At 41.0% G+C, this 143,394-nt stretch overlaps 1 pseudogene; it reads left to right on the top strand.

The window, feature by feature from the left end:
- Positions 1–44,298: 44,298 nt before the first annotated feature.
- On the top strand, positions 44,299–114,478 carry LOC132371762 (centrosomal protein of 78 kDa-like; annotated as a pseudogene).
- Positions 114,479–143,394: the final 28,916 nt, after the last annotated feature.

Genomic DNA, 143,394 nt, shown 5'->3' on the forward strand with positions numbered 1-143,394 from the left:
ACCATCGTAATGTCCCATCTGACTAGCAGTCGTGCTAGCCCTTAATCATTTACATTAAATGTATGTGCCATCAGAAACCTGAAGATCGTTCACAAGCTGGCTTTGATTGCATCCCGCAGAAGCAGACCCTAAGATGAGGATTCGTGCACGTGTTCCCAGGGAGACTGGCAAGGGGAGGGGGGAAGCAGGACAGAGACGAGATGAAGCCACGCAAAGATATATGGCCAGCAGGTCCTGCAGAGGGTAGTTCCACCACTCTGAAGTGCAAGTTGTGCCTCAGAGCTGCGGCCAAGGAGCTAGGCTTTCCTACCCCTTCACCTACCTGTCACTGGCTAAGGGCTACACCAGAGTGATTTGCAGGCACCACAGTCAACCTTCAGGCACTTCAGTTTCTCCAGGTGTTCAGACAAACTCCAGTAGCCCAAGTGCAGTTTTCCCCAGAAGAGTCCCAGGTACCTACTGTGGCAGTGAAAGCACATCAAAGCCAGTGGGAACATAAAAACTGTAAAAAGGAATTCAAGGGAATCTGGCCAAACACGCACACCCTAATTTCACAATTCTACTAAAATATAGGCAAAGGAAAAAGTCATGAATGGGCACAAAGATTTAACTGGGTATGTTTGTTGCAGTGCTGTTTTAAATGGATGTGTCAACTAGGATGCTTTTGGTTTCAAGTAACAGGAACCTCAACTCAAACTGAGCTCAGTAATACAGGGAGTCTGCCGGTTCACCTACTGAAAAGTTCAGTAGTAGTTCGAGTTTCCACCATGGTTCTACCTGGACTTCTCTGCCAGTTCTCCCAGTTCTGCCTTCCTCCATGTGCAGACTTTGTTCTTAACTTGGCTTCCACATGCCTTTTTTTTTAAGGGCTGCAGCTGTTAGAGGAGAGGAATTTTTTCCACTTTCCATAGCCATAGAACACATAGAACATAGTACTGAGCTTCATTCCAGCGGAATTAACTTAGGTTCCTTGCTTGCTCCTGAACCAATACCTGTGGCAAAAGGGCATGGGGCCACCTTGGTTAGTTTACACCAAGCAGGGCTGATTTGGGGCGGGGAGGGAGAAGAGAAATCCTACCCTGACCACGTAGCTGATAGGCAGTGGACAAGGGGAAGTTCTAAATAGCCACTAGAGCCAGGCGAACGGAAGATAACCTAAAATGACTGTAAACTGGACACTGGTTTTACAATTTATCTTCATTCGGTGGAATACCACACATCCATTTAAAACACGTAGCAAAACAAAAAGATGTTCAAAACGTACTTTATATAGAAAGAGTAGATTATAATACTCTTGGAAAGACATACACCCATTCATTAACAGCCATTATCTCTATGTGGTGGCATTTTGTTTGGTTTTAAGATTTTCATGTTGAAATTTTACTTACCCATATTCATATTTTCCAAAATTGTATAATAAAATATTTTTCTTTGTAACAAGAAAAATATCCATTCCACTACCTTCATGCTTTTTAAGGGGCTGCATTTTTCTCATCTGCTTTTCCCGTTAAACTTCCAAAGTAGGTAGCGTAGCATTTATTCTTTTTTTAATAAAAGAAATAGGTCCAACAAAATTACGTGACATGCCCAAGTTCTCACAGCAAGTTATTATAGGAGTTGATGTTAAAAATCAAGGAATCTCGTTTTCTATGGCAATTGTGTTCCAGTCCTCCATGTTCAATGATTCCTTTCCCTGAGCTGATAAGGAATATTCACACTCTTGACACCTTTGCTCCAAATAAAATCAGCGTTGACAAAGGGACTTCTCCACTCCACACCAAAAAGTTTCAACATTTCAAAGAAATGCCAGTTCCTTTCGTATCACCCCAAAAGCAGTCTAGTGGACCCAGCCCTGACGAACAGGATTATTAGTGACACACAGGGAATGAGGTTCTTCGGCCAGCCCCCATTAGTGGCGCACGGCTAACTGCTGACTGCTGGGGCCAGTCCTGTTGGAATGGGAAACCTGACTCTACGTCCATGGGTTATTTTGTACTTTGTTTAACTGTCAGTGCTGGTGTGATGGAGGATTGATCCAACCATCGGGGCGCAGGGACTTCTCCCAGTTCACAGGTCCAAAGATGCACTGGGCTGTCTTTCCAACCTCTCCGTCAATAGCAGTGCCAAACCCTCCCTTGGGAAAATAACGCTAAGGGAAAGATCAAAATACCAGATCCATGTCCTTAGTGAACCACACCACGTGGGATTTAGGTAAATAATCGTCACACCCGCACCCTCATTACCGCACCAAATCTCTCAGAACCACTACAAATCATCTCATTTTATCCTTCATGTATTTTCTATGAAATATCAGCCTTATTCTAAATTTGGGCCATTATTTTAGACTACCCAGGCCATCCGGAACCCTTAATTCTGAGGACAAATGAAAAACATAAGGTCTCTTTAAGGCCTAATGTAAAACTTCAAACTTCTGTGGCTCCAACATCAGCCAACTTCCCGGAGGACATGTGCCTGGTATACAGCGGCACTGTGTACTGTGACATTTTCTTTATCTACGGTGACATCGAGTGCGGGGCTCATCCCCTTCTGGGCACATGGGAAGATTACATCTTTGCTTCTTTTAACTTTGGGTCCCGTGACTAGTTCTGGCCAATTGGTTCTAAGGGGCAGTGATATGTGTCATTTCTGGGCCCAAGCACTTGACAGACAGTGAGACCCTCCACTCGCCTCCACCTACATCATCGATCACAGAAGTATGTGTTGAGATGGAGGGGCCACGAGGTCGAATCAGCCTTTACCATTGAGCCAACCCTTCCTTGGAAGAGTCTCCCAGACCCACAGCCAACATCAGGTGAATGAAAAATAAACGTGTGTGTTTTAAAGATACTTAAATCCTGTGTTGATTGTTACAATAACACAACTAGCCTACCTTAACACATGCTTACTATGGGGTCAGTCACAGTGCTGGGCACTTCACAAGCATTATCTCACTTACTCTTCAAAAGTAAGATTGATTCTATTAGGATTCCACTTCACTGATGGAGAAACAGAAAGGTTAAGTAACTTATCCAAGATCACACAGCAACTAAGTGATGCAACTGGATTAGACTCCTAAAGGTACATTCATAACCACCACATTGCTAAAGAAGCCAAAGGTGAGCTCATAATAATGAGCTGAGAGAAGCAGGGAGCAAGAGAGCCTTAAGGCTCTAGGATTGAGAAAAATTTGAGGATTAGGGGAAAAGCAGGCACCTTAGAAAAAGGCCTAAGGCATCAACTCCCAAAATAACGTTTGGCAATTTAACTACATCAGAATTATTACAGGTTAAAAACTACAAATATATAAATAAACTAACAGTTAACTGAATTACATTTGTGTAAATGGAACATGTCACAGTCAAGATGAGTATAGAAAAGTTTCACCTATTTTAAATGCTGAGAACAATTGCCTGTTTTCCTATCAGGTGGAACACTGAGCCATTTTTCCTCACAAAATACTTTACTTCCAATGACTACTCAGACGCCAGTCTTCATATAAACCCAACAAAAATTTTAGGAGAATAAATTCTATTGACCATTCATTTGTTTAGCATATAACCAGACTTGGCATTCCATTGGACAGTAAATCAAAGAACCCAAAGCAATAACATTGAACCAGAGTCATTGTGGCGTGCCTTAGACGCAGACACATATATTGCCACTTTTAAGAAAATTTTCAAGATGTGATTATAGACATCTCCAGACATTAGTTTAAAAAAAATGTAAGTTCAAAATTTCAAGCAATAAGCATGAAAGATGATTCTTCAGTAAATTAAAATTCATTTTCTAACAATGTTGGAAAACATCTACTTATATATATACACATGTATGCATATAACATTTTATTATGCTTTAAGGAAAGCCAATTGGAAGAATCAATATAAATGTATCATGTCTTAATATTCCCAAAGTTTAACTCCACCTAAATACTGACAATGAAAATATCAGTTTTAATTTAACCTGTAACTATAGGTTTACTTTACAATCAATGGAACTGTTTTAATTTCTTAACTTGTCAGAATCCACCTGCCCTCCACTCCTGCATTTAGTTTCTGGTTTCAATTTCCATCATTTTCTGCCCTGTAGTCTTCATGTTTTTTCAGTTATACTCTGGACTAAATATCAGCAGAGGACAGAGACACCCCCCCCCCCACCACCTCAACTAGAAGAGAGGAGGTGCCATTTACATTCTTTATTGAGATGTGCCTATAAACTCATAAAAAATATCCAAGGAATAAACAAAAACTGAAAGTAGGTTGTCACCCGATGAGACCTTCTCCTAAGATCGTGTCCACTGAGCACAAGGACTCTAAAATGATTCCAACCTTCACGTTTCACATATTGTTGCCTTTTTAAAGCAATTTAAAGCCCCCCCAAAAGATGTTTTAGAATGGGAGGAAATCCAGTTGGAGAAGATACAGGAAAGAACAACTAATTACCCATCTCCCCGCTGTCCCACCTCTCCCCCACACACGATTGCCACTCCAGTTTGACTTCTCAGGGATCCCAGCACAGCATGCCAGCACTTATTCTCACCCTTTGGTAAATGCCCTTCCCAGATTCTTTTTCCTACCAGAACCTGCATATCCATCCTTCAAAGCCCAGTTCAAGTGCCACTTCCACCATGAAGCCCCCATGAAAGTTCAACCCACTGGGATCTTTTCTAAATTTCTATTGTTCCAATCTTCTTTTATCACACACTCTGGATGGGGTTGTTTTGGTCAACATTTCCATGTGATTAGTCTTCTTCCCCCACCTAGACAGTAGTCTTCACACATTTTTATTTTCCAGAGTATCTAGCATGACATTGATCATTAGCAGAGGCTGAGTTTCAATGTGTTGTTTAGATAACTATGTATAATAATGAAATATTGAAAATGGGATGACAAAAAATCAGACTTAAGGATTACAATCCAGTTTCCTCAATATAAGTAAATATCAGTCTTAATTGTGGCAAACCCAACCCCAATGACCTAATTCATCATTTGAGAACCCATAAATAATTAATTTTTAAAATATCCTTTGCTTCCAGGAGGGAACAAAGGGTTACAGCCTTGAGCTTTGACACTAACCCACTAACACATTCTGTACAACAATGTGACCTGAGAAAGGCAGCTCAAAAATCATGCCGCGACTGAATTTCATTATGGCGAGACTAGATGGAAGGCAAGGGCTTCACAGTTGTAGTAATATTGATTTTTTGGAAAACTTTGTTTCAGTAGTACTAGTTTTTGTCCATTAAGCAGTAACCACTGCTGAGCATGTCAGACAAAACTTCTGAGAACCTAACATTAATGCACTTTCATGCGAAATTTTGAAATTCAATTTAGTTATGTTATAGAACAGGAATCACTGAAAACAAGCCGAATCTCCAACAATAGGGGAACAGATGAGTTAAATGTAGGGTATGCTGCTGACGCCTCCCTTCCTGCCTTGGGTGGCAGCCATGCTGCTTCAGCATAACTTCCCCCACCCCCAATGCAAGCCAGTCCAAATCATCTCATCCTCCCTCCCTTTGTTACAATGATTCTATCAGTTGTGGGCAGAAACCCAGCTAATCAGTTTGTGGCATTCCCTATCTGTAATGACTGGTTTCGTCTAGTCCAATCAAAGTGAAGACAGAGCTTTTGTTTGACAGCTGGGGGAGAAGACCTGTCTGGCAAGTCCAGTGCTATGGACTGAACTGCATCCCCCACCCCCAAATTCACATGAAGTCCTAACCCCCAATGGGATTACATTGGAAGATATGGCCTTCAGTTGGTAATTAGGTTTATAGGAGGTCATGAGGGTGGGGTGCCCTTAATGGGATTAGTGCCTTTACAAGAACAGACACCAAGGAGCTTGCTTCCTCTCTCTCTCCACCCACAGGCAGCAAGAAAAAGCCATGTGAGAACAAAGAGAAGGCAGCAGTCTGCACCCAAGGAGAGCACCCTCACCAGATATTGACTCTGCTGACACCTTGATCTTGGACTTGCAGTCTCTAGAATGGTGAGAAATAAATTCCCATGGTTGTGCTATTTGGTTCTGGCAGCCGAAGCTGACCAGGACATCCAGTATGTAGGTGTGAAGCCTGAAACAGGAGGGGCCTTTTATATCCCCTGAAGAAAGCCAGCCTGAGGGAGCCTTCTGAAGAAGGGTAGACCTCTTGAGACAAAGAAATGCAAACAATGTCCTGATGAAATCACTCCCAATGCCACCTGAAGTTTGGGCTTCTTTCACTTGCTAATAAAAGCCTCCTAACATACACAAATTATATAGGCACAAGAATAAGGTTTAAAAGAGAATAAGGAAACATGAAAACATTGAATTTTCAGGGTAGGGAGGTTGGCAGTTTCGCTTCTATTCCAAATCAGTTCACCTTCATTAAGAGCTTACAAAGGGTCAGATATATGCATTATCTCATTTAATCTCCATTTTACAAGGAGGTAACTGTAAGTGTAATTTTAATGTTTGTTCCATAAATTAAAACTTGCACATTAATAATTGAACTGTTAAAAGATTATGTGCTCCTAGAAACCATTCTCCTATAGAATAGTAACAGTATAGAGGTTCGTTGATATGGAAGAATCACTCTACATAATACATGAAGGGCAGATGGACAATCTCTTATCCAAACAAGTTTACAAAGGAAAGATAGCGCCAGTTGAACCTCACATAAATATCATTTAATCCTGCCCTTTATTACAGTGATACCAATATGGTTCATAGATAAGATGACCGCAATACTAGGGACATGGTAAGGATTCAATAAATATTTGTTGAATTTTATAAACAACCCTGTGGTTAACCCTCTGTCATGTATTTCATTCCTTTAATAGTGTTTATTCAAGTGCTTCTGTTGAGATAGCATTTCCATACTAGTCTGTTCAAACTAAAACTAAGAATTACACTCACCTGAATCCACATCAAACTGGCATCTCATTACTCTATCTGGAAGTCCTTGATATTTTAAAATGCTGTGCTCGATAGCTTCTATACACCTCTCCAGACCCCCTCTCCACCGTTTCCACCCTGTGACCTGTATGATGTATATTGACAAGTTTCCAGTTGGGTTTGGTCAACGGAGCGAACAGACAGTAGACAGGAGAAGGAGGCTGGAACACTTATCCCTCTGGCTTTCCTTCTGCAGGGCCACCACAGGCTGGCAGTCTCCTGTCATTAGCCACTTCTATACAACCTGGCTCCACAAGTTGGTATCTCCACTGAGGGTAGTGCTAACAGAGCCCCACAAACAACCCACTGTTTCTAGCCCCAGCATACAGCACAACTGCCTGTGATTCTGCTCCACACATAAATAATCCCTTTATCAAACTCACTACAAATTATCCAATTAGGGTATGACATTTGATTTCTCCAGGACCCTGACTGATATGTAGTGCCCAGGCAAATTTGTAATACATGTTGAAATCACAAAGTATACAGATGCTCTCTTAGCAAAATAAGACCTACAAGTTATGCAGATGTGGGAGAAGTGTCTCATATGTTGACTTAGTGGCCAAGTATTAAATATTACAGTAGAGATACCTAAATTTTTTTCAGATCTCCATAGAAACTAAAAGAGGGGAAAAAAAATTTTAAGCCACCACCCGGTGTCAAGGCCACCCTTACTTCCTTTCCTTCCTCTACCATTCTTGGCATTCTAAGTCTCACCCCAACCCAAAAGTGAAAGTAAGTAGGAGGAAGGGCACAGCTGTGATCTCTACCCAACTTTACAGGTCAAAGTATGGAGGAATCTGGGGAAAGCCACAGCTTGGGGAGAGAAGGGAGGTGGGAACTTCAGGAGAAGGGAAAGCATTAAAAGGACCTAGCCCCAAGGTTAGGGGCCATAGGCTACAGGAAAGAGGAAGTATGTCCATCATAGAACACCCAACACTGGCAGAAGGAACCTCTATGATACTAAACCAACATGGATGGTTGTGCAGTTGTGTGCTTCCGACCACAAAACTCCAAGGAGCACCGTATAGTGTGTTACTCAACGGAAAGACCATATAAGCAGCAGTCCTGCTGAATCTCACTCAGATCCCAAGTTCCCACATGGTACCCTTGGAGGGATTAGCTAGACCAGATGTCATGCCCTACTTTTTAACCTCGAGCTTCTATCATTTGGATTCCATCACAATAAACACGAAGAACAGACGGAATCTTTGGGGCAGTCTGCGCGTGTGCAACCTCAGCTTGCTTCCAATCATCCAAAAGCTCACAAGATTCTTTCACTTGAGCAATAAACAGGGAAAGGGGGCTACTCTAGGACTGGTCAGCAATGTACCCTCAAAAGCACTTGAGGTATGTGTGCATATATAATCTGAGTTGTCCTCCATCATGAAAACCTGGAACTCCAGCTGCTGCTGGAAAAATTCAAAAGATCTGGCAACGTTGGGCTCACATTCCCAAAAAGCCACCATCACTGGGGCTGAGTAACAGCCACGCCCTTAAACCGGGCCTCCCACCATCTGCCTTACTGATTTATGTTAAATCCTGGCTTCTGGAACCATCTAAGCGGGCCAAGCCTGAAAACTCAGACAAGGAGTTCCTGACCCCCCTTTCTCCGGGGAGAAACAAGACACTGGTTGTCACCAGCAACCTGTACGGCTCACTGTAATGAGGAGTCGAAATGCTTGAACCCTTGTGCCCGAGGGAGACAACCTCCTTCATCATAAGAAGTGGCATCAGCTTTACTGTCGTTGATCAGCAAAGAATAACTACGTGGATTATAGAAAGACTTCCAAGGACAACTGCACTTTCAGTTCCAGAGTCTCTCTGCATCTAGAGACATTTAGGAGAACTCCTTAACTTTTCAAGTGGCATGCTGTTTTAGGTTCTACTCTGTACTGGGTCAGGGACTGGGTCTCTGGCTATGCCACCCACCCCAATCCCATCCTGGTGAGATGGTGAGAATATGTGCCCTCGCCTGCAGTTCAGCCCTTTTGCTTTGTGAGGTGCAGGTTTGCCCCCATGTTCGCCTGTCTTTGAAGCTTTACATGATACTCCAACGGGCCTCTGATGAGAACAGAGGAGAAAAATACAGGAGCGTTTCATGAAACAAATGGGGAGCCACTCCTTTTTCATCTCTGTCAGTCGTGCCACCGTGACCATGAGGAATAGAAACAAGTGCAGCCCTGAGGAAGCCTCGGCTAACTTAGCCCACAGCCTGTGGAAGCAGGGAGGAAGTCTTCTGCTCTGAACACTGCTAGCCCTCCATACCTAATGCACCTAAAGGAGTCAGCACTTATCCCACCACGTCAGACTGCTGCGGGCAAAGCCACAAGCCCTTTTAGAGCTGGGAGGTCAGTGGTATCCCAAGTCACCTCAGAAAAGTTCTCTAAACATAGCACATGACTTTCAGGGTGGTTGCCACTTCCAAGGTTTCAAGGATTAAAGGGTGAGTGTTAACTTGGAAACCACAGGATTCCATAGCCGTGAAATGGCATAGGATGAATGAGCAAGGAAAACCCTGTGTGTGGATACGCAGGACCTCATAACAAAACCTTTGTCCCTCAGCTGGACAATGAGGTGCCACGTGGTCTGCACAACAGGGTCCTCCTGGCAGATACCTTGGTCTAGTGGGGATGCCATGGGCAGGGACTCAGAAAACAATGTAACTGAATTAGGTCTTCATTCATATGACAACTAGAGTATTGTTTTTTTTATTCAAAAGATAAAAACCGAGTTTTACTTCAATAAAAAGTATGCTTTCTTTGTGGTTTGTTTACTTCTCTCCTATTAGAATCTTTGTGTACATGAGGTCTGGCGTTCATCATGGGCTTGTTCAGACCTATCTAGGATCTCCTGTGAATAGAAACAAAAAGCTAAGTGTGGGCCCTAACAAACCAGAGGGTAATATGTTAACCAGATGCCACTCTCAAAGGGTCATTCCAAAGATAAATGCATTTCTGTGCACAAGGTTCTCTGAGCTCCCAAGGAAAGAGATATGCTGTGCATCTGGTCCTGTTAATAACTTCTTTGGTTTTCATTTGTGCTCATACCTGCAGTAACACAAGCAGCTATGTAGCCTGCTTCATTCATTCATGCATGCACTTTAAGTTTATGTACGAAAGTAAACGCTGGACCCTCTCACTTTTTTCAAAGTCTACATTTAAATAGAAAGCGGGGGGCATGGGACAAATAAAACCTCTTTTCCATCCTTGTTTAAATCTAAGTCTGTAACTCCCTGTAATTAGTCTTTTTCCGGGGATCTAACGTACAGCATGGTGACTATAGTTAACAGTGTGTTATATACTTGAAATGTGCAAAAAGAGTAGATCTCATGTGTTCTCACCACAAAAAAAGGTAACTATGTGAGGTGACAGATGTTAATTAGCAATTAACATCTGAGTTAGCAATAAAGTCAAGGGCAAGAACCTAGCATTTGGAGGAATCCTTATTCTTTAGCTAACACACATCCTTGCCTCACAATAGGAAAGTTCTCTTTCCCTCATCTACTTCTTTCAAATTGAGAAGGTGATTTAAAGAATCAAATCCTACCTGTTATATAACAAGTATCCTGAAAAGCAAAGTAAGGTATTTGAGAACACATGTGTTGTAAAGTGGTGACAAGTACAGCTTTAGACTCAGGCCAACTTAAGTTCAGTCTGGGGCTTTGTCATGTACTCCCTGAATGATTTAGGGTAATTACGACCCCTCTAGATTTCAGTTCTCTCACCTGTAAAATGGGGTGATTCATACCTACGTCATGAAGTGTTGAGAGGACTGAATGAGATGAAGTCTGGAGACACTTAGCCAAGTACCCGGCATATTGTGAGTGCTGAGTAGCAACTGGTTTTTGTTGGGGAGGGGGTCGCGGTTATTGACAGACCCCATTCTCACCACACTGAACACTAGCTGAGAGGCATCGTGTCCTCTGCCCCTCACCACAGTACCAGGCACAGAGTGCAGATGCCATCAACACTTGCTGAACCGAATAGAAAGCACAGTGAGGACAGTAATCAAGTCATTCAGCAACTGTCTGTTAGGCACTTACTGTCTTCCACAGAACACCTTAAACTCTGGAGATAAAGCTGTAAAGGCAAACAGGTAAACTCCCTCTCTTCGGAGAGTTTACATCCTAGTGGTAGAAGGCAGATAATCAACAAGTAAACAAGTTATGTAATTTCCGATGCTGATAGAACAATATGAACTATGAAACATTAAAGAGAATTATGGAGTGGAGAATAACTTGGAGCAGGGAACAACTCTGTACAGGTACATTAATGAAATCATCTTTGAAGAAGTGGTATTAACTCTGAGAATTGAACTGTAAAGAGCTAACCATGAGAAGATCTAGAGGCAGAGGGTTTCTGGGAAGCAAATATAAAAACCCAAAGTCAGGTACAGCTTTTAGTATTTGAACAACAGAAAAGCAGCCTGCATGGTGGGCATGTGAGTGTTTGGCGTGGGGTGGGGACAGCAGAGCCCAGGACCTCACTACGCACAGTGAGGGTAGTTTGAATTGTTTCCTAGTTATGGTAGGAAGGAAGGCATCAGAAGTTTTCAGTATTTTCTCAGAAAAGATGCCTGCTTGGTACATAATTACGGGATGAAGCAAATGAGGCTGTTCGGGCTCCTGCATAATTATCTCATGCTAATACAGCAGGCAAGGTTGTCAAAGCAGGTGCTGCTGTGGTTGGTATTCAGAGTTGTATCCAAGGAATGTATTTCATCAGAAAAATAAAATCAAATCAGGACTTGCTTTTAACTTCAGAGAAGAGATAATTAGATCAAACCTATCAATTCATTCAATGTCAGAAGGCTATAAAGACTTATGGGCACGGGGAGATCAGCTCGGTGCTTTGTGACCACCTAGAGGGGTAGGATAGGGAGGATGGGAGGGAGACACAAGAGGGAGGGGATATGGGGATATATGTATATGTATAGCTGATTCACTTTGTTATACAGCAGAACCTAACACACCATTGTAAAGCAATGATACTCCAATAAAGATGTTTAAAAAAAAATGATTATGGAAGTGAGGTAGGGGAATCTTGCTTTGAAGCCCTTCTCAATCAGAAAAGTTTTTAACATCTTACCTCTGCAAGAGACCATTTATCTCTTTATATTGGAGTTCAAACACCCCATTTACCAGGATTCACACCCTAATCTCCAGGAAGTAAAATTTTATAGTGATTAATCTAAACCTCAAGAACCCAGAAAAATGAAAAGTTCCTGGGAATGGGATCGTGCCATACTAGTGCTGTACCATTCCATGTCTCATCAGGAAAACGGAAGCCACTATAGGTATTGCAGACAGGAAATTTAATACAGGAAACAGAAATCTGGAAAGAGCCGACAGAGTGAAAAGAGAACAGGTGAACTTAGCCACAGGCCAATAATTGCAAGAAGCTGTTCCCATCCTAGGACTGGAGGAACAAAAGGAAAATGTTACTCAACATCCATGATCCCTACACCATTGTCAGAACATTCCATGCTGGTGTTGTTGGGAGAACAGCCAGGGTTTCTTTGCAGAAAGTTCAGTCTAAACTTGTCCACAGCAGTCATGGTTGCTACTGGAACCAGAGTCTACAGGTGTTTTGTTGCTGGAATACCCACTGCCTTGGCAGGATGCCCAGAGTCTAGACTTGTCTACCACCACTGCCATCTCTGCTGCACTGCAGAAGCACATAAAGTATTGTTTCCTTCCTCATGCCTCCTAATCTCCCACCAGTGCCTCCAATTTGTAGAAGGTAACTATAAGCCATTGGGCAGGGGGATTTTAGAAATGCAGTTTTCAGACTTCTAGCCTCCCACAATACACAGGAGAGCATCGAAGAGTGGAAATGGAGCCTGAAGCCAAGAGACTGGTAAGTAGCACTTCTCTTCTTGAGCTTCATGTTAGAAGTCCTAGTAAACTAAGGCAAATAAATGTTGCCTGGATATGTTCTGAGAAGTGTTTGTGACTATAAAGAAGAAAAGGGAGAATCTGAAAATCTAGAGAACGGAAGAGGATAAGTTTGAGAGACAAGCAAGAACTGTAGTGCTTCCTTTTCATCCTGTCTCTTTCTTAAGCTACTTTCCTTTACCAATCAATCTATTCAAGAAACCAACCAAGCCTCATTCACTCTAAAGTGTAAATGACTGATAAGAGTTTCAAGAACAGGCAGTACAGTAGGCAGGAAAAACTTAGAAATATCAAGGAATAGTAGCACAATGAAAACTGACATAAAACAGTTTCTCAACCTCAGCACTACTGACATTTTAGGCCAGGGAATTCTTTGTTGTGGGGAGCTGTCTTTTATATTATAAAACGTAGCAGCAGCCCTGATTGATATCATGTCCAACTTGTGACAATTAAGAATTTCTCTAGACATGGCCAAATGTTTTCAGGGAGCAAGATCTAAAATATCTTACAGAAACTTAAGTGGAGAATTAGTGTATGTAGGAATTGCCTAATGAGAGAGGGAGGAAGGGATTTCAGGCAGGAACAAAACATCAAATGCAAAAGTAAGAAAATGTAAAACAGGAATGAGGCTGAAGCATAGGGTGTAAGGAAGGGAATGGAGGGATGAAGCTGGGTGGCAGAAAGTGTTTACTATGCCAGGCTACAAGTTTGAGCTTTAATTTCTAGACAATGGGGAGCCATTGAAGGATCAGGAGCAGGGCAATGATTTATTCAAATTTGCGATTGGAAGCATGTCTTTGGTAGCTGTGTGGATAACAGAATAACGGTAGAGGAGATGAAGAGAAAGGAAGCCAGTTACCTCTTTGTCATCATCCTGACCAGATAATAAGGATCGATATGAAGGCAAGATGAGTGATACTTAGGAGAGGGAATCAATACAAGTTAGTGATTAAGTGAGTGTGAAAAGCAAGGAAAAAGAGTACAAGAATTGCAGATTGAAGGCTCGAAACAGGAAAATGAAGCAGGCTAAGAAATTGGTCTGTCGTTTAGGTTGCACTTTTCTTTAGGTGACAAGTCCTACTTTGGATATGTTAAGTTTGAGTTGTCTGTGGGACATCCAGGCCAAGACATCTAGTGGGTAATTCTATATATATAAGCCTGTTGCTCAGGAAAGGGATCTGGTCTAGATCTGTTTGAGGGTCTTCAGACTAGACAGCAATTGACACACCCGCAAATTGCACCATGGAGGGAAAGCAGACAGCATGAGCAAAGACCCGAGGACAGACTTCAGGGGAATATTAACATTTGAGGAAGGGAGAAGTCAAGGAAAAAAAAACTGTAAAATGATTCTGAAACCAGCAAAAGTTTGAGAGGAGGGAGTTCCCTGGCTGTCCAGTGGTTAAGACTCAGTGCTTCCACTGCAGGGAGAACAGGTTTGATCCCTGGTCAGGGAACTAAGATCCCGCATGCTGCACCTAACCCTCCGGTGACAATGGGTCTGGTATGCCTGACCCAAAGGCCACTGAGGAAGGTTACGTAAGAGCAGAAGAAAAAGCCCCTGGATGGCCACTGACTGGAGTCCAGCACCCCGCATGATCCCCCTTTCTCCCTTGCCCACCCACTCCTATTATTGGGACACCCCTCCTGCTCTTTCCCAAGGAGCCTGGCTTGGGAGGGAGGGCTCAGGCTGGCCTTGGGTTCAAGCTCAGAGTGACAGTCTGGTGGGCAGGCAGGGTCATGACTCAGTTTTGTCTACTAGTGACAGACCAATGTGTCTAGGCCTGTTGGTCCTGCTCCCCCATCTGATTTGGGGGGGGCGTCAACCTTATCGAGGTATAATTTACATACAGTCAACTGCATCCATCAGACAACGGGATGAGTTTTGACAGATACTTACACTCATGAAAAACCACCACCATAGTCAAAACACACAATATTCCCACCCCACCCCCCAAATTTCCTCATGCTCCTTTGCAGTCTTTCCCTCCCTCCACCCCCAGGCCAACACTGATCTGCTTTTTGTCCCTAAGGAGTCTGCAAGCTGCGCGGCATGGCCAAAAATGAAGTTTGAGAGGAAAGGAGTGGTGAACTGTGCAGAGAAACCAAGCAAGGTAAGGACTAAAAATTAGTTCCACCATTGGATACTGTGATCAGGAGTCCCTGGTAACTTTTGTCAAGAAGGTCCAAGGATTTGACAGCACTAGTATTTCCATGGCAAGATTGAGCATGTTTTTAGGCTGAGAGAATGGACCCAGAGAAGGAATGATTAATACTGGTCAGACCTTGAGGAAAAGTGTGGAAATGAAGGGTGCAAACAGTGGTAGGGCCAATTTGAAAGGAGGGCAGGACATCTCTGAGACAGGGGTTTGAAAATGACATGTTCAAGTGACAGAGAATGTTCATACCTCTGAGAAACAGAAGGCAAGGCCACCTGCTAAGAATTAGATCAAATGAGGTCCTGTGAGAGGAAGAGCTAGATTGGGCATTCCAGGAGGGGGTAAACGTTTCTTATAACTATCACAGGAAGGGAGAGAAATCAAACACAAGAGAAGGCTGACCAGGCAGCTTTGATGACCCAACTGAGATCTGAACCCACTTGCTTTCAGACGGGACACTTTGCAGGGATGTGCAATTTTCTGGGATGCACTCAACAGCTCAAGTTAGGAGTAGACCGAGTTTGGGTAGACCCTGACTGCACTGTCCAACAGAAAATGGTAGAAATGATGCTATGTGAGCTTCTAGGTCAGGCCTTTAGACACTGGCAGCTTCTACTTCTGGTCTGTGGAATACTCTCTTGGAGACTTGGGCAACGGTAGAAGAAGTTCAACTACCCTGCTGGAGGGACCACGTGGTGAGGCAGAGACCACACAGAGAGAGCAGGGGGCCAGCTGAGCCCCACATCCAACTAGCCCCTTCCATCAAGGGGCCAGGCATGAGAGCAAAACCCACCAGGACCCTCCAGACCAGTTGAGCACTGAATGACCCAGTCCGTGCAACACACTGGGTCCTGCCCAAATTCCAGACCCACAAAACCATGACGGGAAATGATGAGAAGCTGTGGTCTCAGTGGAGCTGAAGACTTCAGAAGTAGGGCTGTCCCAAGTTTGGAGCGGCTTGGTGAGGCAGGTGGTGATAAGATCCTGGTAGTATTATAAATGTGGGGGAGAAATATTGCTGACAGACTGGGGAAAGGGGGAAAAGCTTACCAGGTTCAGATTATTGCTAATCATTCCTAGCAGTTCTTAGTTTAAAAAACAGGATTCAAGGAGGAAAACTGTTCACCAGCAGTCACCTCAGCTGCCACTGTGATGCCTGGTGACACATAATTAGAAAACAAATGACAGATTAGTTTAATAATATTCATTGGCAACTAATGAAACGAACAGTGTTTCCTAGTGAAAGCAGTTTTGGCTGTTCGCTGATTTTAAGCAATCTGCTCCTCCCCCTCCTTCGCCCACCTGCCTTTCAGCTAGAGGCCGGGGGCTCGAGGGGGAAGGATGGCAAATGAGTCATAAAACACAGCACAGAGGGGCAGATGGTGGAGGGAACAAAAAGAACAAGAGGAGAGAAACTCAGAGCGGGAGAGGGGAGATTCCTGGGGGTCCTGGGAGGAGAGGAGAGAGGAAGGAAGGAGGGGAGTGTGAACCCACCCTCCCCGCTGTCTTCAGACATCTAACTGCTGTCAGAAACAACACTTCCATCTGCCTCGGGGAGGAAACGGTGAACGGGGGGGGGGGGAGGGCGGGGGGAATCCGTGCTTGCTTTCAGGCATTGTTGTTTTCTTTTTCCTTAAAAACAAAATTTATCCTAAGTAAGAATTTTAACGACATGCAGAAATCATAGCCATCTCGCTGAATCTCTGTAGGACAGTTCTTCAATTAGTCAGCTATCAAGGGCCCGCTAAACGTTAAATTAAGCATCCTCTGTCCCCTGTTCTGAACCATTAAGTTATGCACATGCGCAGATAACGGGGCACACGACAGCTGGAGGCATTAATCACGCAGCCCTGTGTCTGGGCTGCTGTTCTGTAGAAACCGCATCTGCCAACAGACCGAGCAGCCGCAATTAGATCTCGCCTGATGGAGTGAGAGGCACGGCCCAGCCCTCCGCCCCCGTGTTCGCTTGTAGACCCGGGAGTGCAGGCGGCACGTGGAGCTCCGCTGGCCCGCGTCCTCCCTCTCCTCCCTCACCCCGCCTCTTTTTAATACCTGCTCCTCCGATTGAAATGAAAAATTACCTGGAATTGTTATCATTTGCAAACAAAACCCTTCAGAAGACAAACCTGCTGTTTACAAGGGATGTTTCTGTTGTGACTCCGGTAGGGCTCCTTGGGGAACTTCCCGGATTTGTTTTTTTAACGAATTCTCGGTCTTTGAGGGGAGGCTGGGGCTGGGAAGAAGCAAATAGACTTTTTTTTAAACATCTTTATTGGAGTATAATTGCTTTACAATGGTGTGTTAGTTTCTGCTGTATAACAAAGTGGATCAGCTATACATTTACATATATCCCCATATCTCCTCCCTCTTTCGTCTCCCTCCCACCCTCCCTACCCCACCCCTCTAGGTGGTCACAAAGCCCCGAGCTGATCTCCCTGTGCTATGCGGCTGCTTCCCACTAGCTATCTACATTACATTTGGGAGTGTATATCTGTCCACGCCACTGTCTCACCTCTTCCCAGCTTCCCCTTCCCCCTCCCCGTGTCCTCAAAGCCATTCTCTATGTCTGCGTCTTTACTCCTGTCCTGCCCCTAGGTTGTTCAGAACCTTTTTTTTTTTTAGATTCCATATATATGTATTAGTATGTTCCCTCACGGCCACCAGATTGCCGCCTGGGAGGCCAGACTGACTCGCCCCGCAAGGCTGTTTGCTGGAACCCTCGCCAGCTTACCTGGGCTCTCCTGCGGCTGCCGTGCTCCCGCCAGCACCTCATCGGTACAGGAGAAAAGGCGGACAGAGACTAAGCTGGAGTCTCTCCCCGCAGTAAGGGATGAATTAAATGGGCTGGGAGACACGCCACCGTCTTCTCAAGAACTTTCACTGTGCTTCCTCATGATTTAACACTCAATTTACAGCTTATGTTTTTTTAAAATCCACATTGTTAGGCATTTATATGGTGGTCCATTGTTTTGTCTTGTCTGTTTGGGGTGTTTTTTTTAGTTTTACTCTTAGGGTGTGAGGATAACATTGATGTCTTTGTAGGAATATGTATATATGCTTATATGCATACATGCAACTCTATATAGGAGTTGAGTTGGCCTATCTTCTTTTTATACCAAAACGTTGATTTCCACCCGGTGTCTCAAGAACCCTGTGGTTCTACAGTCCTTCTGGGTAAGCAGGAGACCCACTGCAGGGGAGTCTCATGATCACCACCCTCACCAACCCCCAAAAGCAGCAGGGGCACCGCTTAACACAGCAACTCAGTATGTGAAACAGGTCTTTTTTAAGTTTTTCTGTCTAAAAAAAGAGTTTGGGAAACCACCGTTCTAAAATGAAGTCATAGAGACATTTAGCCGTGGTCTCTGGCAACAGGCATTCCGTCTCAGATCTGTTCTCCCTGTCTGCTAAATACAGAATCACAAAATTGCAAACAGTCAATGGCACTGTTTTTCCTCCTTCCCTCAGAAGTTCTCCAACACTTTGAGGAAGTCTGCATGTGTTTATGAGCAAGAAACCCAGAGAGGAAAGGAGGAGTGATGATCTGCCAATCACTGAAGCCAGGCTGCCCTCCCCTACTGTCTCCACCAACCCCCATATCAGGCCAACTAGCTCTGAGCTGGGTCAGCGCACCCCTGACCTCCACATGCAAAGGCAGCAGATCTGTGCAGAGGGAGGGAGCCAGCCAGCTGGGGGGAAATCCGGAACCGGGGAACCTCCCAGGTTTTCTGGTGAGATTGAGTCCAGTCAGCTCAAGCATCGAGAGGGCACACCATGCTCTTTCCAAGCCTTCCAGGCCTGCCTGCTCTGTGCTGTCTTCTCCTAGACTTTAAGCAGTGCTTCCTCCCAAGGCCTCCCAAGCCGGGGTGAACCCGACCACCAGGATCCAGGTACTTCTTGCCTCATCTGGAACACTGGCCTCCTGAGCTCTGCTTCACCCTCCCCCACTCCGTCTTCCCACAAACCCAGTAGTGCCTCCAATGCCCATCTGTGTGGCCTTTCCCGTTTACAAGTCGTGTATGCATCTGACCAGGTCTTCACTGTCAAGCTGTGGTGTCATCACTCTGGGGAGCCTTCCCTGACCTTCCTCCCCTCCCCACCCCACCCATGCCAAGTGAGCATAACTCACACCCTCTTCCACACTCACAGCCCCTTGTTACTTGCTTGTAGCTTTCACACTAGGAAGTCATGTATTCGCATGTCTGTCTGTCTCCATCAACAAACTCAAGATCTAGTTGCAGGCAGGTTCCAGTTCTACTCATTCCTAACTCTGTTGCCTCAGCCAGTGCTTCTCCAATGTTAAGGATCCTCCAAACCATGAGTCTTAGGGATCTTGCTTTAAAAGTAGACTGATTCAGCAGGTCTGGGGTGGGGCCTGAGAGTCTGCTTTTCTAACAGGCTCCCTGGGATGCCGATGCTGCCTGTCAGTGGACCACGCTCCCAGTAGCCAGGCCCTAAATGACCTTCAAACCCAAACCCAGCCTCTATGTCATATTGCCAGTGCTTATACACAATACAAGGTTTGAATGACTACCTCTGCCGACCAGTTGTTAAATGACTAAGTCTACCTACCAATTCTCTTGTCTAATAAGCCCACAGTAAGACCTCAGTCACTTAGGCTGCTTGTCACTAGAAACAATTCAGGTGCGCAGACAAATGGATCATTAGCCCTTACTCATGTGAAGGCTCCGCTGGTTCACCTCTAGAGGAAGCTGAGTCCTCCCTCCTCGCTCCCCAAAATCCGTCAGCCCTGTCACTCCCAACAGGCCCAGCACACTTCGTTTTCTTTGTAGCACTACTACTGCACTCAATTTTAAAAACCGTTCTATCCACGTATCTCTTCCCTTGCTCGTTGCCCATCTTCACACTGGAGGGCAAGGTCCATGAAGGCATGTCTGTCTCTCACTCCATCACCTCATCAGTGCAGAACACAGCGCCTTGCATTTAGGCATCAGAAGTGCTGCCCGAACCACTGGGGCTCTTCTTCCTGTTATCAACACTGAATGACTCCAAGAGCCAAAAAGGCAGAGACCCCCATGGAAAACACCCTGTTTTCACCCTGGAGCAGAGGCAGGGGTTTATCTGGAGAGCACTCTGTCATTTTTTTAACCTCAGTTGGTTTTTTAAATGTTGGAGTCCTCTGGAAATGCTGATCTGCATGAAAAGCAAACAAGTATCCTTCTTTTGTAATGATCTTCAATGTGCTTCAATCTTCTAAGAAAAGCTGTTGAACAAAGAGCCCACCCATGAAGCCTGGCTGGAGGGGAATAAAGCTGGAACATGATCTCACTAAGACAGCTTTGAAATTTAGAACAATACTTAACACTGCAGCCCAGGAGATTTGCATTTTCTGCCACTAAGAACTGGGTCTGGGTAAGAACACTGAAGGTTTTACTATTTTCTTTAAAAATTCAGCTACACAAATAACAGAAATTGTTTAGTTGGAGAAAATTGAGAAACAGGGTAGGACGGACAAATATAGGCCTGTCCACCCTCCACTCTGAATTTCTAGCACTCTATTTTGTTTAGAAGTATTTTAGGAGTAACTGACAGGTACTCAATTCATACCACCTTAAGCTGAAACATAGAAGGAATTGATTGGCTCATGTAATTGTCAAGTTCACAGAAAGATCTAGCATCAGGCTTAACTGGACCCAGGATCTCTACAAAGTTCAGGTGTTAAAAGATCTGTAATTTTTAAATGCTTCAGCACAGACATATGAAATCATGTCTATGTTGGTTAAGCTTCAACTCTAGGGACAATCTGTAGCCATTATACAAAACAAGGGAAACATACAAAACAAGGGAACCTACAAGAGACAACTCCACACAGTTCTATTATCCAAATCTCTATCAACACAGAGGCTTTGCCAATTAACAGTGAGAGTAAGAAGATAGTGTCTAATTAATTAACATGATGAATCTTAGGATTAAGTTCTTAACGGTCAAGTTAAAGATATTCAAGGTATGTGGACTGGCAAATCTTTGAGACGTCCCTCCCCTTGCAAGAATAATGTTTGCTTATCACTTCTGCAAGACCTATGGCTTTTACCCCTGGCGATCCCCTCCCAGTGCTTCATCCCTAACTGGGCATGTGCCAAGCCACGGGCTTGGAAGATTTCTAGTTATTTATGCTGATCTTCACAGAAAAGAATCTTGCCTCTGGGATACCATCATCTCTGCCTCAAGCGAACCTTCCATGCAAAGACCTTGATGTGGCCACTCTGCAGACACAGGATGGACTCCCACCCAAAACTAGGTTCAGAGGTCAAGACTGAAAAAAAGGAGACTGGTCCGGGTTCTTACTGTGATTAGGAGGTGGGGATGGGGAGAGAGTTTGCACAAGGAAAGGGGTGCGTGGTTTGAATCCCACCCCCTCACCAAAGGAAGGAGCACCCATGCTTTCTGACCTGCTTACCCACACGTGGGACAGGAGGGGAAGGGGAAGGAAAGAGGCTTACAAGTTGGCAGCAAACATCAAAAAAGGAACTCAGACTCTTTACTGCAGACCTAAAACAATAAGGATTTTTAAATTCGTAAAGCTAATAGAATAAATCAAACTACGTGGCTCCTGCTCACACTTAAATGTACTTATTAGCTGTCTGTATATGTGACAGAATTTGTGTGAGACCGGCTTTCCTTATCATCAGGAAGCAAGGTTAGAGAGCAGTCAACCCTACCCACCTTAAACATTCTGATGGTTAATATTACCAGTCAAAAACCGCCTCAGGGTTTCACATGACCCACTTGTTTCAGGTAGGGTTACAAGACCCCTGCTTTCCTTTATGTCACACCCACGCTCAGGCAGATTCTCTGCAAGTGCTGACAAAGGTTAGCACACTGTCCCCCAGTGACCCCAGCCAAGGGACAGGCCTCTGTTCTAACCAATCCAGACGTGGCTTGGGTCACATACTTGAACTGGATCCAAGCTTCTGATGGACCAGGCCTGGTTCCCCTGCCCTGGCCTGAGGATCAGCTTTTATATTGCCTCTGAGCAAGGAACAGAGGGGCAAACGATAGCTGTCCACCTCACACCCTTCCCCAGTAGCAGAGAAGACAGGGTCCTCTCCAGCTACCATCTTTCTTTCCCAAACGGCAAATGCAAGATGGTGTGCCCAGCAGTGCAACATTATTCAGCCATAAAAGGGAATGAAGTACTGATACATACTTTTAACACAGATAAACCTTGAAACATTTGGCTAATCAAAAGAAGCCAGGCATCAGAAGACCACACGTGATTCCATTTATATGATGTGTCCAGAATAGGCAAATCCAGAGTCAGGAAATAGATTGGCGGTTGCCAGGCAGTAAGATGCAGGGGGATGGGGAGTGACTATAATGGGTATAGTGTTGCTTTTGGGGGTGATGAAAATGTTCTGGAATCAGAGTGATGGCTGTATTTATGAATATCCTTATATCAACCTTATGAATATCCTGAAACCACCAAATAGTATACTTTAAAAGGTGAGTTTTATGCTTTGAGAATTGTACCTCAACCAATAAATAAATTAATTAAAAATTTATATATATATATATATATATATATATATATATATATATATATATATATATATATATATAAAACAGGCAGCAAATGTGACCTTACAGATAAAATTACTCCTGGCAGAGAAGAGTTTGTGCTGCGTGGTTTGGATCCCCTCTCTCTCAGCCTCTAATGTGACCCAAGGAGGCTTTAACTATCCAGTGGTAGTCTATCCATATTCTTGCTTCTCCCCCTAAGGCTTCCTTCCTTCAAATCACAATTTCCCAAGCTGGCCTTCTGCTGATCACCTTGAAGTTTGAAAACACTGCATGGATTAAACAAAGTCAAATAACTTCCTTCTGCAGTACTTCTGGGGGTCTCGCCATGCTAATGAGCACTGTGGACCACTGAGAAGAAAATGGCACTCCTCACACTGGACTACCAAACAATTTGGTTCCCCTCCACCAACCCTGGAAGAAACATCTTCTGGAACGAATTCCATGGAAAGTGGTTTGAAAAAACACTGTTCTCCAGAACTAACTGGTTCTTCTTTTCTTTGGATGCGGCGAGATCTGTACATAACAGATCTCATTAAAGCTTTTTCTTTTTTAATCTGCTCCAGGGTTTGATTCCTGGCTTTGCCTGTATTTTGGCTGTGTGACCTTAAACAACTGTCTCAGTCTCTGAGATTGTTTTCCATCCATCAGAAGGAGACAGTACCTACCTCTCAAGGTTGTTAGAGGAATCCAATAAGAACAAACGTAAAATGCCTAGCACAGTATTGGTACACAGCTGGTGCTTAATAAATGTGTGTCTTCTTTCTTTACCAAATATATTGACATTAAACCCTTCTGGAAGAAGCAGGCATATCTCTCTCTAACCCCCACGACGCTGGCACATGCTGTGGACTTTAAGTATTTGCTAAATGCATGGATGAATGAATCATCAATGCCCTGCTAGACCTCCATCCCTGAGCCACACAAATCCAGGGTAGATGACCCATGACAATGGGACCGTCATAAAATGGGAAGAGTTCTGGCGCTTACAACTCGATATCTAGAAGAATAATTTTCACCAAACCCCCCTAACAGATATTTAAAGTGCAAGGCAGGGAGATGTAAATGTTCCTAATCTTTGCTTAAGGACACTGATGACATGATGTTGCTTTTCTAGTGTAGGCAGACGGATGATCCTAATTCAGAAAGCATTAAAGCAGAGAGAAAAATCAGTACACAGAGAAAACCCAGCACTTGGACCTTGGAACCAGGCCACAGGGGTTTGAATCAGAGTCCGGTCAAGTGTGACCTTGACCTCCTCAAGTCTCAGTTCCCCGTCTCAGCACCTACTTGTAGGGCTGCGGTGAGGATTCGAGTTAACAAGTGAGATGTGCTCAGAGCCATGCTGAGATCATAGTAAGCAAGCAACAGATATGGACTGCTATTATATTCATGGTAATTGACACTTATTAATGCCTCATCATAAACCCTTTGCAGCCCTGTTCCAAAAGCCTTTTCTCATCTAACTGTCCTCTAATCTCGCAGGTGAAACAGAAGAGACTCAACCATGCAGAAGGAGTTACTGAAGAAACTTTATTCACAGAACAAGTGTGAAAATGTCTTTTTATTGGTATGAAAAGGGATTTTTAAGGCTGTAATACCAGCTCTTTGTTCCTTAAAGGGAAGCAGTTACTATAATGATGTACTTGGAGCCACACAGCAGCTAGTTAACACCTTCCCTCTTCATTGGGGAACCATGAAATCCATTATGTTCCCTCAGGAGGGCAGTTTTCAATGAGAAATTGCTACATTTGTAAAGAACATACTGACCATGATGAAAAGATTTTATCCACATCTACACGATGATGACAAAATTGGACATGACTAAAAGGTTTGGGCAGCCTAATTCTCAGGAACAAAAACTAGAAACAAATGTTATGATAACCATAAAAATGCTTTGATGTATCACAGGACACCAATCTAAGCCTTTAATTCACATTCCAGTGCAGATGGCCTCAAAGGTGTATTGGATCAGCGTTTTTCTTTGTTTTTTTTTTTTTTGTTTTTTTTTTTTAACAGAACAGCCCTTTTCTCAAAATTTTACATGGAACCCAAATATGTAAACAAAAAAATATATTGCTGGGCCAGTCTAGGTTGAAAATCATAGGATAGCAGTTCTACCCAACAGTGGTCCCTGAGCTTCTCAAAGAATTTTCCAGGCACCATGAGATATAATGAGCCCCCCTCATGAACTCTGATACTAAATTGGAGAAGATCAGGAAAAATGAAGGAGGGGGTATGGCAATAGAAGAGACTGTGCAATTATCCCCCAAAGACTGATCACACTCTAAAGGGACTTTACAATTACTGGATCCTACCAAGTTCTAAACCACATTAGACTTAATAGCGTTAATTTTTTTTTTCCTTCAACCTGGTAAGTAGGGCTCTTGAGGAATATCAGACCAACTCTAAGCAAATTTAAGAAACATTTTCTCTATAGATTTCAGTAGTAGTTTCAGTAAATTTACAACCTGTGTGCTAAGGATGTTCTCATTCTAGACCTGGCTTTCTCAGCCTCAGCACTGTCTGCACTTGGGGATGGATAATTTGGGGGGGGGGGTCAGGGTAGGAGCTGTCCTCTTCATTCTAAGATGTGTACCTAGATGCCAGTAACAAGCCCCAAGTTATAACAACCTACAACACTTCCATACGTTACCCAGTGTCCCTTGGGGGACACTACCCCCCCACTCCATAAGGATTATGTTCTGGACTTACCCCTTCTAGACCATTACTCACAGTGGCAGGCAGGAGAAATTTAAAACAAATCTAATCAGGGGACTACCTGCTTTGAAGTCCTTCCTTTCTTTCCTTCAGCCACGTGGTAAACACTTGTGAGCACCTGCTGTGCGCACGAACTTGCGCTGCTCCACGTGGCCTCCAGAGGGCGCACTTCCCAACCCAAGCCTCCTCCACTGGCACTTCCACCCGCAGCCCTCCACCACCCGGCCATCACGTAAACCTGGAGATCTGTTCATACTCCTGCGACTCTGTACTTGCTGTCCCCTGTGTCTGAAATTCCCTTTCTCAACACGTCCACCTCGTTGGGAGTCTTTTTTTTTTTTTTTAACCATTGAGCAAAGCTCCATCTACCAACGTTCGGGGGATAAAGTTAGGAACCCTACAAGATCCCTGCTCTGCCAAGACTTAGCCACTAAATACAATCAAACACCTCTCTGAACCTATTGCAGTTGAGGGCTGATCATTTACCTCTTCCTAGAGACTGAAACTCCTTGAGGAGTTCCTATATGCTCAGCAACCACTGCAACTGTTAGAAGAGTAACTTTAGTAGGATAATAGTTTCCTGTAGTTAATCAAATATTTGAGGGCCACTCCAACGGTGTTAAATGCCACTAGAGAGGATAAAAAGCAGAGAAACAATCCACAAAGGAATATTCCCTAGGAAAAGACACTACGACTTTTTATAATTCATTGTAAGGACAGCAAAACAGCAACAGATGTTTGATGGGAAAAATGGGTAATCGACCAATTCCAGTTCTACTGATTTCAAGATTGCTGGAGAAAGAGAACCCTGGTTGAAGCTAATTTTGAGCCCTCTTTTCAAAAGCTTTGCACCAGCCAAAAGCTGTTTATTAGGCTAAATCTCCGCTGGCTTCTCTAAATTTGTGTCCAGACAAATTGAAAACATCACACCATCCAGTGGTCACTGTGAGTCAGCTTTTCACAGGCTGATGGATTTTTATAATGTTCCAGGCAATTTCAAGTTGTCAGTAAGAAATAATTCTGTCTTATTATTGCCTTCACTCTTGCCAGCTCCGTGACCACTTATTGGTTTTTGTTTTTTTTTTCTTCATGTTCATTTTCTCCTGCTAACTCTAAAGCCTTGTTTTCCCTCTCTAGCCCCATTCAAAGGTCTGAAGCTCTAATCATAGAGAGTCCCCAAGCACAGTTACAGGTGAAAGCATCAGCCCTTCTCAGGGGCTCCAAAGTTGAACCCTAAAGCCCCATACCCCATGAAACCTCCGGCCAAACCTATTACGGCCTGCAAAACTGTATTACTTCATCAGTCCAACAACTCTGTAGCTGAAGCCCTCTCTCAAGTTGATATTAAACCAACTTGTCATTCTGTATTCGTGGAGTTACACACACTCAACTTATATAGCTGGGGAATAGAAACTGGCTCTGGCACGGCTCTCTGTGTATCATCATACAATCTAAAATAGGCATCATTTGTGAACTTCTTTACTCAGAATCCATATGGTGGGTGAAGCCTCAAAGTCATGCGATCTCAACCAGCACATTTCATAGTAGCCAAATTATTAAATATAGTCCTAGGAGGGCTTACAGACTCAGAATCAAATTCTTGCCATTAAGCAGAAACATAGGCAATTACTTCCTTTGTATCACACATACTTCTTAGGCAGTGGAAACTGCTGTTAAGACCTGTACTCAAAATAAACACTAGCTGCATAGCATGCCAAGTATTAGAAATAAAATGCTCTATGCCTTTTCCCTAGTTGATGAGATCTATGTTTTAGCAGGAAAGTACAAGTCTCTAACAACCTTATATACATATCTTACTCACATGATTACCGAGAACCAAACCTTCTTTAGCCAGAACCAGTAAGATGAATAAAATACGCTTATGCCCTTGAGGAACTCAACATCAACTGAGGCTCTTAAAACTGAGGCAGTGCCATAAAAGCAGCATAGACTCTAGGAGTCCATAGATGAGAAAACCATGGATCCTCCCAGGTGTGTCAGGGAGAGTCCCACAGAGAAGATGAGAAAAGAGCTGTGCCCTGCACAGGGAGAGCCCTGAGAGGTACCGAGAGGAGGGACACGCAGGAAGAGGTAAGGCTGCACAACACTTTCTAGAGTGGTTCAGACACAGCCAACAGTGCGGGAGTATCAGTAGGCCTCAGGAAGAGGCAAGGTGGACACAGATGGGGCTGTAGCAGACTAGGAAACAGTCTTGATTATCCTGAAGATGTCAGAAATTTAATAGGAAGATGATGTATCTGTTTTAGAAACTGGCCAAGATGGCCTTAATCCCCTCCAGCTGACTGGACTTGAGACAGGATTCTCCCTGACTCTAGGCCCCTGACTTCCCTTTTCTTAAAGTATTTTCTTTAGAAAACATGTAAATACTCTCTGCCCCCTTTAAAAAGTACATACATCTTTTTAAGAGCCTCTTGGTTTTCAGCCCAGGACTGTCCTTCTCCAGGTCCTGGGAAACTTCTCTTGAAATACAGTCCAAGGGGACAGCACCTTCATCACCCAGTTTCTATGAAAGGGTAGGAGCCTAACCTCAGTGGACACCTTGCTCCAAGTTGTAAAACTCCCTCTCCTATCACTGAGATATGAGAAGTTTACTTTGTTTGGGGTAAAACCAATTAGCAAACATGGATGGTCTAGAGCTCCCTCTCACTACAGCCCTTAAAAACCCTACCACCCGGAGGAGAGAAGATGGCGGAAGAGTAAGACGCGGAGATCACCTTCCTTCCCACAGATACAGTAGAAATACATCTACATGTGGAACTGCTCCTACAGAACACCCACTGAATGCTGGCAGAAGATGTCAGACCTCCCAAAAGGCAAGAAAACCCCCACGTACTTGGGTAGGGCAAAAGAAAAAAGAAATAACAGAGACAAAAGAATAGGGACGGGACCTGCACCAGTGGGAGGGAGCCGTGAAGGAGGAAAGATTTCCAAGCACTAGGAAGCCCCTTCACGGGCAGAGACTGCGGGTGACAGAGGGGGGAAGCTTCGGAGCCACGGAGGAGAGCGCAGCCACAGGGGTGCAGAGGGCAAAGCAGAGAGATTCCCGCACGGAGGAGCGGTGCTGAACAGCACTCACCAGCCCGAGAGGCGTGTCTGCTCACCCGCCGGGGCAGGCGGGGCTGGGAGCTGAGGCTCGGGCTTCAGTGGGATCGCAGGGAGAGGACTGGTGTTGGCGGCGTGAACACAGCCTGAAGGGGTTAGCGCACCACAGCTGGCTGGGAGGGAGACTGGGAAAAAGTCTGCAGCTGCCGAAGAGGCAAGAGACTTTTTCTTGCCTCTTTGTTTCATGGCGCGCAAGGAGAGGGGATTCAGAGCGCCGCCTAAACGAACTCCAGAGACGGGTGCGAGCCGCGGCGATCAGCGCGGACCCCAGAGACGGGCGTGAGACGCTGGGGCTGCTGCTGCTGCCTCCAAAAACCCTGTGTGTGAGCACAGGTCACTCTCCACACTGCCCCTCCCGGGAGCCTGTGCAGCTCGCCACTGCCAGGATCCCGGGATCCAGGGACAACTTCCCCGGGAGAACGCACGGCGCGCCTCAGGCTGCTGCAACGTCACTCCGGCCTCTGCCGCCGCAGGCTCGCCCTGCCTCCTCTGTACCCCTCCCTCCCCGCGGCCTGGGTGAGCCAGAGCCCCCGAAGCAGCTGCTCCTTTAACCCCGTCCTGTCTCGGCGGGGAATAGACGCCCTCAGGCGACCTACACACAGATGCGGGTCCAAATCCAAAGGTGAACCCCAGGAGCTGTGCGAACAGGGAAGAGAAGGGGAAATCTCTCCCAGCAGCCTCAGAAGCAGCGGATTAAAACTCCACAAACAACTTGATGTGCCTGCATCTGTTGAATACCTGAATAGACAACGAATCATCCCAAATTCAGGAGGTGGACTTTGGGAGCAGAATATATTAATTTTTCCCCTTTTGCTTTTTTTTGTGAGTGTATATGTATATGCTTCTGGGTGAGATTTTGTCTGTATAGCTTTGCTATAAAATAGCTTTATTTTACTTCACTATATTATAGCCTCTTTCTTTCTTTCTTTCTATTTTTTCTCCCTTTTACTTTGAGCCGTGTGGACGAAAGGCTCTTGGTGCTCCAGCCAGGCATCAGGGCCGTACCTCTCAGGTGGGAGAGCCAACTTCAGGACACTGGTCCACAAGAGACCTCCCAGCTCCATGTAATACCAAACGGCAAAAATCTCTCAGAGATCTCCATCTCAACATCAAGACCCAGCATCACTCAACAACCAGCAAGCTACAGTGCTGGACACCCTATGCCAAACAACTAGCAAGACAGGAACACAGCCCCATCCATTAGCAGAGAGGCTGCCTAAAATCATAATAAGGCCACAGACACCCCAAAATACACCACCAGACATGGACGTGCCCAACAGAAAGACAAGATCCAGCCTCATCCACCAGAGCTCAGGCACTAGTTCCCTCCACCAGGAAGCCTACACAACCCACTGAACCAACCTTAGCCACTGGGGACAGATACCAAAACAACGGAAACTACGAACCTGCAGCCTGTGAAAAGGAGACCCCAAACACAGTAAGATAAGCAAAATGAGACGACAGAAAAACACACAGCAGATGAAGGAGCAGGGTCAAAACACACCAGACTTAACAAATGAAGAGGAAATAGGCAGTCTACCTGAAAAAGAATTCAGAATAATGATAGTAAGGATGATCCAAATCTTGGAAATAGAATAGACAAAATGCAAGAAACATTTAACAAGGACGTAGAAGAACTAAAGAGGAACCAAGCAATGATGAAAAACATAATAAATGAAATTAAAAATACTCTAGATGGGATCAATAGCAGAATAACTGAGGCAGAAGAACGGATAACTGACCTGGAAGATAAAATGGTGGAAATAACTACTGCAGAGCAGGATAAAGAAAAAAGAATGAAAAGAACTGAGGACAGTCTCAGAGACCTCTGGGACAACATTAAACGCACCAACATTCGAATTATAGGGGTCCCAGAAGAAGAAGAGAAAAAGAAAGGGACTGAGAAAATATTTGAAGAGATTATAGTTGAAAACTTCCCTAATATGGGAAAGGAAATAGTTAATCAAGTCCTGGAAGCACAGAGAGTCCCATACAGGATAAACCCAAGGAGAAACATGCCAAGACACATATTAATCAAACTGTCAAAAATTAAATGTAAGGAAAACATATTAAAAGCAGCAAGGGAAAAACAACAAATAACACACAAGGGAATCCCCATAAGGTTAACAGCTGATCTTTCGGCAGAAACTCTGCAAGCCAGAAGGGAGTGGCAGGATATACTTAAAGTCATGAAGGAGAAAAACCTATAATCAAGGTTACTCTACCCAGCAAGGATCTCATTCAGATTTGATGGAGAAATTAAAACCTTTACAGACAAGCAAAAGCTGAGAGAGTTCAGCACCACCAAACCAGCTTTACAACAAATGCTAAAGGAACTTCTCTAGGCAAGAAACACAAGAGAAGGAAAACACCTACAATAACAAACCCAAAACATTTAAGAAAATGGGAATAGGAACATACATATCGATAATTACCTTGAATGTAAATGGATTAAATGCTCCCACCAAAAGACACAGGCTGGCTGAATGGATACAAAAACAAGACCCATATATATGCTGTCTACAAGAGACCCACTTCAGACCTAGAGACACATACAGACTGAAAGTGAGGGGATGGAAAAAGATATTCCATGCAAATGGAAATCAAAAGAAGGCTGGAGTAGCAATTCTCATTTCAGACAAAATAGACTTTAAAATAAAGACTATTACAAGAGACAAAGAAGGACACTATATAATGATCAAGGGATCGATCCAAGAGGAAGGTATAACAATTGTAAATATTTATGCACCCAACATAGGAGCACCTCATTACATAAGGCAAATACTAACAGCCATAAAAGGGGAAATCGACAGCAACACAATCATAGTAGGGGACTTTAACACCCCACTTTCACCAATGGACAGATCATCCAAAATGAAAATAAATAAGGAAACACAAGCTTTAAATGATACATTAAACAAGATGGACTTAATTGATATTTATAGGACATTCCACCCAAAAACAACAGAATACACATTTTTCTCAAGTGCTCATGGAACATTCTCCAGGATAGATCATATCTTGGGTCACAAATCAAGCCTTGGTAAATTTAAGAAAATTGAAATCGTATCAAGTATCTTTTCCGACCACAACACTATGAGACTAGATATCAATTACAGGAAAAGATCTGTAAAAAATACAAACACATGGAGGCTACACAATACACTACTTAATAACGAAGTGATCACTGAAGAAATCAAAAAATACCTAGAAACAAATGACAATGGAGATACGACAACCCAAAACCTATGGGACGCAGCAAAAGCAGTGCTAAGAGGGAAGTTTATAGCAATACAAGCCTACCTCAAGAAACAGGAAACATCTCGAATAAACAACCTAACCTTGCACCTAAAGCAATTAGAGAAAGAAGAACAAAAAAACCCCAAAGCCAGCAGAAGGAAAGAAATTATAAAGATCAGGTCAGAAATAAATGAAAAAGAAATGAAGGAAACAATAGCAAAAATCAATGAAACTAAAAGCTGGTTCTTTGAGAAGATAAACAAAATTGATAAACCATTAGCCAGACTCATCAAGAGAAAAAGGGAGAAGACTCAAATCAATAGAATTAGAAATGAAAAAGGAGAGGTAACCACTGACACTGCAGAAATACAAAAGATCATGAGAGATTACTACAAGCAACTCTATGCCAATAAAATGGACAACCTGGAAGAAATGGACAGATTCTTAGAAATGCACAAACTGCCGAGACTGAACCAGGAAGAAATAGAAAATATAAACAGACCAAACACAAGCACTGAAATTGAAACTGTGATTAAAAACCTTCCAACAAACAAAAGCCCAGGACCAGATGGCTTCACAGGTGAATTCTATCAAACATTTAGAGAAGAGCTAACACCTATCCTTCTCAAACTCTTCCAAAATATTGCAGAGGGAGGAACACTCCCAAACTCATTCTACGAGGCCACCATCACCCTGATACCAAAACCAGACAAAGATGTCACAAAGAAAGAAAACTACAGGCCAATATCACTGATGAACATAGATGCAAAAATCCTCAACAAAATACTCGCAAACAGAATCCAACAGCACATTAAAAGGATCATACACCATGATCAAGTGGGGTTTATCCCAGGAATGCAAGGATTCTTCAATATACGCAAATCAATCAATGGGATACACCATATTAACAAATTGAAGGAGAAAAACCATATGATCATCTCAATAGATGCAGAGAAAGCTTTCGACAAAATTCAACACCCATTTATGATAAAAGCCCTGCAGAAAGTTGGCATAGAGGGAACTTTCCTCAACATAATAAAGGCCATATATGACAAACCCACAGCCAACATTGTCCTCAATGGTGAAAAACTGAAACCATTTCCACTAAGATCAGGAACAAGACAAGGTTGCCCACTCTCACCACTATTATTCAACATAGTTTTGGAAGTGTTAGCCAAAGCAATCAGAGAAGACAAAGAAATAAAAGGAATCCAAATCGGAAAAGAAGAAGTAAAGCTGTCACTATTTGCAGATGACATGATACTATACATAGAGAATCCTAAAGATGCCACCAGAAAACTCCTAGAGCTAATCAATGAATTTGTTAAAGTAGCAGGATACAAAATTAATGCACAGAAATCTCTTGCATTTCTATACACTAATGATGAAAAATCTGAAAGTGAAATTAAGAAAACACTCCCGTTTACCATTGCAACAAAAAGAATAAAATATCTAGGAATAAACCTACCTAAGGAGACAAAAGACCTGTATGCAGAAAATTATAGGACACTGATGAAAGAAATTAAAGATGATACAAAGAGATGGAGAGATATACCATGTTCCTGGATTGGAAGAATCAACATTGTGAAAATGACTCTACTACCCAAAGCAATCTACAGATTCAATGCAATCCCTATCAAACTACCACTGGCATTTTTCACAGAACTAGAACAAAAAATTTCACAATTTGTATGGAAACACAAAAGACCCTGAATAGCCAAAGCAATCTTGAGAACGAAAAATGGAGCTGGGGGAATCAGGCTCCCTGACTTCAGACTATATTACAAAGCTTCAGTAATCAAGACAGTTTGGTACTGGCACAAAACAGAAATATAGATCAATGGAACAGGATAGAAAGCCCAGAGATAAACCCACACACATATGGTCACCTTATCTTTGATAAAGGAGGCAAGCATATACAGTGGAGAAAAGACAGCCTCTTCAATAAGTGGTGCTGGGAAAATTGGACAGATACATGTAAAGTATGAAATTAGAACACTCCCTGACACCATGCACAAAAATAAACTCAAAATGGATTAAAGACCTAAGTGTAAGGCCAGACACTATCAAACTCTTAGAGGAAAACATAAGCAGAACACTCTATGACATACATCATAGCAAGATTCTTTTTGACCCAGCTCCCAGAAAAATGGAAATAAGAACACAAATAAACAAATGGGACCTAATGAAACTTAAAAGCTTTGGCACAGCAAAGGAAACCATAAACAAGACCAAAAGACAACCCTCAGAATGGGAGAAAATATTTACAAATGAAGCAACTGACAAAGGATTAATCTCCAAGATTTACAAGCAGCTCATGCAGCTCAATAACAAAAAACCGAACAACCCAATCCAAAAATGGGCAGAAGACCTAAATAGACATTTCTCCAAAGAAGATATGCAGATTGGCAACAGACACATGAAAGAATGCTCAACATCATTAATCATTAGAGAAATGCAAATCAAAACTACAATGAGATATCATCTCACACCCATCAGAATGGCCATCATCAAAAAATCTAGAAACAATAAATGTTGGAGAGGGTGTGGAGGAAAGGGAACACTCTTGCACTGTTGGTGGGAATGTAAATTGATACAGCCACTATGGAGAAGAGTATGGAGGTTCCTTAAAAAACTACAAATAGAACTACCATATGACCCAGCAATCCCACTACTGGGCATATACCCTGAGAAAACCATAGTTCAAAAAGAGTCATGTACCAAAATGTTCATTGCGGCTCTATTTACAATAGCCAGGACATGGAAGCAACCTAAATGTCCATCGACAGATGAATGGATAAAGAAGATGTGGCACATATATACAATGGAATATTACTCAGCCATAAAAAGAAACGAAATGGAGGTATTTGTAATGAGGTGGATGGAGTTAGAGTCTGTCATACAGAGTGAAGTAAGTCAGAAAGAGAAAAACAAATACAGTATGCTAACACATATATACGGAATCTAAGGCAAAAAAAAAAAAAAGGCCATGAAGAACCTAGTGGCAAGACGGGAATAAAGACACAGAACTACTAGAGAATGGACTTGAGGATATGAGAAGGGGGTGGGGTGAGATGTGACAGGGTAAGAGAGTGTCATGGACATATATACACTACCAAATGTAAAATAGATAGGTAGTGGGAAGCAGCCACATAGCACAGGGAGATCAGCTCGGTGCTTTGTGACCACCTAGAGGGGTGGGATCGGGAGGGTGGGAGGGAGGGAGATGCAAGAAGGAAGAGATATGGGAACATATGTTTATGTATAACTGATTCACTTTGTTATAAAGCAGAAGCTAACACACCATTGTAAGGCAATTATACTTCAATAAAGATGTTAAAAAAAAAAAAAAAAACCCTACCACCCTCTGCTTCAGATGAGTTGGGCTCAGACTGAGATCTGGCTTCTCTTCCCTATTGCAATAGCCTTGACTAAAATCTTCCTTGCCCGTTTAATTTTGTTCAGTATAATTTTTGCTGTGACAAAATATCCTCTTGGACCCACTTTCCCCTTCAGCTACCTCCCCATTTGTCTCCCCTTTTACAACAAAACTCCTTCCAGGACTTGTCTAGACTCACTGTCACTCTCCTCTGCTCCACTCTGACTTTTGCCCTCACCATTCCACCAAGACTTCTCTGTCAATCCCATAAGTGGCCCCTCCTTGCTAAATCCCGGGTCACTTCTCAGTCCTCAGTGGCTTGTGACCCAGCTGATCACTCCATCCTCCTGGAAATGTCTTCAGCTTCCTCCATGTCTTATTCTTCCTCTTCCCTCTAGCTGCTCCTTCTCAGGCTCTTACTGACCCCCTGATCTCTAAACTCTGGAGCATTCCAGGACTCAGTCCTTGTACCTCTTCTCTTCTCCACCTACCCTAAACTCCTAGGTGTTCTCAGCCAGTCTCACTGTACTTAGTACTATGGATTTGCTGACTGCCTCTTCAGCCTATACGTCGACCAAGAACTTCAGATGTGCATTACGAGGGGTTATACATAAGTGACTACTAAACATCTCCACTTACATGTCTAACAAGCATCTCAAGCTTGTCCAAGACTGAGCTCCTGCCTGCACCCACCAACCTGCCCTTCCCAGAGTCTCCCCCATCATATAAAAGGCAAGTCCATCCTTCTAGTTGCATAGTTTCAAAAAAGCTTACAATCACCCTTGATCCCACATTTTCACATAACTATGTCCAATTTGTCATGATATCCTGTCACTACTTTCAAAATACATCTGGAGGGACTTCCCTGGTGGTCCAGTGGTTAAGAATCCGTCTTGCAATGCAGAGGACGTCCGTTTGATCCCTGGTCAGGGAACTAAGATCTCACATGCTGTGGGGCAGCTAAGCCCTCATGCCACAATTAATGAGCCCATGGGCCACAACTAAAGAGAAGCCCGTACACTTCAACCAAGAGCCCACACGCTGCAACGAAAGATCCCGTGTGCCACAACTAAGACCCGATGTAGCCAAAAAATAAATAAAGAAATATTAAAATAAAATACACCTGGAATCCAGTCAATTCTCACTTCTCCCCCTGCAACCACCTGGGGTCCAAGCCATCATCTCTTGCCTGGATTACTGCAGTGACCTGCGACTGGGTCTCCTCTACTTCCCTTCCAGCACCACCTCCATAATCGACTCTCACCGCAGCAAGCAGACACATCATTTTAAAATATATGTCCGTTATCATCACTCCCCTGCTCAGAACTTCCCTGACACCTCCGTCAGCACAGCCATGCCCCTGCAGGGGTCCAGCCGGCATCACGTGACTGGTCTCCACTCCTTAGCTGACCACAGGCCCCACTACTTCCTCTCCTCCCTCCACTCCATGATTGTCTCCTTCTCATTCTTCCACAAATCTTCTCCCACTTCAGAACCTTTATACATGCTGTTCCCTCTCCCTGGAGAGCTTTTCCTTGGGCCTCCACCTAAATGTTACGTTCGCAGAAACACCTGCCCTGAAACTCTATTCAGAGTTGTACCTCTTCTGCCTTCCTTGATTGGTTTTTACCCAAAGCTCCTATTCTCTCCTATACTGCATATTTCTCTCTGTATTTTTTTGTTTACTACTACATTGCTCCCTTGACTAGAATATAAGCTCCATGAGGGCAGGATACTGTTGTATCCCCAGCAACTAGAACAGTGTCAGCATCCAGCATGTGCTCAGCCATGAGTGAATGGAGGTAACATGTAAGATGAATCAAAGACGGTGGGGAATAAGGGGATGTGGGGATACCAGAAATAAGGCTACTGCAGAGGTCCAAACAAGCGAGAAAAGGGGTCCTGAACAAAAGCTGTGACAGATGGAATGGAACTACAGACACACAACCTGTTCCTCTGAGAGGGGGATGTCATAGGAGGGATTCTCAAACTTAATTGGGCATGGAACCCTTCTAGGTGGAAGTGATTTACAGGCCTACAAGTTTCACGGAACCTAACGTAGGAAACCCAGGATTCGATGTTCTCTAAAGTTGTTCCCCCAGCACTAAAGTCCAATGATCCTTTGTCAAAAGTCAGACAACTCAGTGCATTTAGGCCATGTGTTCTCTTGGTTACATAACAGTCACAATAATGGAAACCCATCTGCAATGTGGGCATCTAATCTCAAAGACGAGTACTAAAATGCTGCATCAGTTAGAATCCTTCCAGTCTCCAGTAACAGAACCAGATTAACACATGTGATAAAGACATCTAATCGTTTCATGTAACAGGAAATCTGGGAGCAGGCAGTCCAGTTTTGGTGACAGCTTGCCAGTCAGGCCTCACCTGGTTTCTCTGATTTTCATATATTTTTTAAACTTAGGGTTGTAAATTGGCTGCTACTGCTCCAGATATTGTATCATCACAATAGCATTCCACCTTGGGAAGGAGGGGCATAAGTCTACTTCATTATGTTCTGCCTTTATATGGGAATTTGTTTGTTTTTGTTTTTTTGGCTGCGTTGGGTCTTCATTGCTGCGCACGGGCTTTCTCTAGTTTCGGCGAGCAGGGGTTACTCTTCACTGTGGTGTGCGGACTTCTCATTGCGGTGGCTTCTCTTGCTGCGGAGCATGGACTCTAGGTACACGGGCGCAGTAGTTGTGGTGCACGGGCTTAGTTGCTCCGCGGCATGTGGGATCCTCCTGGACCAGGGCTCGAACCCGTGTCCCCTGCATTGGCAGGCGGATTCTTAACCACTGTGCCACCAGGGAAGTCCTATATGGGAAATTAAAAAATATATATTTCCTAGAAACCACCAGACTCGTTGGCCAGTGTCACATTGACACTTAGAGTTGTAAAGGAGGATGGGTTTGGGTTTGGGTTTGGGAATGGGTTTATTACAACTGGCCCAGACCTCCATGCTTCATCCCTTAGGGTTAAAAGAGGGGCCCCTGTTCCCTAAGATCAAGGCTTCTCCACCTTACCTGAAAAAAAGAGCAGTCTTTTAACGGGAAAGAAGTGGGGATAGTGGGCAATGAACAATGGGCCACGGCTGCTGGTGATTGTGTCTGTTAGCTTTAAGGCCACCACACAGGTCCCAGCAATTTCTAACAGTACATGGGGTGACTATCACCCAACAACCTTGACTGACTAGCAGTGGCACCCTGGAAACGCTGTGTTGGGAAGTACCTACCAATGAAGTACTTGTAGGACTCCAGGAAAGAAGAGCTGTACTTTACAGCACCGGCTATGACCCAAACAGCCAAGGAGGTAGCAAGCAGCATGATATCTGTACTGCAGATCTTCTCTTGTAGCTGGAAAGCCCCAGCCTGTAATCCAATTCCTATTTTCTTCCCTCTAGAAGATCAGTCCCAACTGCACTACCCCTGTTTCTGCTTCCTCTGAGCCTGAATGTCATCTGCCCACATTGAGGAGGAAAGGAGGAAGCTCAGGAGAGGCACAGGCAGGAGGAATCCCACATTCCTCCTGACATCTGACTGAAGCACAGGTAAAGTGAGTCTTATGCTGTCCTTACCGAGTTCTAAGTATGATGGACTGTACTATACATGCAACCTCAGAATAAGCACTGGAGATAAACCAACTTGCAAACTTTGTATCTGAAAAATCGCCTCAAATCTGAAATCACCAGTATTTCTACACCATTTTTAGTATCTATTTTTACGAACCAGTTTTCAAAAGCACCATCAGCAACAGGTCTAGAGCGTTCATTTCCAAACCTGAATATTTTTAAGCAAACTTTTCATCTTCCTTAGCTAGATGAGTTCAGGGAAAATCATTTCATTTATTAAAAGGGCTGCATTACAAAGGTTTGCCCCAAGACAACACAAGCTCCTTGAGAGCAGGCAGTTGGGGCTGGTTTGCTCAGTGTCCCCAGCATCTACCCCAGGTGTCCTTACATCAAAGCATTCCATAAATATTTGTTGAATTAATGCCATCGGATGACCGTCCTTCTTGTGCTGTATGATATGAACTGCATGACTTTCCCCCTGAGGATTAAGATATTGATGGAGCATCCTTCAAGATCAATGACATGCCCTAGATGAGAGATAGGGATGTGTAGGAGGAAATCTTGCCAGTCAAAGCTATTTATCTATTCAGTCTTAAGTGGAAACTCAAAAGACATGCACCATGGGAGCTGGTTGTAGGCCCAAAGTCACAGCTTTCCTTACAAGGAACTGTGTCATGCTAGGAAGTCACTTAACAATCATAACAGACACGTATATAAGTGTCAGGCCCTATTCCCAGTGCTTTATATAGATTACCTCACTTAATCCTCACAACAAGGCTATAAAGCAGATTCTGTTACCATCACGTCCCTTTAACCGATGAGCAAACTGAGGCACTGAGCTACATCACTTGCCCAGTGTCACACACAGAGCATCAGAACCAAAACCTGAAACTGGCAATCCGGCTTAAGTATGCGTGTGAATAACATCTGCATTGTGTGGCCACCTTAGCCTCCCAGGACCTCTGGGATTTCAGTTTCCTCACTGTCTGGGGGTCGGGTGCAGACAGTGAGGAATGATGGATACATCAGGGGGCTATCAAACCTTCTCAGCTGCTTGATCGCTTTTTGAAAAGAAATCTTACTTGGCTAGTCAAATTCATAGAAACAATGTAAGATGGTGGTTACCAAGGGCTGGAGGGAGGTGAAAAGGGGGAATTGTTATTGAAGGAGACTAGAGTTGCAGTTTGCAAGAGGAAAAAGTCTGGAGATCTATTTAACACTGAGTATACTTAACACCACTGAGCTGTACACTTAAAAACAGTTAACAAAATTTTCCAACTTATGTGTTTAACCACAGGAAGGGAGGAAAGGAGGAAAGGATAGAGGAAAGGACGGATGAAGGGACTCTCACCTGGCAGCTCAAGAAGTAAAACAGAGGCAGAACTGCTGAATCAGTGGGAAAAGGAGCCTAAGGTCCCAGCCTCTCGGCTTCTTTCCCCAGATCCTCCCACCAGAACAGCCCCTCGGGGAGATCATCAAAGCAAAGGTTTAAAACCACTAAACAGGACAACTTCTCAATTCTCTTTAAGACAATTTCAAAAGCCTCGGGTCAAATCACACTCTCAAAAGTTTCCAGCTCAAAAACCATCCTGGCCCCTCAATGCCGAATCGGTTCACACTCACCACCACGGTCCTTGAGATCGTCCACAATGTAGCCCCAGTGTAAGTGTCCAAGCTTACAGAGCACCGCTGTGGCCCCCTGTCCTCAGAGCTGCTCATCACAGCGGTCTCTAGAGCCTCTGTGTGCTGCCTATTTCATCCTTGTCTGTGAAGTGAGAGCCGTGTGCTCACCCGCCGCCCCAGCTCAGAAGGATGTTTCTACTCCCACCTTAGTTATGGGCGAGGCGCTATATCTATGCCACTGTCACCTGCACAAGGTGCCCAATTCCCCCACCTTGTCTGTACTGGGGGCTTAACAAGTATCCAGGACTCTCAGATGGAAGGGTGGAGAGGGAGCAATTCAGAAGAGACTTAGGCACAGGGGAGCATGATGATACCCCATCCCTCCCTGTCCCTCAACCAGGGTGCTGGGCCATGGTTCATGATCAGGGAGAGAATGAATGCTGGGAAAGCAGCCAACGCCATAACCAGCTTGCAGCAATGAGGGCCAGAAAACTGAGACGAAAGTACGTGGGGGCCATTGGCACATACTGTTCAGTTAAAAAAAAGAGAAAAAAACAGGAATGCTAACTAAAGGACAGAACGATTATTATCTTTGACTGTAAACCTCTCTCTGCATCATCCTTGGGTCCTAAAGCGACCTATTTCCATCACACGCACATTCCAGCAGCAGCCGAAACTCACCTCAGCACCCATGTTATATTCTGACCCAGTTTACATGGAGCTGACTGAAACGCAAAGAATAAGAAAATGAGGCATTTGAAAGGGAAATCCATGCTTCCTAGTTTAGAGCTGCACAAACTCCTTTGCCCACCACAGGAAGGGATTAGGCTACTTAAACCGAGTAACCCATTTCTCTTTGTTTGGGAACATGGTGATTCTATTCAGAGGGCATAAATAAGATAAAGGACCCACGCATACTAGATTTTTCATTTGGCAAGCAGAATAAAAATCTGAACCTATACCTGTGGGAAAATAATCAATTTTTCATAGACTTGTTATAGGCTTCACAAAATCTACTGCACACATATTTTTAAAAGTAAGAAAGTGGCTTTTTAATGATACTTAAAATATATGGCATGGCAAGAATTATTTAAAATGTGTTTCTGAGGCCTGAAGTTTGGTACTGCCTGCTAAAATATAGATGATTTGGATAAGGCTGTCCTCTCAGGATAAACGTGAGACCCAAGCTCATCTTATCATAAAGCTAATAGGAAGGTTGGTATTCAGGCAGTTAAGTAATTGGTATAAATCCTCCCAAGATATTAGATCCCCTGAACTCGCAACAATTAGCGGTTGTCCATTGGCCTGTGTGCATTAAATAACTCCTCTTAACCCAGAGGCCAGCAATCCACTGTTCACATAAAGTCAACACAAAGCAGAGCAAGAGGAAGCAGAGGTGAATCCAATAGATATATGACCACGACACCCAACAAGTGTTTTCCAAGCAGCACGCCAGGCCTGGGAAAGTGGACACGTGATCCACGTGGTCTGGATGCCCAGTCTCGATCCAAGCAGATTGGCTCCGTTTTTATGAGCCATCAGCTTGACTGTCCACATTGGTGGGCATGCTTTTTGCAGGAACACATCTCTGTTCTAAGTGGAAGGCTATGCGCCTACACCTGTGACCAGCCCTGTATGAGCATGTGTACATGCGTGTGTGCATGCGTGCGTATGCGTGACTGAATGAATGAATGAAAGATTTTTAAAATTTCTACATAAAGCAGATCTAATAGACAAAGATCTCCGTTTACAAAAAGGCTTTCATTTTCTTATCACGTAGCAAATCACTGAAATATTACACTATTTTGTGTCCAGCATCTCCCTTCAAGGAGCTATGAAAACATGAAGCATCACTGATGTCAGAAGTCACAGTCTCGCTGAGAAGACAAATGACAGACCTGAAACAGAGACCACAACAAATGTCTGACACCAAGTGTAAAAGCCTCAGGAGTTCACAAAATCCAAAGTCACTAAAAGCCCAAGTTGCTGAGAGGACTTGGAGCAGTGGGCGTTAAGAAGGGCAGCAAAGATGGTAGGCTTTAGATTACTAAAGGGGTGGAGGTGGCGTTTCACGGAGGTACAAAAAGCAGAAGCAATGGCTTAGAAGCAAATAGAAGCCTTCTGTTTGCCGATAGCAATGACAGCACCTGCCCTGATCAGAGCCACAGGAAACAGGGCTCATTACAGGGTGGGGACTCGTTATGAAGGGGTAACAAGCAGCCCAGAGAAGTTGATTTGTTACATTTGTTACATTAGGGAGTCATTTTAGGATCCTGAATGGGAGCAACCGGGTGTTCCTTCCGTATGGTGAGAACTCACCCCAGGATTCCTTTCAAGAGCACGCTCCCCTTGACCTTGAGTTAATGATTTCATTTGCACTCAGCTTTCCAATATCCCATCTCAGTGGTTCCCAACTTATGGACCACAGAGTTATGGCAGAGGTCCCTGAAGGCAGATAAGCACTGCCTAGAAACGACTTGCTCCTGGCATATTGCCACTGTCTCGTTCTAATATCTGTAGATACCATGTGAGCCATAAAACGCAAATTCACTCCAAAGCCACAGTCACCTTAGCTGCCCCAGGTGCCAGCCTATGGCTACACATGGAGTCACTTTAACAGTAGCCCAAATGTCACTAGCTCCCATCTCCCTGCTGTTCATGCAGGACTTCAGCCTCCAGTAAAGTGCCCCTCAAGCATTCCTAGGAGTTCCCAGGGATTTGGTGCCTGAGCCTGCAAACAAGGCCGTCGTCCTCTCAGCGGCCACTGGGTGGCGCTGGGTCCACACAGCTCCCTCTCCTGCGCCTTCAAGCACCCCGAGGCCTCCACAGACCAAACTGCAGGATGGTCCATATGGAGTGGGGGAAACATCTCATTCCTCCTGGGAGCTACCATTCCCAAAGCAGTCATACTGGTGCCATATACGATATCTTACCGAGGGTATTTTAGAAAAACAACTCTTACAGTTGTTACTTACAGCCCTCAAGCTGTGAATGAAAACTGTATGTGAAGGTGAATCTAGTGGAGGTTGGACAGGAAGAAAAATACCAGGGACAGAGCCCATGCCGTGCTCACAATCAACCTTCCCATAATGTGCTATCAAAATGCACATCATCCTGTTTGACCCAGCAAATTAAACTTTTAAGCACACAAGGAAGTGAAAAGTGTACGAGGATTTTCAATGCAGATTATTTGCAAGAGTGAAAAAGAGAAATACACATCTCCTAGTACAGAAGGGGTTAAATTATGACACACTGACAGGGTAGAATACAGGCAGCTGTTAAAAACGATGACGTCAGCTTGGAAGTACCACTGGAGATCTCTGCGATGCATCGATGCATCGTTAAGTGACACAATGCCAGTTAGAACAGGGCTCCACAGTCTGTTAGGAGGCAGGGTGAGCAGCGGGCAGGCCAGCGAAGCTTCATCTGCCGCTCCCCATCACTTGCATGACCGCCTGAGCCCCCCGCCCCCTCCCCCGTGGAACCACTGTCTTCCACGAAACCGGTCCCTGGTGCCGAACAGGTGGGGGGCCGCTGAGTTAGAAGACATTAGGGACAGCGTGATCGCATTTCAAAAGTGTGGAGGAGTGGCCGGGGAGATGTACCATGGATATTATATGTCAGGAACAAAACCTATGGAGCTATTGACAACCTTTCTCCCTCATACCCATGCCTGAAGGGGAGTTTTTTTTTACCACCCAGATCCTTTATGGAACTGATCTGGGAGACAGTTAGAGAGATAAAGAGTCCTCAAATGGCCAGATTTGTCTTCATGAGAAGAGATGAAAGAGCAAGTAGTGGATGAGAGAGGCAAGCCGGCAGGCAGCCAGCCAACCAGGAGATGGAAGAAAAGAAGTACCTGGAGTTTTTAAAGATGGGGGAGGTGGAGGTCCTGGAGCAGCTACTGAAGACTTGGTGTATGGGAGGGAAAGCTGGGTGATGTAGGTTCAACATGTTTTGCCGTGTCATGTGCTGTGTCACCCCTCCACAGAGTCTACAAATACACCCATGACAAAGATCTAGAACACGCATGAGGTTTTGAGATCAGATTGGTGTTTCTTCCCCATGTTTCTGTGCTGCCCATGAGGTGAGAACAAAAGCTAGTTTAAGGTTGTACATGTATGAAAAACGCCAGGTAAGACACTCCAGAAATTGTCCCAGCGGTAACATCTGTCAAGGTTAATTAGGTACTGGTGGACTTTGTTACAGCAAAAGTGTATCACATGTATAATTTTCATGGACATGTATTTTACTTTCACTCAGGACAGGGATTTGGGTGAGGCAAGCAGGGTGACTACAGTGCAAAATTTAAGGAGACACTGACTCTCAGCGTCTTGCTGGTTCAGAGCCGCATGTAAACACCCCCGTGAGGGAGTGCCTCCTTCACTTAGCGCCCTACCCACCCTGCTTGCTTCACCCCATCCTGGCTCTGCTTGCCTTGTTAATCACAGTTCTGAATCTCATTGAAATTCAAACTGGGATGCTATCTGCCACACACACTGTATACAGAGTACATTGCCATTCCGAAAGCACTTTCGTATATGTATTTCACTGTCTCTTCATCTCAGAGGAAAATGAGACTAGTATTATAATTCCCATTCTACAGATGGAGACCAGAAAGATTAAAAGACCTGTCCAAGATCACATTGCTAAGTGACAGCAAACTCAGTTCAGCTGAGTTTGCTTACCATCCCCAAGTATTTCCATGATACCACCCACATACAAAACAAAGCAAACAAAAATTATCACTCATACCTATCAGGAAAACAATGAATCTGTCAAGTGAACCTAGCCCAAATATTCATGTCTCCCATCAAATAAGGCCTGGCAGCTCCCTTCTGCCCCCTTGGAGACCACGGAGGCAAAGCCCACAGAAGATGCAGGCAGCCTCCAGCCAAGATGGCGCCCCATTAGGAGCAGCTCCTCTGAATTCTCTAGTAGCAGCAGGTTTTCAGGATGAGCAGCAGGCCTTCACGAGGGCCTACAGGCAGGTCCATGGCTGCTGGCTGGCACCAGGTGTGAGCCATGGGAACTCTGGGAGCTTGGCAGGGGTGTGTGTGGGGGGGAGCATCTGCACAGGAGACATGAGCCTAAGAGAATCTCTCAGCATTGGACATCCCAAAAGGGGTACATGCAGCTACTGGTTGTTGGCACTTCCGGGTTTTCCCCCTGACGCGAGGGGAAAGGAATAACACGGCACCACTAGCCACTAGCCTGGAGCTCAACCAGCCGGCCTGGCAACCTAGAAATTTGCTTAAGGAGTTAATCCAGGCAGACCCTGAACTACCCTGTTCACCCAGCTGTGTTTCAGGGCACAGCACGATTCCAACACTGCATGTAATAAAAATGAAGAATACCCCTCCCCCTTCCTTCTGCAGATTCGTTTTTCTCGGGTCCCACTGGTACTTTCTTTTAAAACTAAGTTTAAAAATAAAGAAATCAACAAACCACACTCATTTGCCAATTGTGCTTTTTTTCCTTCCTTCACAAACCTAAATCATACCTGGCAGAGTTCATCCTGTTCTTGTTTACCTGTTCCTCTAAGAATATGAATCCATTTCCCTCTAGCCTGGGTTTTAGGTACATTGTTTAGCCAAGCCTTTGCCTCCCTCTTCTGTTAAAAAGAGGAAAACATACAGAAAACTCAAGTTCTATATTTGTGAAAATGTTGAGGAAACTACCCTAGGATGTTTACACAAGCTGTGTAAAGTGGCTTTAAAGAGGCTCTAGTATTCCAGTATTACCCATACTACATTCGAATTAATACTTCCCAGAAAAGGTAAACTTTAAATAAGATCAAATCAGGATCAACTGCACACCCACCTGAGTAGCTGAACAAAATCAATGGAGCAATTCTTTGGTCATCGGACTAAAAGATTCAAGATTGACTTTTTCCCCCTTTTAGTAAAATATGAAACTCCCTGGTAACCTGAAGTATTATTGGGTCCTGTACCTTGCAAGGATTTATGGGCAATTTATCTAAAAACTGTCTTTCAACAGCTACACAAATGGCTGAAATTGCTTGATCTCGTCAGGCAAAGAGTTTTTAAAAACATTAACCTCAGAAACAGAATACATATATATGTATCGTGCTAAGTACCAGAGTTTTCAATCATGAAATTAAATATTCCTTTGCAAACTCATCTATATCCTAAAACAGCCAATGATAAACTCTTGCAATACTCAGCATTCTGCGGAGAATTGAGTTTCTAAAGGGCCTTATACTGTCCTGAACAGTATCTCCTGAATGGGAGATTCCTTTAAGGGAGTTTTTCTTTCCGAGGAAAACAGCTATACAACGTGGACTACTGAAAAGCCCTGCTGGGCCTGTCTTATTTATGAGATGTTTCCACAGTGGGGTCTTCTGTGTTTACATGGCGCTGCTCCTCTTAGTGAGGGTGACTACTACCGAGCATTGTATTAGGCTCTCAGCATATATACACACACTGCCAACCGGGCACCGTTACCCTCATTTCTCAGTGGAGGAAACAGGGTTAAAAGTCACTTACCTGAGGTGGCGAAGTTCAGGGAGAAGCGGAGCTGGGACGCAGTCCTAGCAGTGAAATCGCGAGGCCTGTGCTCTCCAAGACAAACTCCCCCCTAAAGCTACCCCACTGCCTCTTTAAAACCTCCTCCTTACCTGGTAAGCAGGCACACCTGAGACCAGTAGTTCCATGGGGATAAGAATCACCTGGGAGGCTTGTTCACTCTACCTTCCCAAAACCCCTACCTTGGAGATTCTGACTCAGGGGTTCCAAGCTGGACCCAGAAATTGTCTTTTTTTTTTTTAATTTATTTTATTTATTTATGGCTGTGTTGGGTCTTCGTTTCTGTGCAAGGGCTTTCTTCTAGTTGTGGCAAGTGTGGGCCACTCTTCATCGCAGTGCGCTGGCCTCTCACTATCGCGGCCTCTCTTGTTGCAGAGCACAGGCTCCAGACGCGGAGGCTCAGTAATTGTGGCTCACGGGCCCAGTTGCTCTGCGGCATGTGGGATCTTCCCAGACCAGGGCTCGAGCCCGTGTCCCCTGCATTGGCAGGCAGACTCTGAACCACTGCACCACCAGGGAAGCCCCAGAAATTGTCTTTTTAACAAATGATCCAGGTGATTCTTATCATCAGAGGACTGTGGGAATGGTCTTAGATCAGGGGTGGCCAGGGCCAGGGAGTATTTTTGACTTTTTGGGCCGTTAAGTCTCTGTCACAACTACTCAATGCAAAAGGAGCCAGAGAAAATTCATGAATGAACTGGCCTGGCTGTGGCCCAATAATTTATTTACATAAACAGGAGGCTGGCTACAGTTTGCTGACCCTTCTCTTAGACCATTCATCATACCATTAAAAAAGAGACATTAATGCCTGCTATTTTTCACCTCACTAAGGCTGTGTCTCAATCAGGCAATTGACCCAATGAAAATCTTCCCAACACCATGAAACATCACTCTCATCAAGAGGATAAAGTCAAGGTTGTGTCTTCCCTCCCTCTTTAGGGAGCAGCACTTTTAATGTCAGATGCAGGCTTGTGACATCCTCTGTCACATAGGGGAGGACGTAAGTCAGGCACCAGCAGATAAGCAAAGCTTTCACTTTGGCATTGGTGATTGCAGTAGGTGGAATTCTAAGACGGCCTCTAGGATCGCCATCCCCTGCTGAATACACACCTTCCTCCAATGATCCAATCACACTAATTTAAGTGCTACTTTGCAGGGATTTTGCAGATGCAATTAAGGTCCCAAATCAGTTGACCTTAAGATAGGGGAATCAGCCTGATGGACCTGATCAAATCAAGGGAGCCCTTTAAACCTGAGTCTGGAATTCAGAAGTCAGAGAGAATTAAAGGGAGAGGAGGATTCAACATGGAAGGAGAGTCTCCGTTCCTGGAGTTAGAGATGGAGGGGCCATGTGGCAAGGACGGTGGGTGACCTCTAGGAGCTGAGAGCACCCTTGCTGACTGCCAGCAAGGACAGGGGTGCTCAGTCCTACAACCATAAGGATCTGAGTTCTTCCAACCAGTGTGAGCTTGGAAGCAGACACTGAGCCCCAGATTAGAACTGGAGCCCTGGCTAAGGCCTTGACATCAGCCGATGAGACTCCCAGCTCAGCACAGAATTTGGCCATGCCATGACTGGACTTCTGACCTATGGAAACTGTGAGATGATAAAGTTATATATGGCAAACTGCTAAGTTTGTACTGATTTGTTACAAGGCAATAGAAAACTATTACAGAGAGGCCCAGGACTTTGATGTCGGAATTACTGCTGGGGATTTTTAAGTCCAATAACTTCTGGGTTTAAATATAGTTGGATGTGTCCCTTTAGATCCATATTCATTCATTCTGTCTGAATTCTCATGTGGCTCAGGCCAGTGTGCACAGCCCACCTTTCAGGAATGTGATTATCAAGATATCAACTGCAGTAATGTTAACCCAAGACCAACTTGCAGGCTTATTTCAACATGCCTGTCATATGCAAAGCATCAAACCAGATATTGGGGGTGGATAGGTGATAGGGGATGAAAAGATAGACAAGGAGTGTACATCTAGGAGGAGGGACAGACGTTTGGAAAATTAACTGCCAGGCAGGTATTATAATTGAAGTGTAAGGAAACCATATGGGAGCTCAGAAAGCAAGAATAGATGGAATTTACATGAGAGGATGCAGTCTAAGCCAGAGAGTAGAAGCACACTGTATTTTAAAATACAAGACACACTGTATTTTAAAGGACAAGCACACTGTAATTTAAAATACAGCACACTGTATTTTAAAGGACAAGAATGAGGTGGTAACTATAAGATGCTGGTGGAGATTGTGGAGGGTTTTCTTTATGCAGTTGATCTTCGAGGGCCACCGAAACTCTTCCTGCATCCTGGGAATTAGTAGCTCGGACCACCATATCATTTTTCCAGGTACCTATTGTTATATTCTTTTTTTAACTCCCTCATGAGGATGACTGATGCTCAGCTGAATTCAGAGCGTTTGATTTACCTGCCATCCTCTGGGAATACCCCTGCTAAATGCATGAAAAGTCACTCAACATCAAAGATCTTTCAGCCACGGATGTGAGAGCTACTGCCACCTTATAAAGCTTACAATAGCCAGTGTCCTCTTAAAATTTTCCCCAGTGCAAGCTACAGAGGTGGGGAGGCCTGAGGGAGCATGGGTTAATACAGTGGAATTTCCTTTGGCACCAGCTCCAAGCAGCCTTTTAACAGAGATGTTTAATTGATCTTTCTTGAGCAGAACCTTCCCTTCTGCTTATAAAAGAAATGATCACTTTTCCCTCGGGTTCTATCTGGAGAAGTTAATAGCCCCGGTTTTCTCTTACAGCAGAGATACTTAATGACTGGGAGACTATCATAAATAGAGTTTATTGTCCAAAATACAAACCGAGTTCTAATCAACCTGCATAGTGAGATTGCCTTGCTTCTATCTGTTGCTACTTGGAGGAGCTTTTCCCAACTGACGAGTGCATTGTTCTTTCCACTCAGGCTCTGCTGTCCAATTAACAAATTGGATAGCGAAGTAATCTATAGGCCTTTGCCAAAGACCGCTGAGTATGCCCTAATGTGTATCAATTTGATCCTCACATGCAGTAGCTCCCAGATGAGGCCCGAGAGCAGAGCCATCATCATTTGCGTACATGGTGCAGGAATATTTTGCAGGTGTGAAGATGATCATTGTAATACTTCCAGGATACAGAGACACTTCTGGGATTCAGTACAAATAGAGCCGTTACTGCTTGGCAGCTATGAAGAGGGATGGAAAAAAAAAAAAGTAATACTTACCGAGTTCCTTTAGCTCATTTATAAAGGGCTTTATTGATAGTAGCATTACTCTTTGAAATAACTTCCAAACACAACAAGCAGGTATTAATATTTCCGTTTTAGAGCTAGGAAATTTTGTATTAAATGTTCTGACTGCTGTGCTCCTTGAGGACTAGATTTAGCGTAAACTAGAGGCTAGGACTTGCTGCTACAGTAAACTACTACTATTTGGGAATTTGTTCTAGAGTTACGAATTTCCTGGGTCTTTTTCTTTGTCCTCTCCTCCTTCTGGTTGCTGGCTTTCCCCACCTGCCACCTGCCACGCCCTCCCCAGCCCTCCAAGTTGCCATCCTGGCATGGCAGGCACCGTGACCATGATTTCTGAACTACATTTTGGAACCTGTAGTATGAAAAATACCAGTGTTCTTAGGTGGACAAGAGGACAGAATTTTTGAAACCACGTTTGTCCAGAAAATCGGAGATATGTGATCACTCTTATAGAGTCGCTCTAGCATAATCTCCAATGACGAGCAAAGGAAGGTGTGGAAGGGAAGCACCTATCATTTACTGACACAGTTAATAGGAATATAATCAAGGCAGGTGTAAGGCCCGGGCCTGAGGTCTTCCCGGGAATGTGAGAGGGAAGGAGGAGGGAGGCTTTATACCTGAGGTATTGGATTCCTTTTTTCCCCCCATTTTACTGAGATATAGTTGTCATATAATATTATATTAATTTCAGGTGTACAACATAGTAATTTGATATGTGTATAAATTGCAAAATAATTACCACAATAAGTTAACATTTACCACCTCACACAGTTACAATTTTTTTCTTGTGATGAAAACTTTTGATATCTATACTCTTAGCAACTTTCAAATTAAAAAACAGTATTGTTTGGTGCTTTGTGTCCACCTAGAGGGGTGGGATAGGGAGGGTAGGAGGGAGATGCAAGAGGGAGGAGATATGGGGATATAGGTATATGTATAGCTGATTCACTTTGTTATACAGCAGAAACAAACACACCATTGTAAAGCAATTATACACCAATAAAGATGTTTAAAAAAAAAAGAAAACAGTATTTTTAACTATAGTCATCACGATGTACATTACATCCCCAGGAGTTGTTTCTCTTATAACTGCAAGTTTGTACCTTTTGATCACCTTTCCCATCCCCCCTACTCACACCTCTGGCAACCACTAAACTGTTCTCTGTTTCTATGAGCTCAGTTTTCTTCGATTCGTGTACGTGAGATCATACAGTATTTGTGTTTCTCTAATTTCACTTAGAGTAATGGCCTCAAGGTCTGTCCTGGCTTTTTTTTGCATCTGGTATCACAGTTAAACATGGTTAGAACCATGTTGGTGTCGTTACCAGGTCCTTGTCGGGTGTCATGGGCTGAGTTGTGTCCACCACGAAATTCACAAGATGAAGCCCTAAACCCCAGTACCTCAGCATGTGAGGTACTCTTTAAATTACTCCTTTAAAGAGTGATTAAGTTAAAATGAGGCCATTAGGGTGGATCCCAGTCCAATCTGACTGGTGTCCTTATAAGGAATGGAGATTAGACACACAGAGAGGAACCAGGCCTGCCCAGAGGGTGAAAGCCATGTGAGGACACAGGGAGAAGGCAGCGCTCTGCAAGCCAAGGAGAGAGGCCTGGAGCAGGCTCTTCCCTCAGGAGCCTCAGAGGAAACCAACCCTGCTGACAACTTGACCCTGGACTTCCAGCATCCAGAACGGTGAGAAATAAATTTCTGTTGTTTAAGCTACCCAGACTGTGGTGTTTTGTTATGACAGCCCTAGCAAACTCATACAGATACCAAAAATTAACGTGGAATGAGGCCTGGAACACCTACCACTACATGCCAAATACTAACTCGATCCTTACCATAGCTCTATGAAGTGGGCACTATTATTCTCACCCCCATCTTACAGACAAGAAAACTGAGGCACAGAGACGTTCAGTGAATTGCCTAAGGCCATACATCTGACATGTGGAAAAGCTGGAATTTGAACCCAGTCACCAGTCTCGGAGTTCTCTGTTTTGTCTCAATTTTCTACCTGTTATCCCCCAACTGATCATCCACAAACCTTCCAAAACTGGTTCAGGAGGCAACGTGGAAAACAAACTTGAGGATACTGTGCCCTACTCTTGAGAGGCAAGGACTCACAACCTGGGAAGCTTAGGAGAGACAAGGAAAGCTGGTTCATCTCAGAGGCCCATGGATGGAAGGAAGAGACACCTGGGCCTGGTGAACCCAGGGCCTGGAGGCAGGAAGGCTTTTCCCATGTTGGCTGTCACCCTGATCCACAGCTCTGCCATCAGGTAGCCTTGGGTTCCTCCAGGCACATTGGCCCTATGAGTACATGGTGAACTACAAGCTGCTGGAGCATACTGGATGTAGAGTCAGAAATGGTTCACTCCCTCTCCAGCAGTCATTTCTCCAGAACAAGCAGGGAAAACATACCAGAGACAGGGAGGTTCACCTTCATCCTCTAGACCTGGGTTTCTCAGCCCCGGCTCTAGTGACATTTTGAGCTAGGTAATTCTTTGTTATGTGTGACTGCTATGTGCACTGTAGGATATTTAGCAGCATCCCTGTCCTTAACTACTAGATGCCAGTAACATATCAGCTATTGGGACAACCAAAAGTGTCTCCAGATATTGACAAATATCCCCTAGGGGACAAAATCACCCCCATTGAGAAGCACTTCTCTAAGAGAAACAGAAAAAGGTACTTCCTCAAGACACTATTTCCATCTGTCAGAAAGTTGTCATAATAATATATGCAAACGTTCTACATTTATGGTGTTGTACAGTGCACAACCTGCCCAAAGGCCCATGGTCATCCACCTCCTCCCTCCCTCTCCTCAAGCTTCACAGGAAAATGAGGCTAATCTGCCCTACACTTTATCATTCCTTTCTACTTTCCCATATTTCTGAGATACTATAAGGAACCCGAGGGCTTCCTGACCTAAACTTGGGGTTCAGTTCGGGATTGACCTTTCTCCACCCTGAGGTAAGGATTAAGAAAATAAAACCTGTGCTGATGCTTCTGATTTTCTAGTTCAGCCATTAATGTGACAGGCATGAGGTGCTGATAAAGTGGCTGATTTATTCAATCTCTTTAATGGGGAGAAAAAGTTTAAACATTTATTGGTTTAGTTTGCCCCAAAAACAACTATCAAATGTTGGCAGGACACAATGAAGGCTTACCTTTGTTAACATAGTTAAGTCTCTCTCTCTCAGAACTAGCCCATTTATCTCCAGGTTCCTTAGCACACCCGACGCACTTACACAGCAATTAAGAGCTTTACACAACTGGAAGGTCACATCTTTATTTCTTATTGCAGGAACACGATTTCTGTAACTTTATTTCTGTCAAAACCTAAAGCAAAATTATTGTAAAATGAGTGATTTAAACCATACATTTTATCATCATTACAAAGCACCTTAAAAAAAAAAAAAAAAAAAGAGCATCTGCTCTGTGGTAAGGATTAGAAACGACTCCTGCCCTTAAAGCCTGCATTAAGAAGGGACATGTGTAAACTGAAAATTTCAATCACATGAGATAAAGAAACATAACCTTTATGCACAGAGGATCCTTTGGAGGCAAAAAGTTGTATATAAGTGACGACTTCATGATAACCCTGAAGCTGAATCTAAAAAGCTGAGGCTATGCAGAAGTGGAGTAGGAGGTGCATTAAATGCAGAGGAAGCACCTGTGCAAAGACACTCAAGACTGACACCTGCTGGGCACTGTAAATACTGCAGGTGAGGATGACTACAGGACAGGGGTCCAAGTGTGAGAACAGACAGAAATGAAAATAGAGATGTTGGCTGAAGCAAGCTTGAGAGAGAGCATGGCTTGTATCCCACAGGTGTGAGGCCTGGGGCTACCACTGGCTCAGTAAGGGTGCCTCCGCTGATTAGAAAAAGGAACCCCGCTGCTGAGGGACTGATTAGATAAAGGGAGTGATCACAAAAAGCTCCCCTTCCTCAGGGCCAAAGAGCCCTATGAGCCTTGGCCAAGCACAGTTCAGGCTACACGCCTCTGTGCAGAGCACACGTTGGGCGGCTAGTATGCACTAACCCTGTGTGCGCAAGCCATTAGCAGCATTACTTTAAGCATATCTTTTTATGTTAGAAGATCACTCAACCCGAGTAGGCAGATGAACTTAGAGGAACTGAGCCCAGGAGCCACGAAACCACCCAGGAGTTTCTGCCATAGTCCGGGCAAAATGTAATATGGATGAAGAAGCAAATTTAGGAGGAGGCCAAAATTTACAAGATAGACCCACTGGATGCAAACATAAAGAAAGTTCAGTGAAGGAACTCTGAAGAGAATGGGCTCTACAATAAATTTTTCTTACAATCAATATAAAATATTAGGCAAAATTAAGTACAGTGGCCTTTAAGTTCCCTTCCAGCTATAATTTCTTTTGATTTCTAACTTACTACTCTTGTTAAGTAAAGTCCCTTCAGAGGTACAGAACAGTTCTTACACCTGAATGGGATGCAAAGAATAATCTGGCTTCTCTTCACCAGGGGATGAGTTGAACTGCCCTTGCAGAAGAGATAACAGATGGTGTGAACCCCAGATCCTAGAAAAGGGCCAGGCACACGATAAGTATTCAGCTTTTTGAAAACAAATGAACAATCATTTCCTCTCCTAGATCTTCACACCATTCCTCTGCTGGCTACTTTCTCTCAGCTTATAAACATCCTCAAATATACCCACTTTAAAAACTCTCAGACCTATGATTCTTCGAATCTTCTTGTGGATAACCTAAGTCTCTACCATGCCTTCAAACACCTGTCCTCCCAAAAAGCTCAGATCTGTATCTTGGGCCCAGACCTGTCTACCAGGCCCCACTAAAGCACTGAAGATGAAGATCCTCTCCCCACCCCCAATCCCTTCCTACTGTGCTCTGTATCTCACAAAAAGATGCAGCTGTAAACTGTCACCCACGCTTGCTGCCCTCCCTTTTCTAACTGGTCACCAGGCCACACCCATTCTGTCTCTGATCTCCAAAATCCCGTCCAACCTTTTATAACTTAAGTGGGACCCTTAGATTACAATTCACCCTGCACCCAATCAACTGCCTTCCACATGGAGGTCCGAGTGAGCCTCTAAACCAGAAGTCCATCTCATTGTTCTTCAGGGTTTCCCACAGCCTTCAGGATAAACATCCAAACTTCTGACAGGACAAACAAGGCCCCTTTCTGTTGGGCCCCACTAGGTTTCCAGTATCAACTCTCATTTCTTTCCCAAACCCTGAGTTCCAGTCCTGTACCTTAGTTTTGCTATATTTTCTTATATTTAGCAAACTTTGACACACACTGCTCCCTCCTGTAACCCCAGGAGCTTCTACATATCCTTAGAAAGAATGGCACCTCCTCCAAGAAGCCTACTCTGAACTTTCCCTTCCAAGATTCTGTGCTCTGCAAAGGGGAAAGATGTGGGGGGAGGGATAAATTAGGAGTTTGGGATTAAGATATACACACTACTATATATAAAATAGATAATCAACAAGGACCTACTGCATAGCACAGGGAACTCTACTCCATATCCTATAACAACCTGTATGGGAAAAGAATCTGAAAAAGAATGGATATATGTATAACCGAATAATTTTGCTGTACACCTGAAACTAACACAATATTGTAAATCAACTATACTCCAATATAAAATCAAAATTAAATTAAAAAAAAAAAGATTCTGTGCTCTGTAGCACCAGAACTCACTTCTTCCAGAGCGCTGACTACTGTGCTTGTGTTTACCTGCCGCCCAGTAGAAGGGAAGATTACCTAGGGCAGAAGCATCGTCTCCAGCAGACCTTGGTTCTGACAACTCATTCAAGTGCCAGGATACTTTACACACATAACCTGCTTAATTAATTCTAAGAACCCACAGAAAGAGTGGTTTTTCATGTCATTTTACAAGTGTGGGGATTGTAGTTCAAAAGTAACCTGCCCAGGCCACAGAGAGCATAAGCCCTGGAATTCAAACCCTAAGCTGCCTTCACACTGGTGCTCTTTCCACTATATGATTCGAGTGTTGAAAACAAATTTTTTTTCATGAGCCCTGTTTTAATGGAAAGGAAATGAAGCTGGGATATACCAATTTCCTAATCGTTTAGGTGTGTACCAAACAAAGTAATTCAACAGACCAGGTAATGTCTGTGCAACAATTAACGATGCTCCAAACTGTGCTAAGTGTTCTACATTGTAGAGTCTACAAGCATTAACACAGTGAGTCCTTGTAACCGCCACAGAGAGCGGGTCCTGTTAAGCCCATGCTACAGATGAGAACACTGAAACTTAGAAGCCTTCAGGCTCTCCGCCGGGGTCACCGAGCTGGTAGGACTCCTAGGCGGCACGCTCCATCTAGTGCACGCACACCCGGGCACTGGGCACCTGTTCTAGTGCCCACCCTCCACCTTGCACCATCAAAAACCCTGCTTCCTAACATCGACACCAGAGCCCCTGGAAGCGGGAACTACAAACCTGTCTTGACAAGCCGTGGCTGGAAGAAGCTCTGGATACAGATCAGGGTCAGAGGGGGCTCAGCAGTGGCGCCCAGTCCACCACGCGGAGGCGGTCGGCGTTGAAGTCCAGCAGGTCCTCCTGCAGGGAAGCACGCACAGCGGGCAGAGGCAGCGAGTCCTGCAGCACACAGGTACTCACAGAGGAGAAGCAGTCGGCCGTGTTGTCGCGGGGCAGCTTCACCCAGTGGATCATGACCCGAGAGTGGCCTCAGGGACGCTAGCTGTGGACACGATGTCCAGACCCGTCTGGGGACACCGGCTCGCCTCCCGGTCTCTCGGGCGCCCACTGCCCGGCCGCTGTGGCTCCGCATCGTGCACAGGACCAGAGTCACAGCCAGAAGACATAGGGCCACAGGCCCCAGCGAGGCCGGCCCCTCCAAGCCGCGCTCCCATGCCGCCTGCCACGCCACATCACCGGCAGTTGGCACGGACCTCATTACCCTCTGTGCCACGGGGATGCGGTTTAAGCCTGCGGGCAGCCCCGTGGGGGCGGGGCTCGAGGACGTCAGCGCACTTGCTGTGCTTCAGCACGCAGCCCCGCCTCCCATGGGCACCCGGCCTGAGGAGCAGGGGCAGGAGCTTCTACACTAGGGCAGCGTGAAAGTTAGGTGGTGTGGAGAATTTGGGGTTTCCAAAAAGCGTTTGCTGACTGATCCAAACAAAAGTGAGATATGGTTGTATCAACGCATTTTAAAAGTAGTTTAAACTCCTGATAAGTGTTTGTGCTCGCACTGCCCAGGAGAGAGTGTGCACTCCGTGAGGGACACACGAAAGGCTGAGTGAATGTCTGCCTGTGGACCGTTACCTGGTGCGTGGGTGTGTGAATTTCTGCGGAGAGCTCTCAAGTTCTGTAGTTTCTGCTTACTTGACACGGTTGTTGGCAAATGGTGACGTGTTCCATGCATTCAGGAAGTTATTGTGACTACTAATACTCACTTTGTTCTCTCTGTGAATGTCTGTGTCCTAATATTTTCTTTTTATAAGGACACCAGTCATATTGGACTAGAGCCCACCCATTTCACCTCATTTTACCTCAATTACCTATTTAAAGGCCTTATCTCCAAATACAGTCATATTACGAGGTACTGGGGGTTAAGACTTACACATATTAACTTGAGCAGGACACAATTCAGCTGATAATAGAAGGTAAAAGTAATTTAAGCAAGTTAAGTAACTACTTTTTTTTTTAAGTATTTGTATATTTATTTATTTATGGCTGTGTTGGGTCTTCGTTTCTGTGCGAGGGCTTTCTCTAGTTGTGGCAAGCGGGGGCCACTCTTCATCATGGTGCGCGGGCCTCTCACTGTCACGGCCTCTCTTGTTGCGGAGCACAGGCTCCAGACGCGCAGGCTCAGTAATTGTGGCTCACGGGCCCAGCTGCTCCGCGGCATATGGGATCTTCCCAGACCAGGGCTCGAACCCGTGTCCCCTGCATTGGCAGGCAGATTCTCAACCACTGCGCCACCAGGGAAGCCCCAGTAACTACTTTTTAAAGTGAGTTGCTTAAAGATATGAATTTACTCAAGAAGAACAAGAAGAACAAATTACATAACACTGTATGTTATACAAAGATATTAAATTAATCATCATAAAATCCTGTGAGATGGGCATTAAATTAGACTAAGCAAGATTAAGCAACTTATCTAGAATTGTGTAGTTAGTACTTTCCAGAGTTTAAACCAGGTATTTTCCCAGTTCCATTCCACATTATATTTTCATTTCATTATTTGAAATGAATTTTGAGTCTTCATTTTGCTTAGTTTCATAAGTTATATGGGGGCAGAGGGCAGACACCAGAAGCAAGAAGAACTACAATCCTGCAGCCTGTGGAACAAAAACCACATTCAGAGGAATACAGACAAGATGAAAAGGCAGAGGGCTATGTACCAGATGAAGGAACAAGATAAAACCCCAGAAAAACAACTAAATGAAATGGAGATAGGCAATCTTCCAGAAAAAGAATTCAGAATAATGATAGTGAAGATGATCCAGGACCTCAGAAAAACAATGGAGGCAGAGATCGAGAAGATGCAAGAAATGTTTAACAAAGATCTAGAAGAATTAAAGAACAAACAAACAGACGAACAATAAAATAACTGAAATGAAAAATACACTAGAAGGAATCAATAGCAGAATAACTGAGGCAGAAGAACGGATAAGTGACCTGGAAGACAGAATGGTGGAATTCACTGCTGCGGAACAGAATAAAGAAAAAAGAATGAAAAGCAATGAAGACAACCTAAGAGACCTCTGGGACAACATTAAACACAACAACATTCACATTATAGGGGTCCCAGAAGGAGAAGAGAGAGAGAAAGGACCCAAGAAAATATTTGAAGAGATTATAGTCAAAAACATCCCTAACATGGGAAAGGAAAAAGCCACCCAAGTCCAGGAAGTGCAGAGAGTCCCATACAGGATAAACCCAAGGAGAAACACACCGAGACACATAGTAATCAAAGTGGCAAAAATTAAAGACAAAGAAAAATTATTGAAAGCAACAAGGGAAAAATGACAAATAACATACAGGGGGAACTCCCATAAAGTTAACGGCTGATTTCGCAGCAGAAACTCTACAAGCCAGAAGGCAGTGGCATGATATACTTAAAGCAACAAAAGGGAAGAACCTACAACCAAGATTACTCTACCCAGCAAGGATCACATTCAGATTCGATGGAGAAATCAAAAGCTTTACAGAGAAGCAAAAGCTAAGGAATTCAGAACCACCAAATAAGCTTTACAACAAATGCTAAAGGAACTTCTCTACACAGGAAACAGAAGAGAAGGAGAAGACCTACAATAAAAAACCAAAAACAATTCAGAAAATGGTAATAGGAACATACATATTGATAATTACCTTAAATGTAAATGGATTAAATGCTCCCACCAAAAGACATAGACTGGATTAATGGATACATAAACAAGACCCATACATATGCTGTCTACAAGAGACCCACTTCAGACCCAGGGACACATACACACTGAAAGTGAGGGGATGGAAAAAGATAGTCCATGCAAATGGAAGTCAAAAGAAAGCTGGAGTAGCAATACTCATATCAGATAAAATAGACTTTAAAATAAAGAATGTTACAAGAGACAAGGAAGGACACTACATAATGATCAAGGGATCAATCCAAGAAGAAGATATAACAATTATAAATATATATGCATCCAACATAGGAGCACCTCAATACATAAGGCAACTGCTAACAGCTCTAAAAGAGGAAATCGACAGTAACGCCATAATAGTGGGGGACTTTAACACCTCACTTACACCAATGGACAGATCATCCAACAGAAAATTAATAAGGAAACACAAGCTTTAAATGACACAACAGACTAGATATATTTAATTGATATTTATAGGACATTCCATCCAAAAACAGCAGATTAAACTTTCTTCTCAAGTGCCCATTGAACATTCTCCAAGAAAGATCATATCTTGGGTCACAAATCAAGCCTCAGTAAATTTAAGAAAACTGAAATCATATCAAGCATCTTTTCTGACTACAATGCTATTAGATTAGAAATCAATTACAGGGAGAAAAAGGTAAAAAACACAAACACATGGAGGCTACGCAATATGTTACTAAATAAAAAAGAGATCACTGAAGAAATCAAAGAGGAAATCAAAAAATACATAGAGACAAATGACAGTGAAAACATGACAATCCAAAATCTATGGGATGCAGCAAAAGCATTTCTAAGACGGAAGTTTATAGCTATACAAGCCTACCTCAAGAAACAAGAAAAATCTCAAATAAACAATCTAACATTACACTTAAAGGAACTAGAGAAAGAAGAACAAACAAAACACAAAGTTAGCAGGAGGAAAGAAATCATAAAGATCAGAGCAGAACTAAGTGAAATAGAAACAAAGAAAACAATAGCAAAGATCAATAAAACTAAAAGCTGGTTCTTTGAGAAGATAAACAAAATTGATAAACCATTAGCCAGACTCATCAAGAAAAAGAGGGAGAGGACTCAAATCAATAAAATCAGAAATGAAAAAGGACAAGCTACAACAGACACCGCAGAAATACAAAGCATCCTAAGAGACTACTACAAGCAACTCTATGCCAATAAAATGGACAACCTGGAAGAAATGGATAAATTCTTAGAAAGGTATAACCTTCCAAGACTGAACCAGGAAGAAATAGAAAATATGAACAGACAAATCACAAGTAATGAAATTGAAACTGTGATTAAAAATCTTCCAACAAACAAAAGTCCAGGACCAGATGGCTTCACAGGTGAATTCTATCAAACATTTAGAGAAGAGCTAACACCAATCCTTCTCAAACTCTTCCAAAAAATTGCAGAGGAAGGAACACTCCCAAACTCATTCTATGAGGCCACCCTCACCCTGATACCAAAACCAGACAAAGATACTACAAAAAAAGAAAATTACAGACCAATATCACTGATGAATATAGATGCAAAAATCCTCAACAAAATACTAGCAAACAGAATCCAACAACACATTAAAAGGATCATACACCACGATCAAGTGGGATTTATCCCAGGGATGCAAGGACTCTTCAATATACGCAAATCAATCAATGGGATACACCATATTAACAAATTGAAGAATAAAAACCATATGATCATCTCAATAGAGGCAGAAAAAGCTTTTGACAAAATTCAACACCCATTTATGATAAAAGCCCTGCAGAAAGTTGGCATAGAGGGAACTTTCCTCAACATAATAAAGGCCATATATGACAAACCCACAGCAAACATCATTCTCAATGGTGAAAAACTGAAAGCATTTCCTCTAAGATCAGGAACGAGACAAGGATGCCCACTCTCAGCACTATTATTCAACATAGTTCTGGAAGTCCTAGCCACGGCAATCAGAGAAGAAAAAGAAATAAAAGGAATACAAATTGGAAAAGAAGAAGTAAAACTGTCACTGTTTGCAGATGACATGATACTATACATAGAGAATCCTAAAACTACCACCAGAAAACTGCTAGAGCTAATGAATGAATATGGTAAAGTTGCAGGATACAAAACTAATGCACAGATATCTCTTGCATTCCTACACACTAATGATGAAAAATCTGAAAGAGAAATTAAGGAAACACTCCCATTTACCATTGCAACAAAAAGAATAAAATACCTAGGAATAAACCTACCCAGGGAGACAAAAGACCTGTATGCAGAAAACTATAAGACACTGATGAAACAAATTAAAGATGATACCAACAGATGGAGAGATACACCATGTTCTTGGATTGGAGGAATCAATATCGTGAAAATGACTATATTACCCAAAGCAATCTACAGATTCAATGCAATCCCTATCAAATTACCAATGGCATTTTTTAAGGAGCTAGAACAAATCATCTTAAAATTTGTATGGAGACATAAAAGACCCTGAATAGCCAAAGCAGTCTTGAGGGAAAAAGACGGAGCTGGATGAATCAGACTCCCTGACTTCAGACTATACTACAAAGCTACAGTAATCAAGATAATATGGTACTGGCACAAAAACAGAAACATAGATCAATGGAACAAGATAGAAAGCCCAGAGATAAACCCACATACCTATGGTCAACTAATCTATGACAAAGGAGGCAAAGATAGACAATGGAGAAAAGACAGTTTCTTCAATAAGTGGTGCTGGGAAAACCGGACAGCTACATGTAAAAGAATGAAATTAGAACACTCCCTAACACCATACACAAAAATAAACTGAAAATGGATTAGAGACCTAAATGTAAGACCTGACACTATAAAACTCTTAGAGGAAAACATAGGAAGAACACTCTTTGACATAAGTCACAGCAAGATCTTTTTTGATCCACCTCCTAGAGTAATGGAAATAAAAACAAAAATAAACAAATGGGACCTAATGAAACTTCAAAGCTTTTGCACAGCAAAGGAAACCATAAACAAGACGAAAAGACAACCCTCAGAATGGGAGAAAATATTTGCAAACGAATCAACGGACAGAGGATTAATCTCCAAAATAGATAAACAGCTCATGCAGCTCAATATTAAAGAAACAAACACTCTAATCCAAAAATGGGCAGAAGACCTAAATAGACATTTCTCCAAAGACATACAGATGGTCAAGAAGCACATGAAAAGCGGCTCAACATCACTAATTATTAGAGAAATGCAAATCAAAACTACAATGAGGTATCACCTCACACCAGTTAGAATGGGCATCATCAGAAAATCTACAAACAACAAATGCTGGAGAGGGTGTGGAGAAAAGGGAACCCTCTTGCACTGTTGGTGGGAATGTAAATTGATACAGCCACTATGGAGAACAATATGGAGGTTCCTTCAAAAACTAAAAATAGAATTACCATATGACCCAGCAATCCCACTACTGGGCATATACCCAGAGAAAACCGTAATTCAAAAAGACACATGCACCCCAATGTTCATTGCAGCACTATTTACAATAGCCAGGTCATGGAAGCAACCTAAATGCCCATCAACAGACGAATGGATAAAGAAGTTGTGGTACATATATACAATGGAATATTACTCAGCCATAAAAAGGAACGAAATTGAGTCATTTGTTGAGACGTGGATGGATCTAGAGACTGTCATAGAGAGTGAAGGAAGTCAGGAAGAGAAAAACAAATATCGTATAGTAACGCATGTATGTGGAACCTAGAAAAATGGTACAGATGAGCCGGTTTGCAGGGCAGAAGTTGAGACACAGATGTAGAGAACAGATATATGGCCACCAAGGGGGGAAAACTGCAGTGGGGTGGGGATGGTGGTGTGCTGAATTGGGTGATTGGGATTGACATGTATACACTGATGTGTATAAAATTGATGACTAATAAGAACTTGCAGTATAAGAAAACAAACAAACAGAACCACTAATACTAAACTTTCATTGGGTTATTGGTATGGAAATATGTTAATATAAATGTTTCAGATATTACATGAAATTTCTAAAAATCTTATATGTTCTGGTATAATGTTATAAGTCATAATCCTAGTTATTACTTTAAAATGTATATCTCAGAAATAACTAATTTTCTTTTCAACTGCATTATTATGAACTTTCATCAAATCTTTAACCGTGGTCATTTTTAAGTCTTTTGTCATTTACAGACAGTTCTGGGTGTACTCTGATGCTTTTGCAAATATGTTCCTATAAAAGGGTTTCATCTTCAAGAAATTCATGGAAAAGACTCTGACAAGTACAGGTTTCTGGTAACTGACTGTACTGCTGAACTTAATGAATAAGCATTTTCAGAACTCTAATGAAAAACTGATGAACTCATAAAAGTGCTAACAAAAGGTCAAGATGAAAAAAAAATTAATTACATGGGACTGAGTGAACTGATGAGGATGAGTATAATTTTTGTGACTTTCTGTTTGAATTTAAAAAAAAAAATCCCACAAGTACTCAGAGGCAAAGAATATACAAATCAATTTTCACTGCAAAGTAAAGGAGCTGTTACAGTGGAGGATTACTGGACTGAATGTCAATATTATGACATAGTATGAGTGTGTTTCATGTTTGGTAATTGCAATCATTGTTGCTTTTGTTGTGGTCATCCATGTACAATTCTTGGTGTCAGTCTATTTATCTCTTGTAAAAATAAAATACAGTGTGTGTGTGTGAAAAATAAAGAGTAAGCAAAACAGTCATGATCTCTTCCTCACGGACCATATGGTAAACACCTATCTAAAACTGGCTGTGAAATGTGATGAACGCTATAAGCGAGAGGTACCTGGTGTTATGTGAGCTACGGTAGGGGGATGTGATGAGTTGAGTAGGTAAGGGGATACTTTCTTGACAAAGTGACACATGAGAAGAGATGAGAAGGATGAGGAGGCATTAATCAGTGGCAAACTAAACAGAAGGACATTTCATGCAGAGAGGCAGCATGGGCAATGTGCCATTGTAAGTATGCAGGCCTGAAAGGAGGCCACTGTGGGCTGGATGATTGAGAATGAAAGGAAGGAGTGCAAGACGAGGCTGCAGAGATCATGCTCCATCATGCCCAGGGGATGCCCTGCCGTGCAGACTAGTGCACCCAGAGTGCCAGTGCACAACAAGATGAGAAGCTTGCTCTAGAATGCAAGTCAACACACTGCTTCTTTCATCAAGAAAGTCTTGCCTGTTAAACTAAACAGTATATCTAGTGGACATATGATTTACATTCTGAAGCAAGCTCCTTATCTTACAGAACGGCAACAGTTCTCTACCGGAAGCCAGCCTGTGACTCCACATTTTAGACCACTGTGAGGAGGTTTGTCTTTATCCTAAGAGCAATGGAAAGTCACAGAAGGATTTGAAGAGGAGATGGTGGTGTCTGCGTCATGGAACATGGATTGGAAGGCAGCCAGAGTTAGCAGAAAGAAGACGAGGAAGTGTGTGTCTGAACCCTTACTTTCCTGGTGAAAGAAGAGGTATCCTCTTCAGGTGAGAGAGCAAGGACACACAACAGAGTCTAGTGGGACATGAAAAGAGTGGAGAAAGAGTAATTGTTAACAGCCATAAGTAAGGGAGTAGAAAAAAGAAATGGGGACCACACGTCAGTTAAAATAAGACAGCCTATGTTGTTGACATAGCTCTGTGACTGGATCTAACAAAACACATTGCTCTGAAAGCAAGTCCAGAGAAGATGAATGTTAGAGATGAGCAGAATGCGTCTGCAGTGAGGTTCCATGGGAAGGTAAAATGGCTTGGCAGTCTGGGTATAATGTTGTCGTGATGGACCAGCAGTCAACTACAGGGAATCAGAGGTAAAATGATACACTGTATTCTAGTCAAACTTACACTCACCAGAGACCAGAAGGAGGAGAGCCCGCATCTTGTACTGCCCAGTAGCCATGTCCCTCCCAGGTCAGGTACCTGCAGGGAAGCCCAGGCATCTTGTCTTGGGCCAGGCATGCACCTGACTTGTCAGAGGGTCCCAGAGGTGCTGTGGGGAGGCAGCTTTTGCTTACTATGTTCAGGGAAGCTAGAACACACCAGATGCTGAAAGGAGAACCAAAGCCACTATTAAGCCATAATTAAATGTAAGGAGGGAAGAGATGATCAGGCAAGCCTTGACTGCCAGACAGAAAATAGGTAAGCTCGAGGAGAACACATTTTAAGTTAATCTGTTACATGATTAATTAATATGATAAAGCTTCCCTGAGCTTCATCTGTGGGCAGTAGCCACAAGGTGCTAGTAATGACTTATATGCAGAATAGACGAGAAAGTTCCAGGAGTCATTAATCAGCACTTCCTGTGTACCAACACTGTGCTAGGCATAGGGAATATAAGGATGAATGAAACACGGTCCCTGCCTTCAAAGGGCTTATAGTCCATGGAAGGAAAACTATCTAAAAAGATGCTTATCGCTGGAGACAGTAAGTATTATCATACAGGGATGTCAGGGAGCAGAGTAGTGAGGCACTAAACAAGCAGGGGAGGAGAGATGAGGGTTAGGGAAAGAAGGCCTCCCAGGGAAGCTGGCCCCCAACCTGAGGCTGGGAAACAAGCGGATGTCAGCTCACTGTAGAGCAAGCAGAAGAGGAGGGTCTTAAGTAAAGAAGCAGCATCTGTAAAGGCCCAGGCAGGAATGATAGAACATCAGAAACTATAAGCTGGTTCACATGTCTAGAGAAGACATTCAGGAAGGAATGAAGCCAGAAGTAAGACAAAAGAGGTAGTCCAATCGTGAAGGAGCTTATATGCCAAGCTAAGGAACACAGATCTGATGCTGAGAACAATGAGAAATATGCAGCTTTCCAGGAGGCAGTTTGATGTATGGAGAGCGTTATCTTTCTTAGAAGACATCACCCTGGAGGGGGAAGTTAAGCCTGAACAGGAAATAAGATCACCCAGAGAAACTGTGAAATGTCCAAAGGGGTGGATGCTGAGGATGGGAAACTAAAGAACACCTACATTGAAACTGGGTAAGCAAGAGACACCCAAGAGTGAGACTGAGAAGAAGGAAGTAGAGAGGCATAAAAAAATCAAGTGTCTTGATGGAAAACGCAGAAGAGGGAGCTTTAATTAGACAGGAGACGACTACACTAAGTCATGCTGGAGACTAAAAAAAATGGACGTAGTGACACCGAAATCATACTGACAAGGATTCCCACTCTCACCACTTACATTCAACATAGTTTTGGAAGTCCCAGCTGCAGCAATCAGAGAAGAAAAAGAAATAAAAGGAATCCAAATTGGAAAGGAAGAAGTAAAACTGTCCCTATTTGCAGATCCCATGATATTACACAAAGAAAATCCCAAAGAGCCACCAGAAAATTACTAGAGCTCAACAATGAATTTAGTAGAGCTGCAGGATACAAAATTAACACTCAGAACTCTGTGGAACTTCTATACACTAACAATGAACTATCAGAAAGAGAAATTAAGGAAACAATCCCACTTACCATTGCATTAAAAAGAATAAAATACCTAGGAAAAAACCTACCTAAGGAGGCAAAAGACCTGAACTCCAAAAACTATAAGACACTCGTAAAATAAATTGAAGGTAACACAAACAGATGGAAAGATATTCCATGTTCTTGGATTGGAAGAGTCAATACTGTTAACATGACCGTACTACCCAAGGCAATCTACAGATTCAATGCAATCCTTATCAAAATGCCAATGGCACTTTTCACAGGACCAGAACCAAAAAACTTTTGAATTTGTATGGAAGCACCAAAGATGCCGAATAGATAAAGCAATCTTGAGAAAGAAGAACAGAGCTGGAGGAACCATGCTGTCTGACTCCAGACTATACTACAAAGCTACAGTTATGAAAACAGTATGGTCCTGGCACAAAAACAGACATATAGATCAATGGAACAGGATAGAAAGCCAGAAATAAACCCATGCATTAATAGCAATATACGACAAAGAGGGCAAGATTATGCAATGAAGAAAAGACAGTCTCTTCAATAAGTGGTGCTGGGAAAACTGGACAGCTACATGTAAAAGAATGAAATTAGGACATTCTCTAATGCCATATACAAAAATAAACTCAAAATGGATTAAAGAGCTAAATGTAAGACTGGATACTATAAAACTCCTAGAAGATAACATAGGCAGAACACTCTTTGACATAAATCACAGCAATATTTTTTTGATCCATCTCTTAAAGTAAAGAAAATAAAAGCAAAAATAAACAAATGAGACCTAATGAAACTTAAAAGCTTCTGCAAGCAAAGGAAACAATCAACAAAATGAAAAGACAACCCACTGAATGGGAGAAAATATTTGTAATGGATAGGACCAATAAGGGATTAATAGCCAACACATAGAAACAGCTCATAAAACACAACATCAAAAAAACTAACAACCTGATTAAAACATGGGCAGAAGAACTGAATCAACATTTTTCCAAAGAGGAAATGCAGATGACCAACAGGCACATGAAAAGATGTTCGACACTGCTAATCATCAAGGAAATGCAAATCAAAACTACACTGAGGTATCACCTCACTCCTGTCGGAATGGCTATCATCAAGAAGAGCACAAACAACAAATGTGGGCAAGGATGTAGAGAAAAGGGAACCCTGGTACAGTTGGTAGGAATGTAAATTGGTGCAGCCACTGTGGAAAACAGTATGGAGGGTTCTCAAAAAACTAAAAATAGAACTACCATATGACCCCGCAACTCCACTCTTGGGTATATATCTGAAAAAAACAAAAACACTAATTTGAAAAGATACATGCACCCCAATGTTCGGAGCAGCAGTATTTACAATTGCCAAGTTATGGAAGCAACCTAAGTGTCATCAAGAGATGAATGGATAAAGAAGATGTGGTACATATAACCAATGGCATACTATGCAGCCATAAAAAAGAATGAAATTTTGCCATTTGCAGCAAAATAGATGGACTTGGAGGGCATTATGCTAAGTGAAATAAGTCAAACAAAAACAAATACTGTAGGATATCACCTAAATATGGAATCTAAAAAATACAAAAAACTACTGAATATAATAAAAAAGAAGGAGACACCCAGAAGCAGACATCCAGGAAAGGGCCATAACCTTCTCTCTCTGAAGAGAAACCAGGTGGGGATTCATCGCTCTCCACCTCATCCCCTGCCTTGGAGCCTTGGTGCAAACTACTGCACATGCAGCCAGGCCTGCGACATCACCAGGTTTGGTCAAGAACCAGGGAAAACCTGAGCTTCCCTCGTGGGGGGATGAAGGGAGAACCTCCAGACCAGGCCAGCCCAAGACGGCACCCTCTCTACTATTCATGTGCTTCCCCAGAGCTCTGGGGTGATATGAAGTTTTAAACTGCAGTTACTAGCTTATCAAGGCATTTGTCAACTTGTTGCTTCATCTATTAAAGGAAATGATAAGAGGAAGAATAAGTTAAGAAATATACGTAAAACTCCAGAGTGTTGGCACATAGTAAGTGTTCATTTAAAAGAGGCACTATGGGGCTTCCCTGGTGGCGCAGTGGTTGAGAATCTGCCTGCCAACGCAGGGGACATGGGTTCGAGCCCTGGTCTGGGAAGATCCCACATGCCACGGAGCAACTGGGCCTGTGAGCCACAATTACTGAGCCTGCACGTCTGGAGCCTGTGCTCCGCAACAAGAGAGGCCGCGATGGTGAGAGGCCCGCGCACCGCGATGAAGAGTGGTCCCCACTTGCCGCAACTAGAGAGAGCCCTCGCACAGAAACAAAGACTCAACACAGTCATAAATTAATTAATTAATTAATTAATTTTAAAAAAATAGAAGGAGACTCACAGATATAGAGAACAAACTAATGGTTGCCAGTGTGGAGGGGGAGGAGGGGGCAATACAGGGGTGGGGAAGTGAGAGATGTAAACTACTGGGTGTACGATAGGCTCAAGGATGTGTTGTAGAACACAGGGAGTATAGCCAAAATTTTGCAATAACTGTAAATGTAAAGTAACCTTTAAAAATTATATAAAATTTTTTTCAAACAGAAATCCTACTGAAAATTGGAAACAATTTAAATGTCTATCAACAGGAAAATACACATATAAATTATTGTATTTCCCTACATGGGAATCCTACATAGCGAGGAAAGTACATGAACTACACAGATCTTTACGTGTCAGCATGGATGAACCGAGCAAAGATAACACTAAATAAAGCAAGTAACAAGAGAAAACATAGTAGAATACTATATGCTGTTTAAGAATACTTAAAAATGTAGCCTAAATATAAAGACATCCACGGCAGTGATGGAGACCAAGTTCAGATGAGTGGTTACCCAGGGTCAGCTGGAGAGTGGCTGTGTTTGGGAAAGTGGTTACAGCAGGCTCTTCAACAGGAATGGTAATGGTTCACCTCACACGCTGGCTGGAGGACGGAGGAGTGTCTGCGATGTTATAATGTGAGCACGCTGCATGTAAAACCCATTGCTGACCACATCTAGGGGATCTGATGCGCGATTGCTGGTAGTGGGTGGAGGTATCCAGAAGGTGGTGGTAGAAGAGGAATGTTGTGCACGTAACGCCTAAGGCCTGACCAGAGGACGACCACTGTTCTAGAAACTGGACACAAATCCAACTTCTAAGGCCAATCTTAAAAGACAAACTGAGGCATATTTAAAATTTTAAGACTTTATGTGAGCAAAAATAGATTCAACTCAGGCACCACCAAAGCGGAAGTGGTGAGGAGCACTCCAGCCACAAGAGCTGCAGAGATTTTTACTTTAAAAGGGCAGAAGCAAAGCAAGGAAAAGACTGGTTTGCTATAGCTTTAAAGCCTAGTTGGTGGTTTGTGACTGGTTGTCCTCAACGGTGTTCGTCACCCTGAGGCGTTGACAGGCTTAGATTTTGGTTGGTTTATGGAGGGGGCCGCATCACTAGAGCCACCGCGGTCTAACGGCCTCCTTGAAGGGTTAATTTACTAACACCAATTGCCTGAGTCCTTCCTCTTACTCAGTCACTTCACTTCCTACGCCTCAGTTTCTCTTCTGTAAAGTGGATATTCAGTAGTAAATTCTCTGTGGAGTTGTCAGTACAAAACAAAGTGGTTATTAGTAACCATGATCATGTCCTGAATGCATGGAACACGTCACCATTTGCCAACCACCGTGTCAAGTCAGCAGAAACTACAGAAATTGAGAACTCTTCACAGAAATTCACACACTCGTGCACCAGGTAACGGACCACAGGCAGATGTTCACTCAGCCTTTCATGTGTCCCTCACGGAGTGCACGCTCTCTCCTGGGCGGGGCGAGCAGACACTTAGCGGGAGTTTAACTACTTTTAAAATGAGTTGATACAACCAGGTCTCACTTTTGTTTGGATGAGTCAGCAAACGCTTTTTGGAAACCCCAAATTCTCCACACCTCTTACCTTTCGCGCTGCCTTAGTCTCTAAGTTCCCGCCCCTGCTCCTCAGGTCAGGTCCCCGTGGGAGGCGGGGCTGCGTGCGGACGCACGGCGAGCGCGCAGACGTCCTCTAGCCCCGCCCCCATGGACCCGCCGGGAGGCTTAAACCGCAGCCCTGCGGCGCGGAGGGCTTTGATGATGGTGCCAACAGCCAGCGACGGGGGCGGCGCGGGAGAGGGGCCTGGAGGGGCCGGCCTAGCTGGGGTCCGTGGCCGTATGTCTTCTGGCTGCGACGCCGGTCCTGCGGACGCAGCGGGGCTGCAGTTGCTGGGCGGTGGGTGCCCGAGGGGCCGGGAGGCGAGCTGGGGCCCCCAGGCGAGTGTCGGCATCGTGTCCGCAGCCAGCGTCCCCGAGGCCGCGCTCGGGCCATGATCACTCGGTGAAGCTGCGCCGGGACAGCGCGGCCGACTTCTCGCACTGTGAGGACCTGTTTGCGCTGCAGGACTTGGTGCCTCTGCCCGCCGTGCGCGCTTTCCTGTGGGAGGGCCTGCTGGACTTGACGCCAACCGCCTCTGCCGGGTGGACTGGGCGCCGCTCCTGAGCACCCTCTACCCCTGATCTGTATCCAGAGCTTCTTCCAGCCGCAGCTTGGCAAGACAGGTTTGTAGTTCCCGCTTCCAGGGGCTCTCGTGTGGGCGCTGCGAAGCGGGGTTTTGGATGGTGCAAGGTGGAGGGTGGGCACTAGAACCAGTGCCCGGGTGTGCGTGCACTAGATGGGGCGTGCGGCCTAGGACTCCTGCCAGCTCGGTGACCCCGGCCAAATGCCTTAAGGCTTCTAGGTCTCAGTGTTCTCATCTGTAGCATGGGCTTAACAGGACCCACTCTTTGTGGCGGTTACAAGGACTCACTCTGTTAATGCTTGTAGGCTCTACAATGTAGAACACTTAGCGCACTTTGGAGCATCATTAATTTTTGCACAGCTGTTACCTGGTCTGTTGAATGACTTTGCCTGGTACACGCCAAAGCGATTAGGAAATGGATATATCCCCGCTTCATTTCCTTTCCATTAAAACAGGGCTCAGGAAAAAAAAGTATTTTTTCAATAGTCGTATCATGTAGTGGGAAGAGCACCAGTGTAAAGGCAGCTTAGGGTTTGAATTCCAGGGCTTATGCTCTCTGTGGCCTGGGCAGGTTACATTTGAACTGCAATCCCCACACTTGCAAAATGACATTAAAAACCACTCTTTCTGTGGGTTCTTAGAATTAATTAAGCAGGTTATGTGTGTAAAGTATCCTGGCACTTGAATGAGTTGTCAGAACCAAGGTCTGCTGGAGACGATGCTTCTGCCCTAGGTATTCTTCCCTTCTACTGGGCGGCAGGTAAACACAAGCACAGTAGTCAGCGCTCTGGAAGAAGTGAGTTCTGGTGCTACAGAGCACAGAATCTTTTTTTTTTTAATTTAATTTTGATTTTATATTGGAGGATAGTTGATTTACAGCATTGTGTTAGTTAAGTGATTCAGTGATACATATATCCATTCTTTTTCAGATTCTTTTCCCATACAGGTTGTTATAGGATATGGAGTAGAGTTCCTTGTGCTATGCAGTAGGTCCTTGTTGATTATCTATTTTATATATAGTCGTGTGTACATGTTAATCCCAAACTCCTAATTTATCCCTCCCCCCCACCTTTCCCATTTGCAGAGTACAGAATCTTAGAAGGGAAAGTTCAGGGTAGGCTTCTTGGAGGAGGTGCCATCCTTTCTAAGGATGTGTAGAAGCTCCTGGGGTAGCAGAAGGGAGAAGTGTGTGTCAGAGTTTGAGAAATATAAGAAAATATGGCAAAACTAAGGTACAGGACTGGAACTCAGGGTTTGGGAAAGAAATGAGAGTTGATACTGGAAACCTAGTGGGGCCCAACAGAAAGGGGCCTTGTTTGTCCTGTCAGAAGTTTGGATGTTTATCCTGAAGGCTGTGGGAAACCCTGAAGAACAATGAGATGGACTTCTGGTTTAGAGGCTCACTCGGACCTCCATGTGGAAGGCAGTTGATTGGGTGCAGGGTGAATTGTAATCTAAGGGTCCCACTTAAGTTATAAAAGGTTGGACGGGATTTTGGAGATCAGAGACAGAATGGGTGTGGCCTGGTGACCAGTTAGAAAAGGGAGGGCAGCAAGCGTGGGTGACAATTTACAGCTGCATCTTTTTGTGAGATACAGAGCACAGTAGGAAGGGATTGGAGGTGAGGAGAGGATCTTACTTCATCTTCAGTGCTTTAGAGGGGCCTGGTAGATGGGTCTGGGCCCAAGGTACAGATCTGGGCTTTTTGGGAGGACAGGTGTTTGAAGGCATGGGAGAGACTTAGGTTACCCACAAGACGATACAAAGAATCATAGGTCTGAGAGTTTTTTTAATGGGTATATTTGAGGATGTTTATAAGCTGAGAGAAAGTAGCCAGCAGAGGAATGGTGTGAAGATCTAGGAGAGGAAATGATTGTTCATTTGTTTTCAAAAAGCTGAATACTTATCGTGTGCCTGGCCCCTCTTCTAGGATCTGTGGTTCACACCATCTGTTATCTCTTCTGCAAGGGCAGTTCAACTCATCCCCTGGTGAAGAGAAGTCAGATTATTCTTTGCATACCATTCAGGTGTAGAAACTGTTCTATATCTCTGAAGGGACTTTACTTAAACAGAGTAATAATGTAGAAATCAAAGGAAATTATAGCTGGAAGGGACCTTAAAGGCCACTGTACTTAATTTTGCCTAATATTTTACATTGAATTTAAGAAAAATTTATTGCAGAGCCCATTCTCTTCAGAGTTCCTTCACTGAACTTTCTTTATGTCTTGCATCCGGTGGGTCCAGCTTGTAGATTTTGGCCTCCTCCTAAATTTGCTTCTTCATCCATATTACATTTTGCCTTGACTATGGCAGAAGGTCCTGGGTGATTTCGTGGCCCCTGGGCTCAGTTCCTCTAACTTCCTCTGCCTGCTCGGATCGATTAATCTTCTAACATAAAGGATATGCCTAAAATAATGCTGCTAATGGCTTGCCCACACAGAGTTAGTGCATACTAGCCACCCAGCGTGTACTCTGCACAGAGGCGTGTAGCCTGGACTGTGCTTGGCCAAGCCTCATGGGGCTCTTTGACCCTGAAGAAGGGGAGCTTTTTGTGATCACTTCCTTTATGTAATCGGTCCTTCAGCAGTGGGGCACCTTTTTCTAATCAGTGGAGGCACCCTTACTCAGCCAGTAGTAGCCCCAGGGCTCATCACCTGTGGGATACAAGCCATGCTCTCTCCCAGGCTTGCTTCAGCCAACATCTCTATTTTCATTTCTACCTCTTCTCACACTTGGACCCCTGGCCTTTAGTCATTGCCACCTGCAGTATTTACTGTGCCCAGCAGGTGTCAGCCTTGAGTTTCTTTGCACAGGTGCTACTCTGCAGTTAAGGCACCTCCTACTCCAACTCTGCATACCCTCATCTTTCTAGATTCAACTTCAGGGTTATCATGGAGCCATCACTTCGATATAACATTTTGCCTCCAAATGAACCTCTGGGCATAAAGGTTATGTTTCTTTATCTCATGTGATTGAAATTTTGAGTTTACACATGTCCCTCCTTAAAGAAGGCTTTAAGGGCAGGAGTTGTTTCTAATCCTTAGCACAGAGCAGATACTTTTTTTTTTTAAGACACTTTTTAATGATGATAAAATGTATGGTTTAAATCACTCATTTTACAATAATTTTGCTTTAGGTTCTGACAGAAATAAAGTTTTCATAAGTCGTGTTCCTGAGATAAGAAATAAAGATGTGACCTTCCACTTGTGTAAAGCTCTTAATTGCTGTGTAAGTGCGTCGGGTGCGCTAAGGAACCTGGAGCTAAATGGGCTAGTTCTGAGAGAGAGACACTTAACTATGTTAACAAAGGTAAGCCCTCATCGTGTCCTGCCAACATTTGATAGTTGCTTTTGGGGCAAACTAAAGCAATGGAATTTTAAACTTGTTCTCCCCATTAAAGGGATTGAATAAATTGGCCACTTTTGTGCACCTGTGTCTTGCGAATTGTCCAACTGGAGATGGAGGTTTAGAAAGTGAGTTTCAGTCTTGTTTAAGTCTCTTCCCATCAGACTGGTCTCGTGATTTCCTTCACCCTACGTTGCATCCTGTCTACCTTTTCTTGGTGTTGTTCATGCCTGGATTGTCTCCTGTACCTGCTCAAACCTTGGTCCATTCTCATTTGTACCATGGAAGTTTGTCATGCTGGATAGTGTCAGAACTAATTTTACTTAAGTTTGTGTTAAGCCACAAACCACACATTTTGCCTATTTTCTTGGTTTTGTGTTTGTTTATATTTTTATGGTTTCTCTTCAAGAAATATTATGGGAAGGGAAAAAGCAAGATGTAAAGAGCAAAAAAGTCATCATTCTCTTTAAATTTTTAGAACATCTATCTGTAGTCATAATTATAATGCATTGTGGTATGTGTTAAAAAAGGAAATATATGTAACGTCCCGTAGGAGCAGCAAAGTCAGTGGTGTTGGTGAGGGTGTGTCATGGAAGTAATCACAAAGCAGGTGACTGTTGATTAGGGTCCTGAAACATTAGTGTGCGTTCCCTGTGTCCAGTAGTGGTCTGCAGGGGTCAGGAAGCCTGCCTTTCAATTTGAGGGAACAGAAGGTTTGAGGTACTCTCTCTCATATTGCTCTAGTATACTGCATAGCACCTCATAACATACTGGGTTTATAGTTGACATTTAAATCGCTGATTGATCATCAAGGTTGGGATGTATCATTGGAAATGAAAATAGGAAGAGTCATATGCTTTTTAGGTTTTTCCTATGTCTCAAAAGGTACGTAGTACTTTACTTAGCAGTTGGAAATAAAGTTTCCAGTATTCAGTGTATTCAGTTTTAGTATCTAAAAAGAATTAAACTGTTTCTGTAAAGTGGAATAACACTTTGTTACTGACAAGTATTAGAATGCATCTGTTCATCAATTACCTGTTTGGGAAGATTGTAGTTAATGATTTTAAGAATGTGGCTATAAATCTCCAATTGACTCAAGAAAAGCAAATAAGTTAAGACTGACAAATGTATAGGCTCTTCATCTTATTGTGTGTGTGGTTTTTTTTTTTTCCTTTCAGTTATTTGTCAAGGTATAAGGAACTCTATCAATCTTAAGACAGTAGACTTCATGGGCTGTAATTTGAAATGGCAGGGAGCAGATCACATGTTCAAGATCTTAAAGGTGATTTTATGTTTAAACTTCCATGAAAACATGTGATTGAAGCACATTAACATATTGATACATATGGCAGTTAATGTTTGTCTTTTAATACATGTGAGTGCAGCTTTCGTTTTGTTGAAAGAATATGACCAGTTTTCAGTTTGAGATTCTACCATTTAGTAAAGATAGTCCACTTAATTTTAGAAATAAGAAATTTAATATATAATACATAATAATACTTTTATGTATTTTTAGTTACTGAAAACTTTGATTGTGATACTGTGAAGAAAGTATGCCATTATAGTCTTCAAGACTTAAATGAATCAAGTGTTTATTAGCTGCTGTAGTTTATAAAGTGATAAAAATCACTACATCAGCAATTTGTAAATACAGTTTTTAAAATAATGCCTTAACAACTTTACAGTGGTTATAATGACTGTATTTAGGCCTAAAGTTATTTAATAATTTGACATGAAGCCTTTTTAATAGTTTGATGGTGCAGATCAGGGATAGGTAAACTATGGCTGGTGGGCCAGATCCAGCCCGTCGCCTGGTTTTGTAAAGAAAGTGTTTTTGGAACATAGTCGCACCCATTGTTTACATGGTAGTTGTGGGTATTTCCACCCTACACCAGTGGGGCAGAGTAGTTACACCAGAAACTGTAAAGCCCAGAAAGCTGGAAATGTTTAGATTTAGATTTGAAAAATTAAAAAATTCTTTGAGCCTATACAGGCAAGTCCATTAACCCCTGGGGTAGAAAACAGTCAAGAACTTGGGTGCCAAAGCCAAATGGCCTAGGTTCAAATTCCCTTTCTCCCTTTTCATAGCATTTGACCATGGGCAAATCACTTATGGTCTATGCCTCATTATGAGGTTTAAATGAACTCATTTGTGTAAATAGTGCCTGGCACATACTAAGCACTGTGTAAGTGATTGGTGTTATTTTTGCTTGGAGCTTTTATAAGTTATTGTTAATAGAAAAATGACACTAATGATTTTCCTTTTAGAGTATCAAAGGCACTTTGAGTCTTTTATTTTTTCAAGAATGTAATAAGACTTTTTCCATTTAAAGTCAGTGTTCCCTGTTACCCAAATTTATTTTATGAATATAAAGAACTGAATGTCTTTAAGACAAGACTTGTGGTTAAATGTCAAACCATTATTTTCCCAAGGCACATCAAACTGACTCTGCATAATCCAGGCCTCTAAAGTTTGTGTGCATACCCTAGGTAGCATGTGAGATCCATTTTGTAAATATAGTTTTTAAAATAATGCCTGGGACTTCCCTGGCTGTCCAGCAGTTAAGACTCTGCGCTCCCAATGAAGGGGGCCTGGGTTCAATCCCTGCTCAAGGAACTAGATCCCACGTGCCTGCCGTAACTAAGAGCCCACATGCCACAACTAAAAGATCCGGCTGCAACTAAATATGCTGCAACTAAAGACCCGGCACAGCCAAACAAACAAACAAATAAATAAATATTTTTTAAAAATAAATAAAATAATGCCTTAGGAGTTAGGAAAAGAAAATATTAGAACCTATTTAGCTTTGTATCATTTAAAAAATATCTGTGTAGTTTATAATGTACATACATTATATGTATAGAACTTCATGTATATAATTTGCTAAAAGCTAAGATGCATATTAAAAAGTTTTCTTAGGGGTTGCCCAGTCAGGTGTTTGGAGACCACTGGAGGACAGAATGATGAAATTTAGAGCCTCAGCAATGATAGAATTTAGAACCAGTTCCCTGACTTAGAAGATAAGGAAAATAATTCATAGACTGTAATTGAGTTGTCCAACTTTACATAACTGTTCAGAAGCAGGTCATCCAGTGGCTGGAATCTAATCACTGACCGACTAGAATCTGGGTCACTGGACTCATAAACCAGAACTGACTGTTTAATTTCTCAGGTTGATTCTCCTGGCATATATGCTTGTTATGTGTGTGTGTAAATCTCTGACATAATAAGCCATACTCAGTAGGCACACCCTGTTTCCTTATTCAAGCATCGTAATTTCATCCCATTAAATCTTTGAAGTATCAGACTACCAGAAGGCATGAAGAAACCTGGGCTGAGAGTCTTCATTCCAGGAGACCTGATCTTGACTGTATGGCTGGTTTGAGGCGCATCACTCTGAACTGCAGCACGCTCATTGGTGACCTGGGTGCAAGTGCTTTGGCAGAATCTCTTAGTGAAGATTTATGGCTTAGAGGTAAATTCTAAAATTGAAAATATTGAATTTTTAATATGATATATGCTTAGCTTTTGGCATGATACTATTGTGATAGGATTTCTTTTAAAGCCTCATTTTACTGTTGGCTTTTATTTTGCTTTTAAACTTTCTCTAAGAGTTGCGTATATTCTTTACAGAAAATACAGAGTAACAAGAGAACAATTACCTATAATCTTAATACCCAGACATAATCACTGTTCATTTTGGTGCATACACTTTCAGTCTTTTATTTTTCTATAAATATATTTGTACACTTAGGGATTACAAAAATAGAATTGTAGTATACTTGCTGTTTCATATTCCTGCTTTTTCACTTAATGATGTATCATGTAGTATTCCATTGTATTGATGTCCCATAGTTTAATCAATTCTTTGCCATTAGATTTACAGTTTGCTTTTCCCTGTCAGAAACAATGTGAATACGTTGTATATATATCTCTGTGTCCATTGGGATTACTTCTGTAGAATAAGGTCCTAGACGTGGAATGACTAAATGTGACATATTTTTAAGACTTTTTTTTTAATACTGCAGGTTCTTATTAGTCATCAATTTTATACACGTCAGTGTATACATGTCAATCCCAATCGCCCAATTCAGCACACCACCATCCCCACCCCACCATGGTTTTCCCCCCTTGGTGTCCATACGTTTGTTCTCTACATCTGTGTCTCAACTTCTATCCTGCAAACCGGTTCATCTGTACCATTTTTCTAGGTTCCACATACATGCATTAATATACGATATTTGTTTTTCTCTTTCTGACTTCCTTCACTCTGTATGACAGTCTGTAGATCCATCCACGTCTCAACAAGTGACTCAATTTCATTCCGTTGTATGGCTGAGTAATATTCCATTGAATATACATACCACAACTTCTTTATCCATTCGTCTCTCGATGGGCATTTAGGTTGCTTCCATGCCCTGGCTATTGTAAATAGCGCTGCAGTGAACATTGGGGTGCATGTGTCTCTTTGAATTATGGTTTTCTCTGGATATATGCCCAGTAGTGGGATTGCTGGATCATATGGTAATTCTATATTTAGTTATTTAAGGAACCTCCATACTGTTCTCCATAGTGGCTGTATCAATTTACATTCCCACCAACAGTGTAAGAGGGTTCCCTTTCGTCCACACCCTCTCCAGCATTTGTTGTTTGTAGATTTTCTGATGATGCCCATTCTAACTGGTGTGAGGTGATACCTCATTGTAGTTTTGATTTGCATTTCTCTAATAATTAGTGATGTTGAGCCTCTTTTCAGGTGCTTCTTGGCCATCTGTATGTCTTCTTTGGAGAAATGTGTATTTAGGTCTTCTGCCCATTTTTGGATTGGGTTGTTTGTTTCTTTAATATTGAGCTGCATGAGCTGTTTATCTATTTTGGAGATTAATCCTTTGTCCGTTGATTCATTTGCAAATATTTTCTCCCATTCTGAGGATTGTCTTTTCATCTTGTTTATGGTTTCCTTTGCTGTGCAAAAGCTTTGAAGTTTCATTAGGTCCCATTTGTTTATTTTTGTTTTTATTTCCATTACTCTAGGAGGTGGATCAAAAAAGATCTTGCTGTGATTTATGTCAAAGAGTGTTCTTCCTATGTTTTCCTCTAAGAGTTTTATAGTGTCAGGTCTTACATTTAGGTCTCTAATCCATTTTCAGTTTATTTTTGTGTATGGTGTTAGGGAGTGTTCTAATTTCATTCTTTTACATGTAGCTGTCCAATTTTCCCAACACCACTTATTGAAGAGACTGTCTTTTCTCCATTGTCTATCTTTGCCTCCTTTGTCATAGATTAGTTGACCATATGTGTGTGGGTTTATCTCTGGGCTTTCTATCTTGTTCCATTGATCTATGTTTCTGTTTTTGTGCCAGTACCATATTGTCTTGATTACTGTAGCTTTGTAGTATAGTCTGAAGTCAGGGAGTCTGATTCCTCCAGCTCTGTTTTTTTCCCTCAAGACTGCTTTGGCTCTTTGGGGTCTTTTGTGTCTCCATACAAATCTTAAGATGATTTGTTTTAGTTCCGTACAAAATGCCATTGGTCATTTGATAGGGATTGCATTGAATCTGTAGATTGCTTTGGATAGTATAGTCATTTTCATGATATTGATTCTTCCAATCCAAGAACATGGTGTATCTCTCCATCTGTTGGTATCATCTTTAATTTGTTTCATCAGTGTCTTATAGTTTTCTGCATACAGGTCTTTTGTCTCCTTAGGTAGGTTTATTCCTACATATTTTATTCTTTTGGTTGCAGTGGTAGATGGGAGTGTTTCCATAATTGCTCTTTCAGTTTTTTCATCATTAGTGTATAGGAATGCAAGAGATTTCTGTGCATTAATTTTGTATCCTGCAACTTTACCAAATTCATTGGTTAACTCTAGTAGTTTTCTGGTGGCATCTTTAGGATTCTCTATATATAGTATGATGTCATCTGCAAACAGTGACAGTTTTACTTCTTCTTTTCCAATTTGTATTCCTTTTATTTCTTTTTCTTCTCTGATTGCCGTGGCTAGGACTTCCAAAACTATGTTGAATAATAGTGGTGAGAATGGACATCCTTGTCTCGTTCCTGATCTTAGAGGAAATGCTTTCAGTTTTTCACAATTGAGAATGATGTTTGCTGTGGGTTTGTCATATATGGCCTTTATTATGTTGAGGTAGGTTCCTTCTATGCCCACTTTCTGGAGAGTTTTTATCATAAATGGGTGTTGAATTTTGTCAAAAAGCTTTTTCTGCATCTATTGAGATGATCATATGGTTTTTATTCTTCAATTTGTTAATATGGTGTATCCCATTGATTGATTTGCGTATATTGAAGAATCCTTGCATCCCTGGGATAAATCCCACTTGATCATGGTGTATGATCCTTTTAATGTGTTATTGGATTCTGTTTGCTAGTATTTTGTTGAGGATTTTTGCATCTATATTCATCAGTGTTATTGGTCTGTAATTTTCTTTTTTTGTAGTATCTTTGTCTGGTTTTGGTATCAGGGTGAGGGTGGCCTCATAGAAAGAGTTTGGGAGTGTTCCTTCCTCTGCAATTTTTTGGAAGAGTTTGAGAAGGATGGGTGTCAGCTCTTCCCTAAATGTTTGATAGACTTCACCTGTGAAGCCATCTGGTCCTGGACTTTTGTTTGTTGGAAGATTTTTAATCACAGTTTCAATTCCATTACTTGTGATTTGCCTGTTCATATTTTCTGTTTCTTCCTGGTTCAGTCTTGGAAGGTTATACCTTTCTAAGAATTAGTCCATTTCTTCCAGGTTGTCCATTTTATTGGCATAGAGTTGCTTGTAGTAGTCTCTTAGGATGCATTGTATTTCTGCGGTGTCTGTTGTAACTTGTCCTTTTTCATTTCTGATTTTATTGATTTGAGTCCTCTCCCTCTTTTTCTTGATGAGTCTGGCTAATGGTTTATCAATTTTGTTTATCTTCTCAAAGAACCAGCTTTTAGTTTTATTGATCTTTGCTATTGTTTTCTTTGTTTCTATTTCACTTAGTTCTGCTCTGATCTTTATGATTTCTTTCCTCCTGCTAACTTTGTGTTTTGTTTGTTCTTCTTTCTCTAGTTCCTTTAAGTGTAATGTTAGATTGTTTATTTGAGATTTTTCTTGTTTCTTGAGGTAGGCTTGTATAGCTATAAACTTCCGTCTTAGAACTGCTTTTGCTGCATCCCGTAGGTTTTGGATCATTGTGTTTTCATTTTCATTTGTCTCTAGGTATTTTTTGATTTCCTCTTTGATTTCTTCAGTGATCTCTTGGTTATTTAGTAGCGTATTGTTTAGCCTCCATGTGTTTGTGTTTTTTATGTTTTTTTCCCTGTAATTGATTTCTAATCTCATAGCGTTGTGGTCAGAAAGGATGCTTGATATGATTTCAATTTTCTTAACTTTACTGAGGCTTGATTTGTGACCCAAGATGTGATCTATCCTGGAGAGTGTTCCATGCGCACTTGAGAAGAAAGTGTAATCTGCAGTTTTTGGATAGAATCTCCTATAAATATCAGTTAAATCTATCTGGTCTATTTTGTCATTTAGAGCTTACGTTTCCCTGTTTATTTTCATTTTGGATGATCTGTCCGTTGGTGTAAGTGAGGTGTTAAAGTCCCCCACTATTATTGTGTTACTGTCGATTTCCTCTGTTATAGCTGTTAGCAGTTGCCTTATGTATTGAGGTGCTCCTATGTTGGGTGCATATATATTTATAATTGTTATATCTTCTTCTTGGATTGATCCCTTGATCATTATGTAGTGTCCTTCCTTGTCTCTTGTAACATTCTTTATTTTAAAGTCTATTTTATGTGATATGGGTATAGCTACTCCAGCTTTGTTTTGATTTCCATTTGCATGGACTATCTTTTTCCATCCCCTCACTTTCAGTCTGTATGTGTCCCTGGGTCTGAAGTGGGTCTCTTGTAGACAGCATATTTGTGTGTCTTGTTTTTGTATCCATTCAGCAAGCCTGTGTCTTTTGGTTGGAGCATTTAATCCATTCACGTTTAAGGTAATTATCGATATGTATGTTCCTATGACCATTTTCTTAATTGTTTTGGGTTTGTTTTTGTAGATCCTTTTCTTCTCTTGTGTTTCCCACTTAGGGAAGTTCCTTTAGCATTTGTTGTAGAGCTGGTTTGGTGGTGCTGAATTCTCTTAGCTTTTGCCTGTCTGTAAAGCTTTTGATTTCTGCATCGAATCTGAATGAGATCCTTGCCGGGTAGAGTAATCTTGGTTGTAGGTTCCTCCCTTTCATCACTTTAAGTATATCATGCCACTGCCTTCTGGCTTGTAGAGTTTCTGCTGAGAAATCAGCTGTTAACCTTAAGGGAGTTCCATTGTATGTTTTTTCTCGTTTTTCCCTCACTGCTTTCAGTAATTTTTCTTTGTCTTTAATTTTTGCCAATTTGATTACTATGTGTCTCAGCGTGTTTCTCCTTGGGTTTATCCTGAATGGGACTCGCTGTGCTTCCTGCACGTGGGTGGCTATTTCCTTTCCCATGTTAGGGAAGCTTTCAACTATAATCTCCTCAAATATTTTCTCTGGTCCTTTCTCTCTCTCTTCTCCTTCTAGGACCCCTAATGAGAATGTTGTTGCATTTAATGTTGTCCCAGTGGTCTGTTACGCTGTCTTCATTTCTTTTCATTCTTTTTCCTTTATTCTGTTCCGCAGCAGTGAATTCCACCATTCTGTCTTCCAGGTCACTTATCCGTTCTTCTGCCTCAGTTATTCTGCTATTGATTCCTTCTAGTGTAGTTTTCATTTCAGTTCTTGTATTGTTCATCTCTGTTTGTTTGTTCTTTAATTCTTCTAGTTCTTTGTTAAACATTTCTTGCATCTTCTCGATCTTTGCCTCCATTCTTTTTCCAAGGTCCTGGATCATCTTCACTATCATTATTCTGAATTCTTTTTCTGGAAGGTTGCCTATCTCCACTTCACTGAGTTGTTTTTCTGGGGTTTTAGCTTGTTCATTCATCTGGTACCTAACCCTCTGCCTTTTCATCTTTTCTATCTTTCTGTGAATGTGGTTTTTGTTCCACAGGCTGCAGGATTGTAGTTCTTCTTGCTTCTGCCTTTTTAAGACTTTTGATACACATTGCCAAATTACCATCCAGAAATGCTATGCCAATTTGTAGTCCACCCCAACAGTGGATGTGAAGCCTGCCTCACACAAACACTGGCTTGTAGCACTTTTTAAAAAGTGTAAAACTACAGAAATGAGTACCTCTCCCTTTTTCATGCAAGTGGGATTACTCCAAATGTCATAACTTTTTTCAGTTAATTTAGTGTGAGCATCTTAGCAAGTCAGTAAATTTGCATCTACTGCATGATTTTTTGTGACTGTTCAGTGTTCCATTATATGAATATGCCACAGTACACATAGCTTATCCATTCTTGTATATAAGCTATGTCCAGTTTTTCAGTTCCAAATAGTACTCTGACATGTATCCTTGCCTATATATCTGACTATTTCTTTTGGTTAAATACTTAGAGAGTTGTTGGATCAAAAGGGTATACACATTTTAAAGGCTTTATCTTAATCTGATAGGAGAATAACCACATTTTGTTTTATTTTATATTCATTTGATTTACTGGTGGGTTTACTGGCTGTTTGTATTAATTTGGCTACTTGGTTAATTATACCCTGTGTCCATTCTTCTGTAGTGAGAGTTTGTATCTGTTGTATCCTATCCTGTCAGATCCACATGTCTGACTTTCAATTTCTGTGTGTCATGGGGTTTGTTTTTTTTTTTTTTTAAACATCTTTATTGAAGTATAATTGCCTTACAATGGTGTGTTAGCTTCTGCTTTATAACAAAGTGAATCAGTTATACATATACAATATGTTCCCATTTCTCTTCCCTCTTGCATCTCCCTCCCTCCCACCCTCCCCATCCCACCCCTCTAGGTGGTCACAAAGCACCGAGCTGATCTCCCTGTGCTATGCGGCTGCTTCCCACTAGCTATCTATTTTACATTTGGTAGTATATATATGTCCATGACACTCTCTTACCCTGTCACATCTCACCCCACCCCCTCCCCATATCCTCAAGTCCATTCTCTAGTAGGTCTGTGTCTTTATTCCCGTCTTGCCACTAGGTTCTTCATGGCCTTTTTTTTTTTTCCTTAGATTCCGTATATATGTGTTAGCATACTGTATTTGTTTTTCTCTTTCTGACTTACTTCACTCTGTATGACAGACTCTAACTCCATCCACCTCATTACAAATACCTCCATTTCATTTCTTTTTATGGCTGAGTAATATTCCATTGTATATATGTGCCACATCTTCTTTATCCATTCATCTGTCAATGGACATTTAGGTTGCTTCCATGTCCTGGCTATTGTAAATAGAGCTGCAATGAACATTTTGGTACATGACTCTTTTTGACCTATGGTTTTCTCAGGGTATATGCCCAGTAGTGGGATTGCTGGCTCGTATGGTAGTTCTATTTGTAGTTTTTTAAGGAACCTCCATACTCTTCTCCATAGTGGCTGTATCAATTTACATTCCCACCAACAGTGCAAGAGTGTTCCCTTTCCTCCACACCCTCTCCAGCATTTATTGTTTCTAGATTTTTTGATGATGGCCATTCTGACCGGTGTGAGATGATATCTCATTGTAGTTTTGATTTGCATTTCTCTAATGATTAATGATGTTGAGCATTCTTTCATGTGTCTGTAGGCCATCTGTATTTCTTCTTTGGAGAAATGTCTATTTAGGTCTTCTGCCCATTTTTGGATTGGGTTGTTCGTTTTTTTGTTATTGAGCTGCATGAGCTGCTTGTAAATCTTGGAGATTAATCCTTTGTCAGTTGCTTCATTTGCAAATATTTTCTCCCATTCTGAGGGTTGTCTTTTGGTCTTGTTTATGGTTTCCTTTGCTGTGCCAAAGCTTTTAAGTTTCATTAGGTCCCATTTGTTTATTTGTGTTCTTATTTCCATTTCTCTGGGAGCTGGGTCAAAAAGAATCTTGCTATGATGTATGTCATAGAGTGTTCTGCCTATGTTTTCCTCTAAGAGTTTGATAGTGTCTGCCCTTACACTTAGGTCTTTAATCCATTTTGAGTTTATTTTTGTGCATGGTGTCAGGGAGTGTTCTAATTTCATACTTTTACACGTACCTGTCCAATTTTCCCAGCACCACTTATTGAAGAGGCTGTCTTTTCTCCACTGTATATGCTTGCCTCCTTTATCAAAGATAAGGTGACCATATGTGTGTGGGTTTATCTCTGGGCTTTCTATCCTGTTCCATTGATCTATATTTCTGTTTTGTGCCAGTACCAAACTGTCTTGATTACTGAAGCTTTGTAATATAGTCTGAAGTCAGGGAGCCTGATTCCCCCAGCTCCATTTTTCGTTCTCAAGATTGCTTTGGCTATTCGGGGTCTTTTGTGTTTCCATACAAATTGTGAAATTTTTTGTTCTAGGTCTGTGAAAAATGCCAGTGGTAGTTTGATAGGGATTGCATTGAATCTGTAGATTGCTTTGGGTAGTAGAGTCATTTTCACAATGTTGATTCTTCCAATCCAGGAACATGGTATATCTCTCCATCTCTTTGTATCATCTTTAATTTCTTTCATCAGTGTCTTATAATTTTCTGCATACAGGTCTTTTGTCTCCTTAGGTAGGTTTATTCCTAGATATTTTATTCTTTTTGTTGCAATGGTAAACGGGAGTGTTTTCTTAATTTCACTTTCAGATTTTTCGTCATTAGTGTATAGAAATGCAAGAGATTTCTGTGCATTAATTTTGTATCCTGCTACTTTACCAAATTCATTAATTAGCTCTAGTAGTTTTCTGGTAGCATCTTTAGGATTCTCTATGTATAGTATCATGTCATCTGCAAATAGTGACAGCTTTACTTCTTCTTTTCCGATTTGGATTCCTTTTATTTCTTTGTCTTCTCTGATTGCTGTGGCTAACACTTCCAAAACTATGTTGAATAATAGTGGTGAGAGTGGGCAACCTTGTCTTGTTCCTGATCTTAGTGGAAATGGTTTCAGTTTTTCACCATTGAGGACAATGTTGGCTGTGGGTTTGTCATATATGGCCTTTATTATGTTGAGGAAAGTTCCCTCTATGCCTACTTTCTGCAGGGCTTTTATCATAAATGGGTGTTGAATTTTGTCAAAAGCTTTCTCTGCATCTATTGAGATGATCATATGGTTTTTCTCCTTCAATTTGTTAATATGGTGTATCCCATTGATTGATTTGCGTATATTGAAGAATCCTTGCATTCCTGGGATAAACCCCACTTGATCATGGTGTATGATCCTTTTAATGTGCTGTTGGATTCTGTTTGCGAGTATTTTGTTGAGGATTTTTGCATCTATGTTCATCAGTGATATTGGCCTGTAGTTTTCTTTCTTTGTGACATCTTTGTCTGGTTTTGGTATCAGGGTGATGGTGGCCTCGTAGAATGAGTTGGGGAGTGTTCCTCCCTCTGCAATATTTTGGGAGAGTTTGAGAAGGATAGGTGTTAGCTCTTCTCTAAATGTTTGATAGAATTCACCTGTGAAGCCATCTGGTCCTGGGCTTTTGTTTGTTGGAAGGTTTTTAATCACAGTTTCAATTTCAGTGCTTGTGATTGGTCTGTTCATATTTTCTATTTCTTACTGGTTCAGTCTCGGCAGGTTGTGCATTTCTAAGAATCTGTCCATTTCTTCCAGGTTGTCCATTTTATTGGCATAGAGTTGCTTGTAGTAATCTCTCATGATCTTTTGTATTTATGCAGTGTCAGTGGTTACCTCTCCTTTTTCATTTCTAATTCTATTGATTTGAGTCTTCTCCCTTTTTCTCTTGATGAGTCTGGCTAATGGTTTATCAATTTTGTTTATCTTCTCAAAGAACCAGCTTTTAGTTTCATTGATTTTTGCTATTGTTTCCTTCATTTCTTTTTCATTTATCTCTGACCTGATCTTTATAATTTCTTTCCTTCTGCTGGCTTTGGGGTTTTTTTGTTCTTCTTTCTCTAATTGCTTTAGGTGCAAGGTTAGGTTGTTTATTCGAGATGTTTCCTGTTTCTTGAGGTAGGCTTGTATTGCTATAAACTTCCCTCTTAGCACTGCTTTTGCTGCGTCCCATAGGTTTTGGGTTGTCGTATCTCCATTGTCATTTGTTTCTAGGTATTTTTTGATTTCTTCAGTGATCACTTCGTTATTAAGTAGTGTATTGTGTAGCCTCCATGTGTTTGTATTTTTTACAGATCTTTTCCTGTAATTGATATCTAGTCTCATAGTGTTGTGGTCGGAAAAGATACTTGATATGATTTCAATTTTCTTAAATTTACCAAGGCTTGATTTGTGACCCAAGATATGATCTATCCTGGAGAATGTTCCATGAGCACTTGAGAAAAATGTGTATTCTGTTGTTTTTGGGTGGAATGTCCTATAAATATCAATTAAGTCCATCTTGTTTAATGTATCATTTAAAGCTTGTGTTTCCTTATTTATTTTCATTTTGGATGATCTGTCCATTGGTGAAAGTGGGGTGTTAAAGTCCCCTACTATGATTGTGTTGCTGTCGATTTCCCCTTTTATGGCTGTTAGTATTTGCCTTATGTATTGAGGTGCTCCTATGTTGGGTGCATAAATATTTACAATTGTTATACCTTCCTCTTGGATCGATCCCTTGATCATTATATAGTGTCCTTCTTTGTCTCTTGTAATAGTCTTTATTTTAAAGTCTATTTTGTCTGAAATGAGAATTGCTACTCCAGCTTTCTTTTGATTTCCATTTGCATGGAATATCTTTTTCCATCCCCTCACTTTCAGTCTGTATGTGTCTCGAGGTCTGAAGTGGGTCTCTTGTAGACAGCATATATATGGGTCTTGTTTTTGTATCCATTCAGCCAGCCTGTGTCTTTTGGTGGGAGCATTTAATCCATTTACATTCAAGGTAATTATCGATATGTATGTTCCTATTCCCATTTTCTTAAATGTTTTGGGTTTGTTATTGTAGGTGTTTTCCTTCTCTTGTGTTTCTTGCCTAGAGAAGTTCCTTTAGCATTTGTTGTAAAGCTGGTTTGATGGTGCTGAACTCTCTCAGCTTTTGCTTGTCTGTAAAGGTTTTAATTTCTCCATCACATCTGAATGAGATCCTTGCTGGGTAGAGTAATCTTGGTTGTAGGTTTTTCTCCTTCATCACTTTAAGTATATCCTGCCACTCCCTTCTGGCTTGCAGAGTTTCTGCTGAAATATCAGATGTTAACCTTATGGGGATTCCCTTGTGTGTTATTTGTTTTTTTTTTCCCTTGCTGCCTTTAATATGTTTTCCTTATATTTAATTTTTGACAGTTTGATTAATATGTGTCTTGGCGTGTTTCTCCTTGGGTTTATCCTGTATGGGACTCTCTGTGCTTCCAGGATTTGATTAACTATTTCCTTTCCCATATTAGGGAAGTTTTCAACTATAATCTCTTCAAATATTTTCTCAGTCCCTTTCTTTTTCTCTTCTTCTTCTGGGACCCCTATAATTCGAATGTTGGTGCGTTTAATGTTGTCCCAGAGGTCTCTGAGGCTGTCCTCAGTTCGTTTCATTCTTTTTTCTTTATTCTGCTCTGCAGTAGTTATTTCCACTATTTTATCTTCCAGGTCACTTATCCGTTCTTCTGCCTCAGTTATTCTGCTAGTGATCCCGTCTAGAGTATTTTTAATTTCATTTATTGTGTTTTTCTTCGTTGCTTGGTTCCTCTTTAGTTCTTCTACATCCTTGTTAAATGTTTCTTGCATTTTGTCTATTCTATTTCCAAGATTTTGGATCATCCTTACTATCATTATTCTGAATTCTTTTTCAGGTAGACTACCTATTTCCTCTTCATTTGTTAAGTCTAGTGTGTTTTGACCCTGCTCCTTCATCTGCTGTGTGTTTTTCTGTCGTCTCATTTTGCTTATCTTACTGTGTTTGGGGTCTCCTTTTCACAGGTTGCAGGTTCGTAGTTCCCGTTGTTTTTGGTATCTGTCCCCAGTGGCTAAGGTTGGTTCAGTGGGTTGTGTAGGCTTCCTGGTGGAGGGAACTAGTGCCTGAGCTCTGGTGGATGAGGCTGGATCTTGTCTTTCTGGTGGGCATGTCCACGTCTGGTGGTGTATTTTGGGGTGTCTGTGGCCTTATTATGATTTTAGGCAGCCTCTCTGCTAATGGATGGGGCTGTGTTCCTGTCTTGCTAGTTGTTTGGCATAGGGTGTTCAGCACTGTAGCTTGCTGGTCATTGAGTGATGCTGGGTCTTGATGTTGAGATGGAGATCTCTGAGAGATTTTTGCCGTTTGGTATTACGTGGAGCTGGGAGGTCTCTTGTGGACCAGTGTCCTGAAGTTGGCTCTCCCACCTCCGAGGTACGGCCCTGATGCCTGGCTGAAGCACCAAGAGCCTTTCGTCCACACGGCTCAGAGTAAAAGGGAGAAAAAATAGAAAGAAAGAAAGAAAGAAAGAAAGAAAGAGGCTATAATATAGTGAAGTAAAATAAAGCTATTATAAAGCAAAGCTATACAGACAAAATCTCCCCCAGAAGCATATACATATACACTCACAAAAAAAAAAGGAAAAGGGGAAAAATTAATATATTCTGCTCCCAAAGTCCACCTCCTGAATTTGGGATGATTCGTTGTCTATTCAGGTATTCAACAGATGCAGGCACATCAAGTTGTTTGTGGAGTTTTAATCCGCTGCTCCTGAGGCTGCTGGGAGAGATTTCCCCTCCTCGTCTCTGTTCGCACAGCTCCTGGGGATCAGCTTTGGATTTGGACCCGCCTCTGCGTGTAGGTCGCCTGAGGGCGTCTGTTCCCCGCCCAGACAGGACGGGGTTAAAGGAGCAGCTGCTTCAGGGGCTCTGGCTCACCCAGGCCGCGGGGAGGGAGGGGTACAGAGGAGGCGGGGCGAGCCTGCGGCGTCAGAGGCCGGCGTGACGTTGCACCAGCCTGAGGTGCGCAGTGCGTTCTCCCAGGGAAGTTGTCCCTGGATCACGGGACGCTGGCAGTGGCGGGCTGCACGGGCTCCCGGGAGGGGTGGTGTGGCAAGTGACCTGTGCTCGCACACAGGCTTTTTGGAGGCGGCAGCAGCATCCCCAGCGTCTCATGCCCGTCTCTGGGGTCCGCGCTGATAGCCGCGGCTCGCGCCCGTCTGTGTAGCTTGTTTAGGCGGCACTCTGAATCCCCTCTCCTTGCGTGCCGCGAAACAAAGAGGCAGGAAAAAGTCTCTTGCCTCTTCGGCAGCTGCAGACTTTTTCCCGGTCTCCCTCCCAGCCAGCTCTGGTGTGCTAACCCCTTCAGGCTGTGTTCACGCTGCCAACCCCAGTCCTCTCCCTGCGATCCGACCGAAGCCCAAGCCTCTGCTCCCAGCCCTGCCCGCCCCGGCGGGGGAGCAGACAAGCCTCTCGGGCTGGTGAGCGCTGCTTGGCGCCGAGCCTCTGTGCAGGAATCTCTCCGTTTTTCCCTCTGTGCCCCTGTTGCTGTGGGATCCGCGCTGTTAGCCGCGGCTCGCGCCCATCTCTGAAGTTCGTTTAGGCGGCGCTCTGAATCCCCTCTCCTCGTGCACCAGGAAACAGGGAAGAAAAAGTCTCTTGCCTCTTCGGCAGCTGCAGACTTTTTCCCGGACTCCCTCCCGGCTAGCTGTGGTGCACTAACCCCTTCAGGCTGTGTTCACGCCGCCAGCCCCAGTCCTCTCCCTGCGATCCGACCGAAGCCCGAGCCTCAGCTCCCAGCCCCGCCCTGTCATGGGGTTTTGAAAGACTCCAGTTTTTTAATGTGATGCTCCACACAATGCTTAAAAAATGATTCATGATAGTTGCCTTTCATGTAATATGTTTTAATACCTGTGCTTTTGTGATGATCCCTTTTGTTTAAATGAGTAGGTTGTTCAGCCCCAAAACTACTAGAATTCATGATCATTTGTTCTAGTTTTTGTCTGACCTTTTACTGAGAGAGTTCTTGACCATTATACTTTCATGATAGGTTTTTAGTATGTATTGTGTATTCACACTTTGTTTGAATTTGTTATTATTTGTATCCTCTTAGATTTGTCTTTTCTATACTAAAACTAACAGTCATTACATTTCTTCTCTTTCATTTTCCCCTTTTAACTAGTTTAAAGTGTGATTTGAAGGTCAAGATCATGATCAAAAGAATGCAGTGCATTTCTGAGCTCCACCAGTTTTTGCTTGTGAGGTTTACATGCCACTGCCGCCCTTCCTAGTTATGAACTGAGATTCATTTTGTGATGTTTTTTGCTCATAGGTTATATACAGTTATTCTTCAGTTCTATAATTGTGAAGTACGTTGGATGATTTTTTGGTACTAAAGGCAGGGTTATTATTGCACATCGAAAAAGCGGTTTTTAGATTGGATTATGCATTATGTGTGTGCGTATATGTTTCTGTTTTTTTCCATACCCAAAATTACAAACCTGCCATGGCTGGTCTTGTGCAGGACTCTTCCACACGTGAGAAAATGAGTGTTGTCTATATGTGAAATCTGTATAGACTTCACAAGTGACCTTTTGTCTTTCATCAAAAGCACTTGACCTGCAGCAGTGTGGCCTCACCAGTGAAGGAGCAAAGGCTTTACTAAAGGCCCTTGAAACCAACAGAACTCTGGTCATTCTGGATATAAGAAAAAATCCACTTGTTGGTATGTGGTCACTTTTTTTTTTTAATTGATTAACACATAGCAAAACAAAAAGTTTGTTCATGTGTTGACAGTTTTTAAAACTTAATGTGTTTAACTTTCCTCATCATATACAGTTGTCCCTTGAACAACGTGGGGGTCAGGGGTGCTGACCCCTACGCAGTTGAAAATCTGGGTATAAGTTTATAGTCATTGGTTCTGCATCTGTGGATTCAACCAACCTTGGATCGTGTAGGACGATAGTACATACTTATTGAAAAATATCCGTGTGTCAATGGACCCGTGAGGTTCACACCCATTTGTTCAAGCGTCAACTGTACTTTTCTAGTGTTGCACTTCCCTTATGTTTTTAGCAGATAATGTACTAATTAAAGTGAGTTATACCTTTAAATTGTTCTTATCTCTACTCTGAATAGAGGTGAACCTAGATACTAAACCTGCTTCCACCAAGAGCATTATTTCCTTCTCGTTCAACCTGTGATTTTTTGCAAGGAGTACTTTATTCATTTGTCAGTTTCACAGGTAATTTTTTTTAACACCTTCTGTGTGCCAGATACCGCTCAGGCAGTAGGGATAAAGCAGTGAACCAGACAGGCAAAAGTCTTGCCCTCATGGAGCTTACATTCTAGTGAAGGAGTTCAGATAGAAATGAGTAAACAGATAAGTAATATAATTTTAGATAGTAGGAAGTGCAAAGATATCTTAATGTAAGGAGAGTGGGGGGGGAGCAGGTAGGACTCCATTGGATAGGTTTGTTAGGGGACAGCTTCACTGGAGAAGTGGCAGTTGAACAGAGACCTGAATGAAGAGAGGAGCAAGCCATGGAAGATCTGGGGTAAGCACATTCCGGGACAAGGAGGCAATGCGTATGCAGGCATGTAGGTGGGTGGAGTATTTAAGGAAAAGCAAGGAGGCCAACGTGGCCAGAGTACTGAGTGAAGAAGAGTGTGGTATGACATGAGTTCAAGGAGCTAGCCAGGGGTCTGATCTTGTAAAGTCTTGAAGGCCAGAGTAAAGATGTGGATTATTCTAAATGAGTAGAGGGTTTTGAACTGGAAAAAGGCATGATCCAAATAGTATCTGAATAAGATGACCTGGTATAGAGAATAGACTCGGGGTGGAGGGGGGATAAAGAAGAGAAACAGGGAGACCAGTTAGGAGACTGTCACAGTGGTCCAAATAAGAGATGTTTATGGCTTAGCTTAGGTTGGAAGTTTGGAGCAAGTGAAAAGTATTTGAATTCAGGTTGTGTTTTGAGGGTGTAGCTAACAAGAATTGTAGATAGATTAGATGTGAGGTATGAAGGAAATAGTAACAAGGAGACAAGTTGTTGATGATTATGTGTGCAACTGGGTAGTATCACTTAGAAGAAGGGGGCTGATGGGAGGAGCAGCTTTTGAGGGAATATCAGGACTTTGGTTTGATATCTTAGATGCCCTTTAGGTATCTAAGTGTCTGGACAGTGCTCAGACTGTACTTTCTATCCAGAGGTATCCAAAGCCACTTTAGATGCAAAATGTTTAAAGTTGACCTTTGCTGCTGCCAAAATAGTAGCCACTGGGGGCAGTCTGCAAGATGGCATCATAGGTTTCTGAGGAAGAAATTAGAATACACAAAGGGGGAAATAAGTGTATAATTACATAATGAAGATTTCATGTTTAATTTTATGGGAAAAGCAATAATTAGTTGGCTTTTGGTTTTAAATGGAAATAGCCACTCATTGGGAAATAATTACTCTAATTTCAATTTATTTTACTTTAGATCATTCTGTGATGAAAGCAGTTATCAAAAAAGGTCTCCAGAATGGAAGGAGTGCCAAGTCAGAGGTATATAACGTGTTTTTGTTCTCTCAGAAGAATTTCTCTTTAATGGCTTGTTTTTCTTTCTTTCTTAAAGAAAATTATCAGGGTACTTTCTGCCATCTTAAAACTAAGTTTTTAGTCAAATCAAATGGCTTTTCTGTTTTTGAAAATATTGTGTGATGCTTTAATTTAGGTTCCCAGAAATGCAGATTGAAAACCTTTTATTAACTTAAAGTATCTTAATTTCCAATTAAGATCAAACCCTCATAAGTTACCTGTAACTGAAATGGCATATTTATCATTTCTGTCTCAGTACTAGTGGATAACTTCTCCATCGTGAAGGAACCATCCAAAGCTGCTAGACAGAAAAAGAAAACTATAATTTTGGGAAGTGGTTGAAAAGGAAAAGTTACTATTAGAATTGGTAACTCTTTCTTGTTTTTAATGCTACTAGAACTTATACCCCTTATGTTTCCGGTGTGCTAAAATTAAAACAGCCAATATTAACTGCATGCATATTAGGAGGCCTAGAATTATTTTGATACTTAAGAGAATTTATAGAATATAGATATAATAAATGAATTTAAAGAGATGTTAATATTAACCATATTAACCAACATTATTGTTTGAATTTCATAAAAAGTTCATTATTTTGAAAATACTTCCTGGTTGATGATTACTTCTAATACTTTGCAATTGAAATTTGGGGTGCACTTTGATGATAATTTTAGTAGTGGTGCTTTTGAGGGATGATTTTTTTTTTATATGAAGAATTACCTTTTGTGCTGTATGAAACAAAATTTCTTCCCAGTTCCAACCTTCCCATTGTTCCCTGCTTCTTTCTTAGGAATTCTTACCTAAATTTTTGAATCAGATAATATCTTGTTTCTCTCAACGATAAAAAAAACTTGAAATATGTATTATCCTTATAAAAGACTTCTACAGACAAGTTTATTGACCTAGATGGAACATTTTAGAAAAACATTTTCTAAATGTTTAATGTATATTTAAATTTCCAAATGATAGTTAACCCAGGATTTTACAACTAAGCCTAGAATTTTGTTACCAAATATAATAAAAAGCTTTTAAAACCCTTTAACAATCAATGGTATAAGTTTCACATTCTCCTGAATATATAAATTTGGTATACTTCACTTCTCCTGATAACGTTTGTATTGTTTCTAAGAGACCTTAACTTTTAATTTTCTGGAACATATTATCGTTAGTCACAAATCGTCTTTTTTTTTTTTTTTTGGTGATAAGAATGAATAGCAGGAGCAGCATTTGTTAAACCAAATCTAATATGAAACTGACTCTTTCTTGTGAGTAAATTTGAATTTTGAAATAGTAAAACAATAAGGTTTAATATAAAGCAAAATAAATTTTTTATGTTTATGATCTGCCAATTTCCCAGAAAAAGTTTTGTGGTGACTTTAGTTATATACCAGATATATTAAAATCACCAATGGACAGCACATATTTTACTCAGGTGCCATCTGAAAGTTTTAAAAGTTTGTTGACATAATATCACTGAACTGTCCACTTTAAAATGTTTGAAATGATAAATTTTCTGTTTTGTGTATTTTACCACAATTTTTTAAAAATGTGTTGTTTCAAGATTTTTAGGTTTTATAAAGGTATTGTATTAGCATAACAATGAAAAATTTAAAAGACCATCTCTAATCTCATTATCCTATCAAGCATTGTTTACATTTTTATTTTCTCTTCCTGTTGTCTATAAACATAATTCCATATAGCTTCAATATAATTTGCCATTCTTTTCATACTAAATTTAAATTTTATGATTCATTGTTATACTTTTTAACATTGGATTCAGAAGGTTTCATTGAGTTGGTCCATTTTTTAAATTGGTGAAAAATTGGAAATAACCTAAAATAAACTATTGTAAACATCTTCATAAATACAACTTTTCTTACTATTGTAAACATCTTCATAAATACAACTTTTCTTTTTCTACTTAAAGATGTATGTTTTTGATTCTCCATTAATCAACTTGCTTGGACAATAGTGTATTAAATAGAAATTGTTAAGAGTGTTTATGAAGTCAAAAAAAAAGCTTATGATTTGTCTGCCAATTGTTATTTCAAGACAGTGATATTTTAATAATCAAATAGTACATACAAAGAAGTTAAGATTTGTGGTATCACACTAATTACATATTATTATTAAAATTTATATGATATGTAAAGCATTCTTAAAATAGCTGAGTTGCCTTTTGCTATAATATTAGAAATGGAAATATATATAAATAAAACATGTATATGTAAAACATATTAGGAATTCTGTAATATTAGTACCTGGTGGTATATAATAAGGCATCACGGAATGAGAATAAAACAATTAAAAAAATTTTTTTTTATTTAACGTGATTAAACAAAGTGGAAATGTAAGTGAAGTATACAAGCTGATTGAGCTATTTTAAGAGTAATTTTATTTCTTGGACTATTTTTTTATTTGCCTCAGTTATTTGGAGACATAGAGGTAAGCCAAATCAATAGCTGGGTATATACTTAGATCCAGGTGAGTATAGGGGTAAGATAATGGTGTGAATTGTGTCACATTTATATTGTAATTATGTATGTCTAAAAAAGATGGGAAATTTTATTAGAAATTTTTTTTATCTCCTAACACAAAAAGTGTAATTAAAAAAAATTTTAATACAAATGTATTTGCATTAGTTTCTGAAAGTAAAGGAAGGGTATACACATACAAACCACATGCATACAGACATTTTTTTGGGAGGGTAATTAAGTTAAAAAACAAAATAAAATAGCACAAAATGAACTGAGCTCCTATATATTTTTAAGAGGCATGTTAAATCACACAAGATCATGTGTTGATTATCAATAAGCTACACTCTATGAAATAGTTATCCTATATTACCACATACACTCTATTTTACACTCCATCCTAATGCCGCTAAAATGTAGTAGAAAGCAGCAGCATAGCACAGGGAGATCATCTCGGTGCTTTGCGATGACCTAGAGGGGTGGGATAGGGAAGGTGGGAGGGAGGCTCAAGAGGGAGAGGATATGGGGACACGTGTGTGCATATGGCTGATTCGCTTTGTTGTGCAACAGAAACTAATGCAGAATTGTGAAGCAATTATACTCCAATAAAGATCTATTAAAATAAATAAATTAAATAACATGAAATATAGTAGATTTGAAGGATAAATATAACCATTTTAACCTATGATGTTTGTTTTCAGTAAATTCAAATTAAATATTTAAATGTGAATTTTAATATATGGCTTGTTCTAAATAAAATATTAACACATAGGTCTAGTTTTTGCAACCAAATATTTCATATAAAGATACTTGCCTCTTTACTACTGAAATATAGGATAAGTCTCCACATTTCACTCTTTTATCCAGTGGGTTTCATTTGTTTTTTTGTGTGTTTTCTATATGAAATCAAAGGAGCAGTGAAGGTTGACAGGCTTATAGGAGAGTAACATTGACTCACCTACCACCCAGCAACTTGCAGTCTTATAACTTTTATTGTTTTTACATAGAAAAATTCATCTTAAATTGAAATTTTGGTCTAATTCTGAAGATTCTGTTTGGCAGAAGTCATGGGTGTACCTGTGTTTCGCTATCCTTGAGATTCAGAAATGCCAAAGGTATTCTAAGATTCAATAAACTTGAGTGTTTCTGTATGATACATAAAATGTATCATACTTTGGGATTTTTTAAAAATTTATTTTTCCATTTCTGCACATCCCAGTACTTTTGTTTTAGTTAAAATAACTTGTTACTGTAGAGAACTTATATTTTTTAAAAATGCTGGCTTATGTAAAACCTTTTTACAAAACGATCCTTTTTTTAATGGCCTTGGCATCATTGTCCAGTGCCTGTTTGATTCCTTTCAAACTGTACATGTTTGAGAGTTGCTCTGTAGACCTTTGGTGCATCTTGATTCCTTCTTTCGTGCTTCGTCAAACATAGGATTGGCCACAAAGAAACCTGTAAGTAATGGAAGGAAACACTCTGCTGGTAAAGAATGTTATGGTCCTGAACCTCTACCACTTGGTGTGTCTGGTTTCCTGCCATGGCATACTGCAGAACGTGCAAAAAGCAACAGGTAATGTGTTTGCATTCCCTGTCTTTTTCAGTCGTTCAGAATTCTTTATTTTGGAACTTCTATTACGTGGGCGGTCTCTGGTGCTTTCTATAGAGGAAAAAAGATAACTCACACATGGCTTCTGCCTAATGAGCCCTCTAAGGAAGTAAAACAAAAAGTAACTGGAAGTTTCAAGTTGTTTCTCAAGTGTCACAACAGAGGTAACCCCGTGGGAGTCATGAGGAGACTAAAATTATCTCCAATTGTGCAGGTGAGAAAAGTTTCACTAAAGGCAGGTGTAGTTGAGCCAAGCCCTACAGCACAGAAGTAGGAATTTGGATATATATGAATGGGAAAAGACATTTTAGGCATGGGAAGTAGTTTAATGCAGAACGGATGAGAAATCTGCATTAGACCTATTCTAAATCAACTGGCTTATTAACTCAGTAAATCAGATTTAGTGATTCAAACTAGCTTTAGCTGATTACTTATCCAAGGGATAGCTGTTCATAGTAATTTTTGTCATAGAACAGTCAATAAAATTGTTGAATTATAGCTTTAGGCTTGCTAAGTGAAATAGATTGCTCTAGATGATTTTCAAGTGACTTACTTGGTAGTATTCATGAAATTGGGGGTTAACAGTTGCTTCAGAAAACAAAGAGAATTGATTTTAAATAGTACTTGAAGGAGTTACTGTGTAAAGTATCTGTTCAGTAGCTCATGTTAAATGGATGTTTATAATCCATGTTGGACAACCAACTAATTTTTTGCAAATGGTAATGTGAATTGCTGTTGCATAAACTATAGTGTTGAATCCCCAGTCTTTGCACTTGAGTTTAACAACTCTGTGGTTTCCTATCTTCTTGGTGAGACACTTAATCTCAGGTCCATCCTCGTCACACAGAGTGGTAAATTAGAGAACGATTAATATCACCATTTAAAGAAGTGAGACTGAAATCTCAACCATCCTGAACATAGGAACTGAAGGGACCTCTCAGCAGTTCAGAGAGTTATCACCAAGCCAGTCGGCTGAATTCTGTTCAGTTTTCTCTGTAGCAGAGCCCTCCAGGTCCTTCTTTTGAGCTTATTTATTTTTATACACAATTCTGTATGGATACTGTACATAATACTAAATAGTTGTATTAACTGGATTTAACTGGTGATGTATTTACATCAAGATCTAACTTGGTTTTGTTGATATCCTTTTAGGGGCTTTCCATTCATCAAACTCGTGATGTATGTAGTCAGGTGCAGGTATATAGCTATCATATTTATGATATGTAGGGGTCGAATTGGGAAAGGTGGGTGGTCATTCTTTTTGCTTTTTAAACTGACAGAGCCTTACAAGAAGCATTTCCCTCTCTGAAATAAATCCATGTAAAACTTGTCTGGTCGCTCTCCCAATGCAACTGTGTAGTTGTGTGGATTTTGCACACAACTGGCAGCCTTGTGGTTATGTCTGTGAACAAGGAAGCCTGTTCTTCAGTCCGCAAATCAGCTGTTACCCAGTGAAATGAACTTGACTGCCATTTCTGACCCCTCACATGGAGCTGTCATACTCAAGAATGTTCATATGTTTTCAAGAAATGTTGTTTGCGGGCTATATGTACAACTTCCTGATCTGAAAGCCAATATAAAGCAACATCTCCCAAACCTCTGCTCTCTCACCAAGGCCACACACATTCCCTCGCTTATGGCCTCATGGCAAGCTAATACTGTCAGTATCAGATTCTCCTTCCCAGTGGTCTTGGGAGACTGCATAGTTGCTCTGTGAAAGGCACCACTGCTGAGATCGAGAGAAGAGCACCTTGGGTGTCAGTCCTGCCCTTGCATGCCCAGAGGGAGGGGTGTGCGCCTCGTTCTCCTGTTGGGAATTTCCCATGCTGCAGTTTTGCTGCTTGTTGTGAAAATGATGTCCTAGTGACTTGTCTTCTGCGTAGTTATATAATCCCAGCACACTTCTGTATGATCTGTAGACTTTTACGGGGTTGTGGCCAGGTCAGTTTTTAAATGTTTGGAAATGTCCTATGGAACAACATTGCAGTGGCAGTGACGCTTGATAGGAGAATTGTATTACTGTTACCCTAGTTTTGGCTTAAGGGTGATGAGAAGATGAAATTTTTGATGGGTCAGTTTTAGTTGTGTATGTGTATGTGATTTATTTTTTAAAATTCAAACGTCTGTTATTCACAGCTTAGATATGTTGACTTTCTGATTATTCATCAGTCCCTTTACTGATGTATTTTCCTCCGAAAAACTACATTTTCTTCCAGACTGTTTTCGTCTGATGGTAAAGAATACATTTTTCATTTGCAGTATAAAGTTGATCTGAGAAAAAATGTTTACCTTGGCTCTTCACTTGGCTTCTGTGAAAGAAACTTAATAACATGGGCAGTTCCCATTACTAATCCTAACCATGTACAACAGAGGTCTGTACAGTAACATAGCAAAAATAAGTTACTGTACTTTTACTTAGTCATTGCCTGTTTTAGACTAAGGAGCAGTGAGAGACATTTATAAATAATGATACCTCAGATCACTTTTGTTAAATATCCTCTAATATGTGGATATTTGATATCTGGCTTGTGTTATCTTTTATACAATCTTGTCTTCTTTCTTTGCACTTCAGTTTAACAACTTGTGGTTTCCTATCTTCTTCTTGTGACACTCAGGTCCATCAGAATTTCCTGTGACTGTGACAGTAGAGAGTCCTTCCTCCTCAGAAATCAAAGAGGTCGAAGATTCCTCAGAAAGTGTTCAGGAAGAGCCAGAGAAAATCAGTTTGAAACAAGAAGCATTGCAGATACGAAGTTATCAGTTTAAAGCTATAGAGAAGATTATTTTTCAAATGGAAGCCTGGTTGCAACACTGCACAGCTTGAGTGAGGGTTCTGTTTTCTCCTCCCATCTGCATCGTATCCCCTTGAATGGTTCCTTAAGCTTAGACCAAGGTGAATGGTGGACATTTGAACTCTAAGGAATAAAAATCAAAACATGTCGTTAGTAATATAGTTTCCTTTCCTTAGAACCTTAGGATATTCGATTTAGGGAGAACCTTAGTGATCATAAGACAAAGAAATTGAGTTCTGAATGAATATAGTCAGCTGATTCAGTGCTTTTGTTTTACAAATGAGAAAATTGACAGTTCTAGTTGAACTCTCTTTTTATAAGAGGAAAATATGGCCTCATTTTAAATAAAAGTAAGGTTGAACAATGTTTTGTTGTTAATATTCTCCTTTCCTAAAATAAAAAACATCAAGAAGCTACGTTATATTCCCTCATAAACCTGGCACCTAATGTGATTCCATACTTTTGTTTGTACGGACAGAAAAGAAAAATTGATTTTCATAAGAAACTTTTGCACCTCAAAAATAATATATTTGTTTTATTTCAACTTTAATGCAGAGCTGAACATTTCTAGTAAATAAGGGAATACCATTTGGGGGGACCTTGTCTTTGTGCTACAAAGTCCATGTTTAATTTTTAAAAATTATTTAATATGATTCTCTTTCCGTATGAAACATGAAACTTGACAGGTTTCAGAACTAATTATCCCATTATTGTAGGACTATGGTAATTACTCTTTGATTTTCAAAAGAGAATGTTAGATTTTTATGTTTTTAATTAAAATTAATGATAATATAGAGAAATTTTAAGAAAACTTAGAAAATTATGAAATGTTACAGTAGGAGAAATCTATAGTTCATGTAGAGTTACCCCCTTTCGTTTTATAAATGAGCACCTACAATTTGTAGCACGTAAGTGGTCTCTTAGTAAATTGCAGAGTACGACAAGACCCTAGAGCATCTAACCTGCATTCCTTGTCATTTTAGATGTGTTGTATTCGTTTCCTTTTTGAGTAGAACAGGAGATTGTATTTCTAAAAGCAGTGATAGACTGGGGAAGACCAAGAACTTTAAACACTGGGACCACAGAATAGCAGATTCATAATGCACTGAGAACTCTTGCAGCTCTTCTCCATTTTGACAAGACACTACAAGGATGGTATCAAAGTGTTTAAGTACATAAGCCAACAACAGTCAAGAGATTTCAACATAGTTTTGAAAGACGGAAGACAAGTGGAAGAGTGTGAAACTGAAGCAGTAGAACAGAGGAAAAGCATCACCTAGAATATGCACAGGGACCACCTGCAACTGAGGAGGATTCTGACCCCACCTGCAGAAGTAGCTTCATGCTTTGATGCGCATGTAGGAGAGAGGGTGGAGTTAGTTAAAAGTGTGACTGAAATAGGGGAGCTAATTGAAGGGTTGTGTTTGGAGGACTGGATTCCCAGCCCCGCCCTCACGCTCCTGAAATGAGATGGTTTCATTTTGAAAACAGTGAAACTGGGGAGAACTAGGGCTGCTAGTGTGAGTTTTTACACCCTAGAAAAGAGTGTTTGGGGGGGATCCTATTACAGTCACTCCCCACTTCTTCCTGCATAAGAAGCCAATCAATCGTTGACTTCAGGGAGCTTTCTGCGCTCATTCTTAAATAGAAAATAACTGTCATTTGCCTGATAGTTGAGTAAAGCTTACAACATGAGAGAGGGGGAAAAAGAGTGAAAACATATCCTGGTAGGACCGGGGACAATTTAGGGAACAAAATAATTTAAGAAAAAACCCTAATTAGTATCCTGAGAGAGGTTTAAAAAGAGCTAGCAACTATAAAATAAGACTAGAGTGTTAATTAAAAAGAGAATGGTCAGAAAGCGAGAGGTGTCTTGGAAATGAAAATATGGTTGCTGAAATAAATTCAGTAGATATTTAAAAAATTTCTCAGTATATAAAAAAGAACAACACATGGAAAATGTGATAGCAATATGTTAGAGAGGCTGCATCTGGGAGATCCAACATGTTACTATTAGAAACTCCAGACCCAGACAAAAAATGGAGGGAAGCTGTCAAAGGGCAACAAAATTCCCCACAGCTGAAAGTAGACATCAGGCCTCAGATTGAAAATAGTTACTCAAGTTTTGAGCAAGATGAACAAGAATAGACTCATACCTAGGCACCCTTCATTGTGAAACTTTAAAATACTGAAAAAATAAAATACATTGGGCTTCCCTGGTGGCACAGTGGTTAAGAATCTGCCTGCCAACGCAGGGGACATGGGTTCCATTCCTGGTCCGGGAAGATCCCACATGCCGTGGAACAACTAAGCCCATGTGCCACAACTACTCTAGGCATGCAGGCTTCAGTGGCCCGCATGCCACAACCACTGAAGTCTGCATGCCTAGAGCCTGTGCTCTGCAACAGAAGAAGCCACTGCAATGAGAAGCCCGAGCACCGCAACGAAGAGTAGCCCCCGTTCACTGCAACTAGAGAAAGCCCGCGCAGCAATGAATACCCAATGCAGCCAAAAATAAATTAATTAATTAATTAAAAGAAAAATAGAATAAAATACTGAGAGGATACATGCATTCCAGAGAGAAAAATACTGGTCACCTAAAAAAAAAAGTTAAAATCTGACTTTATCATAGTTGTCATCAGCACCATGGATGCTGGAAGGTATTAGAAAGATACCTCCAAATTTTTCCAGCACATAATTTTCACCCTAGGGTTTTGTATCCAGCCAAACTATCAGTCATAAGTGGAGGCTGAATGAGATATTTTGTACACAAAGAAATTTGAAAAATTTACCTCCTGTGCTACACCTTAAGCTATTTATAGAAATAATCCAGCAAAATGAGGCAATAAACCAAGAAAGAAGGTAATAGGGAATTCAGTGCAGAGAGCAGCTAGTCTAGATTGGAGAGGCTTCTATTGATTGTGTGATTGAGAGCTTAGAAACACCTTGAGGCATATTGTACTTACTAGGTATTAGGCACTGTTGGAAGGGAGGAGGGAGAGGAAGAGGAGAAGGAACTTGAACTCCAGAGGAGAAAAGCTATACTGACATAAACATGAAGCAAACTAAACTATGGCTGATTTTTCACCTACTATTGGTGAGGAAGAGAAGAATCCACTTAAACTTGACACTATAGATGCCCCCGTTTTCAGTGACACACAGGGGTAATGACCACCTATCTAATTTGTTGTCCAAACCAGAACTTGTCCAAACTCCTTACACTTCAATAGTGTAAGGAGGCGCTCTAATGCTGTAACATCAGGACAACAGGTATAAACTGGAACAGCCCAAGGCGGCTTGGGGTATGTGGTCACCCTGCACAAGGGCAGTGACACTGACACAGTATGGAACGAGGTGTAGTCTATACACAGAGACACAGTACATCTGCAGTGGGCAATATTAATTTAATTGTAAAAATGGCAATACTGTCTTGGTTTGCAGCTTTTATTGTCAACTTGCCTGTAATAACAAATAACTAACCTAAACTATACTTAGTATGTATTAGTATTAACTTGGTATGTACTGAAATGTATTGTGTACTAGTATGTACTTAGTATATGTTAGGCTCTAAGTGTTTTTGCATATATTTACTCATTTAATCCTCTGAATAGCCTTATGAGGTTGGTGCTAATATCATTCCCACTTTTGAGAAAAGGATGCTAAGACAGGGAAGGAACTTGCCCAGGCTGTACGGAACTTAGGGTTGGATCGAGGCTTTGAGTTTAGGCTCTCTGCCTGTTCTCTTAAACCTTACTCCCTACTGACTCTCAAATGACAGAAGACTTAACTGCACATAGAACAGAATATAAATTTCAACTTTGACAACGTAAAAGCTAGGTTTGGAAGGTAGACAGGAGGTAGAAAAAAGGGAAGATGGTATGAATGTCCTCATTTTACAAAGCGTGACGTTGAGAGAGTTTATACTGGATCAACAATGTAGGTTTTTAAGTATATCACTAAAGTCAAAGAGATCATGAGCAGTGGAATAACTAATGATGACATAACTTTACTGAGCATTGTGGACATAGGAAAGAGTGTAAAGGAACTAAACCCTTACTTAGTAAATCAGAAAGTGAACAGATAATGCCTCAAATTTAGTCAGAAAATAGTCATGTAAGAGTATTACTTGGAAATGGAGAAGAATTCAAAATAACAATAGTTGGACCTCCCTGGTGGCTCAGTGGTTAAGAATCTGCCTGCCGAGGCAGGGGACACAGGTTCGAGCCCTGGTCCAGGAGGATCCCACATGCCGCGGAGCAGTGAAGCCCGTGCTCCACAACTACGCAGCCTGCGCTCTAGAGCCTGCGAGCCACAACTATTGAGCCCACGTGCCACAGCTACTGAAGCCCTCGTGCCTAGATCCTGTGCTCCACAAGAGAAGCCACTGCAATGAAGTGTAGCCCCCACTCGCCGCAACTAGAGAAAGCCTACACGCAGCAACAAAGACCCAACACAGCCAAAAATAAATAAATAATAGTTTAAAAAATAAGAATAAAAAATAACAATAGTTGACGTCAACCTCATAAAAAAGGAAATCCAAACAGCCAGTAAACACAGAAAAGTATACGACTTCAGTAAGTAATAAGAGAAAAATGAGTCAAAACCAATGAAACTACATGCCAATCAGATTGACAAATACATATATAAAGTCTGGTAGTATCAGGTATTGTAGACCTGGAGTACTATGGGAGTCTTCTACCCTGCTTATACTGGAGTATAAATCGACACAACTACTTTGGAAAGCATTTAGCACTCTCCATCAACTGAAGGTATATAAATAGCCTGTGACCCAGCAGCCCTCACCCCCGCCCTGTGTAAATGCACCAGAATAACCGGTGCAGCAGGATTCCTGTCCATGATTTGCATTAGCACAAACTGAAAACAACCCAAATGTCCATTAAGAGTCCAAAATTAAATAAATTATGTGTATTCATACAGTGGGAAAACTATCAAGCAATAAAACTGAATGAACTAGAGCTACAGGCTGCAATGTGGATGAATCTTTTAAACCAATGTTGAGTGAAAGAAATAAGATAGAAAAGACTTCATATACTATGATCCTCTACATAAAGTTAGATGTTGACAAAACTAAACTCTTTTGTTAGGGATGCATGCAGGTTAAAGGAAATGATTGTTGAGAAATGAGGATGGTGTTTAACCGGGAAGAGGGAAGGAGCTTGTGATGAGAAAACGATATGGGGGGTTTTGAGATGCTGACAAGTATCAGTACTTTCAGATTCGAGTAGTGGTTATGTAAGTATTCTCTTTTGATTTGTCACATTGACAGTTTTGTCCTGTGCACTTCTCAGTACACATATCGTATTTTACAATTAAAAACCTGTGTACAGAATCGGTTGCTTCTTGAGTGCTGGATGTGGGAGTGGGATGAGACTATTTCATTTTAAGCCCTTCACTACTGCTTACGTTCACATGTTCATTCATTCAGCATTAATTAAACATATGCTGTGTACCAAGCACTCTTCTAATTTTATATGTGATTTAACTCATGTAATCCTCACAAGAGCTCTGTGATATGGGAGCTTATCTCCATTTTATAGATGAGGAAGTTGAGGCCTAGAGTTATAGAACTTGTCTAAGGTTATATAGCTAATGGGTAGTGCCAGGCCCATTTGCCTCAGAGAATCTGAATTTTTAGAATATAATATAAAAGAGAAATTTAATTACTAATTATAAGCCAAAAAATTGCACATTAAAGAAGATGACAAGTTTTCATCTATCCAGTTAGAGAAAAACACACAGTCTGTCTTTCACACACGTACATCTTGTATTGGCAGGGATTTTCCTTATTAAGCAATTATTTATTGACCGTCTACGTTGTGCTAGGCACAGGTGCTGGGGATAAACACTTAATAAAATACACCCCCTATCTTCAAATAACTTGCACTCTAGGTGAGGAAGTAAGCCAACAGTTATAGTAGAGGTTATATACCAAGTGATACATCGCTGATGGCAGTATAAAATCTCAGAAATCTTTTGGAAAGCGGTTTGGAGATAGGTACCTCAGAGCCTTAAAAATATTCATTTGCTTTGATCTCAAACTCATTTTTATGCATTTATTGTAAGAATGTTAGTCTCAATATGGAAAAAAGCCTTCATGCATAAAAACAGTTATTTTGTCTTATAATATTGAAAAGTTGGCAAGAATTTAAATGTGTAAAATGGTTAACCAGTAAACCCACTCAGTGCAATATTTTGTAGCCCACAAAAAAAAAAATCAAGGTTATGAATTCCCTGATTATATGAGAAATGATTGATTTCAATGTTAAATGGAGAAAAGTTGAACATAAAATTTGATATCCAATATGATGGGAGCTTTGTCCCAGAAAAATCACCCTAGCCAGTGTACAGAAGGGAGGAAGGAGAGCAGATGACAGGAAGGAAAATTATTCCAAAGCCTTATCATTAGTCTTACTTAAGTAATAGAATATCAAGCAATTTTACTTTCTAACTTTTTTGGTTCCATATTTCCATGTAAGGGACATGAATTATTAATACTTTGTAGGAGAGGGGTACACTTTTTCACAAAAATTTCACAATGTGTTCTAATTCCCTCCATTAGAGGGAGAAACTGTTTCATGTAATTGCACTTTGATGTGCTATTTAGAACCAGTCAGGAATTTTAGTCTACTTTCCTCTGACTGTGGTGAGGGTTTTTTGTTTGTTTGCTTATTTGTTTAGAATTTCTTTGAAATCAGTTTTAGAAGATTGATTAAACCATTATATTAAAAGTAGAGGAATTTTGCAATTTTTTTCCCTTTTTCCCCATTGAAAACTTGACTGGCTTTAGTAGTGAAACATTAAAGAATTTGAAGTTCTTAGACTCTCAATTTTTTAAACATGTTCTGAATATAAAAATATATGTTCATTGAGCAAATCTTTGAAAACAGTGAACAACTTATTGAAGGAAATAAAAGCCACCTCTGCATGTACACACACCTAATCTGCTCTTTTGTCTTAAAAAAGTATCAAAAATATTTTGCCATGTCACTAAATACTCTTCTACATCAGAGAATTTGATTAAGCTTATGCATCATCTCCCAGGAGAAACGCACAGATATATTTTGAATGTAGAACTCCTGAAGCCCGTTCATTAACTCTGGTTGAGACCTCTTGTCATTCTTTTCTTAGTGGCTTCACAGCGCATTCCTTCATACGGTGAGCTATTTTTATTGAAACCAATCCCAATTTGGAGGCTCTTAGCTTTCTTCTAGGGTTTGGTTATAAACAATCTTATGACATCATGTTGGTAGATAAATCTTTGCCCACATCTTTAATTTTCTTAGGGTAAACTCCTGATGTAGGATTGTTGTTAGGTACCAAAAGCTACTCTCCAGAAAGTGATACCAGTTCCTCTCCCAATGATGGCATATAATAGAGTTCCTCATTCTTTAAGTGATTGTTCAAAGCAGTTAAAATGTATAAATATACCTTACTGTTTTCATAAGTATAGATATTCTGATTGTTTATCGCTGCATAAGAAACCACCCCGAAACAGTGGCCCAAAACAATGACAATCATTTATTTTGTCCATGAACCTGGAGGTTGAGTAGAATATTAATTCTTTTACTACACTCTCACTGACTGAAAACAATACCTATTTGACTAGCTCACAGTTCTGCAGGTCAGAAGTCCAGGCACAGCGTGACTGGGTTTCCTGCTCAGATACACATGGGAACATGTGGGTTCCCTCCTGAGAGTGTTAAAGCACGTGAAATTTAAGTGTAAACATTGAGCCCCAAACGTTGGATGTTCACCATAGTTTGTGTGGGTCACAGAGCTGAAATCAAGATGTCAGTCTGGCTGTGTTAGCATCCAGAGGCTCTGGGAAAGAATGCCTCCAAGCTTCTTTGGCTTGTTGGCATAATTCAGATTCTGCAGTTGCAGGACAGAGGTCCCCAATTCCTTGCTGGCTGTCAGTCGGGGGACGGTCTCAGCTCCTAGAGGCCTCTCGCTTGCCTTCCCTGCCGCAACATTGGACTTCTTCAGAGCCAGCAATGGAGAGTCTCCCTCTTGTCCCTTTTGTACTTCAATTCAGGAAGAGTTCAAGTCCTTTTCATGGGGTGCCCGAGTAGGTCACATCCACCTAGAATAATCTCCCTATCTTAAAAAATCAACTGATTTTGAATCTTAATTCCGTCTGCAAAATCCCTTCACTACAGCACCCAGATTTAGGGTTTGATTGTTTAAGTGGAAGGTTTGTGTACTTCAGTAAGTAGGAGTCTTAGGGGCTCTGTTAGAATTCAGCCTATTGCAAGCAGTGTCCCCACTTCAAGGACCGAAGTGTCTTAGTTCCTAAAACTCCTAAGAGAGTTTATCAGTGTTCATTTTATTTGATTGACCTTGGTGAGTGGGAAGACTACCACCTCCGTGAACAGGAATGGCACCCAGCTTCCTGAGTCCACAGTGTGGCTCTGCTACTTAGTGGTGTCACCTTGGCTGTGCTGCTCTACTTACTCTACTTCTCTGCCTCCGTTTCCCTCATCTGTAAAATAACATGGAGTTAGTGATTGTTCTTTCCTCGTAGGTTTTTTTTTTAATAAATTATTTTATTTATTTATTTTTGGCTGCGCTGGGTGTTTGATACTGCTCACGGGCTTTCTCTAGTTGCATCGAGCAGGGGCTACTCTTCGTGGTGGCGTGCGGGTTTCTCATTGCGGTGGTTTCTCTTGTTGCGGAGCACGGGCTCTAGGCACGCAGGCTTCAGTAGTTGTGACACGGGGGCTCTAGAGTGTAGGCTCAGTGGTCGTGGCGCATGGGCTTGGTTGCTCTGCGGCACGTGGGATCTTCCCGGACCAGGGCTCGAACCCGTGTTCCCTGCACTGGCAGACGGATTCTCAACCACTGCGCCACCAGGGAAGCAGCCCCCCTCTTAGGGTTTTGATGATTGGATTATTTAATGCCCAGGGAACTCCAGGAACAGTGCTTGACTGTAAATTGCTTTAGAAGTGATTACTTTTTAAAAAAATGCTTTTGAATCTGCAATTATGCAATTCAGGTATATTAAGCATGTTCATTAATAGGACTTCCTACTATAAAGAGACTCACAAATACAAATAGAAGTTTTCTTTCTTGGTCTTAACTATTTATTTCTGACTTGCTATGTTATATGCATATGCCTTTTATGGTGTGCTGCCACAAATTTATGTTGGAAAAAGTGGAATTTAAATAAATCTTTATTATGCTAATTTGATAGATTTTGATAATTCATTTCACTAGCATGGTATGATATTACCAGTAGCAGACTAAAACCTGAGTTCACTTCTGGCTCTGCCCCCTAAATCTTGATGAGTCCTATAGCTGGAAAGGCTTTTGGATATTATACTACGAATTAGTTATAATATTTACTCTGTTTGTTTAGGAAAAACTGGAGGAGTGCCTAAAGCAGTTAAAGGAGGAAAGAGTAATAAGACTTAAGGCTGATAAATGAGTCAATGAGGCAAACAATTTCTTATACTTTTGAGAGTGTTTTCGTTTTATTTTGATTTGATTTTAAGCCATACACACATAGTTTGTAAACTTTAAAACTGTAATATGTTGCAAATTGGTTGTATCATATGGACTTTTGCATTTACCGGTATTTAGTGATCATATGATCTATATTCCAGAAAGCATGTTTTTAAAAATGTGAAAATCTCATTTTGTGTGAGTGTGTGTGTGTGTGTGTGTGTGTGTGTGTGTGCGTGCTTTCTTATTACATTAGCTTATTTTCTGTTCATGATTCTTTGATTCAAGAAAGCACTTTTTGTGCATATACTGTATATACAGTAGCATAAAAGACATGATGAGACTCTCCTGGCAATGAATTAGGAAAGTGAATCATTTAAATAAATTTAAGATATTGGAAAACTTCTAAGAATGCAATGAAAGATAAAAATATATACTATAAGAATTTCATTAGGTAATGTGCATGAAAGCAGGGCATAATCTAGAAAGTTCTATATAAATATACTTTATCATAGGTTGAGCGTAGGGAGAAATTTTTCAAAGTGCATCCACTGGATTGGCGGACACTCATTCAATAAATGTTGAGCACCTGCTTATCTAAGGCAAAAGGGGCATCATGAACATAACAGCCTTTCTGAGAAATACTAGAGTTGAGCTTATAGGGGGTTTTAAGTGCATAGGTGGTGAGCGGAAGGGGAAGAGTGCACGGGAGTGAATATTTTCAAGAAGCCAAAGAAAATATTGGTGATCGTACATTTAATAAATTGGGTTGGGTATGATTTAGGACTTTTAAACGTAAGCATTAGGTATTTTGCTCACTAAAGTTAATTCTTAACATTCATCAGAGTTGTAATATGTTTTGTTCAAATCAGATTCTATAATTCACTTTCTAATTTAAGGGAAACTTAAAGCAGGTAATTTTCTAATGTGGAATGAGGCTCCATTATGAATTTAACCAGTTAGAAATGGGATCTTTTGTGAAAGATCATTAATAAAACGGTAACTTTGGTTTATTTATATACCACCTAAGTGTTATATAGGAAACTTTGTTGGGTGCCTGGGGGTTTTGGTTATTATGTGATATGGTCTCTGTCTTTACTGGTGGAGAGTTAGGTTAATTACAGATTAATTACATGTTGAGTGTTTTAGTTTTGTTCCTTGAAACTAGACAAAACTACTTTTGATGACAATGAGAAAAATCATGTCAGGCATTTTCAGTCTTCTTTTATAGCTGGAACATGAAAATGCCCAGTTAAGAAATATAAATTTCTCTTTGTCTGAAGGCCTTCATGCCCACTCATTGACAAGCATGATCCTGGATGATGAAGGTGTTTTGGGCAGCACTGAGAATTCTTTTCAGAAGTTCCATGCTTTCTTGGATCTCCTTAAAGATGCTGGGTTAGTTCATTTCTCTTCATGGCGTTCTTCTCTTTGCGACTATAACGGTAGTTTGCTGAGGAACTGGAGCAATTTTCATCACTTACGTGGCCATATTTAGCCAAATTTAGGGGAATTATAGGTAATATAGTTGACGTTTTAAAATGAGGAATTAAATTTTTTAAGAAATGCAAATAGGGGAGCCTGCTTTGGTAGAGTGGGGAGCCCATTATAAAAGAGTAACCTGTAGACAGAGTAATTAGTAGGTATAGTTTTTTGTAAAGACTAAATTGAAGGCAGTTTTCATTGAAAATATTCGGGAATGGATAAGAATTTTCCTATCTTTCATTTATTTTGCTTGTTTGATAAGTTTGAATTAAAGTTATTTTTGTCTTAGACATAAAAATTATTATTAATCTTCAGGGAAGATATAGGTCAGTGGTTCTCAACCGGGAGCAATTTTGCTGAAAGAGGGAAGTAGAGATTACTAGTTGATGGAGTGGTGTTTTGTCAGTGAATGAATTGGTGTTGGGAAGGAAGGAACAAACACATTCTTGGAAACTGGAGGAAAGGTGGTAAAGAAGTGTGGGAATGGAGGTGTGACAGGCAGTGGACGAGGTGCGTGGTACTTGTTGAAGCTGCTAGTGAGACAGTGGGATGTCTCCTAGAGGATGAATCTGGAAAGGCCTGAGAATTTGGGGGAGAGAGAGGCTTGTAGTCCGGAGTAGGATGTTGGCTTTTAAGATTTTAGAAGTATTTCATGATTGTAGGTCTGGGGAAATCTAAACTGCTCTTATGTGATTATAATAACCTTTGTCTTTTCTCCTTTCCTCCTCTGGTCCAGGCTTGGGCAGCTGGCCACAATGGCTGGTATAGATCAGTCAGATTTTCGTTTACTAGGTCGTCCCCAGATGAATTCTACTGTTAGTAGTCCACCTAAAGAAGAAAAGAAGGCACTTGAAGAAGAAAAATCAGAATCAAAGCAGAGTGCCCCAGTACAAACGCAAAATCTCCAAGTAAGTGGACAGGACAGCACTTAATGATTCTAAGAGTGATTAGCAAAAAGGAAATGACCAAGTCAGAGAGAAAATAATAATGGTCAGTCTCTAATAGTTCACATGCTCGGGAGCTAGAAGACTGTGGAGTCCTCTCCAAATCTGAGATTAGTAAATGTGGGCCCATTTCATGATACTGTATTGTTGTACATAAGAAAACTGGAAGTTCTTTAGAAAATTTATGAGTTAAAGCAAACTCTCCTTAATGAAGAAAGAAAACATTACAGAAACTATTCCAAATTTTAAATTGTATAAATGTCTATTCTATTCATAATTTATCTAGGTTTCTATTTGTATGCAGTCAGCTTACAATGAGGGAACACTAATGAAGGTACACGTACTGATAGAATTTCTAAAATAAGTAATCTTGACATAGCTAATACGTAAGATATTATAGTGACTCACCTGGTCATGGGAATGGGAGGGGAAACATATCAGCTTTTCCTCTAGCCTTACTTGGAGCACCCTTTGCCCACCTCAGCCAATCTCAGACTGGTCTTGGGAACTGACAGCTTGAGAACACAGTCTGGTCACAAACTATATACTGTTTACATATGCCTGGAGGATAGAAAAGAAATTAATTTTCTTACAGAGTAGGGTTTCATTTTTAGTGAGGGAAAGGAAATGGGTAATAATTACCCCAGTCACCAAAATCTGAAAATGTAGCGGACATAGCCTTGGATATAGCTAGGTTAAGTTGAGAATCACTTGGCAAGATAGAATTAGAAAAAAACTGGCTCTGAAATCTTCTGAATAATCAATTGACTGTGTTAATAATAAGATCACAGAGTAACATTGAAGTTTTGAACTCTACTTTTTAATGGTTGGCTTTGTTCATCACTGAATTTTTGTCTTGTCTTTTGTCTTTCCCTCCAGTTTCAGAAAATTACAGGTGATGCTGGGATTCCTTTGCCTCTCAACTCCTTCCATGTCCCAGTCTCTACTTAGGAGGCCTTAGAAACTTCCAAAGACAACCTGGGGGTCCCAGTCACAGAGCAGCATCAGGAGTCTTTTGAAGATTTCATTGCTAGAACATGTTTTCCTTCAGAAGACGTCATTTCTGGAACTGGGAGTCAAAGAAAAGAAGAGGAATTATCTAGAAATAGCAGGTCTTCTTCAGAGAAAATGACCAAAGAATAATATATCAAAAAATACTCTGCTAAGAAACAACCTGGGAAGGACTTGCATTCCTGCTCTGACTCACCTGTAAAGCAGAAAAGCAAAGGAAGTGGGCAAAATAATTCTTTGCTTAATGAACCAATTAGAAGTGAGTTTCGAAAAAACACATTTCTGTTAAGAAAGAGAGTAGAATAGTGACTGTTTCATCAAAGACAACTAAAAGTAAACTCAATCTACTAGAACATTCTGAAAGTGATACTCTTGGATCTGATTGTGAATTTCCAGAAAGCATCCATACTCCATCACGCCTAACATAGGTCTAAATCTTTTAAAATCTTTTAAAATTATGTTTTTGCCTTCAAATTTTAATAAATGACTTATGTTTTTATTATAGCATATGGTGTTTTAAAATACTTGACTGGAAGCCATTAGAGAAAGATTTATCTATACTTTTTATTAAATTGAAAGTTTTGGTGTATTTTTCCTTGTGACACTTTGCACCATTCATTCAGCTAGTGTTTACTGAGGGCTTCATATGTACCGTACTTTTCTAGGTGCTATTGCTTTCAGCAGTGAACAAAATAAAGCCTTTGCTCTCCTGGACCTAACACTCTGTGGTGGGAGAAAACATAAACAACAAAACAGGGTAAGGGGTAAAAAGAGATGGGAATAATAAATGGAATAGTTTTACCATTTGGTTAAATGTCAAACTATTATAAATCGTATGGCCAGGAGCCATTGACATATTTTAATTCACAATAACCAGAGAGCATCAAACATTTACCAAGGCACTTAACCGTGTTTATGGATTACAGCAACACTACGAGGTAGGGAACTATTACCATCCCCATTTTATAGATGAGGAGTATGAGGAGACATTATGTGAGTTACCCAAAATTACACAGCTATAAGTAAGTGATAACCTGGGATGTGACCAGAACCCATGCTCTTTTTTTTAATGTATGGACTTTATTATGTTTCATTTGTTTCTGATTTTTGTGATTTTTTTTTAAAGTTTTTTTTGATGTCGACTATTTTTAAAGTCTTTATCGAATTTGTTACAGTATTGCTTCTGTTTTATGTTATGGTTTTTTGGCCGCAAGGCATGTGGGATCTTAGCTCTCCGACCAGGGATCGAACCCTCACCCCATCCATTGGAAGGTGAAGTCTTAACCACTGGACCACCAGGGAAGTCCCCTTTATGTGATGATTTTTATGGCAGTTTTTTAAAATTTTATTTTCTAGTGACGTATAGTAGAATTACAGTGTTGTGTTAATTACTGCTGTACAGGAAAGTAACTCAGTTATACATTTCTATACATTCTTTTTCATATTCTTTTCCATTACAGTTTATCACAGGATATTGAATATAGTTCCCTGCACTATACAGTAGGACCTTTTTGGGTTTTTGAAAATACATCCACTTTTTAAAAAATAAATGTATTTATTTATTTTTTTATTTTTGGCTGCGTTGGGTCTTTGTTGCTACATGCGGGCTTTCTCTAGTTGCGGTGAGCAGAGGCTACTCTTCTTTGCGGTGCACGAGCTTCTCATTGTGGTGGCTTCTCTTGTTGCGGAGCATGGGCTCTAGGTGCATGGACTTCAGTAGTTGTGGCACACGGGCTTCAGTAATTGTGACACACAGGCTGTAGAGCGCAGGCTCAGTAGTTGTGGCACACGGGCTTAGTTGCTCTGCGGCATGTGGGATCTTCCCAGACCAGGGCTCGAACCCGTGTCCCCTGCATTGGCAGGCATATTCTTAACCACTGCACGACCAGGGAAGTCCCATGTAGGACCTTTTTGTTTATCCATCCTGTATATACACCAATTTGCATCTGCTAATCCTAAACTCCCAATCCAACCTTCTCCCACCCCCTCCCCCTTGGCAACCACCAGTCTATTCTCTATGTCCTTGGTTATGTTTCTGTTTCACAGATAGGCAGAACCCAGGCTCTTAATTACTTTGTTATCCTGTTTCCTTGTTAAGAGAAGAAGGGTTTAAGGAAGGCACCGAGAGAGAAGCCAGTGAGCAGTGAGCAGTAGAAGTGCACAACAGTGGGGCTGTCAGAAAGCATACCTGTCTCCTTCCCCCATCTGAGCAGAATTTTTAAATGGCAGAGTATGTAAGAGTATGTGATGACACATCTCTGGATTAAATTATGTCTCCCTGGTAAAACATGCACAGATAAGTCTTTAGTTCAATCAGACTGAAAGGTGAGATCAGAAAAAAGCTAGAGTTTCAGATTTCTTCTAAAAGGTCCTGCCTGATTGTTACTAAGAGGACTGCTAGAGTACTAGTTAGTTCGTTAGTCATGGATTGAGTGTTAGAGGAGCGAAACAATGAGCAAGATGTAGCGTTGGCCCTTTAGCAGTGGAGTGAGAGGGGAAGACGCACAGCAGATGTCTCATCCTGCACGTGACATGCTGTGACGGGCATATTCAGGGCGTTTCGTCAGTGTTTGTGGAAGAAGAGGGGGAGCTGTGAGGCAAAGAAAAGTTATCAAAAGAGGCAGTCCCTAAGCTAAGTCTTAAAGGACTCGTGAATAACTGGTGAGTCAGCTGGTGAAGGGCAAGGACACTCAAAGCAGAGAAGACAGCGGAAGTCCAGAGCCGTGAGTGTGCGAGGGGTGTGTTACGGAGCCACAGGCATAGGCTCTGGAGCATCAGTGCAGTGTCACCAGGCAGTGGCAAGCGCCCCTAAAGGAGGCAGCGAGGAGGAGGAGAGCGGGTCTTAGCCATCCATGGGCGTGGAGCTGTTTTCCTCAGAAAATAGCTAAGAATGGAAAGGACAAGTTCAGGTGGCATTTTAGACCAATGACGTCAGTATGGATGAGGAATTTGAAGAAGCCTGGAGACAATTATGCCCCACTCTTCTGAGGAGCAGTGTTTTTTATTTTCGAGTGGGACTTTCACGCTGCCACATCCTCTCCTGTCCCTACTGAAAGGTTTGTAGGCTGGCAGAAGGGGAAACCTAGCTTAAGTAAAGGTAATCAGCTTTCTTTACTGTACAGCTTCTCGGGGCTGCTGTAGGCTAATGTTCATTCTGGATCGTCAGCAGGCGTATGGTACACAGCCATCCTCAAAGCTATTTGACTCTAGAGTCCTTTTTTAATAGAAGTGTCTAACAACTGGTTCCACCAAACAGCAATTTGGTAACTTCTAGACCAGGTAATAACAAGAAGAAAGGAGTCTGAAATAAGGTATAGATGAAGGGAGGAAAGAAGTTCTAATTTTATTTAGGAAATTACAAGTAAGACTTGATCTTGTGAAGTAAGGAAGAAGTAGGAGGCAGAGGCTGTACCCCCATCTGTGTGACTAAGTTTGGGTGGTGGTATCACTGAGTTTGGAAATAGGGGATAAAGAACTGAATTGGGGAAAAGACTTTAGTTCTGGACATGTTGAATTTTAAAGCACCTGTAGAATTCAGGAGACAAACTGGTAGATAACTGGAACTGCACGTGAAGACATGGAAAGATAAAAATTTGAATGTCATCAGCACTTAGCAGTCATTAAAATCATGAAAATGGATGAGATTTCAGAGAATTGTGAGTACTGACAACGTTTAAGTAATAAGCAGAGAAAGAATTCTGGGAAGGAGAGAGGTGATAGAGTTTCAAGAAGGAGGAAGTAGATGACAGTGTCATCCTTCAGAGAATGTAAGTATCCATTGGATTTGAGCAGTTAGGTCCCCAGTGACCTTAGAGCAGTTCAGTGAAGTGGTGGACAAGAAAGCCAGATGGCGATAAATTGAGGGTGTAGGGCTGCCTGTGGGGGCCAGGTGGGGCTATTGAAGACAGTGGGAATAGGCTGCTCTGAAGGAGTTTGGATGAAAAGAGAAAATAATTAGCAAAAAAGAATTTTTTAGAATGAGAAGGACTTATATTTTATATGTTGAAATGAAGGAACCGATAAAGGAGATCCTGAAGATGTAGATAATAATTTAGAGAACTGGGGAAACATGGACATATGAATAAGAAAAAAACCTTGCACAGTATATAAAAATCACTTGTATCCTTTGAGTTGGATGGATACTGGTAAGTTTGTGAGGAAATAAAGGTAAGAAGACATAGAAGTTAAATGAGTTTATACTAATAGCCTCAGTTTTCTTTGACACAGATTTTTCAGAGACACATATATACACATACATAATTACAGTTTTAAAATTCTTTCATAGTTACATGTTTTATTAATCACATCTGAGAAAAGTCATTGATTTTCATTTTGTACAGCATTATCTTGTAAGGACAAGATACAGTGACAACTTCCAAGCTTTTTGCGTATCAGAGCTGAAACTGAAAGTATCTCCATAATTGAATTTTCACTTCTTATTTGTAATAAGTTTATCCTTAGGAAGATACTTTCATAGTGTTTGATCACAGATGAGTTTGGGCATTGCTATCACTCAATAATGTTAAGCATCTGTCAGGTTCTCTCCTGTACTATATATTAATTTTTTCTCCATTAAGCAAATATTTATTGGCGGCCTGTGGGAACAAGATACACCTAGGTCCTCTTTCCTTGGTATATTCACAAAAGCCTCTGAAACTAAATTTCCAAGTCAGGCCATACCAAGGCCTGGCATAATAATTTTTCATCATTAACAGTTTTTTTGTGTTTGTGGGGTTTTTTTGGTTTTATTTTTTTGAAGCAAGCATAAGACACTGTCTTAACTCAGTAGTTGTCCATTGATGAATAAGTCAAAGAAGACACTGATGAAGCATGGTATTTTGAATACCCTTTCCAGAGAATAGGTAATGGGCCGTTCTGAAACTCTGGTGAGATGCTTATCATTTTCAGATTTTGGAGTGGCAGAGAAAACCCTATTACACCTTGAATTATCACTAGAAACATGAATTCAGCCAAATAAAAACAGTGCCTCTGCCTACTGAGGTTGTCAATTTCCATCTTAACAAAAGTGAACATTTCTCCTTTAGATTAAAATCAAGAAAATCCCCTCTGTCCAGGATGCAATAATGGGGTACAAGAAAGAGGAGAACTGAAGGTATTCCCTCTTTACACCTGAATAGTGAATTCATTCTGATATCAAATATTTGTTATGATTCTGCTATGACCAGGTGCTTTATTGTGTTTAGAGATCAAGTTACTGTTCATTCTTGGTAAGTAAGAAAAATCCATGTTTTAGGACTCTGAATAGTAACTTTATATATTTTATATATATATTAAAAATAAATATATATATTTCATATAATATATATTCCACCTATTCAACAAAATTGTAATTTTCATCATCTCTTATGAATGATGAACTGTATTTACTCTTTGGAAAGTGCTTATAGGGAATTAAAGTCTCCATATACTTTTTATATAAGACCATGGAAACCAAATTCTCAAGTGGGAGCAAACTTAGGTTTTGCTATGAAGGTTTATGCTTGCCTGGCCTTAGAGTGGTAGGCCAGGAACTCAAGGTGGAGTTTTTTTCCTCTAAGTTACTTTCATTGATGCCACCCTGAAAACATTTGGAGGGAGTATTTTTTGAAATAGCTTTATCTCAGTAACCCTTTAAAAATGCTTCAGGGTATGGGGAACATAACTGTCAAAATGTTCAAGCAACTCTTGTTGATTTAAGTGAAATTGATCAGGAGCAATACAGGAAAGAGCTGGGTACAAAAGACAAAAGGCCCGAGGCTATTTCATGTATAGTTTTTGGCTTATTGTACAAAACAGAGAAAGTCTCATACACTCACACAGCCAAGGTCCCCTACTATTCTCTCCCTTTAGTAGAAATAAAAGAGAGCTAGTTTCTCAATAGCAGCATTGTATCTTTATGTGGGTACACAGTGATATTCTAATGGCCTCTGGAGCAGAGAATAACTCCGTGGAAGCTCTGACCTCCAGTCACCAGGTTCTCTGTAACTTAGTCTTTCATGGCCAAGGACTATAATAATTATTTCGATTTATATTTAGCAACTCAAAATTGAAAGGATTCCATGGACAACAAAACAGTCAGTGATTTCATGAAGTATTTTAGTATGGATAAAATAATAAAATATAAAAATACAAATCATCAGTAAAGCTTTTTCTTTCTGGAGAACTATATTCAGAAATTAATGTAAGCATCTAAGGTGCGCATGTGTGTTTTTTCACCCATGATCATGTTTTTGCATGTGTGTGTGTGTGTGTGCGTGCATTCCACTGCTACAGGAGACATGCAAAATAATATCAGATTTGCTACTATATGAAGTACTGGTTTCTCCCAAGAACTGTGTGCTCGCAGGGTTCGTTCAGGAAGGTGAGTGCCCTACCACCACATTGCAGTCATATCTCATCACCTTCGGCAGGAATAATTTACACTTTAACCTTACATGCAGGTGTATTAAATAAGTATTACTCATCAGAACTTGCTTATTAATAAAACAAGCTGAATTAGCCACTGCAGAATCATATTTGGAAATTCAATGACAATTTTACATTTTTAATAAAGGCTCAGAAATATTATTGCAGAGCAGGTGGTACAGAAAACTGTGGTCAAATTTGACATTCATTAATAATTGAAGTGTGGAACGTGACAGGTGAAAATTGATATTGATTTCTTTCCTCTGATATTTGGAAGAGTTCTAAAAGGTAAATAAAATGAGATTACAAGACATATCAAGTCTCACTGATTTCTTTGATCACCTCCTCCCCACATATCACTCCTTCGCCTACCATGTTTTGAATAATTCAATGCCCATAGTCTTTCCAGTTCAGTGCATTATAAAACACACTCAAGCTGGGTTTCAATCATATTAGACTGAAAGCTGAACTTTTTATGAAGGATTATTTAAAACAAAATGCGTCTTGAGCCCAACAGCCTTTGAAACCAAACAATCCTGGGAGTTCAGTAAGGAAATGTCAACACTGTGGAGAACTTTTGGATTCAGAAAATTCAGTAATCCTATTTGATGTATGTTAACCGTATCAATGTTAACAACGTTCTGCTTGATTTCAGCACTGATTTGAGAGCTGAGTTACTACTGGTCTTGTATTTTAACTAGTTGTGAAAGCACTGAGAGAGTTGTTCTTGGGTTGAACTTGACCTGCCTCTGGGAATGCTCTCTGTTCTATCCATCTTGAAAAGCTTTATTCAAGTGCATTTCTCTGCCTTCCTTCTTCTCATCTGCACCCCTTGGGAAAACAAAAGATGCTCAAATATAGATGTTAACACTGCAGATGCTCTGTTTGGCAATGGTGTCTTTCAGCTTCCCAATAAAGAATTATATTGCTGACCACCCATTTGACTGAAAAGTGACTCATTTTACTGACAGATATCTGGATTGAGATGCCAAAAGAAATAGGTCATTTCAAATTTCCTTTTTAATTTGAAGTCATAGCTTTGTGTTGCAACACTGCTTGTTCAAAAGTTAGATCATGAAGGTTCCTTCCTATGACCGCCAAATAATTAATCAAAATGTTCTTCAATCGGCTATATAAAAAGCAAGCAGAATATTCCTAATTATCAATCTTTCTCTTGAGTCATATAGTTCTTGTAATTTCAAGGAAGAGAAACTCAAATGTAAATTGTTACAATAGCCAAGCATACCAGCACTGTTATCTAACCATTCAGCAATTTTCTCTGCCAAGTCACTCTGAACCTTAGACTCCTGAGAATGTCTTTTTAATTAATTTTTAAGGTTCTCCTCTTTTGAGTTAAAAAATGGTCACAATTTTATAAGTAAAATTAAAGAAAAAACACAAAATAGACCATCTGAGATATTTCCATTAGGCATTATATATATATAAATATATATACATATATATACATAATTTTAATATATATACATGTATAAATGCACTGGGATAAATCTCCATCTTCTGTGTCAGTCGGATATAGGTCCATTTTCTTAGGAATAGGGAACTCCTTTCACAATGGAAGTGAGGAAATTGGCTGGACCATCCTTCTTGAATATAATTCCATGAAGCCGCCATTTAAGGTTGTCTGGATCTTGGTTCCTTCTAGCAATCTACTACTCCAACAGTGTGTAGTTCATCAAATTCAGATCTTTCTGAAGCCAGGCTAGAAATACAAAGTGAGGTGGACGACTAAGGTAACTGACCAACAAGGAGGAGGAAGAGAGCAAAACAATTCATTTTTTCCCATATTCTTTGTGCTTTACAAGGGAAAAAATATTTGGGTCTGAGTTCCTTTCTTTCTTAGCCATTGTTGGTTCAAAGTCTGAGGAAAAAAAAAAAGGTAAAAATGAAAATATGGAGTCCAGAAGTCCGTTAGCTCTCTTACATGCAATATCACAACTTTAAAGGCCTTCCAAAATGAAGGGATACACTTTTGAAAATGTAGCCCAATCTTTTCAATCTAAACAAGTAAACACTAAAAATATATTTTAGAAATCCAGCAAACACACTAACCACAGTCAAAGCAAAGGAAGGCTTATGGCTTACCAAATGACAGTGGCTGTCTACAAGAGAGATAAAGAATACTCCAAAATTCTATCTGACCTGGCAGAGCTCAGCACAGCTACTATTCTTCTTTCCTAAAATCAAGGCATAAAGAATTGAATAAAACTTGCCAAAATATCACCCGCTGCCTCCAAAAGCAGATTAAAGAAGGGAGTGTCCAGAAATCAGGATGAAGAAAACTACTTAGAGAAGCCCCTTCTCCTATCAGTGGACCACCAGGGTTTATCTGGGTAATAAAATGATAATAGGCCTTTTTGTCATCTTCTTTTTATAATTTATACATTTAAATTTCAGTTAACATTTAAAAAATATCCAATCAGAATGACAGGCATTTTCAGAAGTATCAGTTTTTTTAATCCTCACCCTTTTACAAATGTGAAAACTGAGGCTCAGTATAGCTGTCAAGAAATTTTCCTAAATCATTGAAGCTGTAAATTTGGGACCTAAGTCTAAATCAGTTTCTCATTTTATCTTGGCTAACTTCTTAAAATTCTGTTCAGGGACATGGGGAGGGGGAAGGGTAAGCTGGGACGAAGTGAGAGAGTGGCATGGACATATATACAGTACCAAATGTAAACTAGATAGCTATTGGGAAGCAGCCAAATAGCACAGGGAGATCAGCTTGGGGCTTTGTGACCACCTAGAGGGGTGGGATAGGGAGGGTGGGAGGGAGACACAAAAAGGAGGGGATATGGGGACATATATATACGTATAGCTGATACATTGTTATACAGCAGAGACTAACACAACATTGTAAAGCAATTATACTCCAATGAAGATGTTAAAAATATATATATGAAAGCTATACTATAAAATAGATACAGTGATAATATATCTGAGAGGTGGAATTATGGCTGCTTTTTAATCTATTTTTGGATTATTTGATTACTTGATTTCTCTATAAAGAATATGAATCCCTTGTGTAATAAAAGTTACTCAAAACCAAAAAACAAAACAAAACAAAAATAATTCTGTTTAGGAAGAGAGGATAGAATGAAGGTTTGAGCATAGAAATCATCTAGAAATCACTGAAGATACTGGGCCTCTAGTGCAATTTCATTTGTAGTGGGTTTGGCTTACATTCTTATGTTAGTTTTATTTCTATACAACTATCAAAGAAGGAGAAAGAAGTTGGGTAATATTTGCATTTGCAACTAATCAAAGCAAAATTGCTTTTAGCTTTAACAAAAAGATCGTTTTGTGATCTCAGATTAACATCTTTATTTTTTTTTAATAGATTTATTTATTTATTTTTGGCTGCGTTGGGTCTTCCTTGCTATGCGCGGGCTTTCTGTAGTTGCGGTGAGCGGGGGCTACTGTTTGTTACCGTGCACGGGCTTCTCATTGTGGTGGCTTCTCTTTGCTGCTGAGCACGCGGTCTAGGTGTGTGGGCTTCAGTAGTTGTGGTTCACGGGCTCTAGAGCGCAGGCTCAGTAGTTGTGGCTCATGGTCTTAGTTGCTCCGTGGCATGTGGGATCTTCCCGGACCAGGGCTCAAACCCGTGTCCCCTGCACTGGCAAGCAGACTCTCAACCACTGTGCCACCAGGGAAGCCCTATTAAAACACTTTTAACTTCGCTTTTCACATATGTAAAATGGTGAGCCTTGACTGATATAGAATATGAGATAACCTAGCACTGTTCTTTTTTTTTTTTTAACATCTTTATTGGAGTATAATTGCTTTACAATGGTGTGTTACTTTCTGCTTTATAACAAAGTGAATCAGTTATACATAAACATATGTTCCCATATCTCTTCCTTCTTGCATCTCCCTCCCTCCCACCCTCCCTATCCCACCCTTCTAGGTGGTCACAAAGCACCGAGCTGATCTCCCTGTGCTATGCAGCTGCTTCCCACTAGCTATCTATTTTACATTTGGTAGTGTATATATGTCCATGACACTCTATCACCCTGTCACATCTTACCCCTCCCCCTCCCCATATCCTTAAGTCCATTCGTTAGTAGGTCTGTGTCTTTATTCCCATCTTGCCACTAGGTTCTTCATGACCTTTTTTTTTTCCTTTAGATTCCATATATAGGTGTTAGCATACTGTATTTGTTTTTCTCTTTCTGACTTACTTCACTCTGTATGACAGACTCTAACTCCATCCATGTCACTACAAATACCTCCATTTCATTTCTTTTTATGGCTGAGTAATATTCCATTGTATATATGTGCCACATCTTCTTTATCCATTCATCCAAATATGGACACTTAGGTTGCTTCCATGTCCTGGCTATTGTAAATAGAGCTGCAATGAACATTTTGGTACATGACTCTTTTTGACCTATGGTTTTCTCAGGGTATATGCCCAGTAGTGGGATTGCTGGGTCATATGGTAATTCTATTTGTAGTTTTTTAAGGAACCTCCATACTGTTCTCCATAGTGGCTGTATCAATTTACATTCCCACCAACAGTGCAAGAGTGTTCCCTTTTCTCCACACCCTCTCCAGCATTTATTGTTTCTAGGTTTTTTGATGATGGCCATTCTGACCGGTGTGAGATGATATCTCATTGTAGTTTTGATTTGCATTTCTCTAATGATTAATGATGTTGAGCATTCTTTCATGTGTCTGTTGGCAATCTGTATATCTTCTTGGGAGAAATGTCTATATAGGTCTTCTGCCCATTTTTGGATTGGGTTGTTTGTTTTTTTGTTATTGAGTTGCATGAGCTGCTTGTAAATCTTGGAGATTAATCCTTTGTCAGTTGCTTCATTTGCAAATATTTTCTCCCATTCTGAGGGTTGTCTTTTGGTCTTGTTTATGGTTTCCTTTGCTGTGCAAAAGCTTTTAAGTTTAATTAGGTCCCATTTGTTTATTTTTGTTTTTATTTCCATTTCTCTAGGAGTTGGGTCAAAAAGGATCTTGCTGTGATTTATGTCATAGAGTGTTCCGCCTATGTTTTCCTCTAAGAGTTTGATACTGTCTGGCCTTACATTTAGGTCTTTAATCCATTTTGAGTTTATTTTTGTGTATGGTGTTAGGGAGTGTTCTAATTTCATACTTTTACATGTACCTGTCCAATTTTCCCAGCACCACTTATTGAAGAGGCTGTCTTTTCTCCACTGTATATGCCTGCCTCCTTTATCAAAGTTAAGGTGACCATATGTGCGTGGGTTTATCTCTTGGCTTTCTATCCTGTTCCATTGATCTATGTTTCTGTTTTTGTGCCAGTACCAAACTGTCTTGATTACTGTAGCTTTGTAATATAGTCTGAAGTCAGGGAGCCTGATTCCTCCAGCTCCATTTTTCGTTCTCAAGATTGCTTTGGCTATTCGGGGTCTTTTGTGTTTCCAAACAAATTGTGAAATTTTTTGTTCTAGTTCTGTGAAAAATGCCAGTGGTAGTTTGATAGGGATTGCATTGAATCTGTAGATTGCTTTGGGTAGTAGAGTCATTTTCACAATGTTGATTCTTCTAATCCAAGAACATGGTATATCTCTCCATCTATTTGTATCATCTTTAATTTCTTTCATCAGTGTCCTATAATTTTCTGCATACAGGTCTTTTGTCTCCTTAGGTAGGTTTATTCCTAGATATTTTATTCTTTTTGTTGCAATGGTAAACGGGAGTGTTTTCTTAATTTCACTTTCAGATTTTTCATCATTAGTGTATAGGAATGCCAGAGATTTCTGTGCATTAATTTTGTATCCTGCTACTTTACCAAATTCATTAATTAGCTCTAGTAGTTTTCTGGTAGCATCTTTAGGATTCTCTATGTATAGTATCATGTCATCTGCAAACAGTGACAGCTTTACTTCTTCTTTTCCGATTTGGATTCCTTTTATTTCTTTGTCTTCTCTGATTGCTGTGGCTAACACTTCCAAAACTATGTTGAATAATAGTGGTGAGAGTGGGCAACCTTGTCTTGTTCCTGATCTTAGTGGAAATGGTTTCAGTTTTTCACCATTGAGGACAATGTTGGCTGTGGGTTTGTCATATATGGCCTTTATTATGTTGAGGAAAGTTCCCTCTATGCCTACTTTCTGCAGGGCTTTTATCATAAATGGGTGTTGAATTTTGTCAAAAGCTTTCTCTGCATCTATTGAGATGATCATATGGTTTTTCTCCTTCAATTTGTTAATATGGTGTATCCCATTGATTGATTTGCGTATATTGAAGAATCCTTGCACTCCTGGAATAAAACCCACTTGATTATGTGTATGATCCTTTTAATGTGCTGTTGGATTCTCTTTGCGAGTATTTTGTTGAGGATTTTTACATCTATGTTCATCAGTGATATTGGCTGTAGTTTTCTTTCTTTGTGACATCTTTGTCTGGTTTTGGTATCAGGGTGGTGGTGGCCTCGTAAAAGGAGTTGGGGAGTGTTCTGCCTCTGCAATATTTTGGAAGAGTTTGAGAAGGATAGGTGTTAGCTCTTCTCTAAATGTTTGATAGAATTCACCTGTGAAGCCATCTTGTCCTGGGCTTTTGTTTGTTGGAAGATTTTTAATCACAGTTTCAATTTCAGTGCTTGTGATTGGTCTGTTCATATTTTCTATTTCTTACTGGTTCAGTCTCGGCAGGTTGTGCATTTCTAAGAATTTGTCCATTTCTTCCAGGTTGTCCATTTTATTGGCATAGAGTTGCTCGTAGTTATCTCTCCGATCGTTTGTATTTCTGCAGTGTCAGTGGTTACTTCTCCTTTTTCATTTCTAATTCTATTGATTTGAGTCTTCTCCCTTTTTCTCTTGATGAGTCTGGCTAATGGTTTATCAATTTTGTTTATCTTCTCAAAGAACCAGCTTTTAGTTTTATTCATCTTTGCTATTGTCTCCTTCATTTCTTTTTCATTTATTTCTGATCTAATATTTATGATTTCTTTCATTCTGCTAGCTTTGGGGTTTTTTTGTTCTTCTTTCTCTAATTGCTTTAGGTGCAAGGTTAGGTTGTTTATTCGAGATGTTTCCTGTTTCTTGATGTAAGGTTGTATTGCTATAAACTTCCCTCTTAGAACTGCTTTTGCTGCGTCCCATAGGTTTTGGGTCATCATGTCTCCATTGTCATTTGTTTCTAGGTATTTTTTGATTTCCCCTTTGATTTCTTCAGTGATCACTTCGTTATTAAGTAGTGTATTGTGTAGCTTCCATGTGTTTGTATTTTTTACAGATCTTTTCCTGTAATTGATATCTAGTCTCATAGCGTTGTGGTCAGAAAAGATACTTAATATGATTTCAATTTTCTTAAATTTACCAAGGCTTGATTTGTGACCCAAGATATGATCTATCCTGGAGAATGTTCCATGAGCACTTGAGAAAAATGTGTATTCTGTTGTTTTTGGGTGGAATGTCCTATAAATATCAATTAAGTCCATCTTGTTTAATGTATCATTTAAAGCTTGTGTTTCCTTATTTATTTTCATTTTGGATGATCTGTCCATTGGTGAAAGTGGGGTGTTAAAGTCCCCTACTATGATTGTGTTGCTGTCTATGTCCTGTTTTATGGTTGTTAGTATTTGCCTTATATATTGAGGTGCTCCTATGTTGGGTGCATAAATATTTACAATTGTTATACCTTCTTCTTGGATAGATCCCTTGATCATTATATAGTGTCCTTCTTTGTCTCTTGTAATAGTCTTTATTTTAAAGTCTATTTTGTCTGATATGAGAATTGCTACTCCAGCCTTCTTTTGATTTCCATTTGCATGGAATATCTTTTTCCATCACCTCACTTTCAGTCTGTATGTGTCCCTAAGTCTGAAGTGGGTCTCTTGTAGACAGCATATATATATGGATCTTGTTTTTGTATCCATTCAGCCAGTCTGTGTCTTTTGGTGGGAGCATTTAAGCCATTTATATTAAAGGTAATTATCGATATGTATGTTCCTATTCCCATTTTCTTAAATGTTTTGGGTTTGTTATTGTAGGTGTTTTCCTTCTCTTGTGTTTCTTGCCTAGAGAAGTTCCTTTAGCATTTGTTGTAAAGCTGGTTTGGTGGTGCTGAACTCTCTCAGCTTTTGCTTGTCTGTAAAGGTTTTAATTTCTCCATCAAATCTGAATGAGATCCTTGCTGGGTAGAGTAACCTTGATTATAGGTTTTTCTCCTTCATGACTTTAAGTATATCCTGCCACTCCCTTCTGGCTTGCAGAGTTTCTGCCGAAAGATCAGCTGTTAACCTTATGGGGATTCCCTTGTGTGTTATTTGTTGTTTTTCCCTTGCTGCTTTTAATATGTTTTCTTTATATTGAATTTTTGATAGTTTGATTAATATGTGTCTTGGCGTGTTTCTCCTTGGATTTATCCTGTATGGGACTCTCTGTGCTTCCAGGATTTGATTAACTATTTCCTTTCCCATATTAGGGAAGTTTTCAACTATAATCTCTTCAAATATTTTCTCAGTCCCTTTCTTTTTCTCTTCTTCTTCTGGGACCCCTATAATTCGAATGTTTGTGCATTTAATGTTGTCCCAGAGATCTCCGAGACTGTCCTCAGTTTTTTGCATTCTTTTTTTCTTTATTCAGCTCTGCAGTAGTTATTTCCACTATTTTATCTTCCAGGTCACTTACCCGTTCTTCTGCCTCAGTTATTCTGCTATTGATCCCTTCTAGAGTATTTTTAATTTCATTTATTGTGTTTTTCATCGTTGCTTGGTTCCTCTTTAGTTCTTCTACATCCTTGTTAAATGTTTCTTGCATTATGTCAATCTATTTCCAAGATTTTGGATCATGTTTACTATCATTATTCTTAATTCTTTCTCAGGTAGACTGCCTATTTCCTCTTCATTTGTTACTTCTGGTGTGTTTTGATCCTGCTCCTTCATGTGCTGTGTGTTTTTCTGTCTTCTCATTTTGCTTATTTTACTGTGTTTGGGGTCTCCTTTTCACAGGCTGCAGGTTCATAGTTCCCATTGTTTTTGGTATCTGTCCCCAGTGGCTAAGGTTGGTTCAGTGGGTTGTGTAGGCTTCCTGGTGGAGGGGACTAGTGCCTGTCTTCTGGTGGATGAGGCTGGATCTTGTCTTTCTGGTGGGCACGTTCCACGTCTGGTGGTGTGTTTTGGGGGTGTCTGTGGCCTTATTATGATTTTAGGCAGCCTCTCTGCTAATGGATGGGGCTGTGTTCCTGTCTTGCTAGTTGTTTGGCATAGGGTGTCCAGCACTGTAGCTTGCTGGTCGTTGAGTGAAGCTGGGTCTTGATGTTGAGATGGAGATCTCTGAGAGATTTTCGCCATTTGGTATTATGTGGTGCTGGGAAGTCTCTTGTGGACCAGTGTCCTAAAGTTGGCTCTCCCACCTCAAAGGCACAGCCCTGGTGCCTGGCTGGAGCACCAAGAGCCTTTCATCCACATGGCTCAGAATAAAAGGGAGAAAGAAAAGAAAGAAAGAAAGAAAGAAAGAGGATAAAATAAAATAAAATAAAACTATTATAATGAAAAAATTTTTTTAATTAAGAAAAAATTTATGAAGAAATTTTTTTAATTTTTAAAAATAAATTTATTAATTTTTTATAATAAAAATAAGAAACAAATTATTAAGAAAAAATTTATTAAGAAAAAATTTTTAAATAAAACATAAGAAAAAAGTTAAGAAAAAATCTTTAATTTTTTAAAATAAAAAATAAGGAAAAAATTATTAAGAAAAAAAAAATATTTTAAGTAAAAAAAAAACAGACGGACCGAATCCTAGGACAAATGGTGAAAGCAAAGCTATACACACAAAATTTCACCCAGAAGTATACACATATACACTAACAAAAAAAGGGAAAGGGGAAAAATTAATATATCCTGCTGCCAAAGTCCACCTCCTGAATTTGGGATGATTCGTTGTTTATTCAGTTATCAACAGATGCAGGCACATCAATTTGTGGAGCTTTAATCCGCTGCTTCTGAGGCTGCTGGGAGAAATTTCCCTTTCTCCTCTTTGTTGTACAGCTCCTGGGGTTCAGCTTTGTATTTGGACCCACCTCTGTGTGTAGGTTGCCTGAGGGCATCTGTTCTTCGCTCACACAGGACAGGGTTAAAGGAGCAGCTGCTTCGGGGGCTCTGGCTCACTCAGGCGGGGGAGAGGGAGGGAGGGGTACGGATGCGGGGTGAGCCTGCGGCGGCAGAGGCCAGCATGACATTGCAGCAGCCTGAGTTGCACTGTGCGTTCTCCCAGGGAAGTTGCGCCCAGATCACGGGAGCCTGGCCGTGGCGGGCTGCACAGGCTCCCAGGAGGGGCAGTGTGGATAGTGACCTGTGCTCACACACAAGCTTCTTGGTGGCGGCAGCAGCAGGATTAGCGTCTCATGCCCGTCTCTGGGGTCCGCGCTGATAGCCGCATCTAGCACCCGTCTCTGGAGCTCGTTTAGGCGGCGCTCTGAATCCCCTCTCCTTGTGCACCGTGAAACAAAGAGGCAAGAAATAGTCTCTTGCCTCTTCGGCAGCTGCAGACCTTTTCCCGGACTCTCTCCCGGCTAGCCGTGGCACCCTAACCCCTTCAGGCTGTGTTCACGCTGCCAACCCCAGTCCTCTCCCTGCAATCCGACAGAAGCCGGAGCCTCAGCTCCCAGCCCCCGCCCACCCCGGAGGGTGAGCAGACAAGCCTCTCGGGCTGGTGAGTGCTGCTTGGCGCCAAGCCTCTGTGCAGGAATCTCTCTGCTTTGCCCTCTGCACCCCTGTGGCTGCGCTGTCCTCCATGGCTCCGAAGCTTCCCCCCTCTGCCACCCGCAGTCTCCGCCCACAAAGGGGCTTCCTAGTGTGTGGAAACATTTCCTCCTTCACAGCTCCCTCCCACTGGTGCAGGTCCCGTCCTTATTCTTTTGTCTCTGTTATTTCTTTTTTCTTTTGCTCTACCCAAGTACATGGGGAGTTTCTTGCCTTTTTGGGAGGTCTGACGTCTTCTGCGAGCGTTCAGTGGGTGTTCTGTAGGAGCAGTTCCACGTGTAGATGTATTTCTAATGTATCTGTTGGAAGGAAGTTGATCTCCACGTCTTACTCTTCCGCCATCTTGCCCAGCGCCTAGCCAACATCTCTATTCTTAAATGGAGCATAAATAACATTTATTGGCTAAGATTATTTGCAATAAACAAGACTGTTTACTGTTTACCACCTAGCAGATGACTATTTGTAAGTCTCACTGAGTGTGCTAAAAGCTTATACTGAGCTCTCATTTTACCAGAGTGAATTTAAATTAACTTCAGCAGCCAGAATTAATGAAACCGGGTAAATGATGCAAAGATATTCCACAGGGTGTTCTGTTTTAGTTAGAGATAGAAAATGTGAGTCATTAGAGGTTTTTAAAAATGTTGCATTCTATTACTTTCTCAAATTTTAAATCTAGGAATATAGATGAAAACTAAAAAATGTTAGCCACCTTAGTTCAGTTTTTAATGTATATCAGCTCTGAATTTATATTGAGTGAATAGTAAAGAGTCTGAATGAAGAACATAATCTGGAGGCATTCAGGCACAAGTCATAAATTTTATTAGAAGTGGAGTATCTGTTAATTAGCAGGCAGCTATATAACTTAAGTATAAAGCCACTACAATTCAAACATTGTAGCATTACTACATGAATGAACACATACACAAATTAAACAGAAAAGAATATCCACAAATAGTTCTAAGTATGTCTGGGAAGTTTGATTGTGATAAAGTCAAGTTATAATCTTTAAAACTGATGCCTAGAAAACTACACACCCATTGAAAACTAAAGTCTGTACCTCACAGTACATACCAAAATAAATTACACCAGTTGCACATGTAAGAAGCTTGCAAGTTGCCACTTTACCCTAACAAGATGCATCTTTTACAAATGTTTTCTCCTGCTCTGTGGCTTGTCTTTTCATTATCTTCTTAGTGATTTTCACAGAGCAGAAATTTTCTATTTTAATGAAGTCTAGCTTATCAATTCTTTCTTTCATGGATTGTGCCTTTGGTGTTATATTTTAAAAGTCATTGCCATACCCAAGGTCATCTAGGTTTTCTCTTATGTTATCTTCTGGGAGTTTTACAGTTTTGTGTTTTACATTTAGGTCTGTGGTTCATTTTGACTTAAGTTTTATGAAGGATATAAAGTCTGTGTCTAGAATTTTTTTTTAAACTATGGACACCCAGTTGTTTCAGCACTATTTGATGAAAAGACTATCTTTGCTCCATTGTATTGCCCCAGTTCTTTTGCCAAAGATCAGTTGACTGTATTTATGTGGGTCTATTTTGGGGCTCTTTATTCTGTTCCATTGATCTATTTCTTTCACTAATACCACCCTGTCTTGATTACTGCAGCTTCATAATAAGTCCTCAAGCTGGGTAGTGTCATCCCTTCAACTTTGTCCTTCTTCAGTGAGGTGATAGCTATTCTGGGTCTCTTGCCTCTTTATATGGACTTTAGAATCAGTTTGCCAATAACCATAAAATAACTTGCTGAGATTTTGATTGGGATCGCACTGAATTTCTATAGATTAAGTTGGAAAGAATTGACATTTTGATAATACCGAGTCTTCCTATTCATGAACATGCAATATCTCTCCATTTATTTAGTTATTCTTTGACTTCATTCATCACGGTTTTGTAGTTTTCCTCCTATAGAGGTTGTACTTATTTTATTAGATTTATACTTCAGTATTACATTTTTGGCAATATAATGTAAATAGTGTGGGGTTTTTTAAACCTATTCCACTTGCTCATTATAGGTATATAGGAAAGCAATTGCCTTTTGTATATTAACCTTGGATCCTGCAACCTTCCTATAATCACTTATTAGTTACAGGAGTTTTGTGTCAACTCTTTAAGATTTTCTACATAGATGATCATGTCACCTGTGAACAAAGACAGCTTTATGTCTTCCTTCTCAATCTGTCCTCGTTTTCTTTTCTCTTCTTGCCTTATTGCATTAGCAAGGACTTGCAGCACAATACTGAAAAGTTATAATAAAGGAGGACATCCTTGCCTTGTGCTTAATCTTACTGGGAAAGCATTGAGTTTCTCTCCAGTAAGTATGATGTTACCTGTTGTTTTTTTTGTAGATCGTATTTATCAAGTTAAGAAAGTCCCTCTCTATTTCTAGTTTACCAAGAGTTTTTCTCATGAGTACATGCTGGATTTTGTCAAATGCTTCTTCTGCATGTATTTATATGTTTTTTTCCTTTTTTGTCTTGGATGGATTATATTAATTAATTTTCAAATGTTGAACCAGCCTTACATACCTGACACAAATCCCGTTTGGTCATGCAATATAATTGTTTTTATACTTTTTTGGCTTCAATTTGCTAACATTTTGTTGAGACTCTCTGACACAATTTTTATCACATTTCTACTATAAAAGGTTTGGCAGTCTAACGACTTTAAGCTATTAATTAGTCTTATCAAATTTTCTTTTTATTCAGAGATACACCATAGCAGAACCCTGAGGGAATGGATGGTGAATGGTAAGGCCTGAATTTACACTTCTTTTATTCTTTATACCCTGAACCTGTCTCTCAACAAGTGTTTATGGCTGATGTTTATTTTTTTGGAAATTAGACATAGCTCACTCCATTCATTCATTCAACAGATTCTACAACAGAAGGGAGACTTCTAAGGAGGTAGGGTGTATTAGTGGGGCTGCAGGTTATTACAGGGAATCCAAGCAAGGCCTCATAATGGAGACGGTGATATTTGAGAAAAGACCTTAAAAAGTGAGTGGATGAGTACTGTAGATAGTAAAGAGAACAGCAATTCAGGTAAAGGGAAGAGCAAGTGAAAATGTCTGCCTACTATACTTGTTGAACATCAAGGACTAAAGAGTGTTTGGAAAAGAGTGAGCAAGGAATAGAGGTGGAGGAGATGAGATCATATATATAATGTGGAGGGTAATCATGTAGCAACTTTCCAGCATTTTAAGAACTTCAGCTTCAACTATAATGAAGGGGAAGACACTGAAGTCACATAATTCTTCTGACTTAGATTCTCAAAGGGTTCTCCGGCCACTGTGTTAAGGACACATTTCAGAGGGATAATAATTAAGATGACAGACAAGGAAATCTTAATCATGAGTGGTAATAGTGGAAAAATCGAGAAATTGTCAAATTCTGCTTCTATCTCAAAGATAGGGCTGACACATTTCGCTTCTGTATTGGATGTGAAAGGAGAGAGAAAGAAAAAAGTCAAAGATGACTCACATTTTGTAACTGAGCACCGAGAAGAATGGAGCTGCCCTTTTCTGTTTTGGAAAGGCTACAGAAAAAGCATGAGTGACTATGTGTGTATTTGATTGACACGTATATTAAGTTTGGGATGTCTATTAAATGACAAAACAGAGATATTCTTTTAGTAAGCAGTCTTGTTAGGTGGGCCCAGTCCATAAAGGACAACCATCAACCTACCTAATCTGCTCAATTTGAAGACCCATAAAGGACTTTGGGGCATTAGTGTGAAGAGGGCTTCCTTCTGCGTTTGTGTGTATGTGTGTTATTTGCTTTGACACTGTGGTTAGGCTAAAGTAACACTATTCTGGGCTTTCATCTTTGGCAACTTTTTTCTCACCAAGAAACTTTTTTATTGGGTTGATGCCAAATGAGTATTTGCTTGATTCATGTCCTGATTCTTTAACTATTTTCCTAGTTTGGACAGCCACAAATTTGGTTAGTATTTGTTCATTTCACCCTTCAACATGGACACACTTGAAGCGAAGTGAACTCCCACCACACTGATGGTAGACTCCATCTGAGCATGCTCAAAAGAGCACAGAAGGTTGTCCACGGGGAGGGTACTATCAGAGGCTGATTGACAGTATCTGTGTTGTAGACCAACTTAAGGGCAAACACATATGGTTCTTACGCTTTCCTGCTCCTGATAATAGGCAATGGCAGACTCTGGATCATAATGTTTGAACCCAGCAGGAATAGTTTTGCATTCTATGTGGCATGACTATGATAAGGGGTCTATATCTTATCTAGCATGTATCTTCTTTTTTATGCTACACAAATACAAGGCTGTCACTTTCTGAGACAATAAACTTTCTCTGGCTGGGACAGATTCAAAGCAGATGCCAAGTTAGAAACATTTCTGAATTAGGTAATTTGGGTTCCTTGACCAGGTGAAAAAAACAAAACAAAACTGTTTTTCTTCTTGGTTTCACATTTAAACAATATGAGTTAGTCTAAACTATATGACCAAAAAATAGAACTACTAAAATAACAGGCCCTTATCATGATTATTTTGATATAATAAATAATAGAGGGGTATTGCTTTACTAATAACTGCCAGCATTTAGTAACGACAAGCCAAACATTAAGTCTTTAGGAAATCTGTGACCTTCTTCATTTCTTACAATACCTCTGTCAGATTGATACCAGTATTTATCACCATTGATGAAGAAACTCAGTTTCAGAGGAAGACACTGAGGCACAGAGAGGTTAAATGTAACTTGTCCATAATTGCCTTAGCTGCTATGCTAGTCTGTTTCATCAACCACTATCACCACTATCACATTTCTTTAATTGGACTTTAGATTCAGATAAACAATTTTTCCTGGTTGCAAGGAAATCATTTAACAAGCCCAGATTGCAATGCTTGAAATGCAAGTCTGAGCCCAAATCTGAGAACCCTAAACCATGTGATCACTAAAAATACTGAGCATCAATTCTGAGCCTTCTAATATGAGTTTGCATTTAAAATAACAGGTCCTATTAGGAACAAGTGTACAAATGGCATTCTAAGAGGGAATATATCCAACAGGTGTTTTAAATTCCTTTAGTGGTAATGAAAAAGTATGAAGGCATTTCCTGCAATACTAAATGAGCTGATTTGCTTTTGGTGGGTAAACACTGAACTTTGCTTACAAAACTTAACCTGAAAGTATTTTCTAAGTATCTTGCTATTACTCTACTCAAAGTTAGCCTTGTTATCTCCTTTAACAAACAAGAATGCTAAGACACAGTCTCAGTTAGTATAGTATGGATAAATCTTTTGCAGTCTTGGAGAAACTTGTACATTAATGAGTGTCTTCAATTTGGGGAAGACAGGAATTCACAATTGCCATTCTCTATGCATATTATTGCCATATAAACTAATTCCAGCAAAAGAAAGCTATAGTTAGGTAAATCCTTTCATAAAGGGACGCAGTCACTCAGGAATACTTTATAACCTAAAATGACTGGACAGTCGGTAACCAATGAATTATCCTAATGCTGTTTCATTTCAGAGGTCCTTTATTCCAATGACTTTCACTGCTATACTTCTCTTTTCCTTTTGGGATTAAGAACTATGCATAAAGTCTTACTTACTCTAAGGTTCACCTTGTACCTCTCCTGTCATACAACTCGTCACTTTCCACATCATATGCCACCAAATGCCAAAAAGAAATCTGAGTACTCTGCGGTCATGGCACAGGTATTTCTAAAGAGATGAACACCTTTTCAAAAATCACTAATCTGAGAATAAATATATGGGGAAATGAACTGGAGACGTGACTGGAATCAACTGAAACTGTGAGAGGCCAGCAGGGCAGATATGTGTGTCTGTATGTGCCTTAAAGAATAATGTTCTCTATGAGAAAAAATGCTTTATTGCCCCAAACTTTAATCCAATTAATATCTGGGAATATATTTCAAGACCACTTGTATATATGTGTAGGTACATAATGTTAGCATTGTATATTATTTGTGTTATGTTCTCCCTTCTATTCATGGGAATATGTTGCCTTTAACTTTTAACCTTTCTTGTTGATTTTGTACATGCATGAAGGTTCACACAGTAAGATAAGTTCAAGGATTTCTTTCTCCAATACTATTGATATGAATTCCTATTATTTAATTTCTTTTTGATAGATTTTCAGATGACAGTCTAAGATAGTTCTGCCAATGGAAATCACAGGACTACCAAATATGGAAAAGACTTTGGAACACTTACAGTGTGTTTTCATGGTCTGCATCAGAATTCTACAGAAGGCTTTTGGCTGAATTGGCAGTGAAATGAGAATGGAAAGTTAGTGTATCAGTTACTTTTCAGTGTGGTATTTTTTCTTTTCTACTATTCTACTATGTATTAGAAATTACGTAAAAATCAGGAGAAGAGAAATGGTTAAGAAAAAATATGATCTGTCACGTTAAAGACATTCGTCACTTACCTAGACTCACAGGTAACATGAGAGAACATGAGAGCTGGATTGTGAGAGCTAACCTTGTTCCAATTGCCTCACTGTCTTGATGAAAAGCTTTGAGGCTCAAAGAAGGAAGTGACCCTGCCAGAAGCATACCATAAATCAGTGATGAAAGGGAGACTCCTTGGCTTCTGTAGAGCCATGCCTCTGTGCACAAGGTGTTAAAGAAGCATTAATTAAATGCCCCTTTACCTAACAACGTGGAGCTTAATCATAGGGTTTGGGCTTCTTCTCTCTTCTTTTCTTTTGCTTTCTCTTTTACATCCTTGGGGGCCTTAGTTTTTAGTTACTTTCTTGAACTGGATTTACAAGACATTTATTTTCACTAGCCCTTATTGTTTTGGATTGTAGGCTGAATTTTTAAGAAGTTGGGGAAGGATACTGAACTGCTGAAAGTTAACAGAGTTTTGACAAAGAAATAAAAATAATTATAATACCAATTTCCCTGGGTATTCCCTGTGTACTTTAGGGGTAAAAATATTGTTTGTAAAGTGATTTCAAAATGTGCAAATATTACCTGTGGTACATAACCTACTGGTTAAGAGCACTAACTCTGAAATTAATTTGCCTGGATCTTTTTTCCCCAGCTCCACCACTTATTAGTGGTGGGACCTCAGGAGTGTTACTTCTTTGTGTTTCACTTCCTCTTTGAAGAACAAGGGCTTAATAACCTCACCATTTTACAGAGCTGTGGCATGGAGTTAATACAGGTAGAGTGCGTAGGAATCTAAGCCACACTTAAGTCTTGTAAAATCAATCTTACTATTGTTGTTACTACTATTATTATTTTGTTAGCCGTCCTTGTAAAAGTTTGCCAGCAGTACTCACTTGCTTTTCTTTTTGTTGTATATTCTCTACATCACACTTAAGCGTTCTACCAAACCCTAAGAGGCTCTTTTCAGATATTTTACAACTCTTTACTTGTTTGTCACAGCAAAAGGAAAAGGAGTGTGGCTCCCCTTGATTGAACAACCGGAATTTTGGTTTTCTCCCATTCATACACATTGGTGAACAGATGTGAAAAAACGACTCCATGGGGTTTTCAGTCTGGAGCCAAACATCCAGGCTCTGTGTAACTCGACACTATTATGCACACATGTTGGTCCCTTAGGACCCAAAAGAATCGCAACTAATCCCATCATTATTTCAGGAATATGAAGAATGCTTTTTGTGAAGTAGCTGAACATAACAGAAATACAAGAAAAGGCAGAGGTGTTTCGTATCACAACTTTTTGAGAAATGCTTAGAGCTCTAAGATGTAGCTGACAATTCCCCCATCAGCTAATACTTTCAAAGTTATCATAAATTTCACCATAAATACATTTTTTCAGCAATGACAATACGCGGTGACTATACTGCTCAATTCCTCACAGTGTCAGCATTAAATACATTAAAAGGGTAAGTTAAAATATGTGTCTGATTGCTTCTGACATAACCCCGAGATCTCTTTTATTTCTGTACTCCATCAAGTATAATGTGGAACATTAACACAAATTATTTCTAAACACTAACAAGCAATGTAGCAACAAGTGGCAGACAATCAAGGGGAATTTTGCCATAGCATGGTGCTTATTTTGTTTCAAGCAGGAATGCAAACCCAAAGGATGTAATTTAGAGGAAACTCTGTCCTGTCTATTCTCTAGGAACTAGAACAAGGAGACGGAGAGAAGATGATTCTGGGTAAATCAAACCGTTTTCTCCTAATTACGGCTGAATAATAGGGAGCAAACTCCCATGGAAGGTTGTGATCTGCTTGAAGAAAGCTAGGAGGTTGCCCTGGCTAGGGTCTTTCATATACAGTTATTCAAGCTCAGACTTGATCATCTGTCAGGGATGCTACAGTAGGGAGAGTTTTGCCGTAGCTGTGAGACTCAGCAAGATCACTTCCAACTCTAAAACCTACAATTTTAATTTAATCACCAACACCAGCCATCATTAAGAGCAACCTCAAATAACTCCAAATCTGTTCATCTACTCACATATTCTTTACACAGTCAACAGGCCTCGAGTGATTACTACATGCCAGGCACAGTTCTAAGAAACAGAATAAGGGATAAGAAAGGTAACACCCTCTGTCACTGTGGGGCTTGAGTTCTTGGGAAGAAGTTCACCTAAATACAAAGAGACACCAAAGATAATATTTGTTTTGATTATTATTCTGTGAAAGAAGTAAGATAATCTGATAAATTGGGACTAAGGTTAGTAGCACAATCAAGGAAAAAATATCTTTAAGAGATGAGTGCCAAAGAAGAGAAAGGAATCATTTATAGAAAATTTTTCTGGAAATAGTATTTCCAAAACATGGGAACAGCAAATACAAAGGCCCTGAAGGCAAGATGAAGCAAGATTAGAGCTTAGAGCTCTAATCAAGGAACAAAAAGAAGCTAAAAGGTTAAGTCAGGAGATAACCACACACATTTACACCAGGGGGTCCCTAACTTCAAGTCTACGTGGATATATTCTTGAGGTGAGTTAGACATATATATCATCCAAAAACAAAAAAAGATTGACTCCAAAATTATTCTGGAAATTCTGAGTGAGACTACAAAGGCACAACCATATTAAAGATCACAGCCATCATTCTCCAAACTCCACTCTGACCATCACTTGCAGGCATTTAACGGGGGTGTTTAATATCCTCTCTAAAATATCGGGCAGGAAGAACAAACATCCCAACATATCTGAACCGTGCACCTAGTGTCTCACAATTGAAAAGTAGCTGGAGCTCACCCTGCTGATGGCTTTGCCGGGTTTTTTCACCTTTTATTAAGAGTCTCATCTCTTTTAAGAACTGGGATATATTTTTTGAGGGAAATAAACTATAGGAAAATTCAACTGACAGAGATCATACTGTACTTGACTTTTCTGTTCTTTGCTTCATTTATTTGTTGAGACAAACGTTTGTTCTTAGCCTTTTTGTAATGGCTCTGTTAAATAGAACGGAAACAAAATACACTGCACATAATTAAAGAACACAATTTAAGTTCTGAAATATGCATATACCCATGGAACTGTCAACACAATCAAGAAAGGGAACATATCCATCACTTGCAAGTGTTTTTATGTCTCATTCATAAAGCCCCTTTTTTCCCCTCACATTCCACCCCTCCACATCCCCAAGTGACCACTGATATGTTTTCTATCGTTAGAGATGTGTTTGCAATTTTCTAGAAATTTATATAAATGGATTCACACAGTGAGGACTCTTTTATCTGGCTTCTTTCACTGAATGTAATTATTTTGAGAGTAATTCATATTTTTGTAGGTATCAATAGTTCATTTTGCTTTGCTGAGTAGTGTTTCACTGTATGAGTATACCACAATATGTTGATTCATTCGCCTGTTGATGGGTGCTCGAGGTTGTTACAATTCTGTCTATTAAAAATAAAGATGCTATGATAATCCACGTACAATCTTTGTATGAACATATGCTTTCATTTTTCTTGCATAAATGTCTAGGTGCAGAAAGGCTGGATCATACAGTAGGTGTATGTTCAACTTATAAAGAAACAGCCAAACTGTTGACTGAAGTGACTGTACCATTTTCCTTCCCACTAGCACTGCAAAAGACTTCCAGTTCCTACACTGCCTCACCAATACTTGGTGTGCTTGGACTTTTCTATTTTTAGCCATTCAATAGGTGTGTGGTTGTACCTACTTGGACTTTCATTTTCATTTAGATAATATTTCATTATATTGAGCTACATCATGTACTTATTTGCATCGGTACACATCCTTGGAAGGATTACTTTTTAAATGTTTTTACCCATATTGTTAATTTTTTAAAAGTACTGAGTTTTTAGAATTCTATACGTGTTAGAGACACAAGTCTTTTCAGGTATATAATTTATAAATAGAGAAACCTCTACCTGAGGATTCTTCTAAGTTCAGGATATGTAGCTATCCGATGGATGAAAGATTATGTTGCCAGGCCTTCTCCATAAAAAACAGTAGAGTCCAAAGACCCTTGTGGCTGCGTGTTGCTCAGCAGGCTCAGATGCCACTTCTGCTCCACAGTGACCTTCCTCGGAATACGGTGCAGACGCTCGCATCGCATCCTCATCCTTACAGAGTCTTGAAAGGCACACCAGCATTTACAGCAGTTCAGTCGGGAAGGCCTCTTTGAAACTGCTGACTGCGACTGTGCTGGTGGAAAGAAACACTGCACCTTACCTTGAGTCTGGCGCTCGTCTGAATTGTGCCCTAGATCACGTCCTCTGCTGGATGTACTCCTAGCAAGCAAATGCCAGCATTCTGTTTCACTGGGCAAGGTCTCCGTTCCTCCCTGGGTATTCTCGCAGGGTTGAGAAGGTTGGCGACCGCAGGGCTTTTCATTAAGCACTCATCATGGAAAACACGGACCTTCCTTGCAACACGCGGGCAAGTTTCCTTCCCACTGGCCAAGAAGGCTTTGGGATGAGAACCTAGCAAGGAACTGCACGCACTCTGGTTCGTTCAAGAAAATTCACTCTGCCTCAGGTTGCCTCTCAGGGTACTCCAGGGGTGAATAGAAGACGGGCAACAGGACTGTTTCTCAGGCAGCTCTGAGGACGCAGCTCTCCGGTTGGTCACTGGGGCAAATTGTGCCCTTCCCGTCCCCCTCCACTTTCACGGTTGACACCTAGCTCATGTACCTGAAGTTCACAAGCAGGCCACATAGACACATGCCACACCCATGGGCCCTTCCATGACAACACTTTGGCTAGCAGGAGTCCTCCTGAGGTGAATGGCGTGAGCCGGTGAACGCCTTAGTGTCGCCTACCTCACCGTGGATCTTGCAAAGGCCTAACAGTCTTCAAAGGCTGAGAGCACATGTCTCCAGCTGGATCTGAAGTCGACGTGCTGCTTGCGAGGGGAAGACGTCAGCTATGAATTCTGAGAACCCTTGCCATGGCGGTGTTTGTTCCAGCGCAGCTCAGGTTTACCAGCTGGGGTCCCCTTGCATTGCACAGCAGACCAGGGAGAAAACTCTTCCTGAGGAGTCTTCTAAGCGGTGGCTATCTGGCTCTCCGACGGAAGAAACACATTGCTGCCTGGCCTTCGGCATACCAACAGTAGCGCCCAAAGACCATCATGAGGCATGAGGTTGCTCAGAAGGCACAGATGACACTTTCGGTACACAGTGATTTTCCTCGGAAAAGGGTGCAGTCGCGAGCGTCCTCAGATATGTAAAAGGCACACCAGCATTACAGCACTTCAGTGGTGAAAGCCTCGGGTCTACTTGTGACCACCAAGTTTGCTGATGGAAACACTGCCCCTTATGTTGAGTATGCCACTCAGCCGACCTTCTCCTTAGCTGAAGTAGTCTGCTGCATGACCTCCTGGCAAGGAGCGGCAGGCACACTGTTTCTTTCGAGAACACTCACTCTTCCTCCCGAGGAATTCCTGCAGGGTGCCCAAGATGGGCGCCCGCCCACCTCTGCCCCCGTGCTTTTCCTTCAGTTTTCTGGCCCCAAGCCTCCTGTTCCGAAGGGGCCAAAAATGCTTTAGCCCTCAGGATCCAGTTTCTACGTGCAAACCCAGCCTGTGGAGCAGCCCCTTCTGCTCAGCTACAAGAGAGCCATGCGACACACCAGGCGCTCCTGTGAGGAGCCTTTTGTAAGCAGAGGTTCTCTGCAAGGTGACGTGCCTAGCCAAGACAGCGCTTCAGTCAGGCGTTGTCGACTTTGGAACTTTCAATCTCCCAGCAGTGCTTCGGGAAAAGTGTCCATCATTTTAGGCTGGTTGTAAAGTTACATTTCTGCTGGAGGTGAAGGGTCGTCAGCTTTGAGTTCGTAGAATCCATGTAACTCGCCGGGTACGATTCAGTGCAGCTAATAGCTAAGCCGGGAGTCTGACA

The sequence above is a fragment of the Balaenoptera ricei genome, chromosome 1 (assembly GCF_028023285.1).
Source record: "Balaenoptera ricei isolate mBalRic1 chromosome 1, mBalRic1.hap2, whole genome shotgun sequence".
In the NCBI taxonomy this organism is placed as follows: Eukaryota; Metazoa; Chordata; class Mammalia; order Artiodactyla; family Balaenopteridae; genus Balaenoptera; species Balaenoptera ricei.